Source organism: Hemiscyllium ocellatum, chromosome 2 (genome assembly GCF_020745735.1).
Source record: "Hemiscyllium ocellatum isolate sHemOce1 chromosome 2, sHemOce1.pat.X.cur, whole genome shotgun sequence".
Lineage (NCBI taxonomy): Eukaryota > Metazoa > Chordata > Chondrichthyes > Orectolobiformes > Hemiscylliidae > Hemiscyllium > Hemiscyllium ocellatum.
Window position 1 is genome coordinate 138,628,370 of NC_083402.1, and position 144,179 is coordinate 138,772,548.

Here is a 144,179-nt window from a genome sequence, read left to right on the forward strand (position 1 = left end):
AAGTACATGTTATGTTTTACTTTAGGGTGAGCATTAGAGTCCTGAGGGATGAAGATGTTTCTGAAATTGCTTAAAAGTGCATTTTAGGAAGGCTTTTAAAACCCCAGCATGTGAACCAATATGGGGCTACTGAGGGAGATAATTCCACAAAAGGATTGTAATTGGGAGCTATAGTTAAAGGCCATGAACTGGCATTCAAAATTAAAAAGAGAAATAACAGATTTGCAAGTAAAAATTGTGAAGCTAATGTTTTGTGAAATGGAAAACCAGTAAAAGTTGATAAGAAAAGAGATACATATTGGAATGTGACTGCAGGCAGTTTGGAGATTAGGGGGGAGACTGTGGTAAAGTGGGAAATCAGGATGTCAATAAAGGTTTTAGCAGTTGCTGTGTGAATTGGTGACTGAGACAGAATATTTTTAAGGTAGAAGCAGACTGTCTTTGTAGTGAAATTTAAAGATATTCATTAAGTCGTTGAGGTTGTACGTAGTTAGCTTGGTGTTTGTGTGGATATAGCTGGTGGGTGTTAGTCATAGACAATGATACATTGCAGACTATTATATGTATCCTTGCAGATGCTTATTGGAAAAAACGTGCCCATTCTTTAAACAAAAGGAAGGGGGATGTTGTATAACTGGAGAGATCCCAGAAAGGCAGTGCATATTTAAGACAGCTGGATGTTATCATGACATGTAATGTTCTAGTATAAAGGTCCCCACTGCACCTTTGATACATTCAGTACAATGGAATTAGTGCATTGTGTAGTCAGTCAGTGATGTCCATTTTACAATCAAGCAATGTAGTTGTAACATCAGTAAACAACCCAGACTGTGTGTAAGTCTGAGATCTTGTAACAGTGTAAACAGTTGAAGTCTAGTCACAATACCAAGACACCTCTCTCAACAAGAATGCAGTCTTTGTAGTAAATGCTACTGGAGCTAACATCTCATGAATAACTTAGAACAGATCATGCTGTCGGTGATAGTTGACCCAGTGATAGTTAACTATATTATCCTGCTCACACTGAATGGGCTGTAGACCTGGGAGCAGGTTACTAAAGCATTGGTTGAGTTATAGAGCAACTGCAAAGTCTGTTGAGGAAACAGATGGGTTCTGAGCCGTCAACAACCTTCCTACTGCATGTTAAGACTGAACTCCCAGAGTCTAAACCAGAAAGTATAAACTGGAATACTTAGTCATGTACAGAAACAAAGTAGAGTAGAAAAGAAAAATGAGATTAATAGAGAAAGACAACAGAGCATGAAATATCAAAAATGTGATTTATTTTAGAAAGTGTTCAATAATTAAATACTGAAAGAATGGAATCATACAATTGTAACGTGAAATGTTCAGGTCAGAGACATTGACATGACAACTCTTTATTTCTGATATCATCAAAAGATCACACTTCAGTGTACCAGCTTTAACTTTATTTCTAACATGATAGTGGGTAGGTATTATAGGAATTACAGCTTGCAAAGAACATTGTTCACATTTGCTTTTGAGTTGCTATTAGCCGTGCATAAACCTGGACCTTTATGTACAATTTGCTGTGCTCGGTTCGGTGGAGGTACCTGTTATTCCTTTGAAGGTTTTGGGTTGAAATGTCACTCTGATGTCTTGAGTACATAATGTAGAATGAAACTTCAGTGTAGTCCTCAGGAAGTGATCTAGTTACTGAGATGCGATCTTTCAGAAGTGAAGCTAAACTGAACTGTCTACTCTGATGGATATTTGAAGAAAAGTGATTAAAAAGTGCTCTGATCAATTTTCTCCCAAGACCAAAAGATAGTTATCCAGTTATTTATTTCACTGTAGTTCATGGGATTTTGGCTGCTGCATTTCTATACCTTACAACAGTGGCTATATGAGCAAAGTCACCTTGGTCTCAGATGGCCACTCTGGTGGTGGTTTAACTGGAAGATCACCACAATTCAGGCAAGGGATGAGTGTGTAACCTCAGCTGGTGTCGGAATTAAACCCACGATATTGGTAATAAATATATACTGCAAATCAGCCATCCTGCTAACTTGAGCTAACCAGCTCCCAGCTACATTACTGCATTGACTACATCATTCAGCATAAAGGTTCTGAAGTTGGAATTGACTTTAAATAAATGCAAGTTCTTTCTCCCTTCTCTCCTTACTGAAGTTATCACGAAAGGCATGCAGTATTAGATTAGATTACTTAGTATGGAAACAGGCCCTTCGGCCCAACAAGTCCACACCAAACCGCCGAAGCGCAACCCACCCAGACCCATTCCCCTAGATTTACCCCTTCACCTAACACTACGGGCAATTTAGCATAGCCAATTCACCTAACCTGCACATTTTTGGATTGTGGGAGGAAACCCACGCAGACACGGGGAGAATGTGCAAACTCCACACAGACAGTCACCTGAGGCGGGAATTGAACCCGGGTCTCTGGCGCTGTGAGGCAGCAGTGCTAACCACTGTGCCACCCAGTGGCATCAGATGACTAAAAATGGAATCGTTGCAAATCCCTTTGCTGTTTGAGTGTTTTTACCACACCACCTGCTATTACAATCAACTCAATAAATTACCTTCAACTACAGGGTCTACATTCTATTGCATTCTTATTTCTACATGAGCTTTAGTCTTTCAAAAGGTTTTCACTGAAGATGTTTTACTCAATTGTTTATAAATATGTAATCACATTTTTCCTGTCTACAGACAAGTATTTTTTTCTTGAAACAGCACTGCAATCCTTATTTGCTCTGTGGGTTTGCTGCTCAACCTGAACTATTATCTCCAAGCCTATCTTCAACTTAATAGCTTCTAATTCTAATTCTAACCATAATTCTATGCTCAGCACTGTTGCTTCTAATTCTAATTCTAGCTGTAAGCCTAACCTTAACTCTAACTCTTAGATATACATGCCACTAGTTTCTATTTCACACAATTGAATCTATTTAAGTTTAGAGTGACATGAAATGAAAATCACGACTTTTAACCCGAGAGAGACTCCAAAACGTTACAGGACTGTACAGAGAGATGAGTGTTCAAGTCTGTTTAAGGATTTGCTCTTGTTTATTGCTGGGAGGTGACTGACTGACCCTGTATTATTCTGGCCTTCAAGGCAATTGGAATTTTCACCTAAGTGAAAGAAGATAAAAGATCAATTCTCTGTTAACAAAAACAAACACGTAAGTTAATATTAAATCCTTGTTTCACCCCTTCAGTCAACACAGGATCATTATTATCACCTGTCACTGAAATCACAGTAAATGTAATGCTTCCTTCTTTGACAGACCCATTTGTGGGAGACAGCAGTGACCTCACACATTTTTGCATTGTTGGGTTAACCCAGAAATGGATAAAATCTTAAAATGGCAGTGTAGCATTTGTGCTCCTGTGTATCAAGTTCATTTCATTTTAATTTTTGCAGATTAATACATGCTGTCTCTTTTACAATGAATAAAAAGTAAATGTGTTTACCGTAAATTTAATGAGGATGTGGTTCCACATTAGACTCGTCTATCTCTACCTTGCATTTCTATCTAGTTTAAAACACTTTCAGGTGCATTGTCCCACTAAATTTGCCTTTTGTAACCTTGGATTTGTACTCTTTGAGAATACATTTGTATGTTTTTCATTATTTTATATGGTACTGGAGATTTGTCTTAAATTCTCTTTTTTCTTATTAGATTAGATATTGACTGTTATTCTAAACTTCTTACTTCTATTTATTTTTATAATCTATTACTACGGTTTAGTACTTTTGAAGGTCTGTAATGCCAGACTTCCCATTTCTTTATTTTTCGAACTTTCTTCCGAAGAATTTCAACTTAAAGTTCTTGGTATCTAAGATGCTGTACATCTTTATGACTGTATGACACTGTAAGTAGTGACTTGTAAACTTTTCACTGTACTCATGTGAATAATTCAATTCAACTCTGGAACTCATCCAGTGTGTCATGATTGTGGTCAGTGCTCCATGAAAATCTCTATTGTCTCCTCAGCATCCAGGGATCATATCCAGCCTGAGAGTCAATGCCTCTTTGAGTGTCTCACCAATATTGTTCTCAGCTCTGAAACGGTACGTTTTGTGACTAGGTTTTATGGTGAAGAAGTTTGACCCCATAATCACTCCCTTGCACTCCTGAGGGAGTGCTACACTGTGGGAGCTGCAGTATTCCAGGTGAGATCTTAAGGCTTTCCCTGCCCTATGACATGGACAGAAAAGAGCCCTTACTCCTCTAAAGGGAGCACAGAGTGAGCTTTGCAATGTTCAGGCAAGAGAGATCAAAGCTGGAGTGAGAAACAGCCCAAGGGAGTATATAGTTCGGGAAATCTGGAGGCAACATGGAAAGTCAGTGAAGAGGGGAAGAGGAGCTACTTTTTGGCACATATTCTAAGGTTTTTTTTAACAGAATAACTTGAGGCTCAGGATCAGAGGCCCAGTTCAAGAGAGTGACATCACAGGTAAACTATAGGTTCATTGGTTGCTATAGCTACTAATTTGACTATCTATTACAGATTACTTTCAGACTGAAGATAAATAGGGGATTTCTCCATTGGCTACAAATCAGAAGATCAGTATGAACATTTTAAAAATCAAATTAAGAACTAAGTAATTAAAATAGAGATGTCAGGTGAGGTGATGTGTTGTACCTGCATGATGTGGTAGCTGGTAGATCCCATTATGGGTCATAGTGACCACATCCTGAGCAAGTGTTGATTACTTGAGGAACTTTGGCTCAGAGTTGATGAGCTGGAGTCTAAGCTGTGAACACTGTGACACATAGGGAAGGGGAGAATTACTTGGACACTGTTTCAGGAGGTTGTCACACCCCTTATATTAACTATCTCAAATTGAGTCAGCAGTCAGGGGCAGGAGGGTGTGAATATGAGTGAGGCAGATAGAGGGATCTGGAAGATAGTACTGAAGGAGCCTCAGCTTGTCTAACGGTTTGAGATTCTCGCTTCCTGTATGGATGAGAGGAGAGCTGTAGGGAGGATGGGCAAACTGACCAAAACACTTTGAGACACTCTTAAGTCAAAAAGATGTACTCTAACTGGACTTAAAAAATTGCACATTTCTGAAGATCAGAAAGTAACAAATCTCCAGGAGTTGCTGTAGCCCTCTAAATATTCTCTTCAATCCCAAATATGTAACTATTTTATTATTAAGTTCTTAAATAACAGTCATAATAAAACTGAGCAGTGCACATTAAACTGAAAACTTTGATAAGTTAATGAGCAGCTTCCAAGGATTGAGATTTAGCAGTTACGATCCCCCCTCATACCTCCATTTATCTTTTCTTCACTACTGTTCCTATTTCCCTTTACTTTAGCAGCTGCTGGTAGGAGGCCAATGGATCCTGGTGAATGTTCCTCTGCTTTTTTTTCCTGAACCAAAAATGAGCAAGAAAACTCAGTTCTAAAAGCAACAATCCTAATTACTTCGCAAACAAATCCTAAATTAATGAGGAACCTCTTAAATAATGAGAGGAATAGGTAGAGTCAATAGCCAGAGACTTTTCCCCAGGGCAGGATTGACTGGTACGAGAAGTTTGAAGATATTAGGAGGAAGGTATAAAGGAGACATCAGAGATAGGGTCTTTATGCAGAGAGTTGTGAATGTGAGGAATGGATTGCCAGTTGAGGTGATGGAAGCAGAGTCATTGGGGACATTTAAGCGACTGCTGGCCATGCACATGGATAGCAGTGAGTTGAGGGGTGCATAGGTTAAGTTACTATATTTTACATTAGGATTAAATCTCGGCACAACATCGTGGGCCTAAGGGCCTGTTCTGTGCTGTACTTTTCTATGTTCTATGTTGTAAATATGAATGAATGGGACTGGTTATGACTAGACAGATTATATTTTACATATTACATTATATTCATTAACATAGAGAAAACTCTCTCAACCAGTTGGGAGGAATCGGAAGAAATGAGCAAAAGACTCTGGTCAATGGGCTGAGGAGGGGCAGGGGTAGTTTAATTTGGATAAATGTGTGGTATTGAATTTTGGTAAAACAATCAGGAGTGGGACTTATACAATTAAAAGTAAGGCCTTGGGTAGTGTTGTAGAACAGAGAGACCTTGGGGTTCAGGTAATTCTTTGAAGTTTGTGTCGCATGCAGAGAGGGTGATTAAGAAGGTAGTTAGCACAGTTGCCTTCATTGCTCAGACCTTGAGTACAGGAGTTGGGACATTATGTTGAGATTGTACAAGACATTGGTGAGGTCTGTCCTGGAGGATTGTGGTGCTATAAAAGCACAGCAGGCCATTCCTGATGAAGGGCTTTTGCCCGAAACATTGATTTTCATGCTCCTCGGATGCTGCCTGACCTGCTGTGCTTTTCCAGCACCACACTCTTGACTCTAATTTCCAGCATCTGCAGTCCTCACTTTCACCTCTGCAGGATTGTGTCCAGTTCTGGTCACCCTGTTATAGGAAGGGTATTATTAAGCTGGAGCGGGTTCAGAGGAGATTTAGCAGGATGTTGCTGGAAATGGAAGGTTTGAGTTTTAAGAAGAAGCTGGATAGACTGGGACCTTGTTTCACTGGAATGTAGGAGGTTGAGAGGTGACTTTATAGAGGTTTATAAAATCATGAGGGGTATAGATAAGGTGAATGGCAGGTGTCTTTTCCCAGGGTGGGGAATTTCAAGACTGGGGGACATATTTTCAAGGTGAGAGGAGGATGATTTTAAAAAAGGTTAAAAACAATGACTGCAGATGCTGGAAACCAGATTCTGGATTAGAGTTGTGCTGGAAAAGCACAGCAGTTCTGGCAGCATTCAAGGAGCAGGGAAATCGACGTTTCGGGCAAAAGCCCTTCATCAGGAATACCCCGGATGCTGCCTGAACTGCTGTGCTTTTCCAGCACCAGTCTAATCCAGAATGATTTAAAAAATACATAAGGAGCAATTTTTTTTTACACATAGTGGTTTATATGTGGAATGAAAGTCCTGAGGAAGTGGGTACAGTCACAACGTTTAAAATTTATTTGGATAAGTGCATGACTAAGAAATGATTGGAGGGATACAGGCCAAGCATAGGCAGGTGGGACTAGTTTAGTTTAGGATTATGGTTGGCGTGGACTGGTTGGACCAATGGGTCTGTTTCTGTGCTGCATGACTCTATGACTATGGGCTGATTTAAGAATGAAGTTAATGTTGGAGTGGAAGGGCTGATTATACCGCTGTGCAATGAATATTAGAATGAGGATGGAAATCTCACTTCAGAATCCTGTGACCCCTCATGTGAAGAAAACATTGACTGAGAACAAAAGAGAGTACATGCATATTTGAGGGAAGGCAGCAGAACCATCACTGGAAGAGCTCCTACACCCAGCCAAATCATTTTGGGAGCAATTCCAGAGAGGGATGGTTAAAAAAAGGAAGGTCAGGACCCAAGACGAACCTCACTTCTCTATGACTGCCACAGAAGTAGCAAAGCAAATACCAGGAACACATCATTTGTCCTTATTCATAGTATGAGAGGAAGTGCACGTCGTTTCTGCATGATAAATTACACATCAAATGACTCAAGTGGAACATAATTAACTGCTCACAGGATTAACCGATTTACAAGAGTTGGACAGTTGTTGCAATAAGGAGCAATTTAACTTTTCTCATGTTCAAGTACCAATATTCAGTGATTATGACAGGTTGGTGAATCATGTTAAAGTCTCTTTCTTAGAATCTTAAGGCTTCCTGAGGATGGGAGGATATTATGAGTAAGTGCAAGTTCATTCAAAATATTTTTTAAAATGTTTCTTTCAGAAGGGTCAGCTCCACCACTGGTGGCAGCTAGAAAATCACTTACCAGTTCATCGCCATACTTCTTTCTTGTAAACAGATGAGTGTCTAAATATCTGAGAAAAAACAAAGGCCGTGCTGAGTGTATAATGCTGAGTGAGGAATTAGCTTTTCGTTTGCAGATTAGTGTATATTTTAATGGATTGGGTGTTTCTGATGCAGCAGAGCGGCGCCACTGTTAAAAATGGCTGCCTTGATCTATCTGCACATGCACAGCTTCACCCTTGATGTCATGCCATTCATTAAAGGAAGTCAAAAAGAACAGCTTTTTAACTCAGGTCCTAATAAAGAAGCAAAGAGAGAATGCAGATATTCTGGCATCTATTGTAATATTTTGCTTTGCTCTGAGGCAATTTTAGCTTCACTATGTAATGGGAACTGTATACTGTAACAACACTCAAAGAGATAGCATTTCAGCTTCAATGTAAAGCGAATCAGATTTTTGCAACAGAACTAACTCCAAGAGGTGGTGTTGTCTGCTGCATCACCATCAACGTTTGGATATTAATCAACAGTTTCCTGATTTACTGACATCTCATCAAGTGTCGCTCAATTTTACAGAGATATGGCATTGGCCAAAAACACAGCTATATTTTACAGCTATCACAGAACAGAGAAGGACATCTGAAAACTGCAACCAAGTGACAATTAGAAAGCATTTCTCCTTGGGACTTGGCTACCAATGATTCCAGAGCCATGTATGGTATATGAGCAATATACATTGTTAATATACCATACATCACTGATAAACATCATTGACCCACCATGTGACTGATATACAACACATTGCTGATATACCATATGTCTGTGATATACATTGTTGAAAAACCATACATCACTGATATACATCATTGATACACCATACATCACTGATATGCAACACATCGCTAATATACAATACGTTCCTGACATACCATACTTACATTGCTAATATGCCATACATTGCTGATATATTTTATATACATTGTTGATATACCATACATCATTGATATACAATGTATGTAAAATATATCAGCAATGTATGGCATATTAGCAATGTAAGTATGGTATATCAGGAATGTATTGTATATCAGCAATGTGTTGTGTATCAGCAATGTATGGTATATCAGTGATATATGGTATATCATGTATATCAGTGATGTATGGTGTGTCAATGATGTATATCAGTGACGTATGGTGTATCAATGATGTATATTAGTGACGTATGGTATATCAGCAATGTATTGCATATCAGTGATGTATTGTGTATTAGCGATACGTTGCATATCAGTGATGTATGGTTTTTCAACAATGTATATCAGAGACACATGGTATATCAGCAATGTGTCATATATCAATTACATGGTGGGTCAATGATGTATATCAGTGACGTATGGTATATCAATGATGTATATTAGTGATGTATGGTATATCAGTGATGTATGTCAGTGATGTATGGTATATCAGCAATGTATTGTGTATCAGTGATAAATAGTATATCAGCGATGTGTTGTATATTAATGATGTACAGTGTGTCAATGATGTATATTAGTGATGTATGGTGTATCAGCAATGTATTGTATATCAGTGATGAATGATATATCAATGATGTACATCAGTGATGTATGGCATATCAATGATGTATATTAGTGCTGTATTGTATTTCAGCAATAATCACAGAATCCTATAAACACAAAGACCACATGGTTCATCATGCTGCTACTTGTTTTGGGAGCTATCTGATTTGTCTTCTTTCCATTGTATATCCACAATGGCCCAACAAATTTTTCCTTTCTAATTATATATCAAACTCCCTCATAAATGTATTATGGATTTGATTTCCAAACACCCTTCTGGGGGTACATCTGCTTCAATAGGTCCAACTGCTTCCAGATGTCATTCAGCCCATTGAGTCTATGCTAGCCATTTGAAAGAGGCATCCAATGTATCCAATTTTGTCGCCCCTCCTCTGTGTTGAGCATTTGTTTGAAATGTATTGTGGAGTCTACTTCCAAATGCCCTTTTAGGTGGAGGACTGCTTCAATAAAAATGTACATGAGGGTGTAGGTTTGCTCGCTGAGCTGTAGGTTTGATATCCAGACCTTTCATTACCTGGCTAGGTAACATCATCAGTGGCGACCTCCAAGTGAAGTGAAGCTGTTGTCTCCTTCTTTCTATTTATATGTTTATATATTTATAAAACATATAAATAGAAAGAAGGAGACAACAGCTTCACTTCGACCTGAGCCACAAACCTTCACAAACCTTGCAAAAACATACTTTGATTCACTAGGAACAGGCAGAACACCTCCAAATTCTAGATTGATTAATGCATCTGAACCCCAAGTTTCTGATCTTTATGTCCTTTTAAATACAGAGTGAATGCTTCTTCTGATATTTTGTTTCTGAAAGTGTACCATCTCATACCTCAAGCATTAAATTTCATTTAATTCTCGGACTTATTTGCTAACTTGTCAACGTCCAGCTGAAGCCACATAATCCTCTTCACCATTAAACATGCACACCATTTTACATCACCTGCAAACTTTGATGTCTCCTCACCGGATCAAATAAATATACTTAAGGTCAATGGTTCTAACACTAGATCGATGTTTTCAAGTTTCCTGTTTGAGAAACGTCCAGTAACTTCCAGTCTCTGTAATCAGTCCATTAATTAACTTCCTATCAATTCTCCAACATTTCTCTTAACATAGACACATGCACCTTCATTTTATCAACAAACCTGGTTTATGTCACCTTATCAAATGAGGTTTTCAATCTGACATGGAAGTGAAGATAGAGTGGTTTAACATCATAAAGCGTTTGTTACACGAACATTTGCTATCTAGTAAATGAGATGCCAGTGGCAGAAAAATGTGTTAGTAACCACTGTTATATTCCAGATCAGACTCCCTCAAAATACATTAAGAAGGTAGCCTAGACCCTAACGTTTTCTTATTTTTAAGGTAAATGTCAGGTGCTGTGTTCCAAATGCAACTTGATTGGTCAAACTACTTGACATTAAGCAAAACACAATTTATTCAAATACTATAATTAAGATGCAACAAAAAAGAATTTTGAATAACTTAACTAATGGAAAACATTGTGGATGCAGTAACCATTACTAATTAACATCCCATAAACATACCCCTTGGCAAAAAGTCAAATTCAAAAAGCAGATATTGTCTCACATGCAATTCAGCAACCAAAAGGAAAAACATCAAGAGGAAACTCAGGGATAGTGGCAGCCAGAAGACATTTACTGCAACTTCCAATCCTGTTGAGACTCCAACAGCAGCTGCTTAATGCTAAATCTTAAAAACTAAAACAAAATAGAAATCCTGGCCTGTGAGAGCTGGCCACACCCCTCCAGGCTGCTTCTCATGTTTCAACTTAAAAAAACCCCAAGGCCTCCCAAGTTGTTTACTTTATGGGCCTTCACTAACCAGCCCAATACCTCTGCCTTAAAACCTCTCTTCAAACAAAAAAAGGACAAAATAACTTGTTAAAGTCACAGCATCATCACAATACAGGTCACAGAATTACAAATTAGCAAACAAATCAGACAGCATTTTCAAATACAGTGAAGTTGTGATGTAAAATGAACTATCTGAAAAGTGGTGAAAGCAGATTCAATTGTAAGTTTATTAATTACATAAATTCCTGGAAAGGAACAAATTGGAGAAAGAGTATAGTCTAATTGGGAAGTTTTGTCAAAGATGTAGCACAGGCACAATGGGATTCAATGGCGTCCGATGTTATAACATTTTATGATGTTATGATGTTGTCTTTTATCAATACATTATATTCTCTCAATTAAATTTGTCCCACACCACTTACCTCTCAATAAACTAGATAAGCATTTGGAGGCCCTTGTTTTCTGGTTGAGCATTAGTTTTGTCCCAATATAGGTAAATTAATTTGATTTAGTATTGTCACATGTACCTAGGTACAGTAAAAAGTTTTGTGTGCAGTACAGGCAGATTGTACCGTACAAAGTGCATGAGGGTAATAGAACAGAGCAAGGAAAACAACGTTTTGGCTGCGGAGAAGGTGCACAAAGAGCGAGAGCAACATTTCAGGATTTAGTCATGGATCAACTCAAACAGCAGACACTTAAAGCAGCATGTACAGTTTAGCGCAAAAAAAGATTGGAATGCTCTTAATGTGAGGGACAATGTGTCAATATATTCTGAGTTATTGAATCACTAGAACTGTCTGTCCCCTCCTGATAATGGCTACCAACTGAGTGATTGATGATGACTAGGCATCAATAAAATTTTTCACTGCATTGCTCAGATCCACAGGCAATAAATAACTCCACTTTATCGCGAAGTAATCCTTCATAGTTAAATAAAGCATATAAAGCGCATCTGCAGTTCATTGGCTTGGTTGATGATAATCATTATGGACGTGGGAGGTGAGGGTGAAGGTTTGGTTAGGATTAGGTTCCTTATGGAACCTGGAAACTCAGGGTCACTTTGCTACGTTTAAGTAGCTGCAGTGGACGATGGTAGATTACTTGAAATCGTTCTGTGATTATTCAGCCCAACCACCAGGTGGAGCCCTTTACTAAAGGCTGAAGCTGACACACTGCACACTGGGTCTTAATGCTGGAACAGAGAAATGACAAAACAATTAAATGATTAATTTAGTTTTGTCTTCACCGATGAAAATTGTAAACAACTTCCCAGAAATGTTAGGGAGACAAGGGTCTTTTGGGAAGGAGGGATTAAAGGAACAACAGAAATTGCTGATGAAACTCAACAGGTCTGGCAGCATCTGTGGGGAGAAATCAGAGATAGCCTTTCGAGTGACTCTTCACCTGAATTGACAGTTGCTGGGAGACAGTGGTATTTGTACTGAAGACCAGTTTTGGGGTAGGAGTGGGATAGGGTAGGTAAGAGGTGAGTGGATAGGTGGAGATGGAGCCCTGAAAGTAGATTCTGGATAGCAGCTCCAAGACAGAAGGAAAGCTGAATAATAAAAATCATAAGAGCCATGAGTAAGAGAGAATGGGTGACTGTGCTAAAGCAACTCATAACAGCAGCAGGTGTTGTGGGTGGGAAAGATGGAATCAAGCTCTAAAATTATTGCAACCTAGAGGCTGCAGTGTCTGTAAGTGGAAGATGAGATGCTGTTCTTTAAGCTTATGCTGAGACTCACTGGAACACTGCAGCAGGACTGAGTCAGAAATGTTGGCGTTGGAACATGGTGGTGTGATGAAGTGGTAGGCAACTGGAAACTCAGGATCACTTTTACAAACAGAACATGGGTGTGCTGGAAATTGGCACCCAGTCTGCGTTTTGTTTCCCCAATGTAGCGGAGACCACATTGTGAGTGGCAAATACAGTCGACTAGATTGAACAAAGTGCAGTTAAGATGCTGCTTCACTTGGAAGGTGTTTGGGGCATTGGATAGTGAGGAGGGATGGGGGTGGGGGGGGGAGAGGTAAACATTCAGGTGTTACCCCATCTATGTTTGCAGGGGATGGTACCATGGGAAGGTGTTGAGAGTGGAGGAGGAGTGGACCAGATCCTTACAGAATGTAGAGCAGACTCAATGGGCTGAATGGCCTAATCCCCCTCCGTTACCTGATGGTCTCTAATGCCCACGTAAACTGCCTGGGACCTTTGATTCTGGGAGAAGCGCTGTGTAAAGACAAATTGTTGTTGTCATAATGGGAACGGCATGAATCTGATTTTCAATCCTTACCTCTGTAGGTATGAAGTGTTCCTTCTTCTGGGAAAGTGATCCAGGGCCTCAGCTGAACCAGGTGACCATTTTATAGAAGTGTCAACACCCACTCCAATGTGCCCTTCCGCTCCTGAAGAGATCGGCATCTCAGGATGATTAAAATGGATGCATGCCCGACAGGCCAGTCTGCATTTCAAACGGCCTGGTGGGTGTACACACACTCCTGTGCCCTGCAGGAAAGGCTCTGGTTTATGGTGCAAATGCAGCCTCTGAGTCTAACAGCGATCCTCCAAAGGCTGCAATCATTCCCAGAGTGTGGCACGAGCAGAAAGCACCCAGGCTTCCCCTGCTTTGTTACAGTCTCCATGGGAACAACATGCCCCGCCACTCACTCACTCCAGGGAATTTCAGACAAAGAGCAGTCAACTCCAACCAGCATTCATTCACTCACACCCTGAGCTTTTCCACAAACGTTAATTCAATTAACGTATGTTTTATCGGTTACGACTGAGATGGTGTTTTTATTTTCTAGAATGTGGGATATGTTAGTTATGTACTGGGGATTCTGTGGATATTTATAAAGATCAGAGTTGGAGAGGGGATTGGAAAACGACACATTGTCACACATGGAGAAAGTGAGGACTGCATGTTGGAGATCAGAGTCGAGAGTATGGTGCTGGAAAAGCACAGCAGGTCAGGCAGCATCTGAGGAGCAGGAGAATCGAAGTTTCATCCTTATCACACATACCTCTAAGTTTGAATTGAGCCTTTCCAAATTGCAGCTTTCAGTGCAGTATCGTCATTGCACAGACGAAAGAAGGCACAGCACTTCATGGGGGCTCTTGATGTGATAGAAATTTAATTGAATCAGTTCCTCAATTAAGAGCTTTCTAAATCCTCCAGTGGTTCTGGAGTCTTCCTGAATTTCAGATTAAATGCCGTCTGCTAGTATGCCTGCTGCATTGCTGGAGAGGTTTTAACCAAAGTAAGATCCAGTCACAAATTTACCTTCTTCTCTGTCCGGTCCTCTCTCTCCTCCATAGGCATGAGATTGAAGGCTCACATGTCAGACTTGTTGAAAGCTCTGAGCTCACCTTTCCCATCTTACAGCATGGGTGAAGGCCATTCATTGCACCATACCTGTGTCAGCAGCCATGCCTTTTGTTGGAAATTATTGATGAGCAAACAACAAAAATATTTACAATGTACAAATCACTTATTTTGATAAACAGGTCTCAATAGCCTGGAAATAAATAGTCATTGACCACAGTAAATCAGTAACCCGAATATATCCAATTTAAAAATGCCACAGGGCCACACGATAAATGAGACTTACTGCATTGTGCAGGGTTTGCATAGACAGTTTAAACCCCTGTTCTGATTTTATTGGTAGAAATTTCAAAGTTGTTGATGCGAACAGGTCTCAGCTGGTTTGGGATTTATCCAACAATGAAGCAACCAATCCTTTCTGAACCCATGTCGTTTACAAAGGTCAAACAGTGACTGATGAAATCTGAGTACCAGTTGAATGGCACTCCCTAATTTTGGATGCTAGTTTCCTTGGCATGGCCTGCAGGCTGGATATCGTTGTTCCTTATAGAATGCATTGAAGATGGAATTTCAAGTAATCTTCTAAGACAGAGAAAATAAATTGATGAAATGAAAGTGTTCACAGCGGTGTGATATTTAGGAGGAATCACTAATATTTAATACAGAATATGCTTCCGGGGGAATTTTGTAAGAGATTTTTCAAATGTTTGTGCCACCAGTATGGGAAAATGGGAGAAAGGATGCACAAAACTTAGAGGAGACAACAGCAGCATGGGTGTGGAAAAGAACAGTCCCTGTTTTGGATACAGTGAGACAGCTGAAGACAGTACAACTGACGACAACTTTGAGTATTTTCTTTTGTGTCTGGTATCAACTGTAATCATAGCGTTTCCCATTGATCCTAGATTTGACAGCTCTCACCTGCCACACTTAGTTAAACTCACCCTTGACATTGAGGACAGTGATTCTTACGTAACCTCTTGCAACAATGTCAGATTGAGGCTGTAATGGATCACATGCAGATTCTGAAGCTGAGCTTGTTTGTGTGATGAATTCATTGTCAGCCTTGGTTCAGTGACATCCTTCTGACATCTGAGACAAAGACGACTCCAAATTCTTGTCCTGACAACTTCAGTTCATACTCCAGAGAGACCTTTGTAATGCAGTACTAAAGGGAGTACTGTCAGAAGTGCTGACTTTTTGAGATGACATTAAACCAGGGCTATGTCTATTCTCAGATGTAACACTCCCACTGCACCATTCATAGAGGAACAAGGGAAATTTGCTGTGTCTCAGCCAACATTACTCCCTCAACCAACATCATTAATGGTTGTTTGGTTATCCTGTCTTTATTATTCAAAGCACCTAGCTATGCATGAATTTGCTGTCGTATTTCAGGACAGCATCTTATATCTGAAAATATACTACATTTGGCTGTGAAGTGCCTTAGGTCATGAAAAGTGGTCTATTGTTGCCAGCTCTTCTGCTATTCCAACACTACTATATGGAGGAAGCCTATTAGGTTAATGCATAAGATATTTCTAAGCAGTTATTTACTTCTGTGGGTAAATGCTATTGTCATAGATGCACTGCAACAGCTTGAGGAAGGTGATGACAGTACTGCCCCCTTCTGTTAACAATGCACAACAGCAGCAGGGTCTCTACAAAAGTGCTGCAGCAACTCACCATGTCCTTTTGACAAGGTAAAAACAATGACTGCAGATGCTGGAAACCAGATTCTGGATTAGTGGTGCTGGAAGAGCACAGCAGTTCAGGCAGCATCCAACGAGCAACAAAATCGACGTTTCGGGCAAAAGTCCTTCATCAGGAATAAAGGCAGTGAGCCTGAAGCGTGGAGAGATAAGTTTGGGGAGGGTGGGGGTGGGGAGAGAGTAGCATACAGTACAATGGGTGAGTGGGGGAGGAGATGAAGGTGCCTTTTGACAGTATATTCCGAATTCACAATCTCTACCACCTGGAGGAACAAAGAGCTGCAGACAGATTGGGAAAACCACCATTAGTTGCAAATTTCCCCTCCATGCTGCACACCATCATGACATTAAAATATATCACTGTTCCAGAGTTAAAATTCTGGAATACTCTCTTCAGCAGGGGTGCACTGACATCAACAGCTCTGTAGTGGTTTAAGCGGGCAGCTCAACACCACCATCTCAATTAGGGATTAGCAATAAATCTTGGTCTGTCTGAAAGCTGCCACATCACATGAGAAGATTTAAAAAAACTCTAGTGCCTGTTTATGTATTGTTATACCTTCTTTCATCATTGATGTGATTCTTAATCATTACGATTATTGCTGCCCTCAACAATTTTTCCTAACATTCCCGTACATTTCATAACCTGGTTTATTTAATTCACATTCATGACCAGCCATGTCTCAATAGTGGCTAAATATTTTCCAGTTTTAATTTACATCTACGGTTCATTCAATTAGTTTCCTTTAATCAATGTATTTGTATGAAAAATGCTTAGTTACTTCGGTTCTAATGTTTTACTCACAGATTTCTTTCTCAGTCCTGTTTATGTTTCTGTTTTTAGGTTTTCCCTTTACGAGTACATAGAGTACAGTTATAGTCAGAAACTATCATTTTTGTTTATTTCTAAACACGTGCTTGTGCGGTACAAACCAACAAAATCAAAGAATGCAAATGCCCCAGCTGAGATTGACCATAAACATTCAATAACAGCCGTTTGCCAATGCCCTTTGTTTCATGAATCTCAAAATCCTACAAACAAGAATTTAATATTTTCACCAAGTTTAGAAACTCCCTTGTGCAATCTGGCAATTTTGGAACTAGTTATTCCCAAACCCAGAACAATCAAGGCAATCCTGAGAAAGAAAAAAAAGTGAGGATGGTGGAGATCTGAAAAAAGAAGCAGAATGTAAGCAGATCTGGCAGCATCTACGGGGAAAGAAACAGAGTTAAATGTCACTTCTTTTGGGACTGAAGGAATCATTTTGAACATGAAACATTAACTCACTCCCTCCATAGATGCTGCCAGACCTGCTGAGTTTCTCCAGAATTCCCAGCTTTGTTTTAAGGCATGTTTAAGTAAGTTCAACTTTTAACTAAAGTTTTGACTTCAATAATAACATAATCATTAACAATATAATGTGTACATTTTAACAGAATGTTCTGCTAGTCAGCACCTCTCCATTCTCAAGGACAAACGTGATGTGTCAGAACAAATGACAAGTTCTTTGACATTTGAGAGTTCTGAACCCATGGACTATTTCCCTATCAAACAAGTTTGAGGCTTTACTCATTCTGTTTGGTTTGAGTGATTATGATCACTTTAAACAGTTTTTGGATCATTCCACTTACCAGAAGTTTTACCAATTCCTTGTGGAATTGACTGTGTCACTGCCAGCACCTCATGCTGCCAGCTCAGACAATGTGTGGCACAGAGGGTTTCTGAGGTAGTTCAGTGTCATCAACCCTCCCTCATCTATACACCGTCGAGGACTTATATGATGATCAGAGGCAGAGAAGACACTATTGTCAATTCTTTACAGAGACAGCTGTTTTCTTTAACAAGAGTTTATTGCATGATAACAATTAATACAACTACAGTACTAGTCAGGCATAATTATAAAGGACTCACAGGCAGCTGTACAGAAAACATTTATTCCTGATGAAAGCTAATGTGGAACACCCTGTCTCCACCCAAAGATTGTGTGACATTATCAGATTGGGTGGCTAATGAAAATTAAACAGTATTGGCAGGAAGGAAGGCTAGACTAATGGTACAGATGGGTGTTATGGGGGTTTGGGAAACACTCAATATCTTCTCACTGCTGTGTTATTTTCCCAACGGTATGGCAATTAGCAGATCACCTGGCCAGCAGGAACCCAACTGAAACAATTAAGTAGCCAATTAAGGGCAATGTCCCAGCAGGGCATGCATTTTGATCCTTGTCATTCCCCCATTGCTTATTCCTTTAAGAGGACACAAGCCACTGAGGCATCCTTGACTGCAGCTGCAGCATCAGCACTGGCCACTGCTGCTGGTGGCACTGCTGAGGGAGTTCAAGCTTTGATTGGGCTGGCAGCTCCTGGGGTTGGGCCACCATCTGTATTTGAAAAATACTTTTCCATGAAGCAGGGTTGCTCCTGCTCCCCATTTGCAGCTCCATACCAAAATGTTTTTCTTCTCACTAGGATTATACTTTAAAAATTTAAGGAGAATTACTTGCTCTAGTTCAAAAACACTGCTGGTGCAGGGGTCAACAAATTGGTGCTTGGTCTTTGTGTCACTCAATTTCAAATAGATACAGGTTAAGACCTAGTGCTAAATTCACCAACACTAACGGACTTATTGTAACTGTGTACACATAATAATTAAAAGGCCACCCAAAAAGTAAACATTTGCAGAACCATGGAGGGATTAATTGGTTAACTCTTTCAAACAGCTGCCAGGCTGAACTTCTTTCTGTGCTGTAAGATTCTCTAATTTGGTTAACTGCTGTTTGCAATAGCTGGAAAAGAACAGAAATCATTAAAATAAAAACAGAAGATTTTCATCAGACAAGGCAGCATCTGTAAGGAGGTGAACGTCCAGAATCCATTAAATATTAATAGGACTGAATGGTCAGCATCAAAATAAACAGGAAACATCAGGAATGAGAAATTGCTTCCAATTGTCATGCAGAAGGGCTCTCACCAGCCACATGTTTAATGTAGAATGTGTCTGGTGGACAAATGGCAAAATGATCCTTCACTGAAAGAAATGGAGCATCACAATGTGGGGGAAGATGTCAATCTCAATACAGGCAAGGGTGTTCTCCAAGATATGGACTAAAAACATTAGGGCCTGGATTAAATATCTGATGGATTCACCACTGGCTCTTAGCAGACTCACCGATGTGTTTTGTGAAAGAAACCTGTTGCCCTTCGCTGGTCTGATGTACATATGGCACCTCACCCTATCACAGTCCTTCAGCAATTTGACAACCTCTTAACTGTTCTTCAAAGTGGTCAGTCAAGTCAGCAGCTCAGTTGCATCAAGTATCTGCTAAGGATTCAAAGAGGCAGCCACCAACACTTGCAGAGACCAATTTTTGGAAAGGACGGTAAATTGTTGAGCCTGTCAACGAGAGTCTCATCCTGAGGTCGAATTTTTAAAAACTCACAGGGTGAACATGAAAACAATTGCACATGAAACAGTTTACTGCCAGCCCTGATCGTATTAGAGACAGGTAACCTCTAACTCGTAGAGTTATCATTCAATGGGACGGAATGAGGTCCTTGTTGGGAATACACAACCATGTTTTGTAATATCCATCATGCATTCATGAAGATTTGCTGATACTGCTGTCCACTTCATGAAGAGTCAACCTTCTCACTTGAAGAATGATCAATTAAACGACACTATTGGAAAGATGTGATGACACTAGAGAAGGTGCAGAGGAGATTCACCACAGTGTTGCCTGGGTCAGAGTGATTCAGCTATGAAGAGAGACCAGGTAAGACTGGGGTTGTTTTCCTTAGAGCAGAGAATATCGAGAACAGAACCTGATTGAATCATGCAAAGTTATGAGAAACATAGATAGGATTGATGGGGAGAAACAAAGGAAGTATTTCTATTAGTAGAGGAGTCAATAATCAGTGGGCACAGTTAAATGTGAGGAATAAGAGGTTCAGAGATTTGAGGAAAAAAGTTTTTTTTGGCAGAGGGTAGTAGGTATCTGGAACTTACTGCTTTAAAAGTGTGATAGAGATAGAAACTCAAGATATTTGAATAAGCACTTGAAATGCTACAGCCTATAAGGCCACGGGCAAAGTGCTTGAACAGTGGATTTGAACAGATAGGTTGACCGGTGCAGACATGATAGGCCTAGGGCTTTTTTCCATTCTGTGAAAATTCAATGAAAGCTACTGCACTATCAAGCAAGGAGACCAAATGTATGCACAGGACTAACTATGGTCTCACCAGAGCCCTGTAAAACTGTAGCAAAACCTTGTTTTTTTTCCCCTAATATGATATAGAGCACAAAAAAGCATCCAAGGTAAGGGAATCCAAGATTCAAATGTAAGTGGAGAACAGATTGGTGAAGAAATAGTGCAGAAAAAATTAATGAGAGTAAAAGCAAACAAATGTCTTTGACGTGATGAATAATACCATGGAATTTTAAGAGAAGTAGCTAGAGATAGTAGATGCATTGGTTTGATATTCCAGAATTCCCTTTATTTTAGGGTTTAGAAGATAACCTAGCTGTTCAAGAAAGAAAACACAGGGAATTACAAGCTACTTAGCTTGACCTCAGCAATAAGGAAAATGCTAGAATCTGTTATAAGAGCAATTTAAAAACCATACCCTGATTAAATACAGACAATATTAATTGCTGAAAGGGGAGTAGGGGTTCACAGCTCTGTTAAGAGTTTAAGATGATGCAACAAATAGGCTTGATGTGGGTCGGGGGGGGGGTGAAGAGAGAGGGGGAAGAGAACCACAGGATTCTCAAAAAACAATCAGTAATTACATTTAAAAAAACAAGCCTTGTGAGATGGAGGAGTAGTAGTTTATACACAACCATCTGTCCAAACAGCAGGTCATTTTTCTTGATTGCATCTAGAAGGTAGTGGTTTACTGCAGACTCAGTGCTTAGGCTTCAGCAACGTTCAATTTAGATCAATGATATAAACGAGGGGAGAGAGTATATCATAACCAAGTTTGAAGAAATATAGTAATAAGAAAATAAGCTGTGCAAGGGTACAGAGGGACTGCAAAGAGATTTAATTAAGGATGTGCAAAAACTTGGCAGATAAGAGTATAATGTGAAGGTATCCACACTGGCAGAAAATAGAAAAGCAGAACATTTTGAGTGGAGAGTGTCAGAGAAATGTTGGCATGCACAAGGACCTGGGTGTTCTCATACATGAATCATATACATTCATGTACAGCTTAAATACAGAAAACTAAGAAAGCAAACGCTATGTTAACCTATCATCCAACTGGAGTACAAGAAAGAAATTCTGGGGTTTTTTTTGGGAGCCTTGCTACAGCCACATTTGGAATATTGTGTACAGTTTGGTTTCCTTACCCAAGAAAGGACAGATTTTCCCTAGAAAGTATGAGCATTAAGGTTCAGCACTGATTCTCCTGGGGAGTTTAGCATTCTGGCTCAGACTCTGAGTTAGGGAATGGCCATCTAAAACTGTGAGGAGATGAAGTGTTTTCAGAATTCTCTACCGCAGAGAGATATTGATGCTGAGTATAGGTGAGTCTAAGATAAAGTAAACAAATTCAAATATCTGCCTTTCTTCTTTGAGACGAAGTTGACCATGACCAGAGTTGGTAGGAAGCTACTTCATGGGGTCACTGCTGAGACCGATGTGTGTCTGGACGCTTCTGCTTCAAATAGCACAGGAGACCACTGTTGACCAGAATTTGCCATCATTGTCTTTTCCCTGTTGAATCTGAGATACATTTTTCAAAGGAAGCCATTCCACTTTCATTTGGTTGCAGCAGGTGCTGCAATCGTGTATAAGTTTCTCCCTGGACTCCAACTGATATCAAAACTCCCAAGTGAAACTTTCAGAGTAGAATATGTCACTGTGTGATCCTTTGACTGGTCATTCATTAGCTCTTGGTCACAAGGTCTTGGGGGGGGGGGGGGAATTCAACTTAATACATCCATGATTCAAAGGATGGCATCAGAGGACAATAGGATGACCTTCTGTTATATTGTAAAATCACAACCAGTTCACTAATGTTACTTTATCTGTCTATATAAGATACACTACAGTGATCTGTTAAGTGGCTTTACATACACTTTAGTTGTAAAAGTGATACTTTAGGATAACAAGGGATGGATAACAAATATAGCTTTGACAGTCTCATTATATCCTGGAATAAATATTTAGAACAACGTTTATCAAAACAACTTTCTACAGCACCAGCAAACTTATGAACTTCATTCAATTGGTGTACATCATTCTGTGCCTGTGTAGCAGCGATCATAAAACTGAAACAGAAAAGTTTCCATTGATCCTTTTAATAAATGTCATTTATCCAAGGTGACTTGATGTGCAAATGTTTCAGTTCCATTGCAATAGTCATTTTATTAGCAACATAAAAATAAAATATTTGTAAGCTGCACTGATTTTACTTCTTCTCTTCAGATGTGTTAATTTAACAAAAATGATTTGTAGGTGCATAACTTTGAAAAGCCCTGTGCAGCAGAAAGTACTTGTCCTAATAAACTGCCTTATCATGCTCTCAGAATGTCCCCAAATGGTTCACATTCCATTGAATACTTTCTGAAATGCAGTGACTATTTTGTACAAAAACAGTCAATTGTTCTCATACAGCAAGATCCCACAAACAGCAATCAAAACAATAACAGGCGAAGTTTTTCTTTGGTGATGTTCGTTAAGGGACGAATGTTGCCCAAAACAACAAGATAACTCCCCTACACTTCTCCAAATAATGTTTTTGGATTTTTCTCAATACTAAAAGACAAAAACATTTTAGATTATGATACTCCCTTGGTGCTATACTGAAGTGTCAGCTGGATTATTAGTTTAAGGTCTAGAGTAGGACTTGAATTTACAATGTAGCAACCCAGGGATGAGGAGGCTCCCAGAGAGAAGGGAAAACATACTTCAGCAGGGTACAGATAGGATGAAATAATAATGCAGGTGTTGTGTGTCGATTAAGACATTATTTTGTCAAGAAAACGCATCTTCCAAATGCTACTTGTTTACCAGGATTCCACTTTGACTAATAACCCTGAACAAATAAATGGAAACAATGGGACCTTGCAGCTTTAGCCCATTCCTCCGTGTAGTGGAAAGTATGATGAATCAGATCAGGAACAATTGGGACCTTGCTCAACTATTAACAAGGAGGACAATGCAGATAACACAATGCGAGTACGATTATTTTATCACACTGAGTATTGCACAGACAGTTCTTGAAAGCTTTAAAATTAAATCTTTCATTAGGTTCAAAAATCAAAATAGTGCTGATATGCTCTAGACCATCTATGCCTCAGGCTCGAGGGCAGAACAGTTGCATTTGGCATTTTATTCCGACAGACAACACTGAAAGTATGGCTTTAGTAAAACACTGCAAAAGAAAATCCCTGAAGAGCCACCTATTCCAAAAAATAAGTTGTGGAACACTGCGTCTGCGCTATTTGTTGGAAGAATGGGTGCATCAGGTCAGCTTGCTTTCAAATAATGAAATCCATGGAAGGACAACTTGCAGTGGACAGGGGAGCCTCTTTCTATGCTGTGCGCAGACAATTATTAGTTCATTCATGTACAACATCTCCAATGTTGTGGGCCCATCATGGAACTGCTGCAAATCCATTGTTGAAGAGCACCTGCAAGTTAGCCATTTCCTTCCGCATATCCAAATAAACAATCCACAACTGGTCACGAACACTTCAGCTTAGTGTCAACCTGTTAAGAGAACGAAAAGAAAATGAAAATGAAAAAGTCTTATCAGCAAGCAGTCCTTGGATTATATTTACACCACAAACATAGCATTGGCACAAAGTAATTTTCAACCCGAGAGTATTAGGTAATTTTGGAAAAGGCCATTTTGTCCATCTGTGCAGAAAGATCCTAAAGTCTCCTCTTAATTGTGTTTTGTCAGGGTTTCAACATTTTTGGCTATTCTATCCAGACAGCCAATCCAAGCACCTCTTCCCTGCCCTAGCCACAAACAGCTCCCTCATAATCATTGGTTCCGTGAGCAAAAAGTAGCCATGTCAGTCAGAAAATTGGTACCATTTGATCATTACTTCCTCAGATTTATTCAAACCAAGAGTAGAGAAGGAAGTCATGCTGAAATGGTGGTTCAGACCTCAACTTCAACATAACATGAAACTTTAAACATATCCTGACCACTTCTCACTAACATTAAACCTGATTTTATGAAGTGAACTCTACAAAACACAGTCACCATTATCTACATGTCTGTCCAGTTTAAACTCATTCATCTCACCCAGTTTCTCCAGCAGCCATTAAAAGACAGAAGGCTTCAGTACCTATAAAAGTGTGTTTACGGTAAATTGACGAGCGGCTGCTCTCACTAGAATACATCCTTTTGACTGGAAGTCTAAAGAATTTCAGGTCAAGTATAAACCCCTTCTCCACTGCAGGAAGTTCCTGATACAGAGCTGTAAGAGCCTGGAGCATCTACCGACCTAACTCAACTTACAAGAACTTTCTGACCTGGTGGGTGGTGGAAATCTGGAACTCACTACCCATAAAGGTGATAGAAATAGAAACTCTTGATATTTAAGAAACATTTAGGCACAAACTTGCAATGCTGAGGTGTAAGAGGCTGTGGACCAACTGCTGGAAAATGGGATTACAATTAGTTAGTTGGTTGTTTATAACCAACACAGATGTAAGGGGTCAAATGGCCTTTTTCTCTGTGCTGTAGATCTCAATGGCTCTAACTCAGTGAGACTTCACAACCTTGAAAATGAGTGCAAAAAGAACTTGCAATTACTTGGTACCTGCTGCATCATAACTAATTTCAAAGTACTTCACAGACAGTCACCATTGTTATTTAGGGAGTGGCAGATAACTGAACTTGAAGATCCCACACACAGCAATGAGGAAAAACAAAGTAACCTTAAAAAGGACTCAAAGCCCTCCGCTTCTTCCTTTCCCGCCGCACCAACCAATACCCTTCCACTGACACCCTCCTTCGACTGACTGAACTGGTCCTCACCCTGAATAACTTCTCTTTTCAATCCTCCCACTTCCTCCAAACTAAAGGAGTTGCCATGGGCACCCGCATGGGCCCCAGCTATGCCTGCCTCTTCGTAGGATATGTGGAACAGTCCATCTTCCGCAACTACACTGGCACCACCCCCCACCTTTTCCTCCGCTACATCGATGACTGTATCGGCGCTGCCTCGTGCTCCCACGAGGAGGTTGAACAGTTCATCAACTTTACTAACACCTTCCATCCCGACCTGAAATTCACCTGGACTGTCTCAGACTCCTCCTTCCCCTTCCTAGACCTTTCCATCTCTATCTCGGGCGACCGACTCAACACAGACATCTACTATAAACCGACTGATTCCCACAGCTACCTGGACTACACCTCCTCCCACCCTGCCCCCTGCAAAAATTCCATCCCATATTCCCAATTCCTTCGTCTCCGCCGCATCTGCTCCCAGGAGGACCAGTCCAACACTGCACAGCCCAGATGGCCTCCTTCTTCAAGGACCGCAGATTCCCCCCAGACGTGATAGACGATGCCCTCCACCGCATCTCCTCCACTTCCCGCTCCTCCGCCCTTGAGCCCCGCTCCTCCAACCGCCACCAAGACAGAACCCCACTGGTTCTCACCTACCACCCCACCAACCTCCGCATACAACGTATCATCCGCCGTCATTTCCGCCACCTCCAAACAGACCCCACCACCAAGGATATATTTCCCTCCCCTCCCCTATCAGCGTTCCGCAAGGACCACTCCCTTCGTGACTCCCTCGTCAGATCCACACCCCCCACCAACCCAACCTCCAACCCCGGCACTTTCCCCTGCAACCGCAGGAAATGTAAAACTTGCGCCCACACCTCCACACTCACTTCCCTCCAAGGCCCCAAGGGATCCTTCCATATCCGCCACAAGTTCACCTGTACCTCCACACACATCATCTATTGCATCCGCTGCACCCGATGTGGCCTCCTCTATATTGGGGAGACAGGCCGCTTACTTGCGGAACGCTTCAGAGAACACCTCTGGGCCGCCCGGACCAACCAACCCAACCACCCCGTGGCTCAACACTTTAACTCTCCCTCCCACTCCACCGAGGACATGCAGGTCCTTGGAAGCCTCCACCGGCAGAACATAACACGACGGCTGGAGGAGGAGCGCCTCATCTTCCGCCTGGGAACCCTCCAACCACAAGATATGAATTCAGATTTCTCCAGTTTCCTCATTTCCCCTCCCCCCACCTTGTCTCAGTCGGTTCCCTCAACTCAGCACCGCCCTCCTAACCTGCAATCTCCTTCCTGACCTCTCCGCCCCCACCCCACTCCGGCCTATCACCCTCACCTTGACCTCCTTCCACCTATCCCACCTCCATCGCCTCTCCCCCAAGTCCCTCCTCCCTACCTTTTATCTTAGCCTGCTTGGCTACTCTCTCTCATTCCTGATGAAGGGCTTATGCTCGAAACGTCGAATTCCCTATTCCTGAGATGCTGCCTGGCCTGCTGTGCTTTGACCAGCAACACATTTTCAGCTGTGATCTCCAGCATCTGCAGACCTCATTTTTTACTCGAAGATTTTAACCTTGAAAAGGAAAAAGCATATGCAGGGAACAAACTAGATAGCTCTTTCAAAGGGCTAAAACAAATCCAATGGACCAAATTGTGTCATCTATATAATATGGATTGAAATTCTTTCAGCGTTGTTGGTTGATAGCTAAATATTGGGAGGGGTGCTGGCTCTTTGTAAAAGTAGTTATCATTTCAGTATGCTTCACCTTTCCCCTTTGTTGTTTATTTTAAAAATACAACCACCAGGCAACAAGAATGTCCAACAAGCCAGAATTTATTAATGTCCCCATGACATTCAACATCATTGCCAACATTGAATCGTCCAACGCCAATATCCTGAAGTATCACCGACCAGAATCTGACCTGGACTAGCCATATAGGCTCAACTCACAAGAACTTTTTGACCTGGTGGGTGGTGGAAATCTGGAACTCACGCTGACCTGCTGTTGTAGCCAAAATATTTTCGATGAGTAACTCACCTCCTGACTCCCACAAAGCCTGTCCATCATTTAAAATGCATAAGTTCAGGAGTGTGATGGAATACAGCCCACTTGCCTCAATGGCTGCAGCTCCAAAAACACTCTATGCCGAATCCCATCCAGGACAAAGTGGCGTACTTGACTGATAATTCCTCAAATGGCTTCATAATTCACTCTCTTCACCAGTGGCAGCAGTGTGCACCATCTACAACATGTACTGCACCAGCTCACCAAGGAGTGTTTCAACAGCACCTTCCAAATTTGCAACCTCTACCACCTGGAAGGACAAGGGCAGTAGATGCGCAGGGACACCATCACCTGCATTTCCTACTCTAAACCACACACCATCATTACTTTGAAACAGATCATTGTCCCTTCACGGTCACTGGATCAAAATGCTGGAACTCTTTCCCTAACAGCATTATAGGTGTTACTATCCCAGATAAACTGCAAAAGCTTCAGAAAGCCTCCCCAATACCTTTTCAAGAGTAAGTGGAGATGGACAATAACTGCTGGCCTAGCCAGTGATGCCCATATCATGTGAACAAGTACACAAACCTGTTGGATTCATGAAGGCAGAATTGTTGGGCATCCCTGCTGTGAATAAAGCTGCAGCCTTTCGGTCTGGGATGAACTGCAAGGTATTCCTGATTATACTATCAGCTCAGTGTGGCATTTATTAATTTTAGCTAAATGATTTAGTTATAACCTTCGAAGGGACAATGATTTGGAGATTGAGTCACTGGAACAGGAGTAGATCATTTAGCCCCAACATTCATGATTATGGCTGATCAAACACCAATGCTTTTCCCCCCATCCACACTATTCCCATAACCCTTTACATCACTGACAGATTTTTAAAATATCAATCTTGACTTTGACCATTATCAATGACTGTATATAGTACTTCAGGTGCAGTTTCAGCAAAGTTCTATCCAACTGAAGAAAGGCTTCACCGTTCCTCTAGTATCAATGCTAACAAACCTATTAGCTTGTTGCATTTGCATGTTATCTTTCAGTGAATTACTGATGGCAACACACATTTACACTTTACAACATCTTACCAATTAAGAAATACTCTGCACATCTGTTCCTCCAACTAATGTGGAAAACCTCATATTCTTTTCAGATTAAATTCCATCTGCCATTCTTTCCCACTACTCCTGTCCAAATCCTCTTGAAACCACTGTTTCTTCCTCAGCACAAATTCCCAACTAGTATGGCGTCATCCCTGCATTTGGAAATACTACATTAGAGTCATACAGCACGGAAACAGATCCTTCAGTCCATGCCAACTAAGTTTTCCAAACTAAATTAGTCCCAATTGCCTGCATTTGGCCTATCTCTTGAAACCTTTCCTATCATGTATGTGTCTCTTAAATGTTCTAACAGTACCTGCATTCACCATTTCCTCTGGCAGTTCATTATACATATGAACCATCTTCTGTGTGGAAAAAGTTGCCCCTCAAGTCCCTTGTAAATCTTCCTCCTCTTGCTGAGGGGTGACTTTATAGAGGTTTACAAAATTATGAGGGGCATGGATAGGGTAAATAGGCAAAGTCTTTTCCTTGGGGTCAGGGAGTCCAGAACTAGAGGGCATAGGTTTAGGGTGAGAAGAGAGAGGGGAAAGATAAGAGAGACCTACAGGGTACCTTTTTCCACACAGAGGGTGGTACGTGTATGGAATGAGCTGCCAGAGGAAGTGGTGGAGGCTGGTAAAATTGCAACATTTAAGAGGCATTTGATTGAGTACGTGGATAGGAAGGGTTTGGAGGGATATGGGCCAGGTGTTGGCAGTAGGACTAGATTGGGTTGGGATATCTGGTCAGCATGGATGGGTTGGATTGAAGGGTCTGTTTCCCATGCTGTACATCTCTATGACTCTAGTTTTGAGTTTGCCCATTCTAGGGAAAAGACCTTTGCTATTCATGCTATCTATGCCCCTCATGATTTTGTAAACCTCTATAAAGGTCACCTCTGAGCCTTCTATGTTTCAGTGAAAAAAGTCCCAGTCTATCCAGCCTTTTCTTATAACTCAAATCCTCTAGTCCTGGTAACATCCCGTAAACCTTTTTTGAACTTTCTCCAATTTAATAATATCCTTCCTATAGCAGGAAGCCCTACTAAAAGAGGCCTCACCAATATCTGGTTTTATTTGTTAATTATTTTATTTTATTTTCCATATTCAAATTATTGCTATCTACTGTGACAGCTGGGGCCCAAGTACCATCCCCTGCGGTATCCCACTAGTCACAGCTGTCAATGTGAGAATGACCCATTTATTCTTGCTCTCGGTTTTCTGGTTGCTTGCTAACTAATCCATGCCTGTACATGATCCCAGCTACGTTGATCTGTGAGATTAAGGGATTCTGAAAAGGTTCCAGCTTCAAAAACCCAACTGATGCTACAATAACTTTTTCTTTAGGTTTTCATATGTTTTGATCCATTTTGGTTTGAGAATTAACTTTGAAAAGGCAACAAGCAGCACTAGCATGCCCTGCCATTGTTGCTCAGTATGTACTCTGCACACACAGTTTATGATAAGATATATTTGCCAGCTTGTACAGTGTATAATGACACCATAGGGAATTTCATCAGTTTGGTTATATTATGCGTCAGAAGCACAACTGGCAGATGAAATGCAAACTTTAAGTCCACAGACACTCCCAGTGTGTACACAGATGCAAGATCAAAGTAATTGAATCAGTCACAACAGTGATAAGTATGTTTACTCTATAAATGAACAGGTCAGAGAGAAAGTCACATGCAAAACAAAATGATTTTTTTATCCATATGATGAAATGATGATAACGTTCCTCACATTAACAGAACTTCTCAAGGTATCTCTTGAAATACTCCAAGAAGTAGATGACAACAGAATACAATTGAATGGAGCTGACGATGCCCCACCTCAGAGTCTTCTATTACAATACAAAATCTGCAATATGAAAACTAATCAAATTAAACATCTAACAGTTAAAGAAAACAAAATAATATTCCTGCATTCCAGAAAGAATTCCCAATGAACTAACCTACATTGAGCATGATGTTAGTGCATGTGAAAATCAGCCTCTTTAACCCTGTAGCAGTGCCTATGTGTGGCAGCTCTATATTGAACCTCAACATTTACAGTGCAATAGGAACCTAACAAACCTGAAACTAAGAGAAGTAAGGGCCATGTTATGGAAATCACTGATTTGCAGTGTACAATTCATAGCATTCTGGGAATCCTATGATGAAACACTTACCTAGTTACTTCATTTCAAATGGAGTGTATGTCAGTAGCAGCTAACTACAGTCCTAAATACACAGGAATAGGCCATTTGGCCTTTCACGCCTGCTCTACCATTTAATCAGATCGTGGTCTCAATCCCACTTTCCTGTATGTATTCCATAAATCTCAACCTTTGAGAAATCTATCCAACACATCAATGAATATATTAAAGACCCAGTCTCCAACGTGAAGACAATGGACCAAAGGGCTTTTTCTGTGCTGTGGATATCAATGATTACCTTCTGGGGAAATAGAAACCCTAATATCAACAAACCTCAAAAAAACAACCCTTCATCATTGTCTCAAAGGGGAGATCAGTTTTTCTTAACCTATGTTCCTAGTTATTCTCTCTCTCACAAGCAAAGCGTCCTCCTGGCATCCATTCTATCCCATTCGCAGATGTTTGTAGATTTCAATAAAATCACCACTGATTTATTCTTCTAAACTCCAATGGAGATCGGCTTGACTGGTTCAACTTTTCTTTGTAAGCTTATTCCTGAAAGGATTATCTGAGTGAACCTTCATTGAACTGCTTTTAAAGCAACTATTCTTCTCAAATAAGGAGACTGAAACTGTGCAAAATACTCCAGAAGTTGGCTCGCCAACATCCTGTAAAATTGCAGTAAAACATCCTTTGTTATATTCCATTTCTCTCACAATATACAACAGTGTTCCATTCACCTTCAACCAGTTGCAATTATACATTCAGTCCCCTCATCTAAAGACTGTAAATAATTGAGAACTCAGAATTGATCCTAGTAGCACAGTGCTGGTTACAGTTTGCCAACCCAAAAAGACTCACCTATCCATACTTGTTTGTCAGATATCCTTCAGATATTCACCTACGTTTCCATAGCCCCCAGGACTTTGGGCCAAAAGCTGGAAAATGGTATTAGGGTTGTCAGATCTTTGTTAACTGATGCAGACATAATGGGGCAAATGGCCTCATTCTGTGCCGTAAACCTCTGAGTATGCCCTCTGAGTATCTATGTTCTCAAACCTCAAGAAGAAATTGCAACTTCAAGAAAATCATCTCTCAATCTTTCATACTCCCACTAAGTACTGATTAAATATCTCTACCTTTCCTTATAAGGCAATCCCTTCAGCCAAGAATCAGCCTAGTTACATTCTCTCAACTATCTCCAATGCAAGTATATCCTTCCTTTTGTAAGGAGACTGAAACGGTGCACAGTAGTCAAGGTGCATGTACCCTGAACAGCTGGAGCAAGATTGCCCTACATTTGCATCCCATTTACCTTGCAATACAGGCCAATAGTTCCTTTGCCTTACTCATCCCTTGCTGTACCTGCATGCTAACTTTTTGTGATTCAATTATAAGGCCAAAAAGATCTACTTGTACCAAATTCTACAAACTCTCTCCATTTGCATAATATTCTGCATTTCACATTCTCTTAGACTATGTTTGATTTGCCAAATGTTTGCACTTAACCCATCTACATCCACTCAGAGGACTGAATTTTACAAAGAAATTAGGGGTGAAGCCTAAAATTGGAAGGTTCATCCAAGAGAATGGCATCTATCATTATGTGAGGGCAGGGAAGAGGTTAGGTTGTGCTTCATACATGTACATTTTGCTGTCCATATAAAGCAACAACTGCCTCCCTTTAAATCTGATTTTGGTGATCATGGTGTGAGAAATGTCATGTGTGCGAATTGGACCAGACAGGATCAGCTCTGATCTTTGTAGATTTCTTTTGGAATAGTCATGGCAGTCTTTTATAGAGATGGGATATCTCTTTGGATATGGCCCTGGGACACCTTTGGGAGACATAAGGTGCTCTTTTGGAAAGATAAGGTCCCTATGCATTTGTTAAAATTAGATTTAAGTATATGTAAGTAAATTGCAAAAATGCATTGACTGTTCTAGTAATTGGAACTGTCAAAAGTATCAAGATACATAAAACTTCTAACGTATAAATTTTGGAGAAAATGCCTGGAGCATTAAAAAAACATTGCTTGCTACTTCACTCCATCTGTTGACATAAGGAAGAGCTGCCATTACAAGATTAATGTTGCAAACTGATTACACAATCCTCCATTATTACAGTACGATCCCTGCCATTCCACACTTTAATTGACAGCTCCAAGTAGAGATGAACACTTTGAAGTGGAAAATAAACTCCAATGCTTGTTTTTACATGGCAAGAGGGCTTTGAATAGAATCCTTAGAGTGTGGAAACAGGCCACTCGGCCCAACAAGTCCACACCGACCTTCTGAAGAGCACTCTTCCCAGACCCATGTCACCCTGCATTTCTAATCTGCACACCCCTGAACACAATGAGCAATTTAGCATGGCCAATCCACCTAAACCTGCACATCTTTGGATTGTGGGAGGAAACCGGAGCAGCCAGAGGAAACCCAAACAGACCCAAACAGAGAATATGCAAACTCCATACAGTCACACAAAGCTGGAATTGAACCCAGGTCCCTGGCGTTGTGAGGCCAGCACTGAACCACATGCCACCTTGGCTTTGGTGATGCTTTCATTGCAAGTTATCAGACCAGCTTTTATTAGTTATCCTTTTTCTTGAGTTTGCTTGTTTTGAATTTTGTTTGGTAGCTCGAATCTGAATAATCAAATCATTGGATTGTGTTGAGATTGGAAGATCTACTCAAACAAAAACACAAATCCATTTTGTTTCTAGTTTAGCCTCTAGTTGGGAGGGGCTGTTACATTGCATCTTTGTGGGTGATGGGAGAGCACTGTACAAAACTGTTATTTTAAGCATACACACCCTACCTTATTCTTTCCAAAACCTTGTTGCCTGCCAAATAATTGAACAGAATTTTAAAGGTTTTGTTTTTGATGAAGACTAGCCCGATGGCCCACTGCTCACTTACAACAGGGACTGATCACAGTGGGGGTCGGAGGATAGACCAAAGCCACATCCACTCGCTCACTCCCATTTTTGGGACAGATGATCTCAGTTACTCCTTCTGGTCTGGACTGGGTCAGTAGCTCCCCTGTTGATAAAAGGAAGAGAAAAAGAGGTTCAAAAAGGAGTGTTAAAATTCTTCATTTTAGATTGTACTCCAACTCACATTTGCAGAGTATTCACTTGCAGAATTAATAAGTAATCCCCAGTCCAACTGTGAGATGAGCAGGAACAATACCTGGAGCATCTATAGATTGACAGCATTTCGTCCTTAACTAAAATACTTAAACTTCTCTCATTGCCAGCTTGGGAAAAGAAACTGTCAATTACTCTGCAAAACAGTGAAAAATTAATTTCTGAATTGGGACTGTGATTCCTACTTTATGAGTAAATCTAACTTTGGTTGACCATTATACATCCTATTCAATTCTTCTTTCTATTATTTCAGAGTAAGCGGTCTTACTTGCGTCCCACCATTGATGAATGTTACAAATATCTCCACTGAAACAAGCAACTGTTGATTCATAGGTGCGGAATAGAAAAATGGCTGTCTTATGGAATATATACAGATGAGGGCATCTTAAATTGTTATTACTTTTGTTAGAAATGCACCATTGAATGACTGACAGCTATCTTCTCAAGTTGAAAAAAGCACATTGTGGCTACATGCTCTTTCATCTTCAAAGAACAGGGGCCTGTGTATTAATACATGTAGCTTCCAGTCAGCACAAGCATTCCACATTGTGAGCCCAACTGACTGACAATTCTGGACAGTTTTCAGAATAATTCTTTGCACACTTGGGATTATTCAGTATTGATTGTCCACTTGCAGAATTACATTTCACCTGCATTTTAAGTCGTGAAAGTGGGCGGCACAGTGGTTAGCACTGCTGCCTCACAGCGCCAGAGATCCAGGTTCAATTCTCGTCTCAGGCAACTGACTGTGTGGAGTTTGCACATTCTCCCCGTGTCTGCTCCAAGGTGCTCCGGTTTCCTCCCACAGTCCAAAAATGTGCAGGTTAGGTGAATTGGCCACGCTAAATTGCCCGTAGTGTTAGGTGCAGGAGTAAATGTAGGGGAATGGGTCTGGGTGGGTGCACTTCGGCAGGTTGGTGTGGACTTGTTGGATAAAGGGCCTGTTTCCACACTACGTAATCTAATCTAATCTGTAGGTAATCTAATCTAATCTACAGGCTGGTTGGGTCCATTCAGTACCTTGCCTGTTGCAAACAGTCAAAGAATTAGGCTCAATCTATCACTCACCAGATATCCTGACGTAGGTGTTACTAAAATTCTTATACAGGGTCGTTCTCTGTTATAATGCACATTTCGTCAATGCAAATTCGTTATAACGTGATTGACGAATTGGAGACGCCGTTTCTAAAGTATGATTTTTCTATAATGTGAGGTTGCACAAGAATGCAACCATTTCATTATAGAAGAACTGACTGTACCAAATTTCTCATTTGGGAGACAGAACACTACTTGTGCTTATACTGTATAGTAGTAACATGAAATAGCTAGCTTCACTGGTTGCTCAAAACTTTTAAAATACCGGATCTTTCCAGGGTAATCCAACTTGGCACTTTTAGAACTAAAGGTGATAGCCTTAGAGACAGACATGAGTTTGTGTGCTCTAGTGAGAGCTGATCCAAATCAGGGTTACCGTTATCCTGCAGGATGGCTCTGATGCTCTCCATATCACAATAAATGAATGGTTTGGATACTATTTACAAGGTTGCTGATAAGGCCAATCAGATAGCGCCTTGAACTGTAGAAGTAAAGTTGTTCCACTTGTTTGTTTGTTTTAAGAGATATCTACCTAAATATTTGGACATTTGCTCATATTATAAAATGTTTTTCATAATTTAACTTATTAGGAAGAGCGATCTCTTTTCTAGATAGATTGCAGAAATTTGCAATCAAATTTCAGTGTAATCTTGCCTAACAAAATCTTAACACAGTACTTTGTCAAATTAAATGGTTGGAACCAAATGTTTCTCCAAACAACTCAATGTCAATGAAATGATACAGATGTAAGGGCAATTGAACAGCAATAACCCACTTACCAAGAGTCTGATTCAATCACAATGTAATATAGTGGTCCCATAACTCTCAATGCTTTGTTTGTTTAATATTGATCCTTGGTATCTTTAAAGGGCCAAGAAGCAAATCGATTGCAATGAAGAGTACTGGATGTGATATTGGGCATCAAGATAAAACCCTAACTTGGGCTAATTGTGAAGGTGGGAATTCTTTGATGGCTGTGAATGTGAAATGGAAGATACCAGTGAGCTTATTAATGCAGGCCTGCTCTGCATGGAGATGAGCATTCACACTGAGTATGACAGTGGTCTATGTGATTAACATGCGATGAGTTAAATCAACTTTCTTCTGATCTTGGCCGAAGCGCACCCACCCAGACCCATTCCCCTATCTTTGTACATAGACCAAAGGTGAGGAGGATACCTTCTTAGAAAAAGGGGAAGGTGAATGTTTAAAAATCACACAATGGTGATCTGGATTACGTTAACGTAAAAGCAAAGTTCTGGACACGCTGAAAATCTAAAGTATAAACAGGAAATGCTGAAGAAACTCAGCATGTCTGCAGCATCTGTGGACAGAAAACACAGTTAATGATTTCAAACAGATATGATGATTCTTCTGAACTATATGGAAAATGTTCACTTAGTTGCTCGTGTTTATGGTAATTAAAAGTATCGAGAGAACAATCTAACCATGGTAATAATACAAAAGGCTGTGGAGGACTAAGCACAGTTGCTCATTGTATGCTATTATTTTGTTGTAAATTTTATGCATTTTGATAGAAGGTGAGAAGAGAAACATTTAAAAAAGACATGAAGTGGTTTGCATGCTGGATGTGGGCACAATTACAACATTTAAAAGACACAAGTTCATGAATAGGAAAGGTTTAGAGGGATATGGAGCCTGCAGCAGGCAAGTGGGACCAGTTTAGTTTGGGATTATATTTGACACAGACTGGTTAGATCGAAGGGTCTGTTTCCATGATTATTGACTATTAGTGGTATGAAATATAGAGACAAAGTAATATTGATTTCAGTGAGAGTCATGCTGAAATTGCACAATATGAGGTACTCATAACTATACTTAAAGTATAATAAAGATCTGGTTTAATGAAGTCCTGATCTTTCATTATTAAAGCAGCATATGAGTAGACTCTGGTGTTTAAAGCAACTGCATAAATTAGAACAAGACAGCAGACTAACACTTGATAGCTGAGATAGTTAAGTAGGCAATCTTTAGTAAAAGAATTATTTTGAAAGGCCCATAAGTAAATGAAATCTGATGATTTGCAGAAGGGCAAACAAACTACAGAAAAGTTGATACATCACTAAGTGATAAGACTCAAGATACCGGATAGTTAATAGGAAATTTTGTACAAGGAATAATAAAACCAAATAGACTCAGCAACAAGAGCCCATTCCCAATCAAAGTAACAACAATCTCAAGAACTACATCAGAACACCAGATAAATGAATTACATCCACTTATCCACTTACAACTGTGCATGAATCCAGCAGCTAAACCTTCCACTGTAAGATTCCATCAAACAAATCATCTATTTTAGTGATGATGACGAGCATTAGATCTTGTTTGGGATACTGTAGTGATTGAATATGGTTGTTAAACTGGGCCAATCAGGTGGCTCTGGTTGACAGATATAAACAGGACATTAACTGGAAGGGGCACGGGGTGGACCGAGAACTGGAATGTGGGTAGGGGCGGGCTGCCTTAGAGTGGTCGAAAGATGGGAGGGGTGGGGGCTTGCTGGGTCTGTATTGTCTGCACTTCTGTATGTAACCGTATTGTTTAATGTACAAATGTCATTGTCACTGTCTTGTCATGTGTGGAACTGGGATTTGAGGTTTGCCCTTATCTCCCTGTAAAATGATCGAACGGTAGGGTTTGGGGCCTAGCTTTGCTGCTCCTCTCCCTTGTAAAATTGCTGTCTCTTGTACAGCTGTAAATGTTTATTGTAAACTGTTTTGTAATTTGTTGAATAAAATAAAAAAAAACAGGACATTCACTACTGCAGTTAGGCGGTAGTGTGGGGGTTAATTTAAAAGAAAAATGAAAAAAAAATAAACAAACAGGACATTATTGCCCTTTGATGTGAAGGGCACTGCTTGTCACTAGCCACTCAGGTGTTTTCAAAAAAGGATAAGAAGAAGAAAAAAGAGAAAAAAAGAAAACAAAATAAACAGGAGTGTTAGCCCTTTGATGTGAAGGGCACTGCTTGTCACTGGCCACTTGGGTGTTTTCAAAAAAAAAGAGAAAAAAAATAAACAGGACATTCACTACCGCAGTTAGGCGGTAGTGTGGGGGTTAATTTAAAAGAAAAAAAAGAAAAAATTTTTTAAAAAAACAAACAGGACATTATTGCCCTTTGATGTGAAGGGCACTGCTAGTCACTGGCCACTTGGGTGTTTTTCTATCTTCCTGGTGGTGGAAATTGAATAAAGATTCGTGCACCTTGTGTCTTTCACTGTGTCTCACACCTGCACATACACAACATGGGTGCTTGGGAAAAAAAATAAGCACTTCCGCAGTTAGGCAATAGTGTGGGGGAAAAGAGGAAAAAAAGAACAGGAGTGTCAGAGAAAGAAAAATAAATAAATAAATAGATAGACAGGACGTACCACTCGGGTGTTTCTTTTCATCCTGGTGGTGGAAAATTGAATAAAGATTCGTTCACTGTGTCTCACACCTGCACACACACAACATGGGTGCTGGGGAAAAAATAAGCACTACTGCAGTTAGGTGGCAGTGTGGGGGTAAGAAAAAAAAAGAAAGAATAAACAGTACATTTCTCTTGGGGATCTGGGGTGAAGAGTGCTGCATGCAGTAGTCCCCTGCAACTACAGATTGCGGTGGTTCACGGACTTCCAGCCCAACTGCTTGGTCTGTGGTACTGTGGAGTCTGTGGATCATGTGTGGGCGTTCGCACTCCCGTTTTGATTTTCTCAAAAACCACCTCCTCTGCTTTTGGTTGCATTTCAGTCCCATGCTCCTGACCTTTGGGCACTCGATATAGAGGAGGGAGGGCAAGTCTGAAGGCCTCCTCGTGGGTCTGCTCCTGGGCCTGGCCATAAATAGGTCCAGGCAGTGGGCCGTGGAGGGGATCGTTAGGGCCTGGGTGTCTCTGGAAAAGGAGCAGGTGGTGTCCACCGACACCCTGGAGCTGTTAAGGGAGAGGTGGGCACCGCAGGGGGTGGAGTGCATTATTTCTCCCTCCAACTCTATTTTGATTTAATCCCTGCCCTCCCCTTTACTGTTTGATCACACAGTATTGCCCTTTGATGTGAAGGGCACTGCTTGTCACTGGTCACTCGAATGTTTCGTTTCTTCTTGGTGGTGGAAATTTGAATAAAGATTTGTGCACCTTGTGTCTTTCACTGTGTCTCACACCTGCACATACACAACATGGGTGCTGGGGAAAAAAATAAACACTATTGCAATTAGGCGGTAGTGTGGGGGTAAGGGGAAAAAACATTTTAAAAAAGAAATAAAAGAACAAAAGAGGAAAAAAAGAGAAAGAAAAATAAACAGGACATTCAGCTCTGAGGGTAATTAATAAAAAAGAAAAAATAAATAGGAATATCAGAGGTTCTGTTCACTCAGAGTTGGCTCTGAGGGAGCAGGATCAGTGTCAAGGACATTTCATGTGTAAATAAAGGGAGACTCAGTGACAGGATATTTGCTTCTGTGGAGTTATTTCACAAAGAAAAAAAATTAAACAGGACCTTGTTTGATCACGCAGCATTGCCCTTTGATGGGAGGGGCATTGCTTGTCACTGGCCACTTGGTTGTTTTTTTCTCTTCCTGGTGGTGGAAATTGAATAAAGATTCGTGCAAATTGTGTCTTTCATGACGTCTCACACCTGCACACACACATGGGTGCTGGAAGAAAAAATAAGCACTACTGCAATTAGGCGGTAGTGTGGGGGTAAGGGGAAAAAACATTTTAAAAAAGAAAAAAAAGAACAAAAGAGGGAAAAAAAGAGAAAGAAAAATAAACAGGACATTCAGCTCTGAGGGAGCTGGTTCAGCGTCAAGGACTCTCAATGTGTAAACAAAGGGTGACTTAGTGACGGGATACCGGCCTGTGTGGAGTTATTTTAGTTACGAGAAAGAAAACAGGATGTTCAGAGAGGCACAGTCTCTGCATTCTAGGGAATGGCTCTGAGCTGGCTGGTCACAGCCCTGCACTGTGCATATATAAATAAAGGGTGACTTGGTGACAGGATCACTGTGCAGCTATTGCAGATACCAAGAAAACTTCAAATAGTTCCCTGGGACTTAGAGAGACCAGAAGGAGCCTTGATTTAATGTCACAGCTGAAAGAAAGCACTTGTGGTTATGCAGCAATTTCTCAACACAGCAAAGTCAATATCTATCACTATCCCGGAAGAAAAAACATAATTCCAACTTATGCCAATGTTTTCTCAATTCTTATAAAGCCAATACCTTAACTCTGCCATGGTTATTATTATCAGCCTATGTCTAGATTGGGACTAGAACACTCAATCTTCCAATTTAAAAGGCAAGTGTCACAGTGTGACTGGGAATGAACAAACTGCAATTCTAATACAAGAGGGCTAAAAGTTAGCTAGGATTATATCTCGAAATATCGTTCACTGGGCTTCCTTTGCACCGGAAATTGCAATGACCTGCTTAGGACTAAAGAGAAGTCTGATCTCTGCACCAAGCAAAGACAGCATCACTGACATACCTGCCTCATGCAGTAATCAGGCCAAAGACAATTACTCAAATGTGGAATTTTTCCAAATGGCTATTAGAAAGATGTTGTCAGGTCAATTATCTAAGGGAAGCGACAACAAATACTTCCTGTATCCTCATAAGACAAGGCACATTACAAACCATAGCTCATTCCATAATGATGACAGCTTTTAAAGTAAATTTCTCTTTAATAATGGGTGTGTTCCAGAAAGCATATCATATTCCCACATCGACAAAGAGAGAGCTAGGAACTAGGGTATTCAGTGCATAAAAGCTTTTAACATATCTGATTTACCAACATTGATCTGGGTCAACAAAAATGTTTTTTTACATATGCAGATTGGACAAGTTCTAACTGGCTGAGACCTGACATTTTTTCAAATCCACAAGGTAACTACATTGCAATCTGTTAAAGGAACCAGCACTCAAATAATCAATCACTAAACCTGGAATTGGCAACTATATAACATTGATATCAGGACTGCCTAGAAACTGGAGTACATTATTCAGGTTGACATTGGAGTGCAGTACTGAAGAAATACTGGACTGTTGGAGGTGCCAGCTTTCCGATGGGCCATTAACTGAGAATCCATCTAACCTCTAAGGTGAATGTTACGATTTAAAGATGACATGGGGATTTTTCCTGCAATAGTTTCCTTCAACTGAGGTCAGCTGAGACAATGAGCTCATGTCTCAAGACTGGAGCTGGAACCCAGAAACTTCTGACTCAAGTGAGATGTTACAAGTTGGCTACAGCTGAGTCCTGTTGCCTCAGCCTTCCACCCATTTACTAATGTATTTATTACATGACTAGAGTTATGAGAAAGACATTGCTTCTGATTTAGATGATGAAGAAAGACTGAAACAACTCATGAAATATGAAAAAGTGCTGTGACAGTTCTTATATCAACAAGGTTTCATCAGAGGAACAATTAAGCTAATCTGTTTCAACTACCAAAGTGCAAAATGTGGACATTTGGCATACTAACGGTAGGCTGATTAATTCTTATGCAATGCTGTCACAGAATAAGAGATCCTTTGCTTTCAACAAGATACTTGTTTGTGAGCATAAACATTGCAATGTTATTTTAATTACAGGGCCAGTGTGCTTTTCATCAGGCAAAGTTTAATAGTAGCAGTGGAGAACTGCAGACAGTGGCCATTTTAAGGAGCTCCATCAAAGCAGTGTGCTGTCAGATCTCCCAGTTCATTGAGGCGAAATTTGTCATTGCACTTGCTGACATGAAAATGTCCCCACCGCCAACAGCGGTGAACCAGAGACCAGCAGATCTGAAGTACTGGTAGCGCCACCAGGAGCAGGTGTCTTTGCTGGTATTACAGATGAACAATCTTGCTAGAATCCTTGAATGTAGGCGAGAGACCAAACTTATATTTAGTAATATCATTAATTTCTCCCATTTGAATATTCTTTAAAGTTAGTACTATTGAAGTATCATTGAGTTCAAGTAGGTTATTATCACTTCCAGATGTAAGTGACAGAACTCAAAGAACTAGTATCTCATTACTGGATCTAAGGTGAGCTACAAGCTTATCCTGACAGCTACCTAAAGGATATTGTATACGAACAAAGCTGGCAAATCGAGACTATTATGACTCAAAAGTAAAATCCAGCCATTGCTAAGAAAAGATTGCTCTCAAATGACGCCTTGGTAACTATCTATTTGCTGAACCTCTAGTGCAGACCTGTCTAACAATGCATATGCATTACATGTTAGCCTATGTTATTTGCAAGCTTCAGAGTGGATTTAGTTACAGTTTACCAATTGTGTGTCTCTGACTGGTGAGTTTGCTTAAAAAACCAAAAATGCATCAAGCACTTGGAACAGTTTTTTTAAAAAAGGAGCTCCAGAAGGCCATAGTTAAGCCAACCAATGATAGAAAACATTGCAGCTGCCTTTCAAATGTCATGCTGAGCTCCTAAATCCTCGGAGAAGATCAAAGAAAAATTTAGCACAGCAACCCATTAACAGTCAATCACAAACACTCAGCTGACTTCAAACTCCTGAAGGTAAAAACAATGACTGCAGATGCTGGAAACCAGATTCTGGATTAGTGGTGCTGGAAGAGCACAGCAGTTCAGGCAGCATCCAAGGAGCAGCGAAATCTGAAGCCTCTTTCCTATGAAAAACGAATCTGCATGTTTAACAACTGCTGTCAAAATGAATTAACATCTTGAATACCTGAAGTTTGAGGCTTGGGTGGTTTACGGTGGGAGATCATGTGACAAAACCTGCAGGAATAGGCAAAACTAGAACTGGCAACATGAACCCTACAGCTGAACAGTACCATTCCAATCTAGGTTCTCAGCTGGCAGTTTTCCCAGTAGGATACATCCTGGTAACATTAACTCCATATTCATCTCACATTGGTGTATTGTTCACAATGCAAGGTGACAGAACACCTACTGAAAAAGTTCTACACAAACTACAGCTCACAGCATGCTGCAGCAGGGGATGACACCCAATCAGTTGTGAGTACCAGCCTTGCTGCAAGAGGAACTAGACTCTTGTCTTGAGAAATGGAGGCAGTCAGCACTTATAAAGTGGGAAATGTAAGTTTATGCACTTTGGCAGCAAGAATAGAGGATCTGAATGTTATTCAAACAAAGAAAGACTGCAGAAAGCTGAAGCATAGAGGAATGTGAGAGTCCTTATGCATGCATCACATAAAAGGCTGGCATACAAGTTTAAAGGTAATAGGGAAGGCAAATGGCATGTTGGCCATTATTTCAAAAGGGAAGGGAATAGAGTATAAAATTAGGGAACAATTTATTAAACCACACAAAGCGCCATTAGACCATACCTAGAATACCTTGAACAGTTTGGTTCCTCTTATCTAAGGAAAGGTGTACTGGCATTGGAGGCAATCTAGACAAGGCCCACTTGGTTGATCCCAGGTATGGAGAGACTTTTCTTATGAGGAGAGTTTGACTAGGTTGGACTTACAGACTCTGGTATTTGGAAGAATGAGGCAAGACCTTAATCAAACACTCAAGAATCTTATGGGATTTCACAGCGTAAATGCAGAGAGGTTGATTCCCTTTGTGGAAGTGCAGAGGATCAGAAGCTATAATCTCAGTAAGAGGCTACCCAGTAAGGGCAGTGATTGGGAGGAAGTGCTTCTCTCGAGTTAGTGAATCTGTGGAATTCTTTGTAGCAGAGGACTGTCGAAGTTGGGCAATTAAGTACATTCAAAGCTGAGCTCGACTTTAATCCGAGATAGATTTTAATTGGTAAGGGAATCAAGAGTCATGTGGAAAAGGAAGGGAAGTGAAATTGAGGATTGTTGGATGAGCCTTGATTTCATTGAATGGCAGAACAGGCAAAATGGCCTACTTTTGCTTCTATGCCTTACAATCTTCCAAATGATTTCATAAAAATTGGGTTCCATGACTAAAGGGTCAAATCAGACTGAATGGGCCAAGTCTCAATGATCTCTTTCTGCACTGTAAGGATTCTATAACAATAGGCATTACCACATTACACAGAAAATACGCAAAACACCATTGCTCTAACTCTCCATGCATCACTTCAAAATAAGGATTCAGAGAAAAACATTACTCAATTACAGGACCTGTGAGTGGACCATTGTTCAAATTACAGCAGAACATGAAACATAAAGCAGTGTTTCAAACCTTACTCTCTGGAGACTGGAGAATGAAATCTTAATGCATTAAGTAGACACAGCACTGTTGATGGTCTGTTCATCATTGCTCTAAGGAGACTTCACAAGCTTGGTTACAAATTTCAATCTACATTTTAAACTCAAGATTCTAGAAAACCCAAGTGCCACACAAAAAGCTTTTTTGATCTTCTATTTATTAACAAGCTGCCAGCACATTAGCTGGAATGAAGCATAATCCAAACAAGCTGGAACTTGTTCAGTCTAAATTCGATGTGAATGATTTGTCTGACTGCAATGATCTGTTGCAGCTTTTATTGACTTCGTGTTGCTAAATCTAATCTAATAAAATTGCAACAATGCTGGTTAATGGAACACCATAAATTCATTGTGAATCCCTCAGTATGATTGAGCTTTGATTCAGCTGCAAATTTACCCAGTTATCAGTAGCAGCAACTCCACAGCTGACAGAATAGGCAGCTCAAAGCAGTATTGCCAAATGTAAGGCAATGGAAAGCTAGAACTGGAGAAATGTTAAAATCTGGGAACGTTGAAGGCCTGAGAGACAGCTAAAAGAGAGATGTGAGGCAGTAGAGGTTTGAATACTGGTTTCAAATTGAAGGTGTCACTGGACTGGGAGTCAGTCTATGTCAGTGAGCATAGGGGAAATGGGTAGATGGTATTTCGAAGGAAACAAGATTTCTCCTACCTTTATACCTTATGAATGTACAATGCTTGTCTGCTGTATTGAGGGGGCATGGAAGATCCTGTTGTAGTATTTGATATCCTAGCCAAGACTTATCACTCAACCAATACCATTGCTTATTTATCTCATTGTTTTTAGCTGGTCTTTGCAATTTGGCTACTTCATTTTTCTATTATACTTGACAAATAATTGGCTGTGAAGCACTTCTATATACTTGGATGTCACAAAAGGCACTATAAAAATGCAACTTGTCTTTTTGCAAATATATCACAATGTGAATCCCATCTCTCTTTGTTTTTGGACAGACTCTTTCATAGAACTGGCACAGGTAGAACGGCCTTTTATTTGTCCTGTAACACTCAAATGATCTTTGGTAGTTATTTCCACAGCTCATTTCAGCATTTGAAGAACAGCATCTGTATCCCTGAGCAACAATACCAAGGTCAACTAAACAGGAGGCATAAACCTGGTGAAACTGAAAAACAACATTAATTGCTTGCCAAAAGGAGAAAGCAGCAGAGAGACAGCACAAATCAATCTTACAACTAACAGAACAAATCAAAGCTCAACCTTCCAGCCTTAGCCAGTCACTTGAGGAGAAAGCACCACAAATCTCTCCATCTTCAATAATGGGGGAGCACTACACATCAGATCAGTGCGAGATTGAAGCATCCGAAACTACCTTCAGCTTCCTAGGATGTTCACCAATCTTTAGACACTTTCATCCATTCCACATGATAGAGAAACAATCAACTGTACTGGATACAACAAAGGGCACGACAATAGTGCTGAACTTGTCTGTTCCAGAACTTGCTGCACCCAAATTCAAGCTGTTCCAATACATCTACAACACTGGCATACACAGTGAAAAATTACCGAGTTGTACCCTATTCACAGAAAATACCAGACCAAATCCGAACCACTCCATCAGTCTACGTTCACTTGTCAGTAAAATTATGGAACAGTTTTGGTTTGAAACACAATCATAGACAAGTGTTTGTCCTAGTCTACTGTAGTTCAGTACCTTTACCATGAGAAAGATATCTTGAATTTTACTTCAATACAGTCTCCGTGATGAAAGCACTGTTGTGTTGCACTCTCAAAACTGAAGGGATGGTCAAGAGAGCTATCATCTAGTGGCACTTGCACAGCATTAACTGCTCATTGATGCTGTTTTGGTTACAACAGGACCACCTAACGCTTGAACTATTTACAATCTTGATCCAAACATGCACAACCCAGCTGAATTTTTTTAATCCCTACTCTCTACGTCTTTCCAAATTTGTTGAACTTTACGAATGTTAACACTGCACCTTTTATGATCAGAAGGGTCATGTATAGGGAGTCACGATCTTAAAGATCACCAGTTCCTGAAGATACAATTCAATCTAACTATAACGACATTGACAAGTTTTACATGAGGTAGCACAGAGGGAGCAGTTTTGTGTTCTTGCAGAATTGACTTGCAGAAGAATACTCAACTGGTTTTCTGAAGAACCATGGGGACCCTCAGGTATAATTTCCTGTTTCTTTGGATCTCCTATAGGCAGCATCCAGACTCTACAATCAGGAATGAGCCATCATTTCAGATTAGCCTCTGCTGCACTGATGCCAGCTCACCCTGCAGGGTATGCGTGCTGGGAAATGCATGCCTCACAGCCAGAAAGCTTGATTTCCTGGCTCTAAGCGTGAGCCAAAACACATTGCGAGTCATCACGATTTGAATCACAACCACTAAAAGATGGAGTTATTTAATAATCAGGGAGTGCTCCATCCTGCTTATCATTTACTTTGACCCAAAGCATGCAATTGCTTCGATCGAATAGCATTATCGAATCAATAGTTCTTCATAGTATTTGCACTGCCTGATTGTACACAGCCTTCATCTTGAGGTCAGTCAGATGACAGTCTATCAAATTAACCCAGCTCACTGTGGAACTCTTCAGATTCAGAGGATCGTGGATTCAATTCCCACTTCAGAAAAGAGGGGATATAAACTAAATTGACATTTCACTACTGCACTGAGGGAATGTTGCATTCTCAGAAGGGTCACACTCTACAGGAGGTCATAAACCAGCCTGCTGTCTCTGATGAACATAAAAGATCCATTGGCGTTATTTTGAAGGGTAGGGGCAGTTGCATCGTGTCCTGACGATATTCATCTCTCAACAAATGCCAGGCTCAATATTTCATTGTTAGGTTTGTTTTAAGACATTTAAGTTATACGTCTCAACCATTTCCTGTGGGAACAAGTTCCACATTCTAATCACTTTCAGTGTGAAGACTTTCTCATTTTATTCCCATCAGATTTACTATTTTATGCTTGCCCTTAACTTTACAGTCTCCCACTCCTACCCTGTCCAACCCATTCATAATTTTAAAAGACTTTCACTGGATCGTTTCTATGTACATTGTTTTCTAAAGAAATCTTCCACCTGTTCATTTGTTCTCAATAGGTGGAATCTCCCGATTCTGGTACTGTCTCTAAGAGTGTTTTTTGCATTTTCTCTTGTACTTCCATGTGCTTATAGTCATAGAGATGTACAGCACAGAAACGGACCCTTTGGTCCAATTCAGCCATGCTGGCCAGATATCCTAACCTAATCTAGTCCCATTTGCCAGCACTTGGCCCACACCCCTCTAAAATCTTCCTATTCATGTACCTATTCAGACACTTTTTAAATTCCATTGGTATAGAAACCAGAATCATGTGTAGTATTTCTAAGTGTGACCTGGCCAATATCCTATACAAGTTCAACATAACTTTAGCATGTTTAAATCTTATTGCTTGAGAAATAAATCTCAGGTTTGTATTTTTAATGCCTGTGCTGACAAGAAAAGCTGTTTTTAATGATTAGTTCACATGTAACTAAATCCTTTTACTCTATTCAGTTTTTTCCAAGGTGTGTGTCAGTGAAATATATCTCGCTTCTTATCAAAGTGCATCATTCCACATTTTGTCTACATTAAAGTTCGCTTGCTAATTAAATTCCCAGTCTGTAAAGTTCTAATGTCTACTTGCATTATGTTACATCTTTCCTTAGTGTTAACTATGTCTCCCAACTTGATACCTTCTGCTTATCTTGATACCATGTCATTTGTTCCCAAATCCAGATTATTAATCTTAATTATGAAGCACTGATTCCTGGGGAGGACCATTTTCTATCTTCCTCCAATCTATTTAACTACGTTGCACCTCTTCTCTCGGCTTTCTCCTGTTAAGCTAATTTTCGATCCATTCAGTGCCTTGTTCACATTCCCTAACTCCACATACTCTAATCTTTATAATAGGCCTATCAAGGTGCAACTTAAAAAATACCATTTTTAATGAATCCAGGATGGTTACATCTACTGCATTAGCTTTGTCTGTTCTTCACGTCACCTTTTAAAATAATTTTATTAGGTCACTTAAGCATGAACCAGCCTTTGAATCCTGATAAATTATTCTTTATTATATTTTGAATCTGCTATTTTGAGAAGCTATTTTCTTTCCTTCTATCACAACTGCATTCAAATTTTTAAAACTCATCCGAAGTGCATTACTGTTTGAGAGACAGCACAGACCCAGCCTCCTTCAATGCTATAACAATTCTCAGATTTGTTTCTCTTAAACTTTATTGATTGTCCTTTTAATGATTTCCACTCTACCTTGTTTTTTAAAAAAAATCCTGGTTTAGCTTTAATTTCAGCCTTATTTCCTCATAACGTTCTTTTTTTCTAATCTATAATGTTAAAGTTGTTCTACCAGTGTCTTGGACCCTTACATTGCAGAGTCACCATGACCAACATACCTTCCTGCTCTTAAATTTAACCTGTTCTGGTCCATTACCCAATATATGACCTTTCTTTCTTTGGCCTTTTTATACACAGTGTTTCCCTGTTCCCAATAAACTTCAGCTAATTTACTCGGAGGGACCTGGAATCTCCCATGATTATTATTCTATACCTGCTATTCACTTTGTTTTGTAAATTTCTTCATTTCATTTCCCAATATTTGATTGAAAATAACTTAATCCATACAGTTCTGCATCTCCAGCACCAAGTTATATTTAACTAGTTAAATCACATTCCTTGTTAAAGGTGCTACTATGGCAATAGTTAGTAGCCAATTTCTTTTCTATGTAGCCAAACTCTAGTCATTCCAACTATACCTAGACCGTTCTATAGTTTATCCATTTTGCTTTGAATATTATGAACACTTCTGTACTTTCATTCATTCCTATGTGGGTAACTCATTTACCATCGATGACTTATTGGACATCTAGCCATTAGAATTATTCTTCTCCCTTTAGTTTGTCCTTTGCTCTCTTCACCAGACAGTTTTGTCATTTTTAGCAGCTCCCTCCTAAACAACAGTCAACACTTTATTACAGTCCTAGATATCTACCATGGTTTTAGTCCCAGCCCATTCAAATGCAACCCACTCCAACCAGTGAGCTCCTTTCGGTCCTAGTACTGGTACCAGTATTCCATGATCTAGAACTCCTCTTTCTGAAACCACTTCTGTTGCCAGATGTTGACTTCCTTAATCCATTTGTCTCTTCACCAATTTGATCATGACTCAACTGTCCTGAAATTATTACTTGCTAAACCTTGCTTTTCAATTTAGCTCCATAGTACATAACTTTGATTAATCACATTTTACTCCTCATTCTTAAGGATCATGTGGACAGTGATGACTCCAGAGATGTGTTATAACACATCTAAACAGATTTATTAAAATAATCATTCCTCACTTATCTTTTTCAATCCTGCTTACTCTAATATCACCCCCTATCTTACTCCTTAATGTTCCTCCTAGTTTAATCATACTTTCGTGATTAAACCCACACAATTTAATTTTCTACCAAGTCGGAGTCCAGTATTCTGCGCATTCCAGTTCTGTTTAATATTATACTTTTACAAACTACTCAATTTAAGTAGATTTATTGACTATTTCAGCAATATTTTGAGGCAGAGAATACCAGTCTAGCCATTCTATATATAAAAAAAATTTTCAGACCTTCCCTTTAATCTTGTTCTGATCATCTTAAAATGTATTCCTTTTCATTACCATCTCACTGAATGGTAAAAACAGCATTTATTGCTTATTTAATCAAGACTCTTTATGAACTGAAAGGCCTCAGTTAGATAACTTCTCAAACACAAGTGAAGCACAGCGACTACTCTTCCTAACCATAACTAAGCCATTAATTTAAAAGTTTCTTGTGTCAAAACTGAAATGTTTCACATTTTAAAGGAACACTCTGCATCTGTGTACTTGGGGAAAAGAAGAATGTTCAAGTACTAGCTCATGTAATGACAAATTAATATTGCCATTACAAGAAATCAAACTTTTGAAGTGGATCAAAACATTTCTATAAATCATTAGATAACCAGCTCAAAATAAAATTGCCAACTCAAAGACAAGACTCAGCCAGTTCCTTGTTTTTAAAAAATCCAAAACATACTTGGCCTCCATTAACCACTTCAGTTACAAGGCTCAAGATTGAGAGATACTCTCCATTCACAGACACGGTCTTCATCTTTTCAAAGAGTTATCAGAGTAAAAATTAAAGCAACTCACCCCACTACACTTCAACAAATTGTGGACTAAAATTAGGATAAAGAAACCATATTTCCCACATCCTACAGCAGCAAGAGACTGGGCCTGTCCTGTTTGTACTGCAGTTATTCCAACTGCAAATATTGCTGTGACATTATATCTGATGAAGGAGCAGCACTCCGAAAGCTAATACCTCCAAATAAACCTGGGCGATAACATGGTATTGTATGATTTTTAAACCTTATCCACCCAGTCCAACACTGGCACATCCACAACATTATACATGAGGAAACCTCTTGATTCAGTGTCCTGGTTAATCCCAGCTATGCTTGTGGAAGCTTTGCTGGCTCTGATAGTTGGGTCATTGACTGACAGATTTTCCCCATAGGTTAAATATTAGAATAGGAGGCAAAGATGTGATACACATGTAGAGTGGTGTTGAGACAGAAATAGAGGACAAAATAAGACCATAAACAACAAAAGCTTCCTTCATTCTGATCAGATAAATGCTGTCATTTGAAATGCTATTAAGTACTTCTAAAGTAGTGCAAATTGGTTACCTGTGATTTTTTGCATTTCACAAACATCTAGGCCTTTGCCTCTCTATGCAAAGCTTCACTCCAATAACATGCTGCTGTTATTAGTTTCCAGGTTGCTACAGTAAAGACTGAAGCATGTTGCCCTTCCACCATTACCACTGGATCTATTTCAGACAGCTTTATCCGAGAAGTGACCTGGTAAGATGCCGAAATGTTAGGGTCTCACAAAGTAGGTCTTTTGCCAAAGCTTTTATTGTGACCTACCTAATGGAAAACTGGCATCCTCTCAAGGAAACTCTCGGCCTTAGTGTCAACCCTGCAAAGACCTCCTTACCAACATCTGGGGGTTGTGCCAAAATTGGAAGAGGTGTCTCACAGACTAGTCAAACAACAGCCTGACAGAGTGACACTCAGACACCAACGTCACCATCCTTCGGCATGTCAAAACGGATTTATAAAAAAGGGGTTACTGTCAACTGCAAACGAATTATCTGTTCATTATCCTCAACTTCAGTTTCATATACTTCTGACATCATTACAGCCGAAGTTCAAACATGAGCAAGGACTCTAGCACCAAGATACAAGTGACATCCTTGACATCAAGGTAGCACTTGATTGAGCTTGGCATCAAAAGCCCAAGCAAAACTGGAGTACATTGGAGTCAAGGGGAAAACTTTCTGCAGTTTGAAAGCATACAAAGCAAAAAAGGAAGATGGCTGTGGTTGTTAGACCAGCCATATAAACCCTGTGGCTACATCAAACACAAACAAAATTAAAGTTAACTTAGTGCAAGTAACAGTTGAATAGCTAAAATATGTTTTAACTTCAAGAGTGCTGGAATACTTGTCTGTACGAGATCAGCTCCAATCACTCAAGGAGCAACCAGACGAAAGCATCCTGCTAGACTGACACACAACCTTCAACATTACATAGAACAATACAGCACAGAACAGGCCATTCGGCCCACGATGTTGTGCCGAACATTTGTCCTAGCTTAAGCATCTATCCATGTACCTATCCAATTGCCGCTTAAAGATCACCAATGATTCTGACTCTGCCACTCCCACAGGCAGCACATTCCATGCCCCCACCACTCTCTGGGTAAAGAACCCACCCCTGACATCTCCCCCCCCCCCCCATACCTTCCACCTTCATCTTAAATTTATGTCCCCTTGTAACACACTATCGCACCCGGGGAAAAAGTCTCTGACTGTCTACTCTATCTATTCCCCTGATCATCTTATAAACCTCTATCAAGTCACCCTTCATCCTTCGCCGTTCCAATGATAAAAGGCCTAGCACTCTCAACCTATCCTCATACGACCTATTTTCCATTCCAGGCAACATTCTGGTAAATCTCCTCAAAACCTCTCCAAAGCTTCCACATCTTTCCTAAAGTGAGGCGACTGCAACTGCACACAGTACTCCAAGGTCCTGTACAGCTGCAATATCACCTCACGACTCTTGAATTAAATCCCTCTGCTAATAAACGCTAAAATTCAATTCCTCTGCTAATGAACACTAACATTCATTCCCTGTATTGTAGCAGCAGCATGTATCACTACAGGAACTCACCATGGCTCTTCCAACAGGGGTGGCATGGTGGCTCAGTGGTTAGCACTGCTTCCTCACAGTGCCAGGGATCTGGTTTTGATTCTACTCTTGGGTAACTCTCTGTGTGGATTTTGCACATGATCCCTGGCATGGGTGTCTGCCTGGGTTTCCTCCTACTGTCCAAAAATGTGCAGATTAGTGGATCAGCCATGGGAAATTGCCCACAGTGTCCAGGGATGTGCAGGTTAGGTGAATTAGCCATGTAAAATGCAGGTGTAGGGAATGGAGGTGGGTCTGGGTGGGATGCTCTTTGTAGGGTCTGTGTAGACTTGATGGCCGAATGGCCTGTTTCCACATTGTAGAGATTCTACAATTCTAACAGCATCATGCAAAACCCACAATCTCCATCACCTCGAAGGACTAGGACACACTTATCTCCAGGTTTGCCTCCAAGCCACTCACATACCTAACTTAATAATGTATTGCCATTTCACTACAGTTGCTGGAATTCCTTTCTCTGTGGGAGATCAAGGAGACAGCTGATTATCACCTTCTCCAGGACAGTAAATGCTGGAATAGGTAGGGATGTCCACATCCCATGAACAAATAAAAGTATTTGTCAATTCTACAAAGAAGCTGTTCCTTATTCAGCTTTGATGAAAATCATATCTAACTTGTTCCTTTATACACTGGTTCCTGCTATTAGTCCAGTCATAACACTAACAGTTCTGTCTCTTACAAAATATATAGAGTCATAGAGGGATAGAAAAGTACAGCACAGAAACAGACCATTTGGTCCAACTAGTCCATGCCAACAGTTATCCCATCCCAATTTAGTCCCAGCTGCAAGCACCCGGTCCATATCACTCTAAACCCTTCCTATTCATATACCCATCCAGATGCCTTTGAAAAGTTGCAATTGTATTTAGCCTCCACCACTTCCTCAAGTAGCTTATTCCATACACGTACCACCACCTGCGTGAAAATGTTGTCCCTTAGGTCTCTTTTATATCTTTCCCCTCTCACCCTAAACCTATGCCTTCTAGTTCTGGACTCCCCCAACCCAGGGAAAAGACCTTGTCTATTTACACTATCCATGCCTCTCATGATTTTATAAACCTCTATAAGGTCATCCCCCAGCCTCCAACGCTCCAAGGAAAACAGCTCTAGCCTATTCAACCTCTCCTTATAGCTCAAATCCTCCAACCCTGGCACCATCCTTGTAAATCTTTTCTGAACCCTTTCAAGTTTCACAACATCCTTCCGATGGGAAGGAGACTAGAACTGAATGCAATATTCCAACAGTGGCCTAATCAATGTCCTGTACAGCCACATCACCTCCCAACTCCTGTACTCAACACTCTGACCAATAAAGGAAAGCATACCAAATGCCTTCTCCACTATCCTATCTACCTACGACTCCACTTTCAAAGAGCTATGAACCTGCACTCCAAGGTCTCTTTGTTCAGCAACACTCCCTAGGACCTTACCAGTAAGTGTATAAATCCTGTTCAGATTTGCTTTCCCAAAATGCAGCACCTCACATTTATCTGAATTAAACTCCAGCTGCCAATTCTCAGCCCATTGGCCTATCTGGTCTAGAGCCTGTTGTAATCTGAGGTAACCCTCTTCACTGTCCATTACACCTCAGATTTTGGTGTCATCTGCAAACTTACTAACTAAAGCTCTTATGCTCACATCCAAATCATTTATATAAAAATGATGAAAAGTAGTAGACCCAGCACCAATCCTTGTGGCACTCCACTGGTCACAGGCCTCCAGTCTGAAAAACAACCTCCCACCACCGCTCTCTGTCTTCTACCTTTGAGCCAGTTCTGTATCCAAATGGCTAGTTCTCCCTGTAGTCCGTGAGATTTAATTTTGCTGAACTAGCCTCTGATGGGGAACCTTGTCAAATGCCTTACTGAAGTCCATATAGATCACATCCAATGCTCTGCCCTCATCAAGCTTCTTTGTTACTTCTTCAAAACACTCTATCAAGTTTGTGAGACATGATTTCCCACGCACAAAGCCATGTTATGTTGATATCCCTAATCAGTCCTTGCCTTTCCAAATACATGTACATCCTGTCCCTCAGGATTCCCTCCAACAACTTGCCCAACACCAATGTCAGGCTCACTGGTGTGTACTTCCCTGGCTTGTCCTTACCACCCTTCTAATATATCAGCAAGGGGCCCAGCAATCAATTCCCTAGATTCCCACAGAGTTCAAGGATACACCTGATCAGTTCCTGGGGATTTATCCATTTTTGTGTTTCAAGACATCCAGCACTTCCTCTTCTATAATATGGACATTTTTTAATATGTCACCATCTATTTCCCTACATTCTATATCTGCCATGTCCTTTTCCACAGTAAACACTGATGCAAAATACTCATTTAGTATCTCCCCATCTCCTGCGGCTTCACACAAAGGCCACCTTGCTGATCTTTGAGGGGCCCTATTCTCTCCCTAGTTACCCTTTTGCCCTTAATGTATTTATAAAAACCCTTTAGATTCACCTTAATTCTATTTGCCAAAGCTATTTCATGTCACCTTTTTGACCTCCCAATTTCCCTCAAGTATACTTGCATTGCCTCTTAACTTGTTTAAGGATCCACTTGATCTATCCTGTGTATACCTAACATGTGCTTCCTTTTTTCTTAACTAAAACCTCAATTTCTTTAATCATCCAGCATTCCCTACACTTACCAGCCTTTCCTTTCACCCTAATATACTGTCTCTCACTCTCGTTACCTCATTTCTGAAGGCTTCCTATTTTGCAGCCATCCCTTTACCTGCGAACATCTGTCCCCAATCAACTTTTGAAAGTTCTTGCCTAATACTGTCAAAATTAGCCTTCCTCAATTTAGAACTTTTAGATTTGGTCTATCCTTTTCCATCACTATTTTAAAATTAATAGAATTATAGTCACTGGCCCCAAAGTGTTTCCCCACAGACACCTCAGTCACCTGCCCTGCCTTATTTCCCAAGAGTAGGTCGAGTTTTGCACCTTCTCTACTAGGTACAGCCACATATTGAACCAGTCCCAGTCTATGTCTGGAAAGTTAAAATCCCCTGCCATAACCACTCTATTATTCTTACAGATAATTGAGATCTCCTCACAAATTTGTTTCTCTATTTCCCTCTGACTATTAGGGGGTCTATAATACAATCTCAGTAAGGTATTCCATGTTTTCAGATAGGGATCTCTGAAACTTCATGGGCGATAGGTGGTGCCAGAGACATCTCTCCAAGGCTCCTAAAATGATCCTCCATTTGTTGGTTAAGAGTACCTTCTTTTTCTTGGGACCAATAGGAACATTCCTTTTAAATCCTTTCACGGTTCTGTAAAATCTCCAGACTTTTTGTGATTTTGTAGTTTGAAAGCATGCCTTGTCTAATGTTATAAACAATTAAAATGTTTCTTGATTGTTTTAATGAAAATTCATTGTAAGATCAATCTTTCCTCTTAGTAGAAATTTCTCTTGAGCATACAGCAGTCATTTTGTGACATAACAACACTCGAGAAGTAACCAAATAAACCTCCTAATTTTGCCCTTTTGACAATTTTAAGTTTATACATCTAGCTCTCAATCTCCAAGCACTGGAAAGCATCAAAATGCCTCAATTCTCAACATTACTGAATCTCATGACAGTCTGTTCTAACAATGTAGTTTCTGCAGCCTGTCGTCGTACCTAAAGATTCTCAATCCTAGTATTATCTTAAGCTGAATCATCCAGCACACTCTCAATGGCCTTGACAGCCTTCCTAAAGCAAGATGCTCAATTTGTCATTGTTCAGTAGGTGCCACTTTGCAGATGATCGAGAATAGCCTGACAGGGTAGTAGTCGGCTGCGTTGGATTTGCCCTGCTATTTGTGGATAGGACGTACCTGCAAAATTGTCAGTTGAATGCCAGTGTTATAGCTGTACTTGCACAAATTGGGTAGAGCCATGCTAATTTCTGAAGCGCAATTTGAAAGTACCATAGCCAGACTGCTGTCAGGGCCTGTAGCCTTTGCAGTACCCACTACTGACAATCATTTCTTGATATCATGTGGAATGAACTCACCTGGTTGAAGACTGGCATCTGAGCCTGGGAACCTCAATGACTAAGATGGATTCTCCTCTTGACACTTCTAGCAGAAGACAACTGCAAATGTTTCAGTCTTGTCTTTTGCACGGATGTGCTAGCTCATCAATTGTTGATTATGGTGATATCTGTGGAATTTCCTCCTCCAATGTGTTGTTTAATTGTCCACTATCATTCAAACTGGATATGGCAAGATTGCAGAGCTGATCTGATCCTTTGCCTTAGAGGTTGCTGAGCTCTGCCTGGTGCGGTTCCTGGCCTGCCCTCCTCTAAGTACTGGAAGGCGCCAGGGAAAGCAAAGTAACATTGAAAATGCTAAATTGACAGGAAAATATCCCACGAATAGACTGACAGCTCAATGTTCCTCTGATTCCTTGTAATAAAGCAAAGCACTGTGGATGCTGAATATCTGAAACATAAAAAAGAAATTGCTGGAGAATCTCAACAGATCTGGCAGCATTTGTGGAAAGATAGAATTATTTTTTCAAGTGCAGTGACCTTACTCTAGCAATTTTTGATTTACTCTAATTCCACATCATGGCTTTCGCTCACAGTTCACAGCACTTTCACTACATGGAAGCATTATACGCCTGATCTTCATTCTGAGCTGTACTCTATCAAAGCCATTAGGGATAGCACATTGGACCTCAGGTTAAGTGACAAGGCAGCCATTCTCACAGCAGCAGGAGCAACCACTTCCTCAGAAACCTGTCATTCTACAGGAGAAAGCAAAGTAGGCAAGTACACTTCATAAAAGGTGAACAGACAGACGCCTTGTTTCTTGGTCATGTCAGGATGGTGTTTCATGAGGCTCAGGGTCTAATACCAGATGGTGGGAGATATTTGTAGCATACTGGGAAATAGTCCTGGTGATCAAGCTTTAGCAGGAACTGTCAAAGTCACCTTCATCCTCAGCTTCCTCGTCTTTGGCTCCTTACAGGGCTCCACCAGGGACATGGGCACACAAATACAAAGGACAGGGCGACTGATAACTGCTTTCACAGGGCAGGCTATTTTGTACACTTAGCCAGTCAGAATGAGCTGGTTCACAGGAATTTGCATTGCTTGCCACTGGTACCAGCAGTCACATCTGCACAAGTGGAGCAAATATGATACACCCCAGATTACCCAGGAATATTCATTAATCTCAAGCATTTCCACTCCATCACGCTACAGCTGGCACTCAGCCACAGAAAGATGTCCATTCAAAAGAAAAATGCAGCAGAAATCTGAAAGACCAAATATTCTAGAAATACTCAACTCGTCTAGTAAGGCCTATGGACAGAAAAATAGCTAATATTTCAGGTATGTGATCTTTGAACAGAACTGGAAGGAGTTAGAGAGGTAACAGGTTTTAAACAAGCATGTGAAGTGGCACAATGTAGTACTCCTACCTCTGAGCCAGGAGACCTAGGTTCAAGTCCCACCTGCTTGAGGTGTGCAATAATATTTCTGAACAGGTTGATTAGGAAAAAATAATGGAGGAAAAGAACAAAAGGGATGGTCTATGTTGAGTGAAGACAGGAGAGATCAGAGATGTTATGGCAGAGATGTGCTAGTCAGCTAGACAGTTGCCACACTGCTTCTATTCGGCATCAGCCTGATCTCCCTGATATGCTCACATCTTGAAGCAAATCTCGTCTGAAAAAAATATAATGTGGATGAATGTGAGATTAGCCATTTTGATCGGAAAAGCAGGCAGGTATATCATAGCCTGAATGGGGTCATAGAAAAAGGGGGAGGTGCAATGAGACCTGGGTGTCCTTGTATATCAGTCACTGAAAGCAAACATATAGGTGCAGAAGGCAGTGAACAAGGCAAACCTTCATAGCAAAAGGATTTGGATAACGTAGCAGGGGTGTCTTGTTACAACTGTACAGGGCTTTGGTGAGACTACACCTTGATTACATGCACAGTTTTGATCTCCTTATCCAAGGAGAGACACTCTAGCTATTGGAGGGAGTGCAGTTAAGATTTAACCAGACTGATTCCTGGGATAGGACAGACATACAAATAGAAACTGGATCAGTTAGAACTGTATACACTGGAGTTTAAGAGTGAGAGGGATCTCATGGAAATCTATAAATTTCCAGCAGCACGAGACAGGAAAAACACAGCAACGTCATTGCTAAAGACTTGAGAGTCTAAAAACAGGGGACATGGTCTAAGGCTGGCCATTTCGGACTGAGATGAGGTAACATTTCTTCACCCAGAGTGGTGAGCCAGTGGAATTCTCTACCACAGAAAGTGGCTGAGGCCAAAACATTGAATGTTTTGAAGAAAGGGATAGATATCATTCATCGGGCTAAAGGGATCAGATTATAAGGAGAAAGCAGGAACAGGATAGAGTTGGATGATCAGCCATGCTTCTAAACTTACAGCTGGCTGCTTGCAAACTAGAAATACTCACTGAAACCATGACTGACAAGGAATCCAACCTGAAAGACTTTTCAATGATACACTGAAAGCAAGATAACTAGACATTACTGAGCAAGACATCAGGATGCTCAAGTTCTGCTTCAGGTATGTGGTGAGATCTAGATGCTCTTCAGTACACAAAAACCAGTATCTCTAGAACAGCTCAACATGGTCTGGCACAACAATCTGGACCATCAGAAGGACTGAGACACACAGTAATGATTTTCAATTTTCTTCTGAACAAGTTGCAGCTAATGCTTTACCAGCAGCCATGCTTAAGTTTGAAATGCCCATTTTATTGCGAGGTTCTTACATCGACAAAGTGAAAGACTACAAGTAGATTCCTCTAAACTCAACCACACCACTATTTCTAGGAGTGTTTCTTATGTACTAAAGTTAAACCCAGCTAATGCCCTCCAATTGGATGAAATTAAACACAATTAATGTAACAAACATGGTCAGGGAACACGCCAATAGGCATTCAACAAGGTGCAACAGAAAAGGTTCACAGACAGAATAGAACCCAGAGTTAATAGCATAAGGGATTGGCAGAGAGTAGTAACATACAGGCATTTTCAAGTTGGTCAGCGATAGCCAGTGGAGTGCCACAGGGGCAATGATGAGCCTTGGTTATTTACTATTTATATTAGAATTTGAAGAAGAGATCTGGGGTAAAGTGTCCAATTTTGCTGACAATACAAAGCTAGGCAGGATGGAGACATTTTAAAATAGGGGGCAGAGTCTAAATGCCAATTTTTGAGGCCTGATTCCCATTCCAAAATACCCAGCAAAATACAGCTGTTTTCCTATTTTAAAACCTTGTAATCTCAACAGTTCACCATGTCCACTTTCACAGTTCACCTTGCTCTCTGGAATCACAGCAATTTTCAGTCAAAACCGGATCACAATGGGAACAAAAATCAGGAAGCAATGCTCCAGGGGAATGCAGTCATGACGGGACTGGGTAGGGGACTGGAATTGAGATTCAAGATCAGTCAGAATCTTACTGAATGCCAAAGGAGGCCTGAGGAGCCAGATGGCTGACCTCTGCTCCACTTTGTGACTTTCTTATCACAGAACCAGAGAGTGGCCACAGGGGCCTGAAAACTGAGCTGGGGCAAAGTGAGCTCATTACCTCATTTAAATTCCATCTGCTGCCCAAACTAACAGTGTAGTCATAACAGTTGACCTTTACAGTGACTTCACATAAAAAAATCTTTCAGGATGCCTTTGAGGGACAAGCTATAATTCAACAGTGTTTTAGTGAGACAAACCACAAATCACATGCCCCAAAATTCATGACAAACGATCAAATTTGAATATTGTAAAAGGTCCAAGAACTTCTAGAAAATTCTTCCTTAATCCAAATCCACAGGCAGAGAGAGTAAGAGGGGACAGTTAGGAGTGGTGATCCAAAACTTGCACAAAAAAAACCTGTCAGTGGAGATAAAAGCAGCACACATTGTTTGAATTACAGTGAACACGTTCTTACAGTTGATTGGAATGCTCCATTCCAGATGCCAGATTCAAGGCTATGGATGTGGTGCTGGATTCCACTACTGTAATCATGAACTCCACTGATATCCTGCTCCACCTGGGAACTCAGCCAGAAAATTGAGAATATGCAATAATCTTCTGGAAGCTTTTTGAGTTTTTACTGTAAATGTGCATGACCGGTTAGCAGAACCTGGGTTATTTGATCAGTTAGTGTGGGATAAACCCTTTCAAATCCAGTAAATGCATACAAACATAACTGAGAAGTGTGAACATGCTTTAGGATGCAGTGTTTTATTAAAAGTTGCAAATCTTGTTAAACTACGCAACTCCTAGTTTTGAATCACAGTCAGAAGTAACAGAATTGCTGGGAAAATATTTTTTAAAAATGATGTGGGTGCCTTGAAAAGGCTGGCATTTCTTACCATTTTTATCTCTTCTCAAAAGAGTGAGAGTGGGCTGCTTTCTTACAGAAATCTGATAGAACACAGTGGGTTACCAGGTCACTTCAAAGGGTTCAAATGAGACTAAATTCACATAACTGACGGGATAAGCAGAACAGATTCCCTCCTTTAAAGTGATACAGCTTACAAGCAGTGTCTCAGTTCAATTTGCCAACTTCTTGTTTCCTAATGTTTAGTAACTGAATTTATATCTTTAAACTGCTGTGGTAGGACTGCATCTTTTGCTCACTGGATTATTAGTGCAGACCTCTTAGGATTGCTAGTTCAGCAACATATGATAACCTGAAAAACATACTTGCATTGACATTTACCAACAGCTAAACCATTCCAACCCACTCCACTGCTCATATCAGTAACTCAAAGTTCCAAAGAGGTACACCTCAGCTCCAAACTACAAAAAATATTCAATAAAAGTTGGGACAGCTTTTAAAATGGACTGTGAGCACCATCTCGCACAGTGTCCAATGATCCACTCCCATTCACTCTGCTCTATGTTTGGCATCGTTTACTCGTGTGAAAATTGACTGCAGAGTTTAAAACAAAATTTACTGGAGAGAATTGACAAGTAGATATACATTTTGATAATTGTCGCAATTTTGAGTTACTCAGTCCTTGCTGACTTACTACAATTACTGCAATCTTTCCAAATCTCTTCAATTTTGCTATGATCCACAGGGGTAGCATGGTATAAATTGAGTCCCCCTTTTCCCAGAGTTGTACCAAATCGGAACACAGGAATCAGGAGCAGGAATAGGCAATTCAGCACTTTTAGCCCACTCTGCTATTTAACATGATCATGGCTGATCTTCTCCTGGTCTCAATTCCACTTTCCTGTCTGCTCCCCATAACCCATTATTCCATTTTTCATCAGAAACATATGTATTACTCTCTTGAATGTGTAGATTGATTTTGTCTCCACTGCACCCTGGGACAGTTGAGCTCTGCAGATTCACAACTCTCAGAAGTTGTTTCTACTCAGTTCAGTTCTGAACCTATCTCCTCTCACTCTAGATCTATGACCTCTGTCTCAAAAAGGGGAGCATCTGTTCAATGTCTACCTTATCAATCCCCTTTAGCATTTTATATACCTCAAATCAGATGCCCCCTCATTCATCTGAGCTCCAGCAAGTACAAGCACAAGCTATCGTTACTTTTTTGTGAAAGGTACAGTATATGTGCCTCAACATACCGAACTTTCACATTGAGGTTGATAGAAAGCATAGACCAAGTTTCTGTACAGAAAAAAAATATTATAAGTGACTGGATTATAGCTACATAAATATAAACTACTGGTTTATAGCACTATTAGTTAACATTCTAATCCCCTTATACACACAGGGGAAATAAATGATTGATGGAGATGGAGAAAAATGGGAAAGTCAGCTCAGTAGTCTTTTCTTCCAGATTCCAATGGTGAGATAACCCTACTTCAGCTAGCTAGGTCCTTGGTGTTCAGATCAATTTCTCTGAAAGATTCCTCCAGTTTGTAAGTACAGAGCAAGTGATTTACTTGGAAAATGTTTCTGCCCTATCAATTCTAAAGTCACAACTCACATGCAACTGCTGCAGGAAAAGTAATGGAGCTGAAACAGTTTTTTTCCACCGCAGAGAACAGGCATTTCAGGAAAACAACTACACGCCCATTAGTCTTTTCTTTCTTTGTCTCTAACTTGTTTTCAGTTCCAGCCTGCTCAGTTGGCCGAAAACTAATCAGCTTTCCTTGTAACCAGCTCCTTGGCTCCTGATTGTCTACAGGAAGTCAGTCTCAAAAAACAGAATTCACAATAGGCATCAAATCCCTTACTGTGAAATTTTACAGCCATGCTGGTAATTACCTGTTTTTAAAAAGAATTATTTCTCATTGGAGTCCACAGTTTTTAAAAACAAAAAGAAAAAGACAAGATTATCACAATTTCTCTGTGCAGTAAAATGTATGTTCCCCACAAATTCAAACTGGACAAGTTAAAATAGGCAAAAATACTTATACAACTTCAAGCTAACTGTAAATGCAGCAAAGTTTAAAATTGTTAACACTGATTCGTACAATTCTGATAACTTACACTTTTCTGCCTCCTATAACTGGGTTGTCTTTTGAAGTTGTAAAATAATGTTAACATTCCCTGTGCGTCATCAACTCCCTCTCCCACAGATCTGGTCCACAGCCTCTGCCAATTTTTAATTAACATGTCAATCTAACAAATGGGGGGCTCTGCTCTGAACTCTAATCTGCAATGATGCAGTAGAAGAACACAAAGCCCTAAAGCAAGATGCAGCACAAGCATCACTACAGAGAAAATGTCTTATAGCAATTGCAAATATCCAGGAAGACATCAGCACTTAGCACACGTGCAATCACACAGGCTTTCACAATGAAACAAACCATCTTGCTACAATCAGAAGAATTAAGACTTTAAACAAAAACCTGAAGATGCTAATAGAAAATCTCAGCAGGTCTGGCCCCATCAGTAGAGAGGAAGAAACGAGTTAACGTTTCATGCCCACAATGGCCCTTCTTTGGAAGGTTAATGGCAGACTGATACAACTGAGGAATTCTCTATTCTACAGAAAGTGTGGCTTCTCCAAAATTAACTCCCCTAGGGAGTTGCAATCATCACAGTTCGTTGCCACTAGAATCATGTTAATTTGTCACACAACTGTCACTTATAGCTTCCTGCAAATATTTCCCATCGTATATCGCAGTAAAGTCCAGTGGATAACATGTTTCCCGAATAAAATATTAATAAAATAAATACTTATTGCTAGACTGTTATTTGTTCCATGTGTTTTCATTTCCAACTGGTGTGTCAATCACGATATGCTGGGTTACAAGTCACAAAATTCAAACCACACGGTCTTATGGACTGCATAACTTATATGAACCGCTGACCTAATGCAATAGTTGTCCACATACACACAACATTTCCCTGCTTGCAATGGCTGTACAGTACACACAAAATAACAAGGTGATGGTATTGACATAGGACCAGTAATTCCAAATCTAGGGACATGGGTTACAACCACACTGTGGTCGGTGGCGATATTTGAATTCAAATACAAAAGACTGCTCTGATGGTGACCATGGTAACTAGTGTCAATTGCCCATCTGGTTTTTCACCCAATGCTCTTAAGCGACAAAAATCTGCCATCCTTCTCTTATCTGACTCTAGACTCACAGCAGTGTGGTTGTCTCTTAACCCTGGGCAATTAAGAATAGGCAATAAATGCTGGCCTTGTCAGGAATGCTCACATCCCATGATTAAATTTTTAAAAAATACAAACTCTACATTTGGAAAGTCACACACACTTTACTAAAGGGGGGCATAATTCAAAACCCTAAAGGTTACGCTGGATATGAGGACCTGAAATCTGAATAGAGGCTGAAGTAACTAGTTGTAATCAGGAATAACCATTTAATACATGTCCTTACTAACATAGGCAGCAATAAAATGGATTCTTAATGCAAATAATATGACAAAATGGCTTCTCGGCCACAAACCGACAATTCTGCTTAAAGCTGCATAAAATGGCTTCAACAAAGATTAGCAGACAATGCTTCCTTTACAGCATAGAAATAACTAAACTAGATAAGACATTACTAGCTATCCTAACTGACCTTCAAGTGGCGGTGCAAAAATTCTGTTCATGAGATAAGAATGTGTATCACTGAGAAAAATCTAATATAAAACATTTCTGTAGGAGGATTTGTCTGACTAAAAAGTAAAAACGTTAAGTTGAACTTCAGTTTCACTACTGTGCAGTCATGTGATTATCTCAGTCGTGTACCATATTAACTTTTCATCTTGCATAATTGGACTGGAGACTCTGTATTTCATGCATGTTCTGAAAACTCATGTCAATTATTTACATAGCTCCACCGCTTTAATACTGACTGTAGGAATGGACTGAATATTAATTAGCTAACGCTCATGCTCTAATTTGATCAAATTTGGTAACTGGCTACAATCTGACTACTTGTCAGATTGTTGGCTGGTTAAGTATTTCTTTTCTATTCATTCATGGGGTGATATTGCTGGCTAGGCCAGCATTTATTGCCCATCTCTAATTGCCCAGAGGGCAGTTAAGCATCAACCACATTGGGAATTTGTGTTGCAGACATTTTGTCCCCTGTCTAGGTGACATCCTAAGTGCTTGGGAGCCTCCTGTGAAGCGCTTCTGTGATGTTTCCTCCAGCATTTATAGTAGTTTGTCTCTGCAGCTTCTGGTTGTCAGTTCCAGCTGTCCGTTGCAGTGGTCGGTATATTGGGTTCAGGTCGATGTGCTTATTGATTGAATCTGTGGATGAGTGCCATGCCTCTAGGAATTCCCTGGCGGCTGTTCTCGGTTTGGCTTGTCCTATAATAATAGTATTGTCCCAGTCGAACTCATGTTGCTTGCCATCTGCGTGTGTGGCTACTAAGGATAGCTGGTCATGTCATTTCGTGGCTAGTTGGTGTTCACGGATGCGGATCGTTAGCTGTCTTCCTGTTTGTCCTATGTAGTGTTTTGTGCAGTCCTTGCATGGGATTGTGTACACTACATTGGTTTTGCTCATGCTGGGTATCGGGTCCTTCATTCTGGTAAGTTGTTGTCGGAGAGTGGCTGTCGGTTTGTCTGCTGTTATGAGTCCTAGTGGTCGCAGTAGTCTGGCTGTCAGTTCAGAAATGCTCTTGATGTACGGTAGTATGGCTAGTTCTTTGGGTTGTAGAATGCCCTCGTTCCGTTGTCTTTCTCTTAGGCATCTGTTGATGAAATTGCGCGGGTATCAGTTTTTGGTAAATACATTGTAGAGGTGTTCTTCTTCCTCTTTTTGCAGTTCTGGTGTACTGCAGTGTGTTGTGGCCCTTTTGAACAGTGTCTTGATGCAACTTCTTTTGTGCGTGTTGGGACGGTTGCTTTCATAGTTCAGGACTTCGTCTGTGTGTGGCTTTCCTGTATACCTTTGTGGTGAATTCTCCGTTAGGTGCTCTCTGTACCATCACATCTAGGAATGAGAGTTGGTTGTCCTTTTTTTCCTCTCTAGTGAATCGGATTCCCGAAAGCATGGAGTGTGTCAATAAGCACATCGACCTTGACCCAATATACCGGCCACTGCAGCGGACAGCTGGAACTGACAACCGGAAGCTGGAGAGACAAACCACTATAAATGCCGGAGGAAACATCACAGAAGGCTCCCAAGCACTGAGGATGTCACCTAGACAGGGGACGAAACGTCTGCAACACAAATTCCCAGCTCGGCGAACAGAACCACAACAACGAGCACCCGAGCTATAAACCTTCTCACAAACTTTGATCAACCACATTGCTGTGGATCTGGAGTCCCATGTAGACCAGACCAGGTAAGGATGACAGATGGCTCTCCCTGAAGCAGATGGGTTTTTCTGACAATTACAATGGATTTTTGGTTATCATTAACCTCTTAATTCCAGATTTTTAAATTGAATTCCAATTCCACTATCTGCCACGGTGGGATTTGAACCCAGAACCCCAAACATTACCTGGGTCTCTGGATTAATAATGCCACTAGGCCATCATCTCCCTAATTAGCCAAATTTTGCTTATACTGCAAAACTGACAAAGCTGCCAACATGAAACATCTTCTCCACCTCATCTCTCTCTCAGGCTTCCAAAGGGTCCATTTCCCTGCACAACACCCTGGTTCATACTTCAATCACTCTCAAGCTCTCCTTGCCTTTATAAGGCAATTCCCCATTCCCCATTCAAAAGCAAAGGACACGACACCTGTCCCTTTTCCCTTCTTCTTTCTCACTGTCCTAGGGTCCAAACACTCCAAGCAGAACAGCAATTTTACTTGTATATATTTCAAATTTATTATATTGTAAACACATTGGAGAGAACAAACATGGATTTAGCAATCACTTTCCAGGGAATACCTCTATTCGGCCCGCAAGCATAACTTTGAGCTTTCTGTTGCCTGACATTTTAAATCTCTATTTTATTTTAAATCCACTCAGACCTCTGGCTTCCTCTACTGTTCCATGAAGCTCAATGTACACTCAAGGATTTTGAGGTAGTGGTTTAGTTTTGACAACCCCAACTACGTGATTTTTTTTTGTAACATTCAGTTGCAAACTAATGAGTAAATCAAAACTAAATAGAACACAAGATGCTATATAACTGGCAATATTGAAAGCGACGCTACTGCAACAGGATAATGATTATCACTGCTTGTGGACAGAAACAGTCAACAAGTTACAGGAGGACATTAATAAACTTACAAATAATTGGGAAATGACATAAATGTGATGTAGTACATTCTGACTGGCAGATAGGAAGATCTTTTTTTTAAGTTGTTTGTTGGATTTGGGTACAACAGGCTAGGCTTGCAATTATTGACCAGAGTTAAGAATCAACCACATTGCTGTGGGTTTGAAATTACATGTAGGCCAGACTTTACAGAAGGTCAGAGAATAATGAGGAGACACTACAACAATAGACCTGTTGGTCTCAATGGAAACAGATTTGGGGAGTAATACTGGTTTCTGTTATGCTCAGCAGGAATGGGAACTGTGGTTAATGGTCTCTGAAGGTTTCATCATGTGACCTCTTGCCTCCATCATCTTTGCTCCACAGCGATGTCCTTGCAGCACCCCATGTAAATATTGTGGTCACAACAGCATATTACAGGCTAGGCATTCAGAAGCAGATAAATCACCTCTTGTCTCTCCAAAGCCTGTCCACCGTCTACTAGGCCCAAGTAAAGATCATGATGGAATACTCCCCACTTGGTTGAGTGTGAGCCAATAAGGTTATTGTGCCCTTTGTTTTGGAAGAGAGGTGCTGAACTAGCTACTGAAGATGGCTTAAATAAACAATTTAGGAGACTTTTAGGTTCTGTTTAAAAACTTTAAACAATGGAAGCAGCTTGAATGGGAGTAGCCAGCTCTCTCAGACCAGGCTTTCTAGCTTTATCTTTTAGCTTTAACAGTCAGAAACTGTTTTAGGTCTCAGAAGAGATGGAAGCTTCAGTGAATGATTCCTAGCTGCTACTTTCTCGGAAATCTCTCAATGTTTCCTCCTGGATTGGAGAACTGAATGCAAGAATCTGTGTTTGAATTTGCTATTTTGTTAAGGGATGTACTTATGGGATGTTACTATATTGCAACAGTTAATTAGTAATTGGTATTATTACTATTTATTATTCGGTTAAGTTTTGCAATAGTTAAGTTATTCTAAATTCCTCTTTCATTTGTTTGTATTTTAATTATAGTGCTTGAATAAATTGTGTTTTGCTTAAAGTAGAATAGTTTGGCCAGTCACATCCCATCTGGAACATGTGCTCCACATCTACATTTAAAATAAGAAAAAGTTAGGATACAGGCTACCTTCTCAAAATATTTTGAGGGGGTTTGGTCTGGTCTGATCCCATGACAAGTGCAGCTCCAACAACACGAAGTCTGACACCACTCAGGCAAAAGCAGCCCACTTGGCTGGCATATCAACTACTTTCAACATTCATTATCGATGCAGTGTAGCAGAACGTACTATCTACAAGATGCCAACGCCACAACACACCAGGCTCCTTTGATAGCACCATCCAAACCTATAACCTCTGCTAACAAATAGAAGGGCAGCAGATGCATGAGAACACCACTACCTGCAAGTTTCCCTCAAGACACTCATTATCCTGGCTTGGAACTACATTGCTGTGCCTTTAGTGTTGTTGAGTGAAAATCCTGGAATACACTTCCTAACGGTATTGTGGGTCTATCTACACAAAATGGAGTGCAGCAATTCACAAGGCAGATCTCACCACCTTCTCCAGGACAATTAGGGTTGGGCAGTAAATGCTGGCCCAGCCAGTGACATCTACTTCCCACATGAATAAGAAAGTCCTACCTTCCCATCCAACGGGAAAAAGAAGAGACCTATTGCCTGATGGTACAACTATTTCCATTCAAATATTAGAGGCCAATTCCCCAATTCCACATCATTTTCCATGTTTTTGCAACAATGACAAAAAATGATTAACGAAAATGAAAGTTTTACAATTTTCCTTTCAGGCTCCTCTCTGGAGTATCCTGGCAATTATTCATCTTTATTTCATGTGTAAAGACTTATTGCCTAAATTGGCTGCTGTGTTTCCAACATCAAAACTGTGATAAAATTTCTTAAGTGTACTTTAGGACATCCTGCAGTCATGAAAGGCACTAAATAAATGAGTTATTTCACAATATTAAAACAAAACTTCAAATACACATAAACATGCCATTTTAATAACTGTAGGAAACATACTAGCTTAAAATCTCACCCAGAATGCCATGAGAACAGCATCTAGAAATTCTGAACAGACAAGTATAATTGCAAATAGTTCCCAATAACTGAGAATGTAGGTAAAAAGTCACATTAATTCATATGACTTGTAATGAGCCAGCGAGTGCATTAAGGACATCTGCACTGTTGCCAAGTTTTGATTTAATTGGATAAAGAATTGAGCAAATTTCCATTGCTGATGTTCCCTCAGAGAGGGAATATGTATCAAGTGAGCCAAGACAGTATTACAGATGCTCAGTGTCACAGACTGGTAGATAGGTTAATGTTTGAATGAAGAATGTTTCTGATGTCCTTATTGTACCATTTAAAGGCAAATAAATAGTGAACAGCACTAAAGCATCTTGATTCAGAAAGGATATAAGTCGTATTTTAAATAGGATGTTGTGGTTATGGTATCATTCTAGTAATCCAGAAGGCTTCAGCTCAATTCTCAGCATGGGCAAGCAGTGAAGCTAACCAAGTAATTTGTGTCTGGCACCTAAGTAAAAACAAAGTAAAAATATTGGATTGTTATCAAGAGTATTGGATCATTATCATACTTCAGGGAATAGAACCAGATAGCACAACTCAGAGTGGCCTGAATGTGAATCCAGTGGACATGAATAATGTAATGAGAATATTGTGAATGATGACTTTGATAATAGTAACTTAAAGTTGAAAGGTCCTCTTTCTTTCCATCTCCCTTCTCTCCTGACTTCTTTCCCATAAAATTGACCAGATCATTGTTTAAAACCAACTGCTTCATTCTTGTCCTACATAAAAGGAAAAGGACACCCCTACCAGCCTGGACCTTCACATATCCTCATTCCAACATCAAAAATTGCAGGGTTGGTAAATAGTGAGGAAGATAGCCTTATGTTACATAAAGACATAGGCAAGCTGGTCAATGGCAAATGAAATTCAATCTGATAAATGTGAGGTGATGCATTTGGGCAGCACAAGTCAGTCAAGGGGATACATGACAAATGGTATGACCCTGGGAAGCAGTGAGGACTCGAGAGACCTGGTGTGCATATCCACTGGTCCCACAAGGTATCAGGACAAGCAAACAAATGTTTAAAGAGGCATTTGGCATACTTACCTTATTTGCCAAGGCACAATTTAAATCCACATTATAGGAGAGATATGACAGCACTGGAGAGGACGAAGAGGAGATTAAGCAGGATGTTGCCTGGGCTGAAAAGTTTTAACTATGCAACAAGATTTGATAGATTCAGGTTGTTGTCCTTAGAGCAGAGACCGAAAGGGGACATAATTGAGATGCATAAAATTATGAAGGATATAGATAGGGTAGACATGAGGAAATCTGTGCTTCTGATGGAGGATTCAATGATTGGGGGGAGAAGATTTAAGTTAAGGGGCAGAAAATTTAGCGGAGATGTTAGGGAGGGAATCTGGAACTCAATATCTGGAAGGGTGGTAGAGGCAGAACCCTTGTAACATTTAAGTAGTATTTAGCTGTACACTTTGTGATGAAAAGGCATTAAGACTATAAGCCAAGTGCTGAAAAATTGGATAAGAATGATGAGGTGGTTGTTTTTGACCAGTGCAGACTTAATGGACTGAAGGACCCTTTCCTGTGCTGTAGATCTTTATGATTCTATGACATCACAGCCAACTTAATGCTCTCTGGACAACTAGCAACAGGCAATAACAGTCTTGCCTGTGTCACCCATATCTGAGAAATATATAAAAAGGCACAAATATTAGCCTCACACAACTGGGACCTGCAGGATTTATTAAGAATTTGCAAGTTACAGAATGATCAGATTTACTGCAAAATACATCATTCTCACTTAAATCCAATCTTTTACATAATAACAAAGAGCTCCCCTCAGAATGCCTGACAAGAAGAAATTTTAATTTGTACACAGGTTCCTTCCAGTTTTATCTGACTAGTCCACTGAGGTAGTTAATCCTTTGGTTAAGTGATAGTATTCAGACTCAAGTCAGAAGGTACAGGATTTGAATCTCACTCCAGACAGCCCTTGCAATGGACAGCAGAGTTCCAGGTCTGAATTCCTGATTAATATTTAACATAAAACTTGCTTCTGAAGAATGGTCATTGTATGGACTGCATGGCCCATTAATGTCATGTCAAACCTCCAGGTAATTCACCTTAACAGATGATACAGCTATTAAAAGAACATTCGGGTTACAGTAACATGAATGTCCTTTCTACAGCGGTATGATTTCTTACCACCTGATAGGGTGAATTACCCGGAAGGCTGGCATAAGGGATAATGGATTCTCAGTCTATAGTATCAGTTTATAACTCCTTCGATTCTTCTCCAAGGGATGACAGAGGATACAAAATTCCATTTCTTGCAAGATTCTTGATTGTAAACTTTTCTTAAAACTTCCAGAGTAATGTTTTACAGTTTTACAAGGAGGGGAAACACAATTAAATCAACAGATCACCCTCTAGACTGTCCCCACCATTTCTAAAAATTAATCTCTCAAACTTTGCTATGAAGAGCCCTAGAGAAAAGTCATTGATGTACTAAGTAAAATTTTGTTTACTATCTCTTTTCTTTTTGACTACCACTTATTAGCTATAAAAACATTCCAGAGGGCCCCAATTGAAACAAAATAACAGCGGGGAGGGGGTGCTGTTGAAAGTGGGAGGTCATATGAATAAGCCTCCAGGAATATATCTAACTAGAGTTGATATGAAAGCATTCTTTTACAGACAGATGTCAACGTTTGACATGTACCAGATAATATAAAAGATCCTCACAGAACAAGTTCTTCAGGAGCCAAATTGCAATATCCTCATGTTCCATTGCTTCACCCCAAAGAGAGACATGGATGTTTCTCATCGGAAGTGCACGGTATCAGAAGAATCCGTAGAATCACAAGGAAATCAATGAAAAACAAATTGGTCTCAAATGTTCCTTATACTGTATTCATTGCAAAGACTGCTCTGTCAATAAAGTTTGACAGGAAAATATAAAGTTGGTCTGTTGGATTAATCCTGTGCAAGAGATTTTAGCTTTAATGAGTGACACACAGGCAGAGGAACTCCCAAGAAAATGACCTTCAGTGATGCTGGGTTCCACAGGCCATTTAAGGAAGGAAATCTACTAGCTTAAATGAGAAACTGAAACACTCCATCAATCTGAAGTTGGTCATAGCATCAACGACAAATGGACAACAATTTCCTGTGTCAGATTTCCTTAGGAGTAGGACATTATAATAAAGATACCTTGAAATGGTTGAGCTGTGTAATTTGTTGACAGCGTATCAAGTTTATTCAGGGTATTCAATGAGAAGGCAGCTCTGGTCATCAGTACTCCCAACAATCTCTCACTGTTCTACCAAGTGATAAATGCACAAGTTCTGTTAAACAAAGACTAACGCTTAAAAAGAGGAAATGCTGACAAAGCATTTTACTCGTATTAAAAAATTCTGATTAATAAATGGATTAAACAAAGTTAACATCAATCTGACTTCTGGTTAAAGTTGAATAAACAAAGGCTATTTCCCTGGAGTGTCGGATGCTGAAGGGTGACCTTATAGAAGTTAATACAATCATGAGGTACATGGATAGAGTGAATAGTAAAGGTCTTTTTCCCTCAGTATAGGGAAGTCCAAAACTGGAGGTCAGAGGGGAAAGATATAAAAGGGACCAGAGGGGTAATGTTTTCAAGTAGAGGGTGATGCGTGAATGGAATGAATTGCCAGAAGTTATAATTACAACATTTAAACAGCATCTGGATGGGTACATGAATATGAAGTATTTAGAGAAATGCTGTCCCAATGGGACACCTAGATTAATTCAGGATATCTGGCCAGCAGTGACAAGTTGGACCTTAGGATCTGTTTCCTTGCTGTACAACTCTACGACTCTGAAAATAACTAAAAGTGCTGGTGAGTAACTCAACGTGACCCGTGAGGAAACAGAATAAGCTCATTCTGAAAAGTTGGTATGACCTAGCTTTTATCCTGATAACAGGTCAAAGTTAGTGTGGTAGACAGCATATTTTCTCAGTCAATAATGGCTATTATTAATGTTCATATTAATTGCAATTATTGTGTATTTTTCCTCTAATGAAAGGCAGTTAAGTCTTCATCAGTCATCCTCAAGTATCCACGTACTTCATTTCAAATTTGAGTAATGGAGTTCTGGAAATCTTAACATTTTGGACAGCAGGAAGGAGCTGGAGATAGTGTATGAAGGTAATGGTTCTGAAAACATTAACATTGAAAACTGCATTTAATCACCACTCGATCTGATGCTGGGTGGAGAATTAGGATTCTAGCTCAAGATACTGATGGGGTCAGACTTGTTACCTATGGCTCCTGATAATATTAATTATGTTTAACTAGCCAGTGTAACTCGGACCTAATTGTTATTATGCAATAAACTACACGTAGTATGCCTGGAGCAGAGACTCTTAGTATTATCAAGGAAGCTGTGGAACTCTGGGCTCCCAGTTATTGTCTCAATAGACGCGGAGTGGGGATTCCTGGTCATCAGTGAGGTAGTAGCAGGAGAGCCGAGGACACCTGGTTGCAGGGCAAGTGTACATTCAGCACGTGACGCAGCGGAGGCAAGGTGGGCCCAGCAGCAAAGAGATGGCACCTAAAGAGTGGCAATTCCTATGATAGTGGGTTCGGCACAGGCGGGGGAGGATGCGTGGCACGGGTCACTGGTGAACTGACTCGGGACTCAAGGTAGAGGCGGCGAAATGAAGATATACTCTTTTTCAGTGATATGTTTTCACTCTTTATTCTTAAACTATTCAAAATGGTGCCAGGTTGTGGAGATAATTGAAGCTTTTCATTGAATTTTACTGAATTATTCATTGCAGAATGGAAGTGACAATAAAACATTCAAATTCAAATGCTGTTAAGGAAGACAAATGCAATGCTTCCTGAGGATTGTTTTTGTGTTCACCCTCGGCTACTATTACCAAATGACCTTTAGACGCAGTACAGAAAGGAAGATTCCCCATCAGGGATGTGGCACAGCGTCCACTCTCTCCACCACCGACACTCAGTACATACTGCTGCTACTAGCTACAAGATGCACCACAGAAATTCACCAAAAATCCTTAGATGGCACTTTCAAACCCAAGATCACTTCCATCTAAAAAGGACAAGGGCAGCAGATACAGTGGAAACACTAACACCTGCAGGTTCTCTTCTAAGCCACTCACCATCCTGACTGAGAAATAGATCACCCTTTGACAGTGAAGGAATGGTCAAATTCCCTCCATAAGTGCATTGTGGGTTAACCCACAGCATGAAGATGGTGGTGAGCTGTTTTCAAGGACAACTAGGGACAGACAATAAATGCTGGCCAGCCAGTGGCGTCCACATCCTCTGAGAAAACAAAACAAAGGGGGCTATCTAAAGCATTGTTATTATGTGAAAGAGTTGAAAAAAAATTGATAGGAGAACTAGTTCACAATCATTCAATGGTAGCGACTGTTCTTCAAAAAAAATGCAACTGGGTTTGAATTTTTTTAATGCAAACTCAACAGAATATAAATATTGATCAACATGTAACATGAAAGCAAACAAATTTGTAGTTACAGCCAGTTGAGGCAGTAATTACTACTGTAACATTGGGTAACGGAGCAGCCAATCTATGTGGCACAATGGCATAAATGACAGTTATTATGTTTTAGCCCTATTAGCAGAATCATGATCTTGATCTTGACATAGGGAGGAATCCTCTGCATCTCTTTGAAAAGTGCTATGGAGAGTTTAACTTCCTAGATTGTGCACTCAGCTAGGTCTGCCTCATCACCTCGTGGTTTTTATATCAATCATTTGATTTTTATTGGTTGTTCCTTTCCATGAACACAATTTAACATGGATTGGCAGATGGTTTATAGACCTTAATGGTAGCTTATTGAATTCCTAATTGACCAGAGATAAATTATAAAAACTACATTATTGCATCTGAAAATTCTAGACAACAATCAATAATCCTCTCTTCCGCTTTGGATATGATCATGGCCCCAGCCGAAGAGGTGGACTTTCTTCAAAACCAAGACCCTGGCAGCAAAAGGCAGAGGCTGCAGATCCTGGGATCTGAGCACAGGATGCTGGTTAAAGGGGAAGGACAGGGTGAGTTGCAAAATCAAAGATATTTACTGGATCACTGCATCCTTTTCACAAGAAAGTTGAGAAGTTAGCACAGGTACACAATCCTTTATCGGAAATCCTTTCGGCCAGTTGCTTTTCAGAATTTTTCAGATTTTGGAAGAAATGACGTTTTCACAGTGAAATCAAAAAAAGTTACGTAACAGCAGATGCACGTGTGAATAGTACAAGCGCGGAGACACAATTGACACTTGCCAGTACTGGACCATGCCACCAAGTCACATTTATGTGACATGGTCTGAGTGGGTGTGGAGTTGGGTCACATGTTCGCACACCAAAATGACACTCCACACTCCCTAAAAAGAATTTCAGATTTCAGAGCTTTTCGGATAAAGGATTGTGTACTTATATTTATCCTTTCCGGACATGTTAGTTAACAAAACATAACTTATTTATAAATGCATACTCATGTATGTCAACATGACCACTACAGCATCACCCCAGAGTTGGCAACATTATGTGAACAAGTCCGATCATGAAACATGAGCTTTCAGACTTAAGAAGCAAGAATGCTTACATCTCTATATTATACATATCACTTAGATTTCCCAGGAATAAGCAACTTGCAAACAATTTATTTCTGACTAAAGAGACAAGAGTACTCCATACACCATGACACTCAAAATATTGACCTTTCAAATGTTGGCTGATGTGCTGCTTTTAAACTGTTTTGGATTCAGTTTTGGTATTAAGTCATCCCGGTCAAACTCTCTTGCAGTGTAGATAGGGAGTTCACACCCAAGTCAACCACACAGGCGAAATGGGTTGAAAAAAGTTGTGTGGCAAGTGTTTGGGTGATTGAACCAGACTGCTCAGACGGAATACATTCTCCATCTTAAAAGTCTTATATCTGCCCTTCTTATATTTCCATTCTAATTTCCTCACTTCTAACTCAAACTGCCTACTTAAATTGGTCAAGCTGTAACTATACACTCCTGTCAGTAATGACACTGTAACACAACTCCTGACGGAAGGGTATTACAAAGGCAGCTTTCATAATTAATGGAAACAGGAACTTACAGGGGGATTGTTGGCAGGAAGTGCAATTTGTGTCAGATTTTTAACATACCACTTTGATACATGTATAAAATGCTCAGACTATTATAAGTAATATATACAGATTTTGAACATTGGCAACCATTCGAAACCATGTTTAATAAAAGATTTGCTGCACTAATGATAGCCAGTTTGGAAATTATTTTTAGCTTTTATATTTAGCATCCTAATTTTGTTAATGCTTAAAAGCAGTAAGACTGAACAGTCTGCAGAGGTTAATACAAAAGAGCCCTGGAACCTCCTATAAAAGGAAGAAAAAACTTGGTCTGCAACATATCAGAACTGAGAGACGTGGCCAATAACTGCATTGAGACTGTATGCCAGGCCCCTAAGAGAGAAACATACCTAATTCAAAGAGGCACCATAGAGCAATTGAAAAACATTCAACTGTTTTATGGCCACCCATATTGCAATTAGCAGCAGTTGCTTTCAACCATTATTAATATGATCGCAGACATCCAAGCTGCAGTATTTTTTCTCGAATTCATGTCTAAATGCATTTGTCTTAAATAATTCCCTTCTCTCTCAAGTCTCCTCTACTCAAGTTTCACTCTTGTATTCATTATCAATATTCACCCTGTTAAGATAGAAACCTGTGCTTCCAGATATCTCACTCATTTCTTTAAAAATGCATTTTGCAGTGACTGCAGCTTTCCCAAAACTGTTACAAGGTCTGCCCCATCAGGGATGAAATAATTATCATGGCAGCCAGCTGGAAATGGGGCATCTGGGGCAGCAGATTTACTAACACCTGCTGCTGGCTGGTTTAATTTCTGCTGGTAGCACTCTCTTTCTTACTCTCTCAAACAAGGTTTGAAGTCAATTACAAAAATGGTCCTTTATTACCACTAGTTTCTTTCAATGTAGCTACCAACTCTCACAGAGTAGCCACCAACTACTCTGCATTGCGTTGCGTTGCAAAAGTTGTTTAAGAACCAAACTGCAAAGACATTGTACCTCTGATATAGAAAAAAAGATGCTTCACAAAGTATAAAGACAGAGCCTAACAAGAATACTTATTCTTTAGTTCCAACAATTTGCGTTCAATATTTCTTTCATTATCTTCCATGGCATTTGTAATATTTAATTAAAACACAAATAGTTTATTCATTCTTTGATTACTTTGCTCAATTATGTTGACAATTATAAAAAGATTCGTCCTCGCTCCTGAAAAGCAAAAATGCTAAAATGTCAAACATCTGAATAATAAAACTTGTTAGAACTCTGCAGGTTCGGCAGAATCTGTGGAGAGAGACAGACAGGGTTAACATTCATCACCATAATTAGATTAGATTAGATTAGATTACTTACAGTGTGGAAACAGGCCCTTCGGCCCAACATGTCCACACCGACCCGCCGAAGTGCAACCCACCCAGACCCATTCCCCTACATTTACCCCTTCACCTAACACTACAGGCAATTTAGTATGACCAATTCACCTAACCTGCACATTTTTGGACCGTGGGGGGAAACCGGAGCACCCGGAGGAAACCCACGCAGACACTGGGAGAACGTGCGAACTCCACACAGACAGTTGCCTGAGGCGGGAATTGAACCGGGGCCTCTGGTGCTATGAGGCAGCAGTGTCACCGTACCACCCACGAATTGTTAACTCTTTCTCTCAAAAGGCCAGTCAAGAATTTCCAAAAGTTTCTATTTATTCTTCCTACTTCACTTCACAATCCACATGTAAATCTTTGTGAAACATGGTCCAGATGAAGCACGTCATTGGTGAGAGACTCCAAGAATCAGTTACTCAAACAAAGGGTCAAAAGCCATAGTACAGGCAGTGACTGGATGTGATCAAACTCAACATAGCAATACTTTTTATCTTTAGATAAAACCCACTTAGAATTGCCCAAGCACATAACTGCAAAAAAAAGCTCTCCGCCCCAGATTATTCCATTCTCTCTTCATAAATGGAGCAACATGTCAGCTGTAATTGCTGCAGATTTTATAAAATAACTTGTTCTTAGGATGCATTTATTGCGGTTACGTTGGTCAAGTGGACACGGGAGTCGACCATATAGACTAACTACTCCAAGGAACATTGTTGAACAGATTGGATTTATATGACAAACCAATTTTTGTGATAGCTTTCCACTGGCGACAGCCCATAGAGAAACACTTTTTTACAGAGTTCTGTTGCCCAGCTTGGTGTAATGAGATTGCACACTGATCACTGGATTACCAGGCTATGGCACCTCCATACTATATTCAACCAACAGTTTACAGAGGATGTTTAAACCAAGACAGGTGTGTGGAAGTGATTATCTGTAATCAGTCTTGATGGGCTGAATGGCCTAATTCTGCTACTATAACTTACAGTCTTTATAAACCTTCAATGAACTAACTGAGTAGAAAATGGGCACCGACCACCACAGTGACAATATATTTATTGATCACTGGCTACAAGCTGGAACTTAGCTGAGCCAATATTCAGAGATGAATAATTAGACCTCAGGACTCCAGTACAGACTGCGCTTCTAAAGCAGCCAGAACATGCCAGACAGCTACCAAAAATGGTTAAAACAATTCCTAGCATAAGATGCCAATATTATCACTATCACTCTGCATTAACAAACATGACTCTCACTTCCACATGCAGTCATCAATCATCACTGATCAAAACATGGGCTGCAACACAACCAAATTTAGTAAGACTCCATACAAGAGCTTAAGTCACTTGTCAGAGCAGGACTTGAAAAATTACATTGAAAGTACAAGTAATTCACATTTGGAACGAAGGATAAACACAGCTCCTTATAGTCAAAGCGGGATGTGAACCACTACTGTTATCCAAAAATTCACAACTGTAGACAAGGAGGCGACATAATCAAGGTCTTGAAACAGCAAAACGGTTTTGATCAGAAACTTTGAGAAAATATCTGCCCTCGTGCAGGAATTCAGAACAAAGGAGCACTATCTTAAAATTTGAGCTAGGCCGCTGGCACTGAAATTAGAAAGCACTTTGTCATACAGAGGATGTGAAAGTCTGAAGATTTCTCCTGCAAAATGGTGTGCTGATATTTTCAGCTTCTCAACTGCATTAAAATTAGATTTCTGTTTGTTAAAAGGTATAACATCAATGTCCAGTTGAATGAGAAACAAATGTGATGGTCTATTCCTGCTTCCTATTTTTGACAGAAGAAAAGCAATTCAAGTATATCAATGTTTCAATTATATTGTGTGTTGTCATTCGTTCATTTCTAAGAACACCATCCACAAGGAGGCTTCAAGGTAATTTTGACAAACACATGACAGATGCAGTTTAATATGGCTAAGGTGTTAAGTGACACACTTTAGTGTTGAAAACAGAAGGAAGAATATTATTTAAAGTTATATATAATGGATATACAAAGAGATCTGGGTCTCCTTGTGCACCAGTCAATGAAAGTTGACAGCCAGGTACAGCAAGCAATAAGAAAGGCAAATGGTTTACAAGAATGAGCCGAGGAATTAACAGCTTGCCAGATGAGGAGCTTTACAGGACTCTGGGTCTGTACTTGAAGGATTGGTGGTGGAGGTGGTGGTTTGGGGGGTGGGGAATCTCACCGAAACTTAGAGAATACTGAGATGCCTGGACAGAGTGGATATAGCAAAAAATGTTTTCACTCGTAGAGAGTTGAGCACCTGAGGGCACAGCCTCAAACTGAATGAGCAACCCTTTAGAACAGAGATGAGGAGGGTTCCTTACCTAAGGGGATATTTATAGACAGTGCAGTGAACGCTCACTCGGCTGACTCTGGGCATAGCCGGAGAACTGAGGAAAAATTGATAAACTGGCCTGTATCTACATAAATTTCTAACAGTGCTAGACAGATGAAATGCAGAGAGGATATTTTCAATGGTTAGAGAGGCTACAACTGGAGGTAGACTATTTCATAGAATCCCTACAGTGTGAAAGCAGGCCATCAGTCCACCAAGTCCAAACTGACCCTCCAAAAAGCACCCACCCAGACCCTCCCATGTCCTATCCCTGTTACCCTGCATTTCCCATGGCTAATCCACCTAGTCTGCACATCCCTGGACACTATAGGGGAGTTTAGCATGGTCAATCCACCTAACCTACACATCTTTGGACTATGGAAGGAAACTAGAGCACCCGGAGGAAACCATCGCAAACACTGTAATAATGAGCAAATTCCACACAGACAGTTGCCTGAGGGTGGCATCATACCCAGTACCCTGGCATGGTGAGGCAGCAGTTCTAACCACTGAGCCAACATGCTGAATAAGCTTGTGCTTTTTTCACTGGAGCGTAGGAGGTTGAGGGGTGGCCTTTGAGGTTTATAAAATCACGAGGAGTGTACTTAAGGTGAATGGCAAGTGTCTTCTCCTGAGAGTGTGGGCATTTTTTAATGTGAGAGGAGAAAGATTTAAAAAAGACAAGAGGCATTTTTTTTGTTTAAAGGGAGTGGTGCAAGTAAGTATTGTGACAACATTTAAAAGACATTTATGAAAGTTCATGAATAAGTAGTGTTTGGAGGGATGAGAGCCATGAACAGGCAGGTTGGACTAGTTTGCCTTGGGATTAAAAGTCAGCATGGAATGGTTAGGTTGAATAGTCTGTTTCTGTGCTGTATGACTACAATTTATAACACATCAGATTTTGTTCATAAGCTGGGAAAAGCACAAACTAGCAGCAATAACAAAACCTGGATGACCATGACTGCACCAAGCAAAATAAACATCTCTTAACAGTAGGCAGGCTCTGATTGCAGACAATATCTAGATTCAAATTTCCCAATTGATGCTTCTCCCAATGTTTAAATCGAGTACATGAAATGCTACTACTCACTAGTTAGAAGGACAGCAGTACACAGAATCAGTACTTTACTAACTTCAGGTATTAAGATTTGAGCTCACTAATCAACTCTTGCCAATGCCCCCAAATTGTACTTAATTGCTAATCTCAAAATCACCTCTCATTCTGAATTGTGAGATTTTTGTTCCAATCATTCAGACTGACAGTTATCATCAGTTTTGTGCTGTGCACTAACATCAATTCGTAACTGAATTGTAGTTCTATTGGACCAATGCATCCAGCATGAGTTCAGTTCTACCAAGCGGAATCTCCATTCCAAAAAAGGAAGAAATTCCTCCTCATTCATTTTAAATGTGCAATCCTTTATTTTAAGGCTATGCCCACTGGTCCGAGATTCTCCTGAAAGGGAAAACAGCCACAGTCCAGTGATTAGTTATTTGTTTTAAATTTGAAAAAAAAAACAGACCTGCAATTTGCCACCTCAGGACATCTAAAGCACTTTAAAATGTTGCAAGTGCAGCTGAAATAGATCTAGCAATATTAAAGTCAATGGAAATTACAGGAAAAATTCTCCATTGATAGGAGTCATATCTAGCACAAAGAAGGTGGTTAAGATTGTTGGCAGTCATTCATCTCTGCAGGGGTTCCTCAGGTAGAGTCCTAGGCCCAACCATCTTCAGCTGCCGCATCAACGATCTTCCCTCTATCATAAAGTCAGAAATGGGAACGGTCAATTGTAATTGCACAATGTACAGCACCATTTGGTGATTCATCAGATACTGAAACAGACCATTTCCATATTCAGGAAATCAGGGCACGATCCAACTTTGGGCTGACAAATGGCTGGAGAAAGTGAGGACTGTAGATGCTGGAGATCAGAGCTGAAAATGTGTTGCTGGAAAAACGCAGCAGGTCAGGCAGCATCCAAGGAGCAGGAGAATTGACGTTTCGGGCTGGCAACTAACATTTGCATCACAAAAATGCCAGCTAACAATCAGCTCCAACAAGAATTACTCTAACCACTGTCCTTTGACATTCAATGGCATTATCATTACTGAATCTTCGACTATCAACATTCTTGGGTGGAGAGAGAGCAAGAGAGCGAGCGAGAGCGAGTACCATTAAGAGGAAAGTGACCTGGGGAGTAGCCATCTACATACTGTGGCTACATGAGCAGGTCAGAAGCTTGGATCATTCAAACTCACCTCTTGGCTCCCTAAAGCATGTCCATCATGGCACAAGTTAGGACTGAGACATTACACTCCACATTTGTCTGGATGAGTTCAGCTTCAGCATTGGTCAAGTAGTTTGACATTCTGACAAAGCAGCCATTTGACTGGCCCATTAACAAACAATCACTCCTTCCACCACCAATGCTCATTAGCAGTACTTGCGTCATCTACAAAAACACTGCAGAAATTTATCAAGGCTCCTTAAGACAGTACTTTTCAAACACTCAGCCAGTACCATTAAGAACACCATCATCTGTAAGTACCCCTTCAGCCACTCTCTATCCTGATTCGGAAATATGTCACCATTTCTTCAGTGTTGCTAGGTGAAAATCCTGGAAGCACTCCCCCTTAGGATATTGTGGGTATACCTTCAGCAAGTGGACTGCAGCGATTCAAGAAAGTGACTCACCACCACCTTCTCAAGGGCAACTAGTGGCGGGTGATAAATCCTGGCCATCCAGCAACGCCCATATCCCAAGAACGAATAAAAACATTAAACAGTGACTACGCTTCAAAAGGCATTTCAATGGCTTTAAGCATTGCAGGATATCCTGAGGCTACGAAAAAAAATCACTAAAAAAAAGTAACAGTTTTTCTTTTAAAAGCAAACAATCAAGTCAGGAAATTCATCTGAAAAGAGCTGCAAGCTCAAGTCTTGGTTTATAGCTTCCCCAAAATATCACTGTCACATCACTGCCTTGGACACTTGAAAAAGCTTCGGTTTTAATTTACGCATGAGATTTCCTCAACTTCAGGTCAGCTTTTGTACCGATGGTCTCAATTTCTTCTACTTGCTGATTCAACAGGATGTGTATCAACTTGAGGAACAGTTAATACTGTTTTAATTTTTTGTTAAAAGATTTTAGCAGACAATTCTGAAGTCAGTACTCAAAAAAAGTAAATCTCATTGAAAGCTAAGGTGTTGCAGAGTTCAATCTTGAGCTACAGAGCAAAGAGAATTTCCAAGCCCACCCCCGAGAAATGAACAGGCAATCATAACACAAATGCAGTTAAAAACCTAACCAACTGTCTGTAATTTCTACCTTACAGCAGTGACTACACCTCAAGGTCTTATTGGTGGTAAAAACACATTGAAAATCTTGAGAGGATGATGGGTGCTATATAAAAGACAAGTCTTTATTTTCTTTCAGAATTACAGAAATTCTGGCGATGTCAAAGTCAATTGGCTAATTTAATGATCACAGTGAAACTCGATGGTGCTCTTGATGTTTGGAACAGATTCACTACGATGACAGTATTCAGGCCATCAGTTGACTTGGACAGAAAGAAAAATGACACCCAACAGGACAGTCCAATACTAAGTAATGCAGTGCGTGTGCAGCCTGAACAATAGCATCTGTATACGGGAACACTGTTCGATAACACAATTGTTCAATCTGTGAAATATTGCAGGTGAGAAGGTTAAGGGTCAAAAGGTTGTGGCCTAAGCCCCACTCCATAGATATGAACACATAATCCAGGTTGATGCTTCAACATTACCTGGGCATTGCTACACTCGAAGGTGCTATTATTTTGCATGATGTGTTAAATAAAGGTATTATCTACCCTCCTGAATGAATGTAAAATATCTCATGGTATGACAGCAAAAGAAAAAGGCCATTCTTCAAATGCCCTCATCAATATGTATAAAACAACACTTATCACTAGCACACACTGCCTGATCATTTATCTCAGTACTGTTTGTGGGATCTTTCTTTGCACACGTTGCAACCACTGTAGGAGACTTAGTAGTCAATGTGGTTCATTACCTATGAAGAGTGTATGGTGTTCTGAGATCATAAAAGGCACCATAAATGGGAGTGCAGGTTCATAGCGCCTTGAAAGTGGAGTCGCAGGTTGATAGGATAGTGAAGGCGGCATTTGGTATGCTTTCCTCTATTGGTCAGAGTATTGAGTACACGAGTTGGGAGGTCATGTTGTGGCTGTACAGGACATTGGTTAGGCCACTGTTGGAATATTGCGTGCAATTCTGGACTCCTTCCTATTGGAAAGATGTTGTGAAACTTGAAAGGGTTCAGAAAAGATTTACAAGGATGTTGTCAGGGTTGGAGGCTGAACAGGTTGGGACTGTTTTCCCTGGAACATTGGAGGCAGAGGGGTGACCTTATAGAGGTTTACAAAATTATGAGGGGCATGGATAGACAAGATATAAAAGAGATACAAAAGAGATCTACAGGGCAACTTATTCCACAGAGGGTGGTACATGTATGGAATGAGCTGCCAGAGGAAGTGGTGGAGGCTGGTACAATTGCAACATTTAAAAGGCATTTGGATGGGTGTATGAATAGAAAGGGTTTGGAAGGATATGGGCCGGGTGCTGGCAGGTGGGACTAGACTGGGTTGGGATATCTGGTTGGCATGGACAGGTTGGACCGAAGGGTCTGTTTCCATGCTGTACATCTCTATGACTCTATAAATGCTTGTTCTCCTTCATTTTTTAAACATACAGTAATTGGCAAAGCACAGTAGTGTGCAGCATTACATATTTTAATAAATTAGAAAGCAGTAAATAAAGGACAAAAGTATATCTTCAAAAGTCAATCATGAAATTGTCTCACCCTAAGTAAACTAACAACCCCATACCCTTTAAAGGTTAATAAAGATCAGCTTCATCACTGTCAGAGAGAATGAAATAGTTAAATATCCTCAAGGAGGCAGCGTGACAAGCACCAATTCTGCAAATCCGTAGACCTTGGAATTCCAGGCAGCGGGAAGAAACACTGAACAGAACAAAAAGGTGGCAGGTTTCCAACCAGGAAGATCATGAAGTTACTTGTTACTTTGAAGATTCATGGAATTATCATTCTTGAAGATTGTGATATGATCCTAAGAGATTTAAAAGATTAGGACAAATACAGTATTTACAGCTTAACAGCATGCAAAGAATTTCACAAGATAAATGACTACTTGATTCTGTTCACCGATTGTACAACACGTACTTAGTGGAAAATCCTAAATCATTACAGCAAAAGACAAACATTTCAAATATACTTCTACAGACTAGAATGATAGAATCTGAGACTGCAGAAGGTCATTTGGCCCATTGCTGTTTAAAGAGCTAATTAGTTCCACTTCCCCTTTCAATGCATTCCTTTGCACATATTTATCCAATTCATTTTAATAGACACTTTTAGATATGCTTCCACGATCCGATGGCAGTGCATTCCCCGGTGGTCTGTATTCATTTCTAATGATTGGCCAAGTGGCCCAAACTGTAACAGTGAGGTCTCATTTTCCTCAAATGAGGAAAGAGGTCACGCTTAAGGAGTACAGCTGGCTCCTGTATTCCAGGAGACCAATGAGATCACGCAAAACGCTGCATATTTTCTAGTATTTCCGTTTATATATGACCGCATATGAATATTAGTGGAATGTAGGTGTGTATTAGCAATAGAGTCTTTCGTGAGACTACATGTTTGAGAGTGTACAATTGTATCACAATGGAGCATGACAAAGTACATCAGTAGGGGAGTCTGGATATTAATCCAAGTGCTAATGCATGGAATTCTGTGTGCTTCTATGTAAGATTATTAGTTATTTAAGTGTAAGAGCAAATGTTAACGAGAGCCTGAATACCAGTAAAATAATAAATTCTATTGTGATTGTGACAATTGCCTCTAAGATTAGGACAACCTGAGCAGCTGCCTCTGCCAGCCCATGGCCCAAACTTGAAGAGCTTCCTTCTGCCCTAATCCTAAATGTGCATCTTTCTCTAGCTTCTCTCCTGGCTCCCCTCAAGCCCTCTCTCATACACATCTTGTCCATAAGAACCACGTCTGGGTTTAAAACATATTTACACAAACCTGTTAATGACTCAACTCCCTGAAATGGTCCCCATGTTGCTGATAGCTATCTTTTCCAGGTGTTGTTCCTGTTTTTCCCCCCAATTTGGCATTGTGCAGCTTCTTAAAAAACTGTCAAATTCTCACACCTTATAAACTACCAAATACCCTTTCCTCTACAAATTCCCTGAAACAACATCTGAAAGATTCATGCCCATCTTTCTCAGAACTTAATGTCTGAATCCCTCCAATCAGATTTACTCCCCACCACAGCACCAAAGTAACAATTGAGTAAGCAAGTGACAATAGTAAAACATCTTTCCTTGCCCTTCTCAGCCTTTGAGACAACTGACCACACCACTCTCCCCCAGTAACCCCAACCCCTCATGTCAGTCTGTCTGAGTGGGACTGCACTCACCTGGTTGCATTTTACATTTGCAATCAAAAACAGAGCATCATTTGCAGTTACCATTAACACTGATGTATCTTAGCTTCTAGATGAGAAACAGCAGGACAGCAATCTCTTGATGGCAGCATCTGAAAGTTTTAGAATTTATGTTGGTAACAGCTCACCACCATCTCTCTTGACTACTCCATTCTTGCTAAATTATCAAACTGTTTATTTGACATCTAGTACTGTTGAGTAGAAATGTCCTCTAATTTAATATTACAGCACCACTTATGGCCTCTCATCTAATGACACTGGTCATTGGGACAACATAGAACAGTACAGCACAGGAACGAATCAGGCTGAAAATTTGATGCTAGTTTAATCCCTAGATGAACTTCCAACCACATATTTGCCCTATCATTAAATTTTCCTATTTCCATCTCAATACCATCACATGACTTTATCATATCTCATCTCATCTGCTGCTAAATACTCACTTGCAGTCTTATTATTTCCAGACTCGACTGTTCAAATGTACTCTTGGCTAATCTCCCACATTTCACCCTCCATAGAGTTGGGATGATTGCAAAACTTTGCTGCCTGACACTTTACTCACCCAAACTTCCAACGCCCTGTCACTCCTTACTCACTGACCTACATTGGTTCACATTCAAACCTCACCTACAATATTCAAACTGTAGTATGGTCCATCCCCATCTCTATCATGTCCTCCAACCACACAACTCTCCGAACTATCAGCATGCCTTTAACTTCATTCTCAAGTATCCCTGATTTTAACCATACCACCATTTGCAGCTGTGTCTTCTGTTACCAATGCTCTTCTACATACTGGCTTCATGCTCACAGATGTAATTCAACTTCAGACATCAGCTTTAAGAAGACTTGAGGTCGGACTTTAAAAAGGTGCTCTGGTCCCCATTCTCCAAGCTATAAAGCCAATACGGATTCCACCATTCTTTGTTGTGAGGTAGCCATCAGGTTAAGTGCCAGACGTAGCACTCATTGCTTCAACTGAGACTCCCCACACCACAACCGCATGTTTCCAGAGGAAAACCCACTGATAAAGTGGATAGTCAGCAGCTATAGCACCAGGCACTAGTAAGACAACAGGTAATCTTACCACACATAGGTGCCAAGTTAAAGTCAGGATCGGGTGTCTCAGTGAGGGGAAGTGAAGGTCAGGTTTGAAAGGCTGGGGGATCACTAAAGTGAGGGGATTAACCTTGTGCAACTGGGGGCTTGGGACTCTTGGCAGGTTCCGGTGGACCCACAAAGTGCAAAGGGGCTTTTCTAACCAACAATCCCCTCAACCCTGTGCGCTCCATTCCCGAACACACATATACTTTGTCAAAATAATCAGACAGCTAATGTTTCTATATGGCATGGAAATGTAAATTTTTAATCAGCCAGAGTTGGGAGAAACCCCACACATTACAAACATTTTACTGTATATAGAAATCAAATGGAGTAAGCTCTCTAGCCAAGTTTAAGAATTTTACACAGCCAGGTTGAACCAAAATGAATGTACACTTCATGCAGTGTCAAACCAAAGCAGAACTTTACTGTTTTACTCCAGAGGCAGATCAGGACCCGCACTTATATGAGAACTACATATGTTATTGCATAATAGACAATATTACATAAATGGTTAAAAAACAAGGCATGCCATCTCCAACTAACTACAGTAAAATATATCCAAAAAAATTTCCATCCTGAGGAGAAAGGTAACCAACTTCGAACTACCATGATACACAAAGGATATTAAAATTTGCAACCAAAAATAATTGAGGTTATGGAGGAACAACGTAAATTTAACAGGCTCTTACTGGTAAGGAGAGATAGAAGAAAACTGGTTATGTTTGATCTTTTAGGATTCTAGAGACTAAAGGGCAAAAAAGAAATTATAGATAAGTTGTTTGAACTTGTTTTGAACAACAGGACTAGGTGACAATTGTGCATGTAGCAGGGGAAATTCTAAACTAACATACAAAAATATGATTTCAGTGAACGGGTGGTCCAACTACAGACAGACACCTAAGGGAAATGCTGAAAGCTGCTGACATTGATTTATTTATATGCAGATGAGATAATATCTTGCGATGCAATATAGGAGTAATGTGAGACATGACATATGGCTCAGTGGAAGGCAACTTTAGACCAATGGATCCCAAAGCTGACTCCGCAACTGATTTTCCCTATCTCATGTCTGGGTCTTCTGTAGATGAATTGACAAGAGATTGATTGTCATAATTAATCAACAACTCTGTCATCGTAACATGTGACAACCAGAATGGTAGAAAGAAAACTAAACAGAACATGATCTTTTCCTGGCACAACAATTCTTGTTCTGGCTAAAAAGGCTTGGTGCACTGCCTGAAATCATTTGGACAAAGTTAAAAAATCACGACACCAGGTTAAAGTCCAACAGGTTTATTTGGAAGTACTAGCTTCTAGAGCGCTGTTCCTTCAACAGGTAGCCATGGAACAGAATTATAAGCACAGAATTTATAGCAAAAGAAATCATTTGGACCAATGCAAAAAAGGGCTTGGCCTCTACAGAAATTCATCTATAGGATCTCTCTCTTTATGAAAAGAGTTATGGCCTTTATCCTAGAGATGGGAAATAGTACTGTGCAACAAAATTACTCCCAAATCAGGATATGGTCACATTAGTTACATAATCTCTGCCAGGCTACATTTGGCCTCAGTGCCCTTGGATTCATTGAAAGGGCCAAAAAAATGACAACTTTATTTTATAATCTGCTAACATCCGTCTATTCGGCAGCCTGAAATGTCTATATATTATGCACTGGATCGGGTTGGTCTGTGCAGGCAGAATGTTCCAGTGCAGCTTTATGACAGAAGGGCCAGTCTGCATCTCTACTCCCAATTGCTACTGGATATCAGTGTTATTTACTCTCCTTGTTCTGATGGGGTAAGTTTCTTTGCTCAGTTGCTTCAGATCCTTCACACACGTGCTGATCCAAGACATGGTTCTTATTGTTTCCATGTGGCAACCCACAGCTGGTCAACAGCTGCACAAGAGGAAAGGACATCTGGAAGCTAGTAGCTGACTAGCATCCAACCTACTGAAACACTTAACCACTCCATTGCAGTGTTTTCAGGTAACACACAATTCCTATTAATGCACCATGGCTGCATATGTGGGAGGTATAAATTATAGCTCCATAGTCACAGTGCTTTCCTTAAACAGTAAGTTTCCACCAATGCTAAACTTACACAGAATAAAGTCTGTTAGAATTTCATTCTACTTCACCCAAGTCTCAATCAAATTTGCTCATGTGTCAGTTCGAATGCTGGTTATAGAGTCGTACACTACAATCATTTCTCATTGTTATTGCAAGGGGAATGGGACTGCAAATTTAGTTGTTATTGTTATTTATGCTTTGGATGACAAGTTCCATTTATAGAGCATCTTTAAACCCTTGGGTTAAACATCCCAAAGTTTCAGCAACAAGAAGTCAAAAATGCTTGGCTCAACCATGAACAAAAATGAGTAGTCAACCTCTATGTTGTTAAAGTAAATTTGATTTAAATGTAGATCTCCTTTGAATGTCTGCAGCAGACTGAGGTGCAATATCGAAGTTGTTTAGTGGTGGAATGGCAATGAAATATTCGCTCGACTACTGTGAACTCATCCAAAACACTGCTGCCCACATCTTAACACCCAGGAAGTGCCACTCACCATCATCCCTCTACTCTGGATCACACACAATGCATGAATTAAACAAATTTTTTTAAAAAGCACTAATTACTTCAGTCTTGTCCAGCCCAAAATCCCCCTTAAGAATTCTGCACTCCTCCAATTCTGACCTCTCGTTCATCAGTCTTTCTCTTAATCCCACTACTAGTGGCCAAGCCTTTAGTTGTGTAGATCGCATGCCTTGATACTTACCCCCTAAACCTATGCCTCTCAGGATTTAAAGCACTTGTTACGGCCAATCTCTTTGAATAATTTACCCATTTGGAAAATTTCCTTCTTGGGCTCCATTGTAACGTGCCGTCGCCATAGTCCTAACAGACCGAGGCTGATGTCTTATTAGAGAAAGACACTTCATGGTGGTTTAACCTGAAGGTTACCACCAGGTAAGGGGAAAGAGTTTGAGACAGATGAAGCTTCATAACAACCTCAGCTAGTGTAGAAACTGAACCCATGCTGCTGGCTTCACTCGTAAACCAGCCATCTGGCCAACTGAGCTAACCGACCCCCTAATAACTTGAATAATCATTTGAAATGGAGCATGAAACTAGTGTGAAAATAATCTCCTGGGAGATTAAAGTTTTGGCATTTAAAAGTATGCCAAATGTCGTTACATAACTAATGCACAAAATCTAAAAACATTAGAAACTACCAAGGGGACCTGAAGAACATAAAAATAAGTAAACTTTACATCCAATTAAAGATTATAAGACTGTAGGACATTGGAGCAGAATTAGGCCATTTGACCCATCAAGCCTGCTCCAACATTCAATCATGGCTGATGTTTTTTTAACCCCATCCTCCTACCTTCACCACATAACCCTTGATCCCCTCAAAAAAATTAATGGCAATGAAATTTATATGATACAGCATCATTGATCAGTCCTGATTGCTTAAGCTGAGTTATGCAACTTGCAGTGCAACTGCTTTGCATCAGTGATTTTCTTTTCTCATCTATTCCAGTGCATCATTCAAGTGGTTAAACCCACTTCTGGTGGCATATTAATACTGCTGTACCATCTTCCTCTTACACTGCCAATTACAACCGAGCATTTTCAAGTGAGAAACCTACTACCAAGCTTGAGAGCCAAAATGCAAAATGAAATAAGTTTGCTTTTATTAATCATAGTCCGGGTGTCATAAAGCACTTCACAGCAAGAGAATAATTCTCAAGTGTTGCTGTGTTTCCCTTGACTTCAGACAATATGCACACATCAAGGGCCTATACAGAGTAATGAAAAATATTATAAGACTCTGAATTCATAGTCTAGCAATAATACCACCAGGCCATAGCTTTACGCTTATAGCAGGAAGCAAATCTGATTGTTGCAAAAACCCATTTGACAGAGCGAGAATCAACTGAGGTTTTCAAAAGGAAATTGGATCAGTTGCGCAGAAGAAAACATTTTCAGGGCCCCAGATAAAAGGAGGGAGCAGCACAAGGCAAATTGCTTCCTCATAGGGCTAAATGGCCTGTCTTTGCTGTAATCATTCTACAATTTGTCAATATCCTTCAAAGAAGAAACTCCAAAAATATAAGCACTACCACAGGGGACTGATTCAGAGCTGGCTGGTGCTACAGTGTGTTCCTGTTGCAAAAAAAAAAGAACGAACTCCATACTTATCAAAGCTGGTCTACATGGTACTTCAGCATATGACTGTTTCCTAGCTACTCTTTGGCTTGCTAAGCCTTTTCATTCAGTTCTCCTAAACAACTCCTGAATAGTCACAGTTCACGCAACTACACTGGAGGAGTTGCTGTGGGCTGAGAAGGTAGTTCACTACCATCATTTTGAGGGCAAAGAATGAGCAACAAATGCTGCTACTGACACACTCATCCCATGAAAGAATGGAAAGAAAATGGAAAGACTGTAGCTCAGATTCAGATAGAGTAGGTGGCAAACCATCATTAACATCCTTCATGTATTCACAATCACGTTTTGGGCATTTATTTTGTCCGCAAGATTGTTGGGAACGTGAGACCTCTGAATGGATGACGGAGCCCAAGCTCTAAGACACAGTAACTCTAAGATTCCACTCAAAACAATAGAAGGTAAGAAAGGCAAAGAAAAATATATTTTTAAAATTCCTAAAGTAATTCAAAACTTGAATGAAATTAGACTTTGTACTTAATCACCACTACTTTTTTGGCAGGAGAAATGGTTTGATAATCAATTGTCATCATATATTCAAAACAATACTGCCCATTAACTACACAACTTAAATTGCCCAAGAAACTTTGGAGAGTTAGCCGAAACAGAAAATTCATGAAACAGAGACATTATGCACAGGATGCTGTTCTTGTAAAGGCCGCAGCAGCAGTGTGATTCAAATTTGCCAGCAGCTTATGATGATCCGCAATCTTCCTTACCAGAGTTTGCTGGCCAATTTGCACATGCTTCCTTCAGATGCAATTCTTTTTTCAGTAAGACCTAGAGCCACCCATTCAAACCTTTTCGGTAGGCTTGAACCCATGACCTTCAGGAATGGTACTGTACTGTAATTTACAGCTAGTTTAAAAGCATGTGACACTGCACCTGGTTCTGACTCAGTGACCTCAAAGCATGAATTTCTGATCAAAGCTTTCAACCAAGATCAAGTTAGTTGGAAAACTCAACTTATCATTAAATTCAGTGAGGCCCCAGATCATTTTTCTAAAGGAGCATCTGCTTGGCCAGTATCTCCCTATAAATTCCTCAGCAGAAAACAAAGCCAGACACCAAAGAGACCGACATAACTAACTAATGGGTGTTGGCAGAGTGCAGGGGGGGGGAGGATGGATGGAGAAAAGAAAAAGAAACTGGGCCATATAGCTAAAGAACAAAGTATGCTTACAACAAGGCAGTTTAAAAGGAATAACAGAGTGAGTTTGTTACTGACAGAACGTCATTTCTACATGCCATCCACAACCAAGGTCACATGTGAACATCGCTGGCAAACCCCCGAGTGAAAAATCACCCGATGCATTCCCATTCACGACAGGAGGTTAAACATTAAAAGGAAAAACCTTTGTAGTGCAAGTCTTAAGTTTGTCCAGTACCCACAAAACGCACCAGGTTGAACAATGTGTAGGACTTTAAAAGGAAACTATTGACCGTTGCAGGATGAATCCTTTGTGGATCAGTTAAACATTAAACAGAGGTCATGGACAAAGTAACCAGAACAAGCCCATTCTCCCTGCCTGGCCCAAGTGAGACATTGGACCAGTCAAACTCCATTCTCGTAAGTGTGCTTTAATTACACCAGGTTAAACAATCTGAACTGGTAGGTGGTTAAGAGGCACACACATGATTGTTTATTTAAGCGATTTAGTTAAAAGAAGCAAAAAAATCAACTTGCTCTAGAATGATTTGGTGCGGGATCCTAGAATGAGGGAAACAAATGTACAGGACTACTGGGCAATAATAGGAACAAAGGGTGGTACAATGGCTCACTGGTTAGCCCTGCTGCCTCCCAGCGCCAAGGACTCGGGTTAGATTCCCACCTCAGGCAACTTGTCTGTGTTGAGTTTGCACATTCTCCCAGTGTTTGCGTGGGTTTCCTCCAGGTGTGCCAGTTTCCTCCCACAATCCAAAGGTGGGCAGGTCAGGTGAATTGGCCATGCTAAATTGCCCATAGTGTTAGTTGCATTAGTCAGTGATAAAAAAGGATAGGGGAATGGGTCTGGGTGGGTTACTCTGTGGAGGGTCGGTGTGGATTTGTTGGGCCGAAGGGCCTGTTTCCATATTGTAAGGAATCTAGTCTAAAGAACAAGAGTGGGCCATTCAAGCTTTTGAGATTGCTCTGCCATTACACAAGATTATAGTTAATCTGAATGTGGTCTTAACTCCATGTTCCCACTGGGCCCAACACATCCCTAGAATCCCTGGTCTAGGGAAAGGCTGTTCAACTCATCCTTGAGGATATGTGACGACCCTGCCAGCCCTGCTTTCAGGGGAAGAGAATGCCACAGACTAACCACCTTCCAAGATCTCCACTCCAAAGTCTGTCATTGCATAGGCTCCCCTGACACATATGGCTCCTGACTTTATACCTGAGAGTCTGGAAGCAATGGTAAATCTTTCCCAAAGACATCGGAGTTGATCTTACCTCAATCCCTCACCTGAACCAGCAGGTTGCTGGATACAGGAATGAGAATGCAGGGTTTTACTCACCCTAAAGGAGAACTAGCTATATAGACACCCACCTTGAATTTTTAATAATGATGTGGTAACTTAAAAGCTTTCAGGACTGGGAACCTCAGATAATTCACTTTCCATTACAGGGAATAACTTTAATTCTAGCACTCTTCTTGCCAAGGGAAATCACAGGCCAGGACTGAATCAGAAATGTCTGTTCAAACACTATCCGACAATTCAATGGATGAACTCATTGAGCCACAAAGGGAGCCAAAACACTCACCAACTGGAAGATTCTACCAAATCCAAGTCTTGTGACAGCGTTGCTTACCTTTGCTCCCAATTAGTCAAGAATCCAAATTTATAACACCTTTTAAGCATGAATATTAAAAGGAGAAATCAAGAATCAGTGCTGCATGCAAACCAATGCAGTCAGTGAAGCTGTCATACCTAATCATATGTTCCACAGTCATTAAACAGTTAGGAAGTAGACACTATACCTTTATCATAAAAGCAGTGCATGCCATAAGCAAGATATTCCAACACAGTGAGGAATAGTTCTGACTAGCCCTTGACAGAAAAGACTTCAACACAATAAAGAGCTTAGAGCACAGAAGTTGTCAGAGACGTTAGATTAGATTAGATTAGATTTACAGTGTGGAAACAGGCCCTTCGGCCCAACAAGTCCACACCGACCCGCCGAAGCGAAACCCACCCGTTCCCCTACATTTACCCCTTACCTAACACTATGGGCAATTTAGCATAGCCAATTCACCTGACCCACACATCTTTGAACTGTGGGAGGAAACCGGAGCACCCGGAGGAAACCCACGCTGACACGGGGAGAACGTGCAAACTCCACACAGTCAGTCGCCTGAGTCGGGAATTGAACCCGGGTCTCAGGCGCTGTGAGGCAGCAGTGCTAACCACTGTGCCACCGTGCCGCCCACACTATGACTATGAAGAAAGAAAATTCACTGTGGGAATTTAAAAAATAGAACATGTGGGAAATACTCAACAAGTCATGCAGCGCCTGTGGAAAAAGACCCTTCCCTCAGTGCATCTGCTTTTGTAAGATGTGTGTTAGACAGTGGGGGAATTTCCATTGGATGAGGCAAGGCAGGCCAAAGGAAGACTACATAGTTTTTATTGAGAAAGAGGCTGGGGATTGTGGAAATACCCAGATTCTCAAGAGACATCCACAAAGTTTCTCCTCTCTCAAACATTTACACTCCCTTCTCCTAGCTATGCGAAAATCACAGTGGATATGATAGCAGTAAAGGTTTGCTAATAAGACATATTGTTGTAGTTTTCAGTTCTGGCAGCCTATGCTGCATCTGAGAAAGTTATTCTGGTTATAACATCATGTAATTGCTAAGGAGAATGGTTAGCACTGGTGCAGCTGATGAATCATAAGAAAACCGGTCAGAACCAATGACTTACACTATGAATCAGAGTCGAGAATCTGGTGCGGGAAAAGCACAGCAAGTCAGACAGCATCCCAGGAGCAGGAAAATCGACGTTTTCGATAAAAGTCCTTCATCAGGAATAAGGGTAAAACTAACCTGCTGTGCTTTTTCAGCACCACACTCTCGACTCTAATCTCCAGCATCTACAGTCCTCCCTGTCACCTGACATTATGAATCAGCCCATGGACCATATTTCCAAAATTATTGATTATGGAATAAGGAAACAGTTACAAAGTCAGGGAGGGATTCAAGAAGCATCACATCTATAATTGCAAAATGAAATTCCACTGCTGGAAGTATTTGAAAGGCCTAATGTTCCTACAGCACAAATAATTATACGTGAAAGCTTAATGAATCTCACATACAAGAGGTGTTGAGACAGTTGCTTCTAATTATCAAAATATCTTACCTGGAAAGGTGTGAGGATTTGAAGACCCTCTTTTAAGGCACTTAGAGCACAGGACATGCACAGTGAAGTATAACCCCGGCCATTCCTGGAGGAGTACATTCAGTTCTTCCATCAGAGGAATTATGGCTTGCCATGCAGTCCAAATATTTGGCAAAGATGCATGACTAGCAATAGATAAGGTGTCTGCTTGCAAGCTACTTTGGGTTGGTCTGTAACTGATCACCACTGGAACCTTGCCCCTGTAAGCAAAGATCTGGTACTTGCCATCTGACCGGTGTACAACATGAGAGTTGATCTGGACACTATATCTGGGAAATAAGCCTGGTGGGAACAAAAAAGGGAAACTATACTCCACTTGGAGCTGTTCAATTGCCAACTGTTGTCCAGAAAGGTTGGACCCATTGATCCAGGCTTCTGCATGGGGAACTTCATTTTTCACATAACAGGGAAATTTAAACCAAATGGGTACACCATTTATAGGGGTAATTTTAGGTTTGTTGAGGCAGTAACAGAGTCCCATCTTCTCCAGTAGTTCCAGAATCAAATGAAGATCCTGCTGAGTTTTAATATGCGGCTTGAGAAGCAGACGAATGATGTGCAGAGGGAGCAGTCCATGAAGCAGGAATCCCTCCACATAATGATGGAGTTGTGTTGCCCTCAGCTCATCAATGTTGGCATCTGCCAAGAGTTTCTGGAGCAGAACTGAGGCATCGCGCTGGAAGAAGACATTCAGGATGTCAATCAGCTTGGTCAAGTTATGAAAGACGCACTCTTTGAGAGTCAGACTGTCCTCAAAATACAGCAGCTTGCCACTTTCGTGCAGATAGGACAGGGCGCTTTGGAGTCGGTCCTCAGTAAGACCAGCTTGTAATCCCAACCTGGCAGAATCCCACCAGGAAAGCCAGAGCTCTTGAGGTTTATAATGCAGTTCCTCCAGCCTCTGCCAGGATTTGGGTAAGACTCTATGCAGATTCGGGAAAATCTCTCTATGTTCAGCCACAGAAAGAAGCTTTTCCTTCAAGCGAGTAATTCCAACATGGTCCCCCTGACAGCTGACAGTGATAACTGGGGACAGGATCTGAAGACGGTTGTTCAATAGGTACTGTACCTGGGCCTTCTTCCTCCTCAAATTCTTATCAGAGACTCCGTAAAAGGGTGCATGTGGGCTTGTAGCTCGCAGGTCAAATTCTTGCCCCAGTGCCCCATCCACCTTCTCGGCCACAGCCTGCATGGACTCAACATCTCTCTTCTCCTGCAGGGCGATCTGATGATGGATGTCCAGGCACTTTTCCTCCACCTCTTTCTCATTGCATTGGTCCACATGCGCTCCCACCACACACACGACCCCGTGAGGGACCCTGGCACCGAGCAAGTGCAAGAAATACCCAACCAGCTCATAAAACCGATCGGGGGCATAGGCTCTCAGGCTGACCACCAGCACGTACAGCGCACCCGGGGAGAGGAAGAAGGGCTGGATAAGATCATAGTTCTGGTCCCCAGCCAAGTCGTAGACAATGAAGGTCAGGTTTTTCTCAGCATCCGCCACCCACTGGGTCACCTCGATTCCCTTGGCGTGAGTTGCAGGGGCACAAGGTGCATTCCCAACCAGGCACTGCCTGAGAGAGGTCTTGCCGGCGCCTTTGGAGCCCATCAGCACCAGCTTGAGCCTGGGTTTGACGGCGGGCTGCGAGAGCGCCAGCTCCTTCTGGTAGGCCGCGATGTAGGGGATGCCCTTCATGCAGACCTCGTAGGGCGGCTGGATCAGGGGGTTGTCCTTGATCTTCCAGAGGCTGACTTTGGAGAGGTTGCCGAAGGAGTCGGGCAGGATGGCGATCTGGTTGCCCTGCAGCACCAGCTCCTCCAGGTTGGAGAGCTCCACGATGGAGTCGGGCAGGAAGCGCACCTTGTTGTTGTCCAGCCACAGGGCGGCCAGGTTGCTGAAGGCGGCGATGCCGGCCGGGATGACGGACAGCTCGTTGCGGCTGAGGTAGAGCTCCTCGAGGCCGGTGAGCTGCAGCAGCGCGCCGGGGAACTCCTCCAGGCGGTTCGACGACAGGTTGATCATCTTGAGGCGGCGCAGCTCGCCGAAGCGCTCGGGCACGGCCCGCAGGCCGTTGTTGTCCAGCATGAGGCTCTCGAGGGCGGCCAGGCCGCAGAAGGTGTCGGGCAGCGCCGATAGGCGCAGGCTGCTCAGCCACAGGATCTTGACGGAGCGCAGCCTCGGGAGGTCCCGGGGCAGGGCCCGGATCTGGTTGCCGGAGAGATCCAGCTCCTCCAGCTCGGCCAGCTGCAGGATCTGAGGCGGGAAGTGGCTCAGGCGGTTGTGGTCGACGTCCAGGGCGCGGAGCCGGGCGAGTAGGCCCAGGCTGGCCGGCAGCTGGCGCAGCTCGTTGAAGCTGACGTCGAGCTCCTCGAGGGCGGACAGGCCGCCGACCTCGGGCGGCAGCTGCTGCAGCTTGTTGTGGCTGAGGCACAGGCGGCGGAGGCGGCCCAGCGCCCCCAGCTCGGCCGGCAGCGCCGCCAGGCAGTTGTGCGCCAGGTCGAGCTCGTCGAGCAGCGGCAGGCCGCAGAGCCGGGAGGGCAGGCGCCTCAGGCGGTTCCTCCGCAGGATCAGCGCCCGCAGCTCGGACAGCGACGAGTCGAGGCCGTCGGGCAGCTCGAGCAGCGAGTTGTTGGCGAGGTTGAGCACCTGCACGTGCCCGATGTCCGAGGGGAGGCTGAGGCGCGGGCCGCTCGCGCTCAACTGCCGCCAGTTGCCGCGGAGTTTGCGGCAGCGGCGAGCCGCCTCGCGCCAGACCCGCACCGTCTTCAGGCCGCCGCCGCCGCCGCCACCGCTCCCGCTCTCGCTCTCGGACATCCTGAGAGACTCGGCCTGCCTCCCTCCTGCCCCTACATCTTCAGCCGCTCCCTCCCTCCTCCTCCTCCTCCCCTCCTCCATGGCGGACTCCCAGTCCCGGGCGGCAGCCGCATCTTACCCGGACTCTCTCACTGACCGCGGTGGGCTGAGGTAAGGTGAGGTGGGGGGGGAGAAGCCGCCGCCTTCACCCCCTCTCGGGACGGAGCCTGTCGCTCTTACCCCACCTCCAGGTTCAAACCCGAGCCTCGAAGGCAGCGCCACAGGCCGGCCCCGGGAGGAGGTGCCGCCGCTGATGCCTATCCTCTTACTCCCGCCTCCTCCTCTGCTCCATCTCCTCCCCTCCCCAACCCAACCCCCTCTGCATCCTTCCCCTTCCCCACTTCTCCACCCTTTCCACCCTCCTTTTCCCTCCTCTGCATCCATCTCCTTCCCCATCTCTCCCCCTTCTTCCCCACCCCTTCTTCCCCATTTCTCCACCTTTTCTGCCAAACCTCACCCTTCCCCTCCCCTCACCTCTCTCCCTCCCCTCACCCATCTCCGCCACCTCTCTCTCCCCCTACCCCACCCCCTCTGCATCCTTCTCCGCCACCCTCCCTTCCCCATTTCTCCACCTTTTACCGCCCCCTCCCCTCACCCCTACCCAACCCCCTCTGCATCCTTCCCCTTCCCCATTTCTCCACTCTTTCCGCCCATCTTCACACTTTACCTCCCCTCGCCCCTACCCAACCCCCTCTGCATCCTTCCCCTTCCTCACCCTTCCTTTCCCATTTCTCCACCCTTTACCACCCCTCCCCTCGCCTCTCTCCCTCCTCCCTGTCCTCCCCCTCCCCTCCCAATAATTAATGCACAACTCATCTGAGATTGCATGTTTGAATTTCTATCCTGCCATAGTAATGAAACAGCTCTGATCAAAATCACAGATGACATCCAGTGTGACTCTGACAAAGAAGAAGGAAAGTTTGTCTTTGTCAGAGACACACTGAATGTCACCTGTGATGGAAAAGGAAGGATAGTTTCTCTTCCAACTCAGCCTGCATTCCCAGGACCTGTGCCATCGCAGTCTCCCAGGTCATCTTCCATTGGAGATCAAAGATGGCCAGGGTCCAAAGGGACTTGATGTATAAAGATCTGGGCAATGGGGGAAAAAGACACACCCAATGCCACCCTCACCCTGATGGCCACCTTTGTCTGTGGCTGCATCAAGCTGTGCTTGGATCCCCGGTACACAAACACAAAGTGTCACTACGTACTGAGGTTCTACCTTTCCCCGGTGTTGCGAAGGATGGGCTTGGCCTCGCTGCCACGGAACCTCCAAGTAGTTGGACTGTTCCGTATCATCTGTCCTTCTTTGAGAAATTTATGAAGAAAAACATCTTTGACTACAAGTCCATGAGGAAGTGGTCAGCATGTAATGTCCTTGAGACCCTTCGGGAAAAGGAGAGGGCGGGTCCCATCGAGCAATTCCCTGGACACACTGTCAAAATAATTTGGCAGAATGTCTCATTGCCAGAACTTTCCAACAAGCACCAAGACATGGCTGGTGGTGAGAAGGACTCTGCCTGTGAGATCCTTTATGCAGGCCCGGACTCTCTGCCGCACTGCACGCTGCCCTCGAAGCGGCTGCGGAGGGGACGAGACTGTCACACACCTCCTTCTGGAATGTGCCTACGCAAAGGAAGTCTGGACACTAATGCAGTGGCGTTTGTCGAGGTTCGTCCCGAGCAGCTCCGTGACGCGGGACTCTGTGCTCTACGGTCTGTTGCCCGGGACGCACACTGAGATGAACATCAACTGTACCTGGAGGATCATCAACTCTGTGAAAGACGCTCTTTGTTCAGTCCGAAACCAGTTGATCTTCCAGCTAAAGGAGCTGACCCCGACTGAGTGTTGCGGACTGGCACATTCCAAGGTCCGGGACTACATGTTGAGGGACACGCCGAAGCTTGGGGCAGCAGCCACCAAGGTGCGGTGGAGAAAGACAACTGTGTAATGTTTGCCTGCCAAAGAACAGGGGGCCCATGCAGTAAGTGGGCTCTGCTGACACCTCAGCTAGAGATATGATTGGTAAACGTATAGACCTGTATATACAAATGATTAACTCTGATCTCTGTATGCAAAGAAATGGAATGTTTACATATGTGTGGCATGACCAATTGTACAGATCATCAAAATGTTTTATGAATAAAGTATATTTTTGAAATTTAAAAAGCCTGCAGCCTTTGCCACATTACACCATCCTCCTGCAACATCTCCATTAACATGCAACTAGGTGGGACAGCTCTCACCTAGTTCCATTCTCATCTGATGGATTACAATGAGAGAACCACCACAATGTTTTTTCTCCCTAGTCCCATAATATTTCCTCTGGTGTGGCCCTCAAGGATTTCTCCTCAAGACTCCTCATATTTCTTGTTTCTATATAGCCGCATGGTGATATTCTAAAAAGATTTAAGTGTTATGGTAAGTGGATGGTTAAGAGGAGCTGAGTCCACAAAAAGCCAAATCTTACTGAATGACAGAGCAGGCTTGACGGGCCAGATAGCCTACTCCTGCTCCTATTTATTATGTTCTTATGTAAGTTATCCACTGTTAACGCCAAGCTCTGCCTTACCACCACCTCTCTCAACTCCAAAGTCTCTAAATTTTCATTCTGCTTATCTGACACCCAGTATTGAATGATCAGTAATTTTCTTCAATTAAGTATTGGTAAGACTGAAACTATTTTGAATTGAACCTTGCAACTGAAGTGGGAGTTGACAGGGGGCTTGCTGATACGGAGACACATAGGCACAAGATAGCCACTGAGCCACAAGTTGGTCACTTAGCACACAAGATGACCGCTGAGCCGTTACTGTACATGGAAAAGTACAGCGAAGCATACACAGATACTGCCTGAGGCCAACAGGATACCAGCACAATAGATAATTAGTTTAAGGCAAGTGGGGGGCAGAATACACATCAGTAATGTCTGCTGCAGGCCGAAGTGTCCAAGTCCAGCCACCACCTTCAATAGAAATGTTAATTACCTGAGACTGCTTGTAACTGCTGAAACTGGCAATGATCCTGTAATGGCCAGACTAGAGCGGTGCTGGAAAAGCACAGCAGGTCAGGCAGCATCCGAGGAGCAGGAAATTGACATTTCGGGCAAAAGCCCTTCATCAGAGCTGTAATGTTTTCTGTAAACAAACCATGCTGCGCAAACAAAAACTCTATATCTGGACCGTTGTACCATGAAATGTATAGAATATCGTGATATGTGCTCTAAGGATGAGAGAAGAGTCGCCACTGACAACCGTGCTGGCAGATGTTTCTCTCTCTCCCCAGAACTCCAGTTTCTTTGTACAATAAACTCTGTTGCTGAATCCCGATTCTGAATCAGAGACTGGTGAATTTCCCCACAACAAGACAATCTCCCAACACATATCCATGCCATCACCAACTCTCTCTATTCTCACTTCCATAACATTGTTCACATTCACCACTGTTTCAGTTCACGTGTTGCTGAATCCCTCACCCATACTCCTGTTTTCTCTCAATTTGACTCAAATACCCCATCGGTCAGCCTTCATGTTCAACTCTCCATGAACTTGGGATCATTCAAAGCTCTGTAGTTATGCCCTAACTCAAACCAAAATCCTATCAATCTTGTTGTGGGGGGGGGGGGGGCGAATCAACAAATTAATAAGAGGACTTCAGGAAAACAGGTCACAACCATTTATTTCAAACTCATATATGAGAAGTAAGCCTTAACATTGAAGGATAAAGTTCACTCTAGTAGGTTACAGAACACCTTCAAACTTTATACATATTACAGCATGCACTTCAATATATGTGCCCCTTACTTTCAGTTAGATAGTTGTTAAAACCCACCTGGTATATCAAATCCTTTAGTCATGTGTACTAATATCTCCTTACATGTTCAGTATTATATTTTATTCTGTCTTATCCTGTAAAGTACATTTTATTAGTTAAAGGGACTAAATAAATAGGAGTTGATATTGTTCTAATTTTACTCTTTTGCTGTATTATAATTTTACCCCTTTGATACATTACCTATTTGTTATTACCATTTTCCACTTTACATTGTTGTAATTTACCCTCTGAGTGCTTAATGCCAAAAATAACTTTGAATTGTAAAGATTTAATATCAGAAATAGAAATTTCACTTTCAAGTGCAACAGATGAAAGCATTTACTGTATTAAGATTTTCTTTGTTGTAATAAGACATCTTTATTCCCAGTTAATTTGTTCACTAAGGGCATCTCTGGCCATGTCAGCAATTATTGCTCATCCATGATTGCCCTTAGGAAGATTGTGGTGAACTGTCTTCCTGAAGTGCTGCAGTCTTTGTGGTGTAGATGCATTCACAGTGTTAGCGAAGGATTTTGACCCAGTGAATTAGAATTAGATTTTATTGTCATATGTATTCAAGTACAGAAGTATAGGAGTACAGTGAAAGGTTTACAATGTCACCTCTCATGGCACCATCTTAGGTACAATGCACCTAAGTACAAATCTTAGATCCAAAAAGAGGAGTAAAGAAGAAAAAATGTTGCATTACCATGATTCATAGTATAAATTACAAAAAAGATATTGTTAAAAGGATAAACATTACAGTCAGAGAACACCTCCGGGCCGCCCGAACCAACCAACCCAATCACCCCGTGGCTCAACACTTTAACTCTCCCTCCCACTCCACCGAGGACATGCAGGTCCTTGGACTCCTCCACTGGCAGAACACAACTACACGACGGCTGGAGGAGGAGCACCTCATCTTCCACCTGGGAACCCTCCAACCACAAGGTATGAATTCAGATTTCTCCAGTTTCCTCATTTCTCCTCCCCCCACCTTGTCTCAGTCGGTTCCCTCAACTCAGCACCGCCCTCCTAACCTGCAATCCTCTTCCTGACCTCTCCGCCCCCACCCCACTCCGGCCTATCACCCTCACCTTGACCTCCTTCCACCTATCCCACCTCCATCGCCCCTCCCCCTAGTCCCCCCTCCCTACCTTTTATCTTAGCCTGCTTGGCTCTCTCTCTCTTGTTCCTGATGAAGGGCTTATGCTCGAAACGTCGAATTCTCTATTCCTGAGATGCTGCCTGGCCTGCTGTGCTTTGACCAGCAACACATTTGCAGCTGTGATCTCCAGCATCTGCAGACCTCATTTTTTACTCGAAGATTACAGATAGACATTACATTGCAGTAATCAGCGCAAGACCTTCCAAATGTGGTCTGACCAACCTTGGAAGCCGCTGACCACCTGTACCAGACCCCAGTCCAACAACTGTCCAGTGGTTAGCACTGCTGCCTCACAGCGCCAGAGACCCGGGTTGAATTCCCGCTTCAGGTGACTCTCTGTGTGGAGTTTGCACATTCTTCCCGTGTCTGCGTGGGTTTCCTCTGGGTGCTCCGGTCTCCTCCCGCAATCCAAAAATGTGCAGGTTAGGTGAGTTGGCCATGCTAAATTGCCCGTAGTATTAGGTGAAGGGGTAAATGTAGGGGAATGGGTTTGGGTGGGTTACACTTCGGCGGGTCAATGTGGACTTGTTGGGCTGAAGGGCCTGTTTCCACACTGGAAGTAATCTAAACTTATCTAATCTAAACTGTCCTCCCTCTGCTCCATGCCTCCAACCCACTCCACACCACTCATGCTTCCAGCCCACCCCACACTGCCCATGCCTCTGGCCCACTCCACACCATTCATGCCTCTGGCCCACTCCACACTACTCATGCCTCTGGCCCACCCCACACTACTCATGCCTCTGGCCCACCCCACACTGCTCATGCCTCTGGCCCACTCCACACCATTCATGCCTCTGGCCCACTCCACACCATTCATGCCTCTGGCCCACCCCACACTGCTCATGCCTCTGGCCCACTCCACACCATTCATGCCTCTGGCCCACCCCACGCTGCTCATGCCTCTGGCCCACTCCACACCATTCATGCCTCTGGCCCACTCCACACTGCTCATGCCTCTGGCCCACCCCACACTGCTCATGCCTCTGGCCCACTCCACACCATTCATGCCTCTGGCCCACCCCACACTACTCATGCCTCTGGCCCACCCCACACTGCTCATGCCTCTGGCCCACTCCACACCATTCATGCCTCTGGCCCACCCCACACTGCTCATGCCTCTGGCCCACCCCACACTGCTCATGCCTCTGGCCCACTCCACACCATTCATGCCTCTGGCCCACTCCACAGTGCTCATGCCTAAGAGGCAACTTTTTCACGTGTATGGAATGAGGTGCCAGAGGAAGTGGTGGAGGCTAGTACAAGTGCAACATTTTAAAAGCATCTGGGTGGGTTTCGGGGGATATGGGCCAGGTGCTGGCAGGTGGGACTCAATTGGGTTGGGATATGTGATTGGCATGGACAAGTTGGACCAAAGGGTCTGTTTCTATACTGTGCATCTCTATGACTCTACGCCTCCAGCCCACTGTGTTCCAGCTCTCAGCCCTCCACACAGCTCATGCCTCCAACCCACTCCACACAGCTTATGCCTCCAACCCACTCCACACTGCTCATGCCTCCAGCCCACTCCACACTGCTCATGCCTCCAGCCCACTCCACACTGCTCATGCCTCCAACCCACTCCACACTGCTCATGCCTCCAGTCCACTCCACATTGTTCATGCCATCAGCCCACTCCACATTGCTTACGTCTCCAGCCCACTCCACACTGTTCATGCCATCAGCCCACTCCACAAAGTTCATGCCTCCAACCCACTCCACACTGCTCATGCCTCCAGCCCACTCCACACTGTTCATGCCTCCAGCCCACTCCACAAAGTTCATGCCTCCAACCCACTCCACACTGCTTATGCCTCCAGTTCACTCCACACTGCTTATACCTCCAGCCCACTCCACATAGCACAAGGCATCCAGTCTATCCCAGGCCTCCAGCCTGTTCCAAATAAGTATTCTTATAAAAAAAACTTTAAAATCTTACTTAAAAAAACAGAGAGGAAAAGGAGAAAACAAGAAAAAGCAGATGGATGAATGGGGCCTGGGCTGAGGAGCCCGAACGCTGTCTACACCACTTCCACCATCTTGAATCAGTGACGGAATGGTGATAGTTCTAATCAGGTTTGTGTGTGGCTAATAGGGAAGTTGCAGTTGGTGGTGGTGCTATTTACTTGCTGCTTTTGACATTCTAGGTGGTAGAAGTTGTGGGTATTGAGGGAGGGGGTTGCTGTCTGATGACTTGTTACAATTCAGTTGTAAAAATTCACTCTGCATGATATCAAGAAATGAAGGCGCTGGATGCTGCAAAGGCTATGGGTCCTGACAATATTCTGGCAATAGTACCAAAGACTTGTTTTCAGAGCTGACCATATCATTTTCCATGCTGTTCCAGTACAGCTAGTTTGCTGGCATTGACATGGCAATGTGTAAAATTACCCATGTATATATACCCTGTACATAAAATGTGGGGCAAATCCATCCAGATCAATGACAGCCCCATCAGTCTACTCATCAACATTAATGAAATGATGGAAGTTGCTGTTGATGATACTCATAAGTGGCACTTATAGAATTATATAGACACACATCAAGTAAACAGACCCTTCGGTCCAACTCATCCATGCTGACCAGATATCTTAAATCTGCTCACTTATGCTCAGTTTGGCTTTCAGTGGGGCTATTCATTTCGTGACCTGATTACAGCCTTGATTCAAACATGGACTAAAGAACTGAACTCAAATGGTGAACTGAGATATGAAGACAATATTTGTCCAAATGTAGTATCAATGAGCTCTAGCAATACTTAAATTAATGGGATTTGGGGAAAATCTCTCCATTGGATGGACTCATAACTGGCACAAAAGAAAATGGTTGTAGTTTACGTAGGGCAATCATTTCAGTCCCAGGCTATCACTGCAGGTGTTCCTCAGGATAGCATCCTAGGCCCAATCACCTTCAGCTGCTTCACCAATGACCATCCCTCCAACATGATGTCAGGAGTGGGGATGTTTGCCAATGACTGCATAATGTACAGGACCATCCACAACCCTCCAGGTACTGAAACAGGTGCAGCAACACCTAGACAACATTCAGGCATGGACTTTGGTTGATAAATGGTAAGTTAGGGATATGTACATGTTCACCTATCAGGAATCAGATTCCAAGATCTTAGAGACACAACACTACTAGTTAAATAGTGTATTCGCTAATTACGGTTATTCAGTTATTAATGAGCTTATTTACATTTTATTACTCTGACTTGGCAGTCTTCCACACAACTTCTTTGGCTAGCACAAGACACTTCATATCAAGTTGATGAGTAGATTCTATTCTGTGAGGAATTCTGTCAGTCTATTTCTGATCGAAGCTCCTAGCCGGGGAAATAGAGAAGATATCATGATCAGGCCTGGTTCCACATTTCAAGAAGGAAGCTCTGTGGTACCCATTTCTCCAAACGTTACTGCAATACATCAAGGTCCCACTGATTTTCTTCAAGAGCAAGTTGAACAGTATTCTTCCACCTCTGCAACAATGATGCCAGCTTGTGTGACAAGCAGTGGTCACGAAGAATCACTGACGTGAGGTTACACGATAGAAGTGACAGTACACTCACCTGTACAAGGCTATTGGAATGATCTTTCAATTGTCAACAGGCAGCTTGAGACCTTGCAGATTGTGTGAAATCACAGAAAGCAATTAACCCCATGCATGTAGGAAAGTCCTTCAACACAATAATGATGATCTACTTTAGTAAAAGTGCCCAGAGATTCTGCTGATTTGAAGTCAGCCCAAAGACCATCACTCTTTCACTCCATGACAAGGTTTGGGTGAACTGTGAGGTCACCACAGATGGTTGAAAATGTGAACATCTGACTTTGCAGGAGATGGTAGGGTGAGAAATACTCTTATGTTAAATGTTTTAAGTCAATAATGTTAGGAAAATACTCGCATTTAATAAGGGAACCTGAAAATGTACAAGTGTAGTGGCAGGATTTAATGTAGATGCAAATGAACTTCAGTGATGTAACTATTATTTCTATAATCATGTGATAAACAATCTGCCGTTATTCAAGAGAGAAATGCTTGCTGCAAAGTCATTGGGTAAATATTGTTAATAAATCTGTTTGTTGAAGGAGATGTGGTCTGGGCTTATTTGAATAGATGAACCCACATTCAACTCTAAAGCTGTCCATGAATAACAAGACAGGAGTATGATGGAACACTCTCCAGTTGCCTGAATACAACAACGAATATAAGAAACACCCAGGACAAAGAATGCTATTCCATCCATCAACATATGCATTCAATCCCTCCCCTATTGATGCTCAGTGACAGCAATGTGTACTTACATGAATGGAAGAGGAAAGAATCATCAGGCTTTAAGACATAGACATGAGATGTGGTTCAGAGGATTGTATATTTGTTGCTGAGTGAAAAGTAGATTTAAGTCTCATTTGTGAGACTTCTGTTTGACTTTACCAAATGGAATATCTGGCATTGCTTGTAAGGGCAACAATCAATTTCTAAATGAGATATATATCAGCTATACATAAAGTTAGTCAAGTTTAAACAAAAGATTGTAAGGTGCATTCCTGAGCCTGGAGTTGGAAGGTAAGACAGAGTTTTATTTCATAGTTGTTATAAAATGTGGGTAGAATGCCAAAGACATGAAAGCAAGCCCAGAAAATGTTCTTGGATTGGGTGTATGCTTTATTCCTGTTCTTCATGTTTTATGGAGAAAATAAATAAAGGGAAACAAGTAGGGTTTGATTGTAACTGTCCTGTAAGTTCACTGCAGCCAGAGAAATACAGCAGATTAACGGTTGACATCAGATTTCAAATTATTGATATTATTCTCACCATGTTACACAGGAATGGAAAAGGACATTCAGACTGGAGGCCTGTGACCAGTGGAGAGCCACAAGGATCGGTGCTGGGTCCTCTACTTTTTGTCATTTACATAAATGATTTGGATGCGAGCATAAGAGGTACAGTTAGTAAGTTTGCAGATGACACCAAAATTGGAGGTGTAGTGGATAGCGAAGAGGGTTACCTCAGATTACAATAGGATCTCGGCCAGATGGGCCAATGGGCTGAGAAGTGGCAGATCGAGTTTAATTCAGATAGATGCAAGGTGCTGCATTTTGGGAAAGCAAATCTTAGCAGGACCTATACACTTAGTGGTAAGGTCCTAGGGAGTGTTGCTGAACAAAGAGACCTTGGAGTGCAGGGTTATAGCTCCTTGAAAGTGGACTCACAGGTAGATAGGATAGTGAAGAAGGTGTTTGGTATGCTTTCCTGTATTGGTCAGAGTATTGAGTACAGGAGTTGGGAGGTCATGTTGTGGCTGCACAGGACATTGATTAGGCCACTGTTGGAATATTGCATGCAATTCTGGGTCTCCTTCCTATCGGAAAGATGTTGTGAAACTTGAAAGGGTTCAGAAAAGATTTACAAGGATGTTACCAGGGTTGGAGGATCTGAGCTACAGGGAGAGGCTGAAAAGACTGGGGCTGTTTTCCCTGGAGCGTCGGAGGCTGAGTGGTGACCTTATAGAGGTTTACAAAATTATGAGGCGCATGGTTAGGATAAATAGACAAAGTCCTTTCCCTGGGGTCAGGGAGTCCAGAACTAGAGGGCATAGGTTTAGGGTGAGAGGGGAAAGATATAAAAGAGACCTAAGGGGCAACTTTTTCACACAGGGGGTGGTACATGTATGGAATGAGCTGCCAGAGGTTGTGGTGGAGGCTGGTACAATTGCAACATTTAAGAGGCATTTGGATGGGCATACAAATAGGAAGGGTTTGGAGGGATATGGGCCAGGTGCTGCCATTCACACCACTCCCAGTCACAGCTTTTGTTTCTTTACTTGTCCCTTTGAACATCCTTTGGCTCTGTACCACTAACTCTTTGGTCATTTAATCTTCCTTATATTCTTTCCTGTCAGAGATCTTCCCTTTTTTCTCTGCCATGCATCTTCCCCTTGCTTGCTTTAAACCTGTAAAATGTCTTAGTTATTCCCTGATCAATCCAAATTGTTAACTCTGTTTCTCTCTTCATAGTTACTGCTTGATCTGTTTGGTACTTCCAGCACTTTTTGTTTTCTCTAACACAGACTTTAGTCTTGGAATAATCCAAAATGAGGCAAGTATCATACATTTTTGTGGAAGGTGTGGAATCTCACAGAATTGTATCTTGGAAATCTTTTCTCTTTTGTCATATTTTGAGCCCCAGAGTCTGCAAGCCTGCCCTAAGTCTTTGACTGTTAAATCCAAGTACCTCTGACCAAAAGCAAACTGATTAGATAAACTTCTGTGTTTACAGGTCTAGTCCTGAACTACAAATTAAATGTACACAGAGCCAAACGTCAGTGGTATGATGTACTATGTTGTCACATGGCAGTAACTTGTGATTTCAATTAACATTTCAGACGTGGGAACCACAAATAGGAGAAGCAAGTAATCACGTCATAGGTTACAGTGCCACGCATCCAAGTATTTCCAAAATCGACAGAATAAATTGCCTGGGGCAATACCATTTCAAGAACTTTTGTTGGCAGGATGTGATTGTGAGATTTAGTTCTCTTTTTCTGCTCTGTAAAAGGGTCACTGGACCCAAAATGTTAACTCTGATTATTCTCCACAGATGCTGCCAGACTTGCTGAACCTTTCCAGTAATTTCTATTTCTCTTTTTCTCTTGTTTGACTCAGTGATAATCTGAAGTTTGTGTGGTGAACTATTACAATTAACTTTGGCCATAAGAAAGAAGGCCACAAGATGGATTTACTTAGAGGATAGTCACTATTGAACCAAAATTATGATAATATTCTGCACTTCATAAAACATTGGTGCCAATATTAAAATGTTGCATCATTTAAATTTAGTCATTGCAACACCAAAATATATTGAAAAGATCCAAAATTAGCTTGAAGATATAACATAGGGGATAATGGTGGAGGGATGTTTCTCGGACTGAGTTCATGTGACCAGTGGAGTGCCACAAGGATCAGTGCTGGATCCACTGTTTTTCATCATTTATATAAATGATTTAGATTGAATTTAGGATGTATTGGTGGTGTAGCGGACAGTAAAGATGATTATCTCAGAATACAATGGGATCTTGATTAGATGGGCCAATGAACCAAGGAGTGGCAGATGGAGTTTAATTTAGATTAATGTGAAGTGCTGCATTTTGGTAAGGCAAACCAGGGCAGGACTTGTACAATTAATGGTAGGTCCCTGGGGAGTGTTGCCAAATAAAGAGACCTAGGCGTGTAAGTGCTTAGTTCCTTGAAAGTGAAGTCGCAGGTAGACAGAATGGTGAAGGAAGCGTTTGTATTGCTTGCTTTCATTGATCAGAACATTGAATATAGGAGTTAGGAAATCATGTTGCTTCTCGGCTTTTGGTGGAGAGAATTAAGTGAAGTTTCGAATGTGTTGATGTATGATTTTCTGTGCAGGAAATGCTGAAAAGGTCAGAGTGGGAGGTTTAACACCCAAAACTGTAATGCCATGCACTTTTTCAACTCTTCTGAAGTCTGGATCTTCTTGGTGTGCTGTCTCCTGGCCCTACCTGGCCATTTCTAGCCTCCCTGTATGTTTGGAGGGTCTGGTGTCTTCCTCCTATCTTTAGGAAGGATCACTTCACTGCAGTGCTTTGGATTTGCACAACATAAATGATTTGGATGTGAGCACAAGAGGTACAGTTAGTAAGTTTGCAGATGATACCAAAGTTGGAGGTGTAGTGGACAGTGAAGAGGGTTACCTCAGATTACAACAGGATCTTGACCAAATGGGATTCTGGATCAGTGGTGCTGGAAGAGCACAGCAGTTCAGGCAGCATCCAACGAGCAGCGAAATCAACGTTTTGGCCAAAAGCCCTTCATCAGGAATAAAAGCAGTGAGCTGGAAGCATGGAGAGATAAGCTAGAGGAGGGTGGGGTGGGGAGAGAGTAGCATAGAGTACAATGGGTGAGTGGGGGAGGGGATGAAGGTGATAGGTCAGGGAGGAGAGGGTGGAGTGGATAGGTGGAAAAGAAGATAGGCAGGTCGGACAAGTCCGGACAAGTCATGGGGACAGTTCTGAACTGGAAGTTTGAAACTAGGATGAGGTGGGGGAAGGGGAAATGTTGAAATCCACATTGATGCCCTGGGGTTGAAATGTTCCGAGGCGGAAGATGAGGTGTTCTTCCTCCAGGCATCTGGTGACGAGGGAGTGGCGGTGAAGGAGGCCCAGAACCTCCATGTCCTCGGCAGAGTGGGAGGGGGAGTTGAAATGTTGGGCCACAGGGCGGTGTGGTTGATTGGTGCGGGTATCTCAGAGATGTTTCCTAAGGCGCTCTGTTAGGAGGCGCCCAGTCTCCCCAATGTAGAGGAGACCGCATCGGGAGCAACGGATACAATAAATGATATTAGTGGATGTGCAGGTAAAACTTTGATGGATGTGGAAGGCTCCTTTAGGGCCTTGGATAGAGGTGAGGGAGGAGGTGTGGGCACAGATTTTACAGTTCCTGCGGTGGCAGGGGAAAGTGCCAGGATGGGAGGGTGGGTTGTAGGGGGGCGTGGACCTGACCAGGTAGTCACAGAGGGAACGGTCTTTGCAGAAGGTGGAAAGGGGTGGGGAGGGAAATATATCCCTGGTGGTGGGGTCTTTTTGGAGGTGGAGGAAATGTCGGCGGATGATTAGGTTTATGCGAAGGTTGGTAGGGTGGAAGATGAGCACCAGGGGCGTTCTGTCCTTGTTACGGTTGGAGGGGTGTGGTCTGAGGGCGGAGGTGCGGAATGTGGACGAGATGCGTTGGAGAGCACCTTTAACCATGTGGGAAGGGAAATTGCGGTCTCTAAAGAAGGAGGCCATCTGGTGTGTTCTATGGTGGAACTGGTCCTCCTGGGAGCAGTTACGGCGGAGGCGGAGGAATTGGGAATACGGGATGGCATTTTTGCAAGAGATAGGGTGGAAAGAGGTGTAATCCAAGTAGCTGTGGGAGTCGGTGGGTTTGTAAAAAATGTCAGTGTCAAGTCGGTCATCATTAATGGAGAGGTCCAGGAAGGGGAGGGAGGTGTCAGAGATGGTCCAGGTAAATTTAAGGTCAGGGTGGAATGTGTTGGTGAAGTTGATGAATTGCTCAACCTCCTCATGGGAGCACGAGGTGGCGCCAATGCAATCATCAATGTAACGGAGGAAGAGGTGGGGAGTGGTGCAGGTGTAATTACGGAAGATCAACTGTTCTATGTAGCCAACAAAGAGACAGGCATAGCTGGGGCCCATACATGTGCCCATGGCTACCCCTTTGGTCTGGAGGAAGTGGGAGGATTCAAAGGAGAAATCGTTATGGGTGAGGACCAGTTCAGCCAAACGAATGAGAGTGTCGGTGGAAGGGTACTGTTGGGGACGTCTGGAGAGGAAAATACGGAGGGCTTGGAGGCCCTGGTCATGGCGGATGGAGGTGTAGAGGGATTGGATATCCATGGTGAAGATGAGGCGTTGTGGGCCAGGGAAACGGAAGTCTTAGAGGAGGTGGAGGGCGTGGGTGGTGTCTCGAACATATATGGGGAGTTCCTGGACTAGGGGGGATAGGACAGTGTCGAGGTAGGTAGAGATGAGTTCAGTGGGACAGGAGCATGCTGAGACAATGGGTCGGCCAGGGTGGTCAGGCTTGTGGATCTTGGGAAGGAGGTAGAACCGGGCAGTGTGGGGTTCCTGGACTATGAGGTTGGAAGCTGTGGGTGGGAGATCTCCTGAGGTGATGAGGTTCTGTATGGTCTGGAAGATGATGGTTTGATGATGGGGGGTGGGGTCATGGTCTAGGAGGCAGTAGGAAGAGGTGTCCTCGAGTTGGCGTTTAGCTTCAGCGGTGTAGAGGTCAGTGCGCCAGACTACCACTGCACCCCCTTCATCCACTGGCTTAATGTTGAGGTTGGGATTGGAGCAGAGGGATTGGAGGGCTGCGCGTTGTGAGGGTGAGAGGTTAGAGTGGGGGAGGGGGGTAGACAGGTTGAGGCGGTTAATGTCCCAGCGGCAATTTGAAATGAAGAGGTCGAGGGCAGGTAATAGGCCAGCGCGGGGTGTCCAGGTGGATGCAATGTGTTGGAGGTGGGCGAAGGGGTCCTCGGAAGGTGGGCGGGAGTCCTGATTGTGAAAGTAAGCTCGGAGGTGGAGGCGACGGAAGAATTGTTTGACGTCACGGCGTGAACTAAATTCATTGATGCGTGGATGGAGGGGGATGAAGGTGAGTCCTTTGCTGAGGACTGATCGTTCGTCCTCAGTGAGGGGGAGGTCTGGAGGGATGGTGAAAACTCGGCAGGGCTGGGAGCTGGGATCTGGTGTGGATGTGGAGCTGGGGCTGAGAAGTGGCAGATGGAGTTTAATTCAGATAAATGCGAGGTGCTGCATTTTGGGAAAGCAAGTGTTAGCAGGACTTATACACTCAATGGTAAGGTCCTAGGGAGTGTTGCTGAACAAACAGACCTTGGAGTGCAGGTTCATAGCTCCTTGAAAGTGGAGTCACTGATAGATAAGATAGTGAAGAAGGTATTTGGTATGTTTTCCTTCATTGGTCAGAGTACTGAGTACAGGAGTTGGGAGGTCTTGTTGCGGGTGTACAGGATGTTGGTTAGGCCACTGTTGGAATATTGTGTGCAATTCTGGTCTCCTTCCTATTGGAAAGATGTTGTGAAACTTGAAAGGGTTCAGAAAAGATTTACAAGAATGTTGCCAGGGTTGGAAGATTTGAGCTATGGGGTAAATATAAAAAGTAAGAAGTGAACTAGGGGTCCTTGTGGTACAGTAGTAGAGTCCCGTCCTCTGAACCAGGAGGCATGGGTTGAAGGCCCCACCTGCTCTAAAGGTGTGCAATAACATCTCTGAACAAGTTAATAAGAAAATATGTGAAAGTGAAATGGATGGACTTTGCTCTTTTTCATCTTCTGTCTCAATGTCTAGCTGTGTTAATTTGAGGACAAGGAATCTATTGTACCTCCTGTCTTGACCATCTGAGCAGTGAAGCCCAGACAGCTCAGTGTTAAATTTCAAACACTGATTAATCATGTGTGTAAGTTTAGTAAATTTAGAAAATTGGAAAGGGCTATTCATAGCGCTATTTGGATAGATCCAAAATAAGATCTGTATTAAAAATACTGTAAAGTATTGAGAAGAAGGATTTACATTTTGAGAGCAAGGAATTTTTTTTATTGAGCCGTGGGTGGGATTTGTTTTATTCAATAAATGGGTATTGCTGGCTGCAACCGCAAGAAATGCAAAACTTGCGCCCACACCTCCCCCCTTACTTCCCTCCAAGGCCCCAAGGAATCCTTCCATATCCGCCACAAATTCACTTGCACCTCCACACACATCATTTGCTGCATCCGCTGCACCCAATGTGGCCTCCTCTATATTGGGGAGACAGGCTGCCTACTTGCGGAATGTTTCAGAGAACATCTCTGGGACACCCGGACCAACTAACCCAACCACCCCGTGGCTCAACACTTCAGCTCCCCCTCCCACTCCACCAAGGACATGCAGGTCCTTGGACTCCTCCATCGCCAGACTATAGCAACACGACAGCTGGAGGAAGAGCGCCTCATCTTCCGCCTAGGAACCCTCCAACCACAAGGGATGAACTCAGATTTCTCCAGTTTCCTCATTTCCCCTCCCCCCACCTTGTCTCAGTCCCAACCCTCGAACTCAGCACCACCTTCCTAACCTGTAATCTTCTTCCTGACCTCTCCGCCCCCACCCCCACTCCGGCCTATCACCCTCACCTTAACCTCCTTCCACCTATCACACTTCCAATGCCCCTCCCCCAAGTCCCTCCTCCCTACCTTTTATCTTAGCCTGCTTGGCACACTCTCCTCATTCCTGAAGGAGGGCTCATGCCCGAAACGTCGATTCTCCTGTTCCTTGGATGCTGCCTGACCTGCTGCGCTTTTCCAGCAACACATTTTCAGCTCTGATCTCCAGCATCTGCAGTCCTCCTACATCATTTATTGGGACAGGATATACCCAGGCACAGTGGTGTTGTTGTATTGGGCATTTTGTGAAAGGTATGATTTCATGAATATGATTATGTCATGCTGTTGCTTGACTAGTCTGCATGAGACCTCGCCTAATTTTGGCATTAGCCTCCAGATGTTAGTAAGGAACACTTTGCAGTATCAAAATTCTGGACGTACTCTTTGGAGGGTCAGTACAGACTTGATGGACCAAATGGCTTCTTTCGGTACTGTAGGATGCTGTGATACTATGACTCAGGGGTTATTCATATCAGGATGGATTGAACAGATGGTTGTTTTCTTTTCTTCAGGGAAGAACATACTGGGGACTTGATTGTATGGCATTCCTTAAGATAATGAAAGGGGTTGATAAAGAAATCGTAGCGAAGACATAGCAAAGGCAAAACCAAAATGAAGGACCATAAATATGAAATAGTGATTAATCAATCCGACAGAGAATTCAAGAGAATCTTAATGAGAGTTTAGAGTGTGGAACTCATGACCCCATGGACTAGTTGAAGTGAATACACAAGAAATAGGAGCAGAAGTAAATAGTCTGGCCCAGTGATGCTGCTCTGCCTTTCAATATGAACACGGCTATTCAAACACTTGAATTCCACTTTCTCGCCTGCTTCCTCTATCTCTTGATTCCCTGAGAAACTAAAAATCTACCTCAGCTTTAACCATATCCAATAATGGAGTGTCCGTACATGCCGAGGGTAGAAAATTCAAAAGGTTGACATTTGAGCAAAACAATTTCTGTTCATCTCTTATCCTAGGCATGTCTTAGATTCACCATGTATGGGAAACAGCCTCTGCATCTACCCTATCCTATCCCATCAGAATCCTATTTATTTCAATGAGATCATCTCTCCTACTTCTAAATTCTAGAGAATATAAAGCAAAAAATTACCACTGTCTCATGATAGGACAACTTTTACATCCCAGAAACAAATCTGTTGGAAGTTTTCAGTACTACCTCCAATGCTAGTATATCTTTCCTAAATATGGAGACCAAAACTACACACAGTATTCCAGTTGTGGTCTCAGTAAAGCCTAGTACAATTGTAGTATAAGTTCATTTAGTGCAAATATAGACAAACCATTCTGAGTGAAAGAAATAGAAGCACATCTTAATAGTTTAGGTGAAGAAGGGGTGGAAAGAAAAATTTCACATCAGCCAATTGTCCTGTTTCTGCGCTCGAAATACAAAGTATAATTCTATATTTATGATGCCTTACCTTAACATCAAAAAAGGGGTCCAAACTAGTAAAAGCACACTTAAGATTTATATCTGAAAGTCTTTCTTAACACACAGTGCAGATTAAACTTCCATTTAGATCAACAATGCTCGTGATACTTTTCACCATACAGGACCAAGCAATGATCTAAATACTACTGTATTTCATAAATATTTTAAATGGGATGAGTCCTTACATGGTTCTGTAAATTCTTCTTTTAGAAATAGAATCAGTCTGAACATTGTGACATAGACAGACAGACTTTAACCTTATACCTTCAACACATTATCTGAGCTGACATGGCACCTATTGTTAAAGTTCACTTAAGAATGTAACTTTAAAAATAGTTCTGGGATTTACATATAAAAGAACAGAAACCAACATAACTTGGAGGTGCCAATGTTGAACTGGGGTGGACAAAGTTAAAAATCACACAACACCACGTTATAGTCCAACAGGTTTAATTGGAAGCACTAGCTTTCGGAGCGCTGCTACTTCAGGTGGTTGAAGGAGCGGCACTCTGAAAACTAGAGCTTCCAAATAAACCTGTTGGACTATAACCTGTAACCAACATGGTCATTCTAAAAGATGAGAGACTTAACAAACAATCCAGGTCTTCTTTAATATATAATTTCAGTTGCATGACACTGTAAATTTTTGCTATAACTTCTGTGTCTTACAATCTTATACTCCACAATCACCTGATGAATGAACAGCACTCCAAAAGCTAGTGCTTCCAAATAAACCTATTGGACTATAACCTGGTGTTGTGTGATTTTTAATTTTGTACACCCCACTCCAACACTAGTAACTCCGCATCACATTTTAAATTGTTTCTCTTCCCTTTTTTACTACACAAGTCTTTCATATTATAAAGTGTGCATTTCATGACTTAGTAAACACTGCCACCTAGGGTATTAATGTAACTACAGAACCATAGAAAGAGGAACACAGGGACTATTTGTTCTCAAGTTTGCTCTATTCAATAAATTATGATTGATCTGTAAATTACCTTTTACTCCAGATGCCTTGATATACCCAACAAAGAAAGCAATCAGTCTTGGATTTGGAATATTAATTGTCCCAGCATCCAGAGCCATTAAGGGAAAAGAATTCCAGAATACTAGTATTGTTAGTGTGAAAAGGTACTTCCTGATTTCACTCCAGATGATCCGGTTCAAGTGTTAAGTTCCCTCATTTTTGACTGCCCTGTCAGAGGAAATAGTTTTCCTTCCTCTAGCTTACAACATTGCTAAAATTGCATGTCAATCTTCTTTACTCAAGAGATAATGGATTAGTTCATGATAGAATTCTCTAAGCCTGGTATTATTTGTCATTTGAATCAAGTTCCCTTTAAAAATTGGACCATCTGTTCAACCCTAGAAAGGCACTTTCTGCTGCCTGAAACTGTGATTGTGACTGGATTGAGGGTCAAACACATTTCATAGATGAACCATAAAACAGAAGGTAAGAGAAGGTTCCCTTCTCACTGGTCTGAATCCACACCCCAGAAGTAAAAACTTATTATTGCTTTAGAGTGGACATTACTAGCAGCTTAGATTAACCTGCCTTTGCCAAATGTTAAAATTAACAGCTGAGTAATGAGATTGCAACAAGGTGCAGCTGAGGGAAAATGAACAGTACAACTGGTAGTTGAGCGAAGGTAGCTTGTGTCCTGAAAGGATGTTGATTTGTCCTTTATTACATTACAAAGGCAGGAGAAATGGTGAGCAGGAAAAAGCATTCTGATCCACCTGACTGTTGCGCTGGACATTGTACACCATAATGCAACACTTCCCATCTTGACTTGAACGCCCATATGTGGGGGAAGTGTCAGTATCTCAAGTCTGGGTTTCAGAGTTTGAGGAGTAACTGGAATCACGCAGAGATTGCAGTTCGCTTTAGTACCAACGTAACGAGAAAACTGAGACTCTGAAATCAGTTTTTAGGAAGCTCGGATGGAAGCAAGCCTAAGCTCAAAAATTCTGATTTCGTGACTCGTCAAATGCCAGTGAATATACAGGTCAGGAGAGAATAGATGGATGCATGGCTGGAGAGACTCTTTAGGTTGGAGGACTTTAGGTTCCTGGAACATTTTAACCCATTCTGGGGAGATAAGGCCTAATCAGGTCGCAACTCAACAGGGACATATCGAGTTCTGAAGAAAGGCCACTGGACCCAAAACATTAACTATGATTTCTCTCCACAGATGCTGCCAGAGCTGCTGAGATTTTCCAATAATTTCTCCTTTTTTTTCTGATTTCCAGCATTTGCGGTTCTTTCTGTTTTTATTTAGGGACGTAACAATGTTCTTATGGGGTGGTTTACCAGCGGTATTGGAGGGAGTTAAAATAACTTGGCTGGGAGATAGGACCTAAAATCCAACATTAGAAAGGAAAGGAAACCAAGTGCACAAAGGACTGGGAGAGACAATTCGCACAAGAATAAGAAATAACAAGGAATTAGGTAGATTCAGAAATGACGGAATGCAATAAATTGTGTGTGCATGTGTGAAAGCACGGGACTGGGTATGATAGAATCTTGGATACCACACTTTAAGAAGGATGTAAAGCATTACAGAGGGTGTAGAAAAGAGTAATGAGAATGATGAGAAAACAAGGAACTTCAGTTATGTGAATAGATTGGAGAAATTGGTATTGTTCTCCTCTCTGAAGAAAGGATTTGAGGAAATTTGAGAGAAAAGTTTAAAATAGTGAGGAATTTAGACAACATGAAATATTCCATTGAGGGAAGAATCTGGAATAATATATAATAATATATTTGCTCACTTTCAATTAAGTGTTTAAAAATGAGCCAATTTAATCAGTCTTTCTTGAATTGCCGAAAGCAGTGAGTTTATTAATTACTAAATATGCAAATAATTAATAATACGACAAACACACGCATTAAAAACAAGAGATGAATCCAAAAGGTCACAGCTAAACAATCAGACAGATGGATTAGTCTCTGAAATGTTTACAGTGAGCAAGCAGTTGAACGTTGTGACTGTTGCAGTGGATTTGACCATTTGTTTTGATGTTGATAGCTGAATTGTTTTCATGACTCTTGGTTTGGCAGACTGATTGAAATTCTGGTTTCCTGATTCTTGTAGGAACGTGTTTTCAGCAGTTGGATTGAGAGTGGGTCTTCCTTTTGTCTGGCTGCTAGCTAGCTGACTTCTCGCATTGAGCGAGAGAGATTGTTTTTACTTGCAACACAAGTGATTGGGAGTAGTCCTTTGAATGTGATCTTTACAACATGCTAAAATTCAAATGTCAGCTGATACATGTGTGAAACTTCAGTCAAACCAGCACACTCTACTAAAGTTAAAACTGGCTTTTTCATCCCCATTTTGTACTTTTCAAAAAGGAAAAACACAGAATGTTGGCTTTAGAAATTTGGATACTGTTGACCATTATCAGCTGCTCATTATCTTTGTAGTGACACTTGAGATCAGAATCCAGTCTGTTTGATGTTTATTTGACATCTTGATCCTCTCACATCATAGTTACAACTGCAGTTATTTTGTCTCGGTAGAAGCCCTCTTTAAGAAAAAACACATTTTAGAAATAAGGACTAAAAGCACCTGCAGTATTCCAGAGTCCCAACCCATCATCATAATTTTGCAAATGCTGACTTAGAACCAGCCACCAGATGGGGCAGACACAGAACGCTGGATAAGCTGCTATCTGATATTCTTGGATGATCAATGGCAACAACAACAACTTGCATTTCTAAAGTACCTTTGAGGTAAAAGCATAAATCCTAATTACATTACCTATAGCATGGAAACAGGTCCTTCAGCCCAACAAGTCCACACTAACCATTTTCCTCTGATTAATGCACCAAACACTATGGACAATTTAGCATGGCCTGCTCATCTTCGGGAGGAAACCAAAGCAAGCCCATGACTGGGATCAAACCTGGGACCCTGGTGCTGTAAGACAGCAGTGCTAACCACTGAGCCACCATGCCACCTGGTGCCATTGATCAGTTTGCATATTAAACACCTCTCCTCTAATTGTCCTGAAGGACCCGAATGCAGGATATGTGAGTGTCCACACTTGCTGAAAAATAGAAAATAACAAATTGACCGCCTGTTTGACACACCCTTCCAATTCTTCTTATCTGCAAACATATTTTTACCTGCCCATGTAGAAATTCCTTTTGTTACAGGAAATGTACCCAGAGACAGGATGAGCTGGATTTTAAGTGCAGGAAAGCATTAAGGTTTAAGAGTGGGGGTGGATGGTGGGAGGGAGTGCTCCTTGGGGAACTGGATACAATCTGCTGACCTGCGTTTCATTGTCTCGCACAAAGCTACCTACAAATGACCTGCTCAGGAGGAGTGGTTTCCCACTTAATATGTATCAAATCACTCCGTTTGGACAATATTATTATGGGTTTATGATTTCAAGTTTGAATTTCCCAGTCTTCCTGAAAATCACAGTCAAAATGAGTACGGGGAGTTACATGGGGAGGAGATGGCCTAGTGGTATTATTGTTAGACAGGAAACAGCGAATACTGAGTGTGATGCTAGAAACGTGCAGCAGCTCAGGCAGCATCCAAGGAGCAGGAGAATCAACGTTTCAGGCATAAGTTTCCTGATGAAGGGCTTATGTCTGAAACGTCGATTCTCCTGCTCCTTGGATGCTGCCTGACCTGCTGTGCTTTTCCATCACTACACTCTCGACTCTGAGCTCTAGCATCTGCAGTCCTCACTTTCTCTGAGAAAACAGCGAATATTTTGGATTTGAATTCCACCGTGGTAAATGATGGAATTTGCATTAATAAAATAAATACCTTGAATTCAGAATCTACTGATGACAATGAAACCATGGCAATTAATAGACAAAAACATTTGGCTCACTAATGTCCATCAGGGAAGGAAATCTGCCTTCCTCACCTGATCTGGCCTAAATGTGACTCTAGATGCAATGCAGTCTGGTTGACTCTCTCAAGTGCCCTCTGAAATGACCTGGCATGTCACTCAATTGTATCAATTGCTACAAAGTCTCAATAAAAGCAAGAAACAGACGGACCACGTGGCATTGACCTAGGCACCAGAAAAGACAATGGCAGAAACAGACCCTGCAAAGTCCTCCTTACTGAAGTTGGTTAGTGCCAAGATTGGGAGAGCTGTCTCACAGACTAATCAAGCAACAACCTGACATAGTCATACTCACAGAATCATACCACTATCACTTTTCCTGAATAAGTCCTCTCCCACTGGCAGAACAGACACAGCAGAGGTGGGCAACACAGTGGTATATAGTCAGGAGGCAATTTCCCAGGCAGTCCTCAACATATACTCTGCACCCCATGATACTTCATGGCTTCACATTAAACATGGGCAATGTAATCTGCTACTGTTGCTTTGTATCTGGTTGAAGTCACCGCCAATGATGAATAAGGCCTTGGGATATTTGCTGGACACAAATACCAGGCAATGACCATCTTCAATAAGTGACACGGTGGACAGCACAGTGGCACAGTGGTTAGCACTGCTTCCTCACAGTGCCAGAGACCCGGGTTCAATTCCTGCCTCAGGCGACTGACTGTGTGGAGTTTGCACGTTCTCCCCGTGTCTGCATAGGTTTCTTCCGGGTGCTCCGGTTTCCTCCCACAGTCCAAAGATGTGTGGGTCAGGTGAATTGGCCTTGCTAAATTGCCCATAGTGTTAGATAAGGGATAAATGTAGGGGAATGGGTGGGTGGTGGGTCGGTGTGGAATTGTTGGGCCAAAGGCCCTGTTTCCACTCTATAAGTAATCTAATCTAAACCTAACCATTGCTCATTGACATTCAATGTGTTACCATCACTGAATCCTCCACCATCAACAGCCTTGGAGTTACCATTGACCAGAAACTCAACTGGACTCACTGTACTAACACAGTAGCTACAAGAGCAGGTCAGAAGTTAGGAATACATCAGCAAGTAACTCACCTTCTGACTCCCCAAAGCCTGTCCACCATCTCCAAGACACAAGTCAAAAGTGTGTTGGAATACTCTTCACTTGCCTGGATGGGTGCAATTTCAACAACACTCAAAAACCTTGACACCTTCTGGGATAAAGCAACCCACATGATTGGCATCACATCCACAAGGATCCATCCCCTCCAGCACGGACACTCAGTAGCAGCAAGTGTGTACTATGTACTAGATGCACTGCAGAAATTCATCAAAGATTCTCACACTGCATCTTCCAAACCCCTGATCTGTTTCATTTAGAAGGACAAGGGCAGCAGATAACACCTGCAAGTTCCCCTTCAAGCCACTCACCATCATGACTTGAAAATATGTCATCCTTCATTGTCGCTGGGTCAAAAGTCTGGAATTCCTGCCCTAGCAGCATTGTAGGTCAACCCACAGCAGGTAGCCTACAGTGGTTCAAGAAGGCAGCTCACCACTACCTTCTCAATGGACAACTAGGGATGAGTAATAAATGTTGGCCTATCAATGATGCTGACTTCCCATGAGTGGATCAAAAAAAATATCAGCAGATCCTGAGGGGATGAAGACATGTCAGTATTTATAACTAACCGTACCAGCTTGGTGGAAAGAATTGGGCCTTGTATCCGAGAGGTTACTTTGAAAGTAACATCTACATTTTGCAGGTTTGGAGATCTGATCTATCAGATTGTTAAGGGTGCTACTTATATGAAATGTCAGATGGACCAAGATGACCGGCCACATCCACAGCATAGCAGCACCACCTTGACATGTCTGAACGCCAGTATCTCAGGAGAAGCACGATTCACTTGAGATGGTGGCAGATACTTGCAACCCTTGAATGTGTGTGTCACCTCCCAAATCTGTGGATCCATCTTTCTTGAACTCCATGTTTGAATTCCTCCAGTTAGACTCCAATCCTGACACATGATAAAACAACTCTTGTCCATGTCACAAAGGTAAACTAACACTCTTTGTCCTTCTCGACAGAGTTGCAGCTTTTAATATGGCTGACCAGAGCTTTCTCTTCCACATCTCTGTCTAACTGGATTGATGGACTCTCCTGCATTCCTGGCTGGCCTTCACATTCTACTCTCAGTAAACTTCAGATCATCCAAACTTTAATGCCCATGTATAACTCACACCAAGTCTTGTTTACCTTTCATCCTGTGTGCACTGACCTACATTGGTTCTCAGTCAAGTAACACTTAAGATGGCACCAACGTTACCTGCCTTCGCTCATTTTGATGGTGCATTTTGGCGGTGGGTGAGGTTCTTGTTTCAGGCAGATGAGGGCCTCATTAGAATATAAGATTCAGGTTTTGCTCACTATTTCAACATTAGGAGATCATTCATAAAATTGCTCACTTTCAATGAAATAGCAGTGAAGATTTAAAAAGAACTAATTATTGTCCTTTAACAGTAGCATTCCCTCAAAAAACTATTTTCTCCCTTTTTTATGTCGTCTGCATCAATTCCATCCCCAGGTCTTTCGAAATGCTTATTTATAGTCCAATAGGTGGGACAGACAGAGAGCTCCGGATAAACTTCTTAGGATATACTCAGAAGGTGAATGGCAATAACAAGAACATCAAAAAGCTCACATTTATAAAGAATTTCCAATATTGACAAATATACTCTCGTGCTATTGTCCCCAGTTCACCTCATTAACTGTGCACCAAGCTCCATGGCACCCTACTCATCCCATTCTCCTACTTAGCATTGGCTGAAGTACTCACCATTGCTGGATATTGCGACACTAGTATCATATTTAAAATGCTGCTGTGCACCAGGTGAAACGTGCAGTGTGACTTATTTGGACTCGGTACCTAAGGAGACATTGGTGCTCCACTTTGTGGAGAGGGATCTTGAGGTTCAGCCAAATTGGTGGTACAGAAGAGGACTGTCCCAGGGACTGCCAGATGGGATCATGACTCGAGACCCTGTCAGCTGAGTGCAAAGTTGCTATCTGCATCAGTGCAGGTTCCATGGTCAGGGAAATACTCAGCAATGCAAGTAAAAAGACCAACAACTTGCTTCATTTTTCGAGGGCATGTTTCACTATATTTCTATTCTTCCTCACACTCTCTTTAATCTGATACCACGAAAAATCCCATTTTCCCACCAACTATTTAGCAGGGGAAGTGAGATTCCCATTAGTGAGCAAGGCGAGGCTTTTTTGCATGATTAGATCATCTTATTTATTGATCTTGTCATTCTCTTCTTGATAGTTACTGGACAGCGACAATTGCCGACATGACAGTCAGAGCAATTACTTGGTAACTTCTACTCGTTACCTGCTTCTCTAAGCCTCCAGTCACCAGCATCCCATGGACAATGATGGCATGCTCAAGGGCAATGATGGCATGCTCAAGGGCAATGATGGCATGCATGCTGCCTCCTCTCCCCATTTCCTCCCCATCCACCAGGACCTCCAGGTGCCCATCTGCAAATTAAGGTGCTAATTTCCCTCTGTCCAACATGTCAGGGGCAATTGACAGGAACTGTGTAGGGCAGCTCCAGACTGTCAGCATGGAACTGGGTACAGAGCTGGGATTTAAAGATGGCACCAGAGTCAGGCAGGACAGCTGGCAGAGGCCAGAACTGGAGAGGTGGAAGATTATGATGAGTGGGGCATTAGAGGGGCATCATGCATAGGTAATGAGGAAGATCGTATGAGAAAACTTACTAGGTTTTATGAAACTCATCAAAGTCGACACAATTAATTTCTGGTAAATTTCAGCTCATGGTGTAATGCATGAAATGTTTATAACAAATTGGAATCCCTCTCCTGACTTTTATTTCCAATCAATATGTTTTTTACCTGCCCATGTGAATATACCCAGAGATAAGAGGAGGCTATCACAAACTAATAAATGTGGGTGCCAACTTTGGAAAACTTCTGCTGGATGCGTGCAAAATTACCAAAGTCAGAAATATGAGTCTGTAAGGATAGCAGATGGAGGAAACAGATTGCCTCTTGTGCTAATTGTTGTGTACGTCATAAAGTCATAAAGATGTACAGCACAGAAACAGACCCTTCAGTCTAACCCTTCCATGCCGACCAGATATCCCAACCCAATCTAGTCCCACCTGACAGTATCCGGCCCATATTCTTTTAAACCCTTCCTATTCATGTACCCATCCAAATGCCTTTTAAATGTTGCAATTGTACCAGCCTCCACCACTTCCTCTGGCAGCTCATTCCACACACGTACCACCCTCTGTGTGAAAAAGTCACCCTTTATATCTTTTATATCTTTCCCCTCTCACCCTAAACCTATGCCCTCTAGTTCTGGGCACCCCCACCCCAGGGAAGAGACTTTGTGTATTTATCCAATGTATGATTTTATAAAGTCAATCCTCAGCTTTCGACGTTCCAGGGAAAACAGCCCCAGCCTGTTCAATCTTTCCCTATAGCTCAAATCCACCAACCCTGACAACATCTTTGTAAATCTTTTCTGAATCATTTCAAGTTTCACAACATCTTTCCAATAGGAAGGAGACCAGAACTGCACACAATATTCCAAAAGTGGCCTAACTGATGCCCTGTACAGCTGCAACATGACCTCCCAACTCCTGTACTCAATACTCTGATTGTGTTTAAATATCTGAAAGGGTTAATGCTGAAAAGTGCCTTTGGCACCCCCTACAATGTGATGTCATATAAATTTAGGGAGAAAACAGCTTCGGATCTCAAAGGAGGAAGACCTACTATCTGGGTCCCTCTCATAGTCTCTGTAACAAAGTCCAGCACATCATTGTAATTCATATATAGATGCCATCATACAATAAACTAGTTCCTGTTTAAGACATAAGCCTGTATTCATTAGATTACCAAGTGGTTTCTCCAGGAGGTCTCCAACAGGAAAGAACATGGTGCAAGCAAATCTACCAGATAGCATATTCAACATGATGAACAGTGATGGGGATTTTGTGCTGGCAACAACTGGAAATCCAAACGATTACACATGAAGGGTACATTTTCCCCTTCACTGGGAAAGCCCTGGAGATGTGGTGTTTAATGGTGGGGGGAGGGCAATATAACAGGATTGAAGACACAGAGCCCTGACTTGATTATGTCACTTATGACACAGGAAATGGGCATATGTCAGGGGAAGGGTCAGGAGTTCTACACGACAGAAGGAGTGACAGAGAGGTTTTACTGAAGCTGTGTACCTAGGCTTTGTTCTCTGGCCCAGCCTTGATGGTGGCTGGCTAGGTTTCCAGAGCCTCCTAAAGCCTAGCTTCTAAAGGGAGATGGGGATTGGTGGGTGGAGGTACTTACCAGCTTTGTCATCAAGATGATCCCCAGCTGCATTTAATTTTCCTCTAACCTCGAGATCCTCATCCATGTCTCCTTCCTTCTTCAATCTCCTTGATAGGTCACCCCTTCTGCCTTGCTTCAACCTCTTCATTGTCAAACAAAGGGTAAACTGCACCAAAACACTGACAATAGCTACTGAGCATGTGTGTCAGGAGTTGTCCTGATGTCGGATCACATGTGACTGGGACTTGCTTTAGGAAGGCAACCAATGATTCCCAGCTTTACCATGTTGATGTATATCCTTCTCGACAATCAATATTAACAGTTTGAAGTTTACCTTGGGTTCAGTTTCATAGCTTCTGGAAACTCCCAATGATATTCCTCCACTGGTCCACCCCATCAATCTCCCCACTTCTTTTGATCTCTTCTGCTTACCCCAATGATATCGTTCAACACTTCATCTCTTCAGCCCCTTTGATGTTTTCTCTTCCTCAGTTTTTTTCGGGTTCCACCACTGATAACCCCTCTTCTTCTGATGTCTCTCATCTTGTCCATTGGCATTCCCCTACCACCTCCATGTGGTGATTCTTCTTAAATTTGGCGCCATTTGAGGGAAACAAGTACTAATTGGAACCCTGGGCCATCCTGTAATTATTAAGGTCAGAGAGACAGATATAGGAACGAAGAAGGAGAATTAAAGACTAAGCTACAAAGCTGGCTATAAACTTTGGGGTGAAGTATAATTTAATATTTCTTATAATTACTGCTATAAATTTGTGAACTAAAAAATGAGGTATTCCATGATTGGATGCTTCAAAGAACCTGTTCACTGCTACTGATGTAATGACTCGTGTTAACACCATTTTAACAGTGATAAATTCATTTAAAATGATCAGTGAAATTGTTATAAATTTATAGATTGAAATTACGTAGTTTTGATGAACTATGGTGTATTAAGACAACCCCTATTGATCAGCTGTTAAATTCAAAAATTAGTCAATGCATTTTAAAGGTTACGTCAGTCAATGCAACCTTTACATAAATGTTAATTTCCTCTCTTTATTGTCTTCATGTACAGCATCCATTTCCTGACTGTCACTTATTCCCAAACCTTTTTCAAAGAAAAATTATCAGCTTTCTACAAATAACATCCATGTGCAAGATACTGTGCAATCTGAGTAATTCAGACAGATGGATGGGAAGAATATTCTCAGGCTGTGTGATACTGTTGCCAACTGCTTTGCCAGAATCCCATTCATATTAAAGTGCCACAGATATTGTACTCCTGGGACCAGAGAGAATGAGGGAAACATTAAGCCACGAAAGGATGTCACATTAGACAGCATTTAAGAGCTTGACACCATCCAAGACAAAGCAGCCCAGATGATTGATACCACAACTTTAAACATTTACTCCCTCCATCACCAATGATTAGTAGCAGCAGTGTGTCTGATCTACATTGCAGAAATTCATATATTAGACAGTACCTTCCAAACACATGACGACTTCCATCTTGAAGAACAAGGGCAGCAGATGCTTGGTAACACCACCACATTTGAAAGATTCCCCCCAAGCCACTCACCATCATGACTTATAAATATATCGCTATTCCTTCACTGTTACTGGGCTAATATCCTGGAATTCCCTCTCTAATAGAATTGTGGGTCTACCTACACCAATTAGACTGCAGCAGTTCAATTCCCACAACCCCCAGTGAATGAATGACAAAAAAAAATTGGTTTCAATTCAGAAAAAGGATTCTGGGTAATTCAAGATGGAGGATGGGAAAATTTGTGACTGTAAGAGCTGCTCCTTTTTTGAGATATTTTAGGTGTTTGAGGTGATTTCAGGAACACCAGAAGCAGCAATTACTGTTTTATATATATTGCATTGTTTTGAAACTTTGGGGAACAAAAGATCAAAATAACGGCACTTTAAGGAGGAAGACAAACAAAGGCAGTGACCACATGGTCAGAGAAAGAAATCTATGCTGCTGTTTGACACAGTTACTGCCTTTTCTGTTTGAGTTCAAGTATCTCTAGACATCAGAGTGTGTCTAGGGAAAATTAACAAACAACGAAACTCACAGCTAACCTGGGAGGAAACTGTTTGGGAGATCTCACAGCACAGGAACAGATAAGCGCATAGTTTTTAATTGTAGCCTTGCTGTAAATCTACAGTAGTGAGTAGAGTGAGTTCTTTCTTCATTAAATGTTTTAGTGAGATCTGTCTCTTGATTAAATTTTAAAAATATAAACCATAATTACGAAGTTAATCTGGAGCAGTGATTTTTTTTTAGAACAATAAGAAGATGCTATTTTTTGGGTCTGTAGATTGTGAAGGAGCAAAACTGGCCTTTAGTAGAGTGATGTGCTCATTCTGTTGGATGTGGGAGCTTAGGGAGAATTTCTATGTTACTCATGATTATGTCTGCAGGAAGTGTCTTTGGTTGTGAATTCTATCAGATCACATGATTGGTTAGAGTACAGCTAGAGGCAATGAGGAATTCACAGGAGCTGTGGGTGTGCTGGATGGGAGTTATAGGAAGGGATAAAAGCCACAGATACAGTCACATAGATGGGTAAACTCCAGGAAAGGTGGGAGAGAAAGGTAGATCTGGACTCTCTTCTGGCTACCCCATTTTAAACAAGTATACTATTTTGGAAAATGTAGGAGGTGATGGACTCTCCAGGATCTAATGTAATGAGGGGTATGCCAGATTTCAAGAGATTGATTGTGATAGGGGACTGTCTAGTCAGAGACACAGACACAGACAGATGATGCTGCGGCCAGCAGCGAAAAATCAGAATGGTGTGTTGCCTCCCTGGTGCCAGGATCAAGGATGTCTCAGAGAGGATGCAGAATGTTCTCAAAGGGGAGAGGGACCAGCAGTAGGTCATTGTACACATTGGAACTAATGGCATAGTAAGGGAAAAGGATGAGATTCCGAAAGGAGAATATTAAAAGTTAGGCAGGAATTTAAAAAGGAGGTCCTCAAGGTTAGTAATATCTGGATTACTCCCGGTGCTATGAGCTAGTGAGCATAGGAATAGAAGGATAGAGCAGAAGAATGTGTTGCTGAGGAGCTGGTGTATGGGAGAAGGATTCACATTTTTGGATCATTGGAAACTCGTCTGGGGTAGAAGTGACCTGTACATGAAGGATGATTGCACCTGAATTGGAAGGGGACTAATATACTGGCAGGGAGATTTGTTAGAGCTACTTGGAAGGATTTAAACTAGTAGGGTAAGGAGTGGAATGCAGGGAGATAGTGAGGAAGGAGATCAATCTGACACTGATACACTTGGGAAGAGGAGTGAGTCAAATAGTCAAGGAAGACAGGAACAAAGCAGAGAACAAGGTAGGACTGATAAATTAAACTACATTTACTTCAACGCAAAAGGCCTAACAGGAAAGACAGATGAACTCAGGGCATGGTTAGGAGCATGGCACTGGGATATCATAGCAATTACAGAAACGTGGCTCAGGGATGGACAGGACTGGCAGCTAAATGTTCCAGGATTCAAATGCTATAGGGAAGACAGAAAGGGAGGCAAGAGAAGAGGGGGATTGACATTTTTGATAAGGGATAGCATTACGGCTGTACTTGGGGAGGATATTCCTGGGAATACATCCAGGGAAGTTGTTTGGGTGGTAGTTAGTAAATTTGCAGATGACACCAAAATTGAACAGTAAAGAAGGTTACCTCAGAGTACAATGGGACTTTGATCAGATGGGCCAAAGGGCTGAGGAGTGGCAGATGGAGTTTAATTTAGGTAAATGCGAGGTGCTGCATTTTGGAAAGAAAAATCAAGGCAGGACTTATACACTTAATGGTAAGGTCTTGGAGAGTGTTGCTGAACAAAGAGACCTTGGAGTGTAGGTTCATAGCTCCTTGAAAGTGGAGTCACAGTTAGATAGGATAGTGAAGAAAGTGTTTGGTATGCTTTCCTTTGTTGGACAGAGCACTGAGTAGAGGGGTTGGAAGGTCATGTTGCGACTGTACAGAACATTGATTTGGCCACTTTTGGAATACTGGTCTCCCTGCTATAGGAAGGATGTTGTGGAACTTGAAAGGGTTCAGAAAAGGTTTACAAGGATGTTTCTAGGGTTGGAGGATTTGAGCTATAGGAAGAGGCTAAATAGGCTGGGACTGTTTTCTCTGGTGTGTCGGAGGCTGAGGGGTGACCTTATAGAGGTTGATAAAATCATGAGGGGTATGGATAGGATAAATAGACAAAGTCTTTTCCCTGGATTGGGGGAGTCCAGAACTAGAGAGCATAGGTTTAGAGAAAGGAAAAATTGAAAAGGGACCTAAGGGGCAATTTTTTCATGCAGAGAGTGGTGCGTGTATGGAATGAGTTGCCAGAGGAAATGGTGGAGGCTGGCACAATGACAGCATTTAAAAGGCATCTGGATGGGTATCTGAATAGGAACAGGTTAGAGGGATATGGGCCAAGTGCTGGCAAATGGGACTAGATTGGGTTTGGATATCTGTTCGGCTTGGAGAAGTTGGATTGAAGGGTCTGTTTCTGTGCTGTACAATCTCTATGACTCTCTGACCACACATTCCCATTTGGACATTCAGGGTCAAATTAGTTAGCAAATTAAATAGAGGTGAGTTTGTCTAAGTGCTTGCAGTGGGAATTTTTTTCTGTTGCTGAGACAGTAAAACAACTGAAAAACCCAACTCTCTTTGGCTTTTAATTACTTTATTGTTACAATATCTATTCAGCAGGGAAAGTCTCCATTCACATGCATTGTTCGCTAACTAATTAGACAGCAGGTTCTCAGTTACAGAGATTGTGATCATTCCCTCCCTGATCTCAGAGTCATCGCTTTCATGTGTGATGAATCACAATCTCTCTCCTGTTTGGTCTCTCACACCAGTAAGAGAATTTTTGAGGGTGCTATCCCAACCTACTGCTTAAAATTTTCATCAAGGTTTTTTCACAGCCATAGGGAATGCAGCAGGTACTCAGGTGACTCAGCAAACATTGTCTATCTCATATGCTGCAAGCAAGGATGCCCTGAGGTATGGTACATTGGTGAGACCAAGCAGACGCTACAACAACAGATGAATGGACACCATGCAACAATCACCAGACATCGGTGTTTCCTCCCAGTCAGGGAGCACTTAGTGGTCAGGGACATTCGGCCTTGGAATTTCAGGTGACCATCCTCCAGGGCGGACTTCAGGATAGGCAACAACGCAAAGTGGTCCAGCAGAGACTAATAGCCAAGTTCAGAACCCATGAGGATGGCCTCAACTGAGACCTTGGGTTCACACACACACTTACATACTGACACAGTCATGCAGACCCTCTCTCATACACACACTCTCTCACATACCACCCCCATACTCACTCTGACGCACACACCCTCTTACAGGCTTATACTCCATCACACCAACACACATTTTACCAAGATTCCCACACGCAAAGACACACACTCTCTCATGCACACTCACACTAACACACACACTCATATGCACACACTCTCTTTCTCTCTTTCTCACATGCAAGCGCACAGATATATAAGTCAATGGGATGAATTTGTATTTGTAGAATTATATTTGCAGATATATTCTATTTTGTTCAAAAAATGCACAATCTGCAGGTAGTCGATCCATGTAATACTTTGTAAATTCCAATTTATAAACAGAATTTGTCTGACTCAAGCTTGGGATACAGACAGACTCTAACCTCACCTTTAATGCATTGTCTAAGCTGAGATGTTACCTTTTTTTATATAAAACCTTAAGTTATCTTGAGAATCTGACTTAAAAGAATTTCTGGGATTTACATATTAATGAACCAAAACCTGCAACCCATTCTAAAAGATGAAAGACTGAACAACAATCCAGGTTTATTCAACATATCATTTCTGTTTCATGACACTGTGATCTTTTGCGATAAATTCTGTGTCTTATGGTCCTGCTCCACAGCTACCTGGTGAAGGAGCAGCGCTCTGAAAGCTAGTGCTTCCAAATAACCTGGTGTTGTGTGATTTTTAACTTTTGAGGAGCAGGAGAATCACGTTTCGGGCAAAGGCCCTTCGTCAGGAATTCCCAAAACATCGATTCGCCTGCTCCTCAAATGCTGCCTGACCGGCTGTGCTTTTCCAGAACCACAGTCTTGACTCTGACCTCCAGCATCTGCAGTCCTTACTTTCTCCTGATTTTTAACTTTGTCCATCCCAGTCCAAAACCGGGGCTCCTCCACATCACAATGAATGCTGGGATTGTCTCTTTGCCATTGTCCTGACACCTACTGGAGAACAAGAGACAATGACTAACACTTACAGCACAGATCAATTGTAATGAAGAGCATTCATGTGGAGTGAAGGAGAACCTGTGGGTAATAACAGATTGGAAAAAGTCACACAGCTCCATCAGCATTTGGTTGTGATGCCTTGTGCAGCACAGTATGTACACTCCCAACCCCAGCTAAAATATCACAATCTCCTGGGATAGATGAAAAAAACAAATAAAAACCAGGTCAGTTGAGGGTGAGAACACTTTAAAATATTTCTCAGTCTCTGACAGATGATCAAAACTGTTGGAGGATTACACTTTGGCCTTGATTAGTGTTATAAAACTACCTACCTTTTACACAAGGTCTGTCACTCTGACTGAAGCAGCTGTGTTGACAGGAAGTCAATGTAGTGAAGACTGACACAAGAATTGGCCCTTCTCTATAATCTTTATCATACATCAACATAAGCTGCTACTGTGGTATATTACCAACTCCTGCCTGAATAATGATTAAACGAAAACAGAAATTGTTGGAATGGCTTTGCCTGACTGCATGTGAAGGTCACTTACTCTGACGAGTCTCACATAGGCTCGCAGATGGACGTGGACTGTCCAATAACGGAGATGCAGTTGCTCAAAGAAACAAGACAAGGAGGTGTAAAAACTGGCGGAGTCAAAAACAAAAGCAGAAATCTCACCTGGAGTGGCTATTTATGCAGAGTTTGTGCAGTACATTTGCTTAATGTCTTACTTTTAAAGCACATTGATCAAATATTGATTGTGTTAAAGTCACTCCTGATCATTTCAGCTCTTTTTTCAAAGTTGAAGTCACATATTTTTAAATAAGAACAAAGAATGAAAAAATGAATAGTTTGGTAACAAAAATAGGAAATACTGGAAATATTCATGCGGCCATTTTAATTCTCTACTCCATATCACAAAACCTTCCTTTTGGTCTTTTTACACTTCTCCCTTTTCTTGCTTCTGTATTGTTTACAGCTGTTACATTTCTGAACTTTCCCAGCTCTGATGGCCATCATTCACAAGCATTAATACAGTCCTTCTCAGCTGCTGCCTGACATTATCTGTTTCTGTTTCAGATTTAAAGCATTTGCAGCATTTTGCTTCTGCGCCAGAAGCTGTGAATGTGATTCAGATCCTATTCTCCTGCTGTTTCCTTTATTATGAAACATCACATACTGTCAGAACTCTTAAGGGTTCAAAATCTCAGATAGTACATAGAATCCTGTCAGTGTGGAAGCAGGCCACTCAGCCTATTGAGTCCACACCAACCCTCCGAAGATCATCTCACCCAGATCCATCCTCCCTATCCTATACTTCCCAAGCTGCACTTAGCCTGCATATCCCTGGACACTATGGGCACTTTAGCATGGCCAATCCACCTAATCTGCACATCTTCAGACTGTGGGAGGAAGGCGGAGCACCCAGAGGAAATTTAGGCAGACGCAAGGAGAATGTGCGACCTCCACACACACAGTTGCCTGAGGGTGGAATCAAACCCAGGTCCCTGCTGCTGTGAGGCAGCAGTGCTAACCACTGTCCAGATTAGAGTGGTGCTGGAAAAGCACAGCAGTTCAGGCAGCATCTGAGGAGCACTAAAATCGATGTTTCGGGCAAAAGCCCTTCATCAGGAATACAGTCAGAGAGCATGAAGGGAACGGTCTTTGCGGAAGGCGGAAAGGGGTGGGGAGGGAAATATATCCCTGTTGTGGGGTCCGTTTGGAGGTGTCGGAAATGTCACCGGATGATTTGGTTTATGTGAAGGTTGGTAGGGTGGAAGATGAGCACCAGGGACGTTCTGTCCTCGTTACGGTCGGAGGGGTGGGTCTGAGGGCAGAGGTGCGGGATGTGGACGAAATGCGTCGAAGGGCATCTTTAACCACGTGGGAAGGGAAATTATGGTCTCTAAAGAAGGAGGTCATGTGGTGTGTTCTGTGATGGAACTGGTCCTCCTGGGAGCAGATACGGCAGAGGCGGAGGAATTGGGAATATGGGATGGCATTTTTGCAGGAGGTAGGATGGGTTGCACCCCTTCCCACTGTTCCCTCAGTGACTACCTGGTCAGGTCCACGTCCCCACAACCCACTCTCCCATCCTGGCACCTTCCCCTGCCACCACAGAAATTGCAAAACCTGCGCCCACACCTCCCTCCCTCACCTCCATCCAAGGCCCTAAAAGAGCCTTCCACATCCATTAAAGTTTTACCTGCACATCCACTAATATCATTTATTGTATCCGTTGCTCCCGATGTGGTCTCCTCTACATTGGGGAGTCCAGACGCCTCCTAGCAGAGTGCTTTAGGGAACATCTCTGGGACATCTGCACCAATCAACCACACCGCCCTGTGGCCCAACATTTCAACTCCCCCCTCCCACTCTGCCGAGGACATGGAGGTCCTGGGCCTCCTTCACCACCGCTCCCTCACCACCAGACGCCTGAAGGAAGAACGCCTCATCTTCCGCCTCGGAACACTTCAATCCCAGGGCATCAATGTGGACTTCAAAAGTTTCCTCATTTCCCCTTCCCCCACCTCACCCCAGTTCAAAACTTCCAGCTCAGCACTGTCCCCATGACTTGTCCTACCTGCCTATCTTCTTTTCCACCTATCACCTTCATCCCCTCTCACACTCACCTATTGTACGCTATGCTACTTTCTCCCCACCCTCCTCTCATTTATCTCTCCACCCTTCAGGCACTCTGCCTGTATTCCTGATGAAGGGCTTTTGCCCGAAACGTCGATTTTACTGCTCCTCAGATGCTGCCTGAACTGCTGTGCTCTTCCAGCACAACTCTAATCTAGTCTCTGGTTTCCAGCATCTGCAGTCATTGTTTTTACCTAGTGCTAACCACTGAGCTACTGTGCCACTCATGAGCGAATCAATTCTGGCAGACTGCAATATCTGTCTATGGCACATGTGGGAAATTGGCCTGCCTCAATCCATGATAAACCCAGTAACATGGACAGCAAAGATCCTGCAGTAGAGCTATTTCATGTGCTTGTCCATTACAGAGTGGCCTTGTTGCTGTTTTCTCTTTGGCTGCTATAACCTTGGACCTTTTCTTACCCATATTTCTTCAATGCATTAATAATTCTGACTTCTGGAAGCTACATTATACTGGGATTGGGCTGCCTTTATTTTATTGGAACTCATGATGTGAAGATGCTGGTGTTGGACTGGGGCGGACAAAGTTAAAAATCGTACAACACCAGGTCATAGTGCAACAGGTTTATTAGAAAGCACTAGCTTTTGGAGTGCTACCTGATGAAGGAGTGGAGCTCCAAAAGCTAGTGCTTCCAAATAAACCTGTTAGACTATAACCTGGTGTTGTGTGATTTTTAACTTAATGGAAATCATTTGTTGCAGTCATACGTGTTCAGAATTGGTCAACCAGTAAAAGACAGAGAAATTGGATAAGGAGGGCATTTTCACAATAGCAGCCTACACCCGGGGTGGGCTACAGTTATTTATGATACATATTAATGGTTGTAATGAGGAAAGTGAATGCCATGTTTGCTGATGATACAAAATTAAGTGGGAAGGCAAGTCATGAAGATGACACAAAAAGTCTGCATAGGAATATTGACAAGTTAAGTGAATGGGCAAAAAGAACTTGGCAGATGGAATATTACATGGGAAAATATGAGATTATGCACTTTGGCAGGAAGAACACAGGAGCTGAATATTACTTAAATGGAGAAACACCGCAGAAAGCTACATCACAGAAGGATTTGAGAGTGATAGAGTCATACAGCATGGAAACAGATCCTTTGGTCCAATCAATCCATGCTGACCATAATCACAAACTAACCTAGTCCCATCTGCCTGCGTTTGGCCCATATCCTTCCAAACATGTCTTATTCATGTACTTATCCAAATGTCTTTTAAATGTTGTAACTGTACCTGCATCCATCTCTTCCTCTGGCAGTACATTCCACACACAAACTATTCTCTCTGTAAAGAAATTGCCACTCATGGTCTTTTTAAAATCTTTATTCTCTCACCTTAAAGGTATGCCACCTAGTCTTGACATGCTCCACTCTAGGAAAAAAAAAACCTTTGTTATTTATCTTATCTATGCCCCTCATGATTTTATAAACCTCTGTAAGATCACCTCTCAACCTCCTGTATCCAGTGATAAAAGTCCCAGCCTATCCACCCTCTCCTTATAAATCAAACCCTCCATTCCCAGCAGCATCCTGATAAATCTTTTCTGAACCCTTTCCAGCTTAATAATATGCTTCCTATTATAGGACGACTGGAATTGGACACAGTACTCTAGAAGGGGCCTCACCAATGTCCTGTACAACTTCAACATGACACCCCAACTCTAATACTCAAACCCTGTGCATGAATCACGGAAAGCTAGCAGTAAATTTCAGCTGATAATAGGGAAGGCAATTGGAATGTTGGCCTTTACTTCAAAGTGAATGAAGTATAAAGAAAGGGAGGGTTTACTAAAACTATGCAAGGTGCTAGGCAGACCACAGCTAGAATACAGTGAACAGTTTAGTGCACTGTATAGAAGGAAGGATATTCATGTAATTTGAGACAGTTCAGAGAAGGCTCATGAGGCTGATACTGGGGTGTGGAAGGATTGTCTCATCATGAGAGGTTGAGTCACTCAGGCATGTGCTCATTGGAATTTAGAAAAATGAAACGCAACCATAATGAAACATTCAAAATCCTTAGAGGCTTGTTTCCTCTTGAGGAGAGTTAGGACCAGAGGGTGTAAGCTCAGAATTAGGGGTCACACATTTAACACAGGGACAAGGAGGACTAGCTTCTCTCAGAGATTAGTGAATCTGTGGAATGCTTTATCACAGAGGGCTGAGATTAGAGTGGTGCTAGAAAAGCACAGCAGGTCAGGTAGCATTGGAGGAGCAGGAAAATCGACCATTTCAGGCAAAAGCCCTTCATCAGGAATGAGTCACTCAGGAATGTCCTCATTGGAATTTGGAAAAATATGAAAGGCAACCGTAATGAAACAAATCAGATCCTTAGGGATTGGTCAGAAAGGTTGTTTCCCCTTGAGGAGAGTTTAGCGCCTGATCACATTCCTGATGAAGGGCTTTTGCCCGAAACATTGATTTTCCTGCTCCTCTGATGCTGCCTGACCTGCTGTGCTTTTCCAGCACCACTCTAATCTTGACTCTAATCTCTAGCATCTGCAGTACCCACTTCTGCCTTATCACAGAGGGCTGTTGAGAGCGGGTCATTAAGCTGAAACAGACAGGTTTTTAATCAGTAACGGAATCAGGGTTATGGGGAAAAGGCAAGAAGGTGGATTTGAGTGGATCAGCCATGATCTCATTGAATATGAAACCGTATCAATGGGCTGAATGGTCTACTTTTGCCCCTGGGTATTCTGATCTGGGTGTTTGAGAAGGGGGCACAGTGGTGAATGAGACTGGAGAAAACAGGGAGAGCGCAGAGAAGACAGAGGCGTAGGAGAAACCATGCCTTTGTTAGTGATCAGAAAGTGTTTTCATAGCAGAATAACACAGAGAAACAATGTGCACGTCTTTGTGAAGGAGGTAAGCATGGAAATGTCCACCCATTGCAGCCACTACCGGATTCCCATTCTTGGGCTTTGTCTCTCAAAGTTGCCATGAACTTTAATTCACACCCACGGGTCATTCCAGGCTGTAAACAGTGACCTCAGTGTTATAGCTCGAATCATTGACATTCTAAACACTGGGGGCAGAGTTGTAGCATTTTTCTAATGGACAGAATGAAACAGGATAAGAATACATCACATTTCAGACATCCCCAGGATCAATGATGCTACAGGTTGCACATGTATTTGCCTGGATGCTTTCTATCACCAGCCTGAGATCTTTCTCAATAGAATTAGATACCATTCCCTGTATGTGTAACCTGGTGATCCCACATCATGTTGGTCTATACCCAGTTTTCCAGTAGTTATGGGGGTGGCTCCTCGGGTCTCTTTCAAATCTTGCCCCGCTCACCTTAGGCCTATGCTCTGCAGCTTTGGACTCCCCTGCCCCGTGTCCACGCTCCCCCCCCCCCCCCCCCCCCCCCCCCACTGCAGGAGGAGACCTTGACTATTCACCCTATCCATGTACCTCATGATTTTATAAACTTCAGTAAGGTCACCCCTCAGCCTCTGGTCCCGGTAGAATAGCCCCAGCCTATTCAGCCTCTCCCTATAGCTCAAACCCTCCAACCCTGGCAACATCCTTGTAAATCCTTTCTGAACACTTCCAAGTTTAACAACATCTTTGTGGATGGCAGTAGTTCAGTAGTTAGCCCTGCTGCCTCACAGCGCCAGGAACCCAATTTCAATTCCAGCCTCGGGCGACTGTCTCTGTGGAATTTGCACATTCTCCCCATGTCTGCCTGGGTTCTTCCGGGTGCTCCGGCTTTCTTCCACAGTCCGAGGATATGCAGGTCAGATGGTTTGGCCATGCAAAATTGCTGAAAATGTGTTGCTGGAAAAGCGCAGCAGGTCAGGCAGCATCCAAGGAACAGGAGAATCGACGTTTCAGGCATAAGCCCTTCTTATTCATTCCTGAAGAAGGGCTTATGCCCGAAACGTCGATTCTCCTGTTCCTTTGATGCTGCTTGACCTGCTGCGCTTTTCCAGCAACACATTTTCAGCTCTGATCTCCAGCATCTACAGTCCTCATTTTCCCATGCAAAATTGCCCATAGTGTTCAGGGATGTGTAGGTAAGGTGCATTAGTTAGAGGAAATGTAAAGTAATAGGGGAGGGGATGGGTCTAGGTGGAATACTCTCTGGAGGGTCAGTGTGGATTTGTTGGGCCAAATGGCCTGTTTCCACACTGTAGTGATTCTATGATCTATGAACACTGAATGTAGAGCAAAGAGACAGGCCACTTGTCTTAACAACTCCATTTCATCTATGTTCCACCTAAACCTGTCCCATCCTATTTGCTTTTTACCAGATCTCCTGGTGTCAGTCAAACTTCTTGATAATGAAGGTTAGCTCCTTCAGACCTGGATCATATCTCTTGTCAGCAAGCTGGGTATAGATATAGAGCTTTACCCACAATCAGACTTATGTGATTCCTGAAACATAAGCAAAGAGACAATCAGTCTGCTCATGCATCATTTGCACTATCAAGACCAGATGAGGAGCTTTGCAGGATAGCTCTTAATAGGAATCTAGGCTTATAGTGCCTGCTGCATGTTCCATAACTCTGATATAATAAGGACTTATTTCTTACCACCAGGTGGGTAGCAAGAAGTGAGGAAAGAAGAGGATAATATAAAGCAGCAATGCTCCTCATTACCTACCTTGTCTCTGACAGCAAGTTATTGGTGAGTGTTTTAAACGAACAAGTCCTTCCATCTCCAATACAACAACACCCCCCCAGTCATCAAAGTCTTCGGTTCCACCATTTGATTACCTTCTTGCATCTTTCCCTGACTTATCCACAGACATTAACACCAAAACCAAATGCAGAGCAATAAAAACTTTCCTCAAACAATTTATATAATTTATATTTATAGAACAGATCACCTGTTGAATTAGGAAATACTGTCATACAGCTTTGAAGTGTCTGACTATCTTGTTTCTCAAAACTACTGCTCCTACAAACAAACCACTGAGCTTACATTGAGGATACTGCCAGAGAGTGACCTGGAGCAGTCCAAGGCCTGGTGGATCCAGCTGCAGACAAGGAACACAAGAGCTGGCCCAACTTGCTGTATGGTAAAGGCTTGCTGTATGGTAATGGTATAGAGTCATAGAGTCATAGAGATATATAGCACAGAAACAGACCCATCAGTCCAACTCGTCCATGCTAACCAGATATCCTAAACTAACCTAGTCCCATTTGCCAGCACTTGGCCCATATGCCTCTAAACCCTGCCTATTCATAAACCCATCCAGATGTCTTTTAAATGTTGCAATTGTACCAGCTTCCATCATTCCTCTGGCAGCTCGTTCCATACACGTACCACCCTCTGTGTGAAAATGTTGACCCTTAGGTCTCTTTTATATCTTTCCCCTCTCATCCTAAACCTATGCCCTCTACTTCTGTATTCCCCCACCCCAGGGAAAAGACCTTGTCTATTTACCCCATCCATGCCCCTCATGATTTTATAAACCTCTATAAAGTCACACCTCAGCCTCCACTGTTCCATGGAATTTAGCCCCAGCCTATTCAGCCTCTCCCTATACTCAAATCCTCCAAACCTGGCAACATCCTTGTAAATCTTTTCAAGTTTCACAATATCCTTCCAATAGGAGGGAGACCAGAAATACGCACAATGCTCCAAAAGTGGCCAAATCAATGTCTTGTACAGCTGCAAAATACCTCCCAACTCCTGTACTCAATGCTCTGACCAATAAAAGAAAGCATACCAAACACCTTCTTCACTATCAAGGAGCTATGAACCTGCACTCCAAGGTCTTTTTCTTCATAGGAACTAGTGTGAAGTAGTCCTCAGAGTCAGAGTCAGAGACATTTACAGCATGGAAACAGGTCCTTTGGCAAAACTTGTCCGTGCCACCCAGTTTTCACAATTAGTCGAGTCCCATTTGCTTGCATTTGCTCCATATCCCTTCACACTTATTGCATCCATGTACCTGTCCAAATGTTGCGAAATAATGATAAATTGTACTTGCCTCCACCACTACCTCTGGCAGCTTGTTCCAGACACTAAGCAGCCTCTGTGTGAAAAAATTGCCCCTCTGGATCCTTTTGTATCTCTCACCTCTCACCTTAAATCTATACTCTCTAGTTTTAGACTCCCCTACCCGGGGAAAAAGCAGTATCTCCCGTATCCATGTCTGTCATGATTTTATAAACCCCAATAATGTGAGCCCTGATTCCCCTACGCTCCAGGGAATAAAGTCCCAGCCGATCCAGCATCTCTTTCTAACTCAAACCTTCAGTCCAGGTAGCATCTTAGCAAATCTTTTCTGCGCTCTTTCTAGTTTAATAATATCCTTTCTATAGTAGGGCATTCAGAACTGCACACAGTACTCCAAATGTGGCCTCACCAATATCTTGTACAGCTGCAACAAGACATCCAGCTCCTCAACTCACCACTCTGACTGATGAAAGCAAGCATTCCAAAAGCTTTCTTTCCCGCTCTGTCGACCTGTGACCCCACTTTCAAGGAGCTATGATCCTGTATGCCTTGGTCTCTTTTTTTTCTGTAACACTACCTGACAGGGAACAGTAGATATCTCTCCCATGGTCAATACCATTCTCCTGGGACTATGTTGCAGTAGCTATCTGGGTCTGCAAGGGAAAGAGAAGATGGGAACTGACTATGCAGCAATGGCTGCAGTCTGAGTTGGCATGGAAATTCTTGGAGCTGTCGGCAGAGGTTTCAATATTGTGTTCTGTTGTGTCCCAACCATTCCACTGATGGAGCTGTTGGCTCAGTCCGTGTTGGCAGAATTGTTTCCATGTTTTGAGCAAAGCCCCAACATTAATTGGGGCAGCATTCACTCCTCCATGCTCTGTTGGATCAGTGCAAGCTTTCAGGCTAGCTATCCAATGTAGCCACAGTTCTCTGGTGTATGTCAATCTTCTGCATCAGTAAACTAGGCGGTCAAAATCAGCATCTGAGTCCTCTGCAGCACAGCTAGCATGCCACCTTCAGCCTCTGCGACACATCTTTGCCTGGCCATACCTCTGCACCCTTACACCTGGCAATTCACCATACTCCCTCTGTAGTCTATCCTTGCATTGTGCATGGTGCCAATCATTGAGTATTGTTTGCTAAGATCAAATTGATTAGATTAGATTAGATTACTTACAGTGTGGAAAGAGGCCCTTCGGCCCTACAAGTCCACACCGACCCGCCGAAGCGCAACCCACCCATACCCCTACATTTACCCCTTACCTAACACTATGGGCAATTTAGCATGGCCAATTCACCTGACCTGCACATCTCTGGACTGTGGGAGGAAACCGGAGTACCCGGAGGAAACCCACGCAGACATGGGGAGAATGTGCAAACTCCACACAGTCAGTCGCCTGAGTCGGGATTGTGAGGCAGCAGTGCTAACCACTGTGCCACCGTGCTAATCAAATTGAGTAACTACACCTTCAGTAACACTTGTCTTCTTTCCATACAATAGTACAGGCATGACATTTACAGCACTGGAAGTGTTAGTGTGAAAGCAGCTGGGAGAGATGACTCATTGTTGAAAGCATCTGCAGTTTAGAGTGCATAGATGAGGAACCAGTGAGAAAATATATAGATAGTAAGCTCTACAAACATCACCTGAGGGCCATCTACTCAGTGAGAGGTGCTCTTTATTCTGCCAGAAACCTGTCCGATTCTCCAGTACAAAGGCTTGTCAATGCCATTGTGTTGGCACCTTCCAAGGTGGAGCACAATGTGCTCAGGAGCTCAGTAAAGCCTGGGACAACTAACACAAAGATGTAATGGGGGAAGGTCACTGGCTAAGGCCCTTCAACCAGAGTACACCCCAAGCTATAATAGAGCCAACTCTCTCTAGATGTATGTTGGGCAAGTCATGAGTAAAGTAAATTATAAATATGTAAATATAGTGAGCCAC

The 144,179-nt window shown here is 42.0% G+C and overlaps 1 protein-coding gene and 1 long non-coding RNA gene across 4 annotated transcripts; both read right to left on the minus strand.

Annotated features, from left to right (window-relative positions):
- Positions 1–2,827: 2,827 nt before the first annotated feature.
- On the minus strand, positions 2,828–7,853 carry LOC132829158 (uncharacterized). Its single transcript, XR_009646218.1, has 3 exons — positions 7,802–7,853; positions 5,270–5,372; positions 2,828–3,116 (listed from the first exon to the last, which is right to left on the minus strand). It is a non-coding gene; the product is annotated as an uncharacterized LOC132829158 (long non-coding RNA).
- A 10,211-nt stretch (positions 7,854–18,064) lies between these two features.
- Positions 18,065–99,253, minus strand: mfhas1 (multifunctional ROCO family signaling regulator 1). Of its 3 annotated transcripts, none has more exons than XR_009645775.1 (3): positions 96,088–99,252; positions 33,311–33,534; positions 18,065–23,951 (listed from the first exon to the last, which is right to left on the minus strand). XR_009645775.1 is itself a non-coding variant. In XM_060840550.1 (3 exons), exons 1-3 carry the CDS (start codon positions 99,023–99,025, stop codon positions 23,947–23,949), a joined length of 3,066 nt encoding a protein of 1,021 aa, XP_060696533.1. In that variant the 5' UTR covers positions 99,026–99,252; the 3' UTR covers positions 18,065–23,946. The 3 variants fall into 3 exon arrangements, 2 of the variants coding, with proteins under 2 accessions (XP_060696533.1, XP_060696543.1); XM_060840550.1 differs by having other exon boundaries at positions 33,412–33,534; XM_060840560.1 differs by lacking the exons at positions 18,065–23,951; positions 33,311–33,534 and adding an exon at positions 81,076–81,626 and having other exon boundaries at positions 96,088–99,253.
- Positions 99,254–144,179: the final 44,926 nt, after the last annotated feature.

Excerpts from the sequence above, each read along its gene's own strand:
- mfhas1 (XM_060840550.1), bottom strand. The coding sequence starts at position 99,025 with ATGGAGGAGGGGAGGAGGAGGAGGAGGGAGGGAGCGGCTGAAGATGTA. Across the intron at positions 33,535-96,087 it reads AAATCCTCACACCTTTCCAG|GGGAGCTACTGACCCAGTCC; the intron begins GTAAGATATTTT and ends TTTTATCAACAG.